The following is a 106,675-nucleotide window of genomic DNA, read 5'->3' on the forward strand; positions in this document are numbered from 1 at the left end:
AAGACACTCCTTAAAACCTACTCTTTGACCAAGCTTTTGGTTATCTGTCCTAATGTTTCCTTATGTGGTTCAGTGTCATATTTTGTTTTATAATGCTCCTGTGAAGCACTTCAGGATGTTTAGGATGCTATATAAGTTGTTGCTTTCTGTACATTTAGTTGTGCTGCTGGTCCACGTTTAGCTGGAAGTACACCGTAACTGCTGTTCTCCACCTTATGTCGTTCTTATCCACTGATGTTGTGAATTTTGTGATGTCGCTGGAGATGTTGTTCCACAAAACATCTGCTCCCAGCTGGCCAACAATTCCCCCCGCATGAGACACTGGAGCAAAACAGACATGTGAGGCACCACAAGGTTTCCTTGTCCTATTCATCCGAGCAATCACCCAACCTATGTTTACTTTTCCTTGCTCCTGCCATTCTGTCGGCATTGGCATGGCAGTATCTCGTCTAAGGAACCATTCTTCCCACCTGGCCCTAGTTGTTCAATGGCAGCAGACTATTTAACTATGGAATGTATCACAGCCAAACTCAAACCTGTATTCACCTCATTTCACTTTCCAGCAATGTGACTGTGATCAGGAGCAGGAAACCTGGCTGACTTTGTTTCTCTGTCACCCTTGTCCAGGGCACTGAGGGCAATAGTGAAGTGAAAACTTCTATCTCACCTCCGATCAGCACAGCTAAGAAATCATGCCTGGACACCTTCTAGTCTGTTTGGCTCAGGACCACAGAGAATTGGTGCCTTTGCTTAGCCATTTGGTCATTCAACCATTGGCATGTATAGGTTGTGACAATATTCGTATAAAATGAAGATCCACAATGTATTGTAATTGTGCAACAGTCATTGTCATCATCATCGTACTTCAGAGAACGTCAATACTGAGTGTCGTCTAGCTATTGAACCAGAGAGCTTCTTGCAGCTAAACCCGATTCTATCTACACTCAACAGAGTGTGGTCAGTGCATTCCCATGATATCTGTGCCTAACTTTCCTAAGGGATATATTGTTTGACGAGGGCTTTCAATTTAGCTCAGTTGATAACATTCTAGGAAGAATGGAAAAGCCAAATTATTCTTTAAAAGGCGAGGGACTATTAAATGTCGGGATTCAGGGAGATTTACATGTCCTTGTACACGAATCACAGAAAGTTAACATGCAGGCACAGCAAGCATAAAGTTGCCCTTTATTCATGAGGGGCAAGGACAGAGTAGATAGGGAGAAACTGTTCCCATTGGCGGTGGAGCCGAGAACCAATGGACACTGATTTAAAGTGAATGGCAAAAGAACCAAAGGTAACTTGAGGAAAAGCTTTTTTACGCAGCAAGTAGTTGGGATCTGGAATGCACTGCCTGAGAGTGTGGTGAAGACAGATTCAATCGAGGCTTTCAAAAGGGAATTGGATAATTATCTGAAGAGAAAACATTTGCAGGGCTACAGGGACTAGCTGCGTTGCTCTTGCAGAGAGCTGGTATATCAATTGTGTTTAATTATATGCAGGTGAAGGGCATTAATTGGCGTTTCACTTGAGCACATATGAAGAGAAGCTTACTAAATCTGTGTGTGGTGAAGTTAGGAAGTGTCTGCTTGAAATGTATCACTCTGCAAATAAATGTAAGACTGTAAAAATAGCTCCAGTATCATCCTTCACCAACTGGCTTTCCGGAATAGAACACAGATGGCTTTCTTCTGTGTTATAACCATTCTATGATTCTATTGCAAGGAGATTGGAATATAAGGGGAAGAAAGTAAGAGCTTTTGTGAGATCACACCTGGAGTATTGTGTGCAGTTTTGCTCTCCTTACCGAAGGAAGGGTGTACTTTTTATTCATTTGTTCATGGGATGTGGGCATCGCTGGCTAGGACAGCATTTATTACCAATCCCTAATTGCCCTTGAGAAGGTGGTGGTGAGTTTGATTTGGAGTGGGTGCATCAAAGATTCTAGATTGAGTGGACTGTCCAATGAGGAGAGATTGACTAGAATGGGCCTATAATCTCTGGAGTTTAGAAGAATGAGAGGTGATCTCATTGAAACATAAAATTATTTGCAAGGGTTGGCAGGCGAGATGCTGAGGGGCTGTTTCCCCGGCTGGAGAGTCTAGAACTAGGGGTGATAATCTCAGGATAAGGGGTTGGCCATTTCGGACAGTGATGAGAAATTTCTTCACTCAGAGGGTTGTGAATCTTTGTAATTCTGTACCCCAGAGAGCTGTGGATGCTCAGTCGATGAGTATGCAAGGCTGAAACTGATGGATTTTGGGGCATTAAGGGATATGGGGATAGGGGAAGAAAGTGGAGTTGATATAAAAGTTCAGCCATGATCTTATTGAATGGCAGAGCAGTCTGGAGGGGTTGTATGATCTACTCCTGCTTCTGTGTCTCGTGTTCTTATGTTCTTAGTGTTTGTGTCAAAAAGGCAGTGGATTCATGCCTCATTCGAAGACACCAGTGCAGAACTAAGCGAGTGCTGCCTTGTTCGAGGTGCTGTCTTTTCGATGAGACATTAAACTAAGGTTCAATCCACTTGTTCTGATGGGTGCAGGTGGAGATTAAAGATTCCAGGGGACTGTTTGAAGAAGAGCAGAGCAGTTTTCCTTGTGTCCTGGCCAACATTCCTCTCTCAAGCAGCACCAGAAAAAGAATAATTATTCATCTCATTTGCAGTCAGATTCCCTGACATAACAACTATAACTGCATTCTCTGTGGCCTCCTTGTCTCGAGAGACAATGGGTAAGCGCCTGGAGGTGGTCAGTGGTTTGTGAAGCAGCACCTGGAGTGGCTATAAAGGCCAATTCTAGAGTGACAGACTCTTCCACAGGTGCTGCAGATAAAATTGGTTGTTGGGGCTGTTACACAGTTGGCTCTCTCCTTGCGCTTCTGTCTTTTTACCTGCCAACTGCTAAGTCTCTTCGACTCACCATGCTTTAGCCCCGACTTTATGGCTGCCCGCCAGCTCTGGCGATCGCTGGCAACTGACTCCCACGACTTGTGATCAATGTCACAGGACTTCATGTCGCGTTTGCAGACGTCTTTAAAGCAGAGACCTGGACGGCCAGTGGGTCTGGTACCAGTGGCGAGCTCGCTGTACAATGTGTCCTTGGGGATCCTGCCATCTTCCATGCGGCTCACATGGCCAAGCCATCTCAGGCGCCGCTGACTCAGTAGTGTGTATAAGCTGGGGTGTTGGGCGCCTCGAGGAATTCTGTGTTGGAGATACGGTCCTGCCACCTGATGCCAAGGATTCTCCGGAGGCAGTAAACTGCATTCATTGTATGTTAAGTGATTGGACATGTTATGAGGCACATATTTTTAATTTCCGTGATTTTCATCAACTGTTCAAGAGTTCTCCCAGTATCTAAGGAACTGGAAATCTCTGGCCCTATCCTAAGTTTTTTTCATTCACTGAACCATGTTTAGATTAGTAATTATTTATCTCATAACAGAACGACAAAAAACATCCAATTGTACCGCAGAAACCATAGAGATTGAACTTCGGCAAGACTGAGGGAGTGCGGCACTGTTAGAGGTGGTGCCTCTCCGATGCAATGTTCAATCGAGGTTTTGTGCTCTTGTTTTGGTGGGTTCTGGTGGGGTGAAAGATCCCATGACACTTTTCAAAGGCGAGCAGGGGAGTTCTCCCCAGTGTCCTGGCCAATATTTATCCCTCAACCAACATCACTAAAACAGATTAGCGAATCAATTATTGCAGTTTGTTGGAGCTTGTTATGAGTAAATTGGCTGGCACATTTCCTAAATTACAACAGTGACTACACTTCAAAGGTATTTATCTTTATCTGTGAAGTGCTAAAGTGCTATGTGACATCCTGAGGTTGGAGAAGATGCTCTTTGTAAATACAAGTCTTTCTTTCTCATTAAAATCCAGCTGTTTAACAAAGTTGTAGGTCACCAACCTAGTATCTCCTTCATTGGCTTGGTGCCTATTTCTTTTTCTGATTATGTTTGAAGTGCCGTGGGATCTTTTTGTACATTAAAGGGGCTGTGTAAATGTACATTGTTGCGTTATGAGCCTTGCTGGGTTTCTGTAGCTGTGCTGATCCTGTTCCACCACCTGAGCTACTGCTACAAGTGTGTCTTTACAGCCAGAGTATCATTAATACTGTGAAAGAGTCAGTCTGTGCCAAAACTCAGTTAATTCAAATAATACTCACCAGTGTCACTTAACAATGCAGTCTGAGTACAGCACTGTCAATCAAAGCTGGAAATTTCTGAGTCACATCAACAAAAAACTTATCACAAATCTCCCTACCAATGTTGCAGAGAGTGCCCTGGTGTCTCTATATTCTGTCTGATTAGTCCAGATTTCAGCACTTGCTAAACTGCCCAAGAACTGTCAGACAGTACAATGCCAAGATTTGCCTAATCCTGAAATGTGACTGTTCAATCTGCTGCTCGGTGAGTCAAGCACAGAGTAAGAGGCTGCAAACAAACCAGAAGCTAGTGGTATCATGCATCACCTCCTACAGCCTGTCTGCAGATCATCCAGATCAACACTCCTAGTGCAGTACTGAGGGAGTGCTGCACTGTCAGAGGTGCCATCTTTCAGATGAGACTTTAAACTGCGGCTCCTTCTGACCTCTCAGGTGAATGTAAAAGATCCCATGGCACTGTTTCGCCGAAGAGTAGGGAAGTTCTCCCCGGTGTCCTGGCCAATATTTATCCCTCAACCAACATCATTAAAACAGATTATCTCCTTATCGTCTGGATGTTGTTTATGGGAACTTGCTGTGCGCTAATTGGTTGCCATATTTACTGCATTATACACTTCAAAAAGTGTTTCATTGGCTGTGAAGCTCTTTGGGATGTCCTGATGTTATGAAAGGCGTTATAAAAATGCAAGTCTTTCATTCTTTATGACATCCAGTCTGCTGCTCATTGAGTCAGGTACAGATTAGGAAGCTACTAACAACCCAATTGGGCAGCACAGTGGCGCAGTGGTTAGCACCGCAGCCTCACAAATCCAGCGACCTGGGTTCAATTCTGGGTACTGCCTGTGAGGAGTTTGCAAGTCCTCCCTGTGACCGCGTGGGTTTCCGTCGGGTGCTCCGGTTTCCTCCCACAGCCAGAGACTTGCAGGTTGATAGGTAAATTGGCCATTGTAAATTGCTCCTAATGTAGGTAGGTGGTAGGGGAATGGTGGGGATGTGGTAGGGAATATGGGATTAATGTAGGATTAGTATAAATGGGTGGTTGTTGGTCGGCACAGACTCGGTGGGCCGAAGGGCCTGTTTCAGTGCTGTATCACTAAAAAAAAACTGAGTGATAACGCATATCACCTTCCATGTTAAATGTGCTCGAGCTGCCTGGACATCGTCTGGAGCCTTCAAAGAGTGGAAGGTTGGTTACTGACAATCTGTGGCAATGGAAGGAGTAACCCATTACTGGCACTGAGAATATAGCAAGTAGGGCAAAACCCACTGTAGTCCTTCTGCAACACTGTACTGTCTGCGAGCCTGCAGTAGGTGGCAGAACTCGTCAGCATTCAGTAACAAAAAAGCTTGCTGTATTATTCCCACCTGTTGTTTGACACTGTTTCCCTCTGTCAACTTTTCTTTAGATTAGAGATGCAGCACTGAAACAGGCCCTTCGGCCCACCGAGTCTGTACCGAACATCAACCACCCATTTATACTAATCCTACACTAATCCCATATTCCTACCAAACATCCCCACCTGTCCCTATATTTCCCTACCACCTACCTATACTAGTGACAATTTATAATGGCCAATTTACCTATCAACCTGCAAGTCTTTTGGCTTGTGGGAGGAAACCGGAGCACCCGGAGAAAACCCACGCAGACACAGGGAGAACTTGCAAACTCCACACAGGCAGTACCCGGAATTGAACCCAGGTCCCTGGAGCTGTGAGGCTGCGGTGCTAACCACTGCGCCACTGTTCTAGATCTGTCTTGCCCATTATTTCAGCTTTATACACATTCTCCATCTCCTTCATTGAGTTTTTTCCTGTGTTAATACCACTTCAGCCATTCAATAATTTCTTGTTTTCCTAAGAGTTACCAATACGGTTGTTTGTTTATGAGCCCTGTTTCCAACCGTCCCACACAGTCAAACTCAAGTTAGTGAAGGGTGGAAGATGGAAGACCAGCGAGCAGAGCACTGGATGGGCTAGTGCTGGTGGTAATAGAAACACATATGTGTATGATTTCCTCATCCTTTCTTCTGTTCTGTTCCATTTTAATTATTTTTTTTACAGTATGGAGAAGAGTCCACACCAGAAATGTCAATGTATCCGTTCTCTCGACAAGCTGCTGAGTGTTTCGGAATTTCCTGTTCTTTGTTTTAGGTTTCCAGTATTTTCTGTGCTTTTATTTTTTTGCTTTTTGTTCAGAGATAAACTGAGGCAATGGCACCAACATCCACATACACAGATCAGAAGAGAAAGGAAAGTCTTGCATTTATCTAGCACCTTTCACAACCTCAGGATGTCCCAAATAACTTTACAGCTAACGAAGTACTTTTGAAGTGTAATCAGGTTGTAATATAGGAAACACAGCCGCCAATTTGCACACAGCAAACTCCCACTAACAGCAATGTGATAATAAGCAGACAAATTGTGTTTTAGTGATTGGGGGATAAATATTAGCCAGGACACTGGAGATAACTCCCTTCAAATAGTGTCATGGGATCTTTTACGTCACCTGTCTTATGAGGAAAGGTTGTGCAGGTTGAGCCTAAACCCATTGGAGTTTAGAAGAATGAGAGGTGATCTTATTGAAACATATGAGATTCTGAAGGGGCTCGACAGGGTAGATGCTGAGAGGATGTTTCCCCTCGTGGGGGAATCTAGAACTAGGGGGCACAGTTTCAGAATAAGAGGGCTCCCTTTTAAGATGGAGATGCAATGGAATTGCTTCTCTCAGAGGTTTAAGAGGTTCCATTCCTGTACCCCCTTACTACAGTTCTTAGACTTAGGAATTACAAGAACAAAATTGCACACGACACGCAGTTTGGCATAACCATGAATTGTTGTTTTATTGAATCCAATAACATCCCTAATACAGACACCTCTGTGGTTAGTTGAAACAGAAATAAAACAAAACTGTCCTCAGTACAAAGCCTCCTGCAGTCACTTAAAATTGACACCCCAATTCCCAGCTGAATCCTTCAGTGATTTGACCTCTATTCCCAGTTACCGAAAACAAAGTCACTACCACTTGGCTCAAACTTACAAATTTCAGGCAAAAACGCTATGCCTTGTCCCAGACCCTCAGACCAAGTTCACTATGATTTGGTTGAAAACACTTACAATCACCCACAAGGCCGGTCGGTCCTGGTGTTGATTGCAGGTCCTGAGTCAAGATGACCAACTTTGACCCTTCTTCCGATTGCAGCCCCCACAGTACAAACCAGTTCAAGATTTGACTGAGAAACTTACAATCACTCACACGGCCGGTCATTACCAATATTGACTGTAGGCCTGGTCCTTTTTTGTACCAAAATATACTTTATTCATAAAAATCTGCAAAAAATACATTACAAAACAGTTCAAACTAGCACCAAGTTGACAATACAAAAAGTGCAGAGGAGATCAGTTTCCTTCAATACAGGAGTGAGTTGCCTCACAACCCTTCCATTTTACATGCCATGTACATTTTGCAGTCAACCCATATTTGGTATATACAGCCCGAGGGGTTTTCCATGGGTCCAGCCCCTCAGTTCAGCTTGGTGGGGGGACCTTACGCAATGGTCTTTCCCCATTGAGCCTTTGCCGCGGCTGCCCCAAGCTTTAGTGCATCCCTCAGCACGTAGTCCTGGACCTTGGAATGTGCCACTCTGCAACATTCGGTCATGGACAACTCTTTGCGCTGGAAGACCAGCACGTTTCGGGCAGACCAAAGAGCGTCTTTCACCGAATTGATGGTCCTCCAGCAGCAGTTGATGTTTGTCTCGGTGTGCGTCCCTGGGAACAGCCCGCAGAGCACAGACACCTGTGTTACAGAGCTGCTTGGGATGAACCTCGACAAAAACCACTGCATCTCTTTCCACACCTGCTTTGCAAAGACACATTCCAGTAGGAGGTGGGCAACTGTCTCTTCCCCACCACGGCCACCTCGAGGGCATTGTGCAGAGGGAGTGAGACTCCGGGTGTGCAGGAAGGATCTGACGGGGAGGGCTCTTCTCACCACCAGCCAAGCTACATCTTGGTGCTTGTTTGAAAGTTCTGGTGTTGAGGCATTCTGCCAAATGACTTTGGCCGTCTGCTCAGGGAACCATCCGACAGGATCCACCATCTCCTTTTCCTGTAGGGCCTTGAGGACATTCCGTGCAGACCACTGCTTGATGGATCGGTGGTCAAAAGTTTTCCACGAACGATAGGTGGTGCGGCACGGTTCAAATGTATGGAGCGTTCCGCGGCAATGTGACCAGGCCCATCCTTCGCAACACCGGGGACAGATAGAACCTCAGCACGTAGTGACACTTGGAGTTTGCATACTGGAGGTCTACACACAGCTTGATGCAGCCGCACACAAAGGTGGTCATCAGGATGAGGGCGACGTTGGGTACATTTTTCCCGCCCTTATCCAGAGGTTTGAACATCGTGTCCCTCCGGACCCGGTCCATTTTGGATCCCCAGATGAAGCAGAAAACGGCTCGGGTGACCGCCACAGCGCAGGAGTGGGGTATGGGCCAGACCTGCGCCACGTACAGCAACAATGTGAGCGCCTCACACCTGATGACCAGGTTCTTACCCACAATGGAGAGAGATCGCTGCCCCCACATTCTCAGCTTGTTGTACTCTGGCTACTCGTTCCTCCCAGGTTTTGGAGCACGCCCCGGCCCTTCCGAACCATATCCCCAGCACCTTCAGGTAGTCTGACCTGATGGTGAAGGGGACAAAGGATCGGTCAGCCCAGTTCCCAAAGAACATGGCCTCGCTCTTGCCGTGGTTAACTTTGGCTCTCGAGGCCAGTTTGAACTGGTCGCAGATGCTCATCAGTCTGCGCACGGACAGCGGATCCGAGCAGAAGATTGTGACGTCATCCATGTACAGGGAGGTTTTCACCAGAGTGCCTCCACTGCCTGGGATTGTCACCCCTCTTATGCTCGCATCCTTCCTAATAGATTCAGCAAAGGGTTCAATACAGCAAACAAACAAGACCGGGGAGAGAGGACAGCCCTGTCTGACTCCAGATTGGATCGGGAAACTTTCCGATTCCCACCCATTGATTGAGACTGCGCTCCTGATATTTGTGCAGAGCAGTTTGATCCAATTGCAGATTCACTCCCCAAACCCCATTTTGGAAAGCACGTCCATCATGTAGGTGTGCGATATCCTGTCAAAAGCCTTCTCCTGGTCTAGGCTGATGAGCCAGGTGTCCACCCTCCTGTCCCGTACAAAGAACAAAGAACAGTACAGCACAGGAACAGGCCATTCGGCCCTCCAAGCCTGCGCCGATCTTGATGCCTGTCTAAACTAAAACCTTCTGCACTTCCGGGGACTGTATCCCTCTATTCCCATCCTATTCATGTATTTGTCAAGATGCCTCTTAAACGTCGCTATCGTATCTGCTTCCACCACCTCCCCCGGCAACAAGTTCCAGACACACTCACCACCCTCTGTATAAAGAACTTGCCTCGCACATCCCCTCTAAACTTTGCCCCTCTCACCTTAAACCTATGTCCCCTAGTAACTGACTCTTCCACCCTGGGAAAAAGCTTCTGACTATCCACTCTGTCCATGCCGCTCATAACTTTGTAAACTTCTATCATGTCGCCCCTCCACCTCCGTCGTTCTAGTGAAAACAATCCGAGTTTATCCAGCCTCTCCTCATAGATAATGCCCTCCAGACCAGGCAACATCCTGGTAAACCTCCTCTGTACCCTCTCCAAAGCCTCCACGTCCTTCTGGTAGTGTGGCGACCAGAATTGCACGCAATATTCTAAGTGTGGCCTAACTAAAGTTCTGTACAGCTGCAGCATGACTTGCCAATTTTAATACTCTATGCCCCGACCGATGAAGGCAAGCATGCCGTATGCCTTCTTGACTACCTTATCCACCTGCATTGCCACTTTCAGTGACCTGTGGACCTGTACGCCCAGATCTCTCTGCCTGTCAATACTCCTAAGGGTTCTGCCATTTACTGTATACTTCCCACCTGCATTAGACCTTCCAAAATGCATTAACTCACATTTGTCCGGAATGTACATCGGCAATCGTATCCCTGAGTAGCGTGAGACTATCAGAGATCTTCCTGCCGGGTACAGTGCAGGTCTGGTCAGGGTGAATCACCAACCCCAGAGCAGACTTGACCCGACTGACGATAACTTTGGACAGGATCTTGTAGTGAACATTAAGCAGTGAGATGGGCTTCCAATTTCTGATTTCTGCCCTCTCCCCCTTCCGCTTGTAAATGAGGGTGATGATGCCTTTCCTCATGGATTCTGACATGCTGCCGGCCAGGAGCATACTCTCGTATACGTCCAGCAGGTCCGGGCCGACCCAGTCCCACAGGGCTGAATACAACTCAACCGGTCAGCCGTCACTTCCGGGAGTTTTACTCGACTCGAAGGACCTGTAGGCCTGGTTTTTTTTTCCAAAATATACTTTATTCATAAAAATCTGTAAAAATTACAGTGCCAAACAGTTTCAAACAGCACCAAAAAATACAAACATTGCAAGGGAGATCAGTTTCCTTCATTACAATCATGAGTTGCTTCACAACCCTTCCATTTCACATTTGTCATGCCATTAACATTTTTACATTTACAGCAAATGCAAATTTTCTGGATACAGTTCGAGGTGTTTCCCATGGATCCAGCCCCTCAGTTCAGCTTGGTGGGGGGACCTTACACTGTGGTCTTTCCCCATTGAGCCTTTGCTGCGGCTGCCCCAAGCTTTAGTGCGTCCCTCAGCACGTAGTCCTGGACCTTGCAATGTGCCAGTCTGCAACATTCGGTGGTGGACAACTCTTTGCGCTGGAAGACCAGCAGGTTTCGGGCAGACCAAAGGGCGTCTTTCACTGAATTGATAGTCCTCCAGCAGCAGTTGATGTTTGTCTCGGTGTGCGTCCCTGGGAACAGCCCGTAGAGCACAGACTCCTGTGTTACAGAGCTGCTTGGGATGAACCTCGACAAAAACCACTGTATCTCTTTCCACACCTGCTTTGCAAAGACACATTCCAGAAGGAGGTGGGCGACCGTCTGTTCCCCACCACAGCCACCGCGGGGGCATTGCGCGGAGGGGGCGAGACTTTGGACGTGCAGGAAGGATCTGACGGGGAGGGCTCTTCTCACCACCAGCCAAGCTACATCTTGGTGCTTGTTTGAAAGTTCTGGTGATGAGGCATTCTGCCAAATTACTTTTGCGGTCTGCTCGGGGAACCATCCGACAGGATCCACCATCTCCTTTTCCCGTAGGGCCTTGAGGACATTCCGTGCAGACCACTGCCTGATGGATCAGTGGTCAAAGGTGTTTTCCCGCAGAAACTGCTCCACGAAGGATAGGTGGTACGGCACGGTCCAACTGCATGGAGCGTTCCGCGGCAATGTGACCAGACCCATCCTTCGCAACACCGGGGACAGATAGAACCTCAGCACGTAGTGACACTTGGAGTTTGCGTACTGGAGGTCTACACACAGCTTGATGCAGCCGCACACGAAGGTGGTCATCAGGATGAGGGCCACGTTGGATACATTTTTCCTGCCCTTATCCAGAGATTTGAACATTGTGTCCCTCCGGACCCGGTCCATTTTAGATCCCCAGATGAAGCGGAAAATGGCTCGGGTGACCGCCACAGCGCAGGAGTGGGGTATGGGCCAGACCTGCGCCACGTACAGCAACGACGTGAGCACCTCGCACCTGATGACCAGGTTCTTACCCACAATGGAGAGAGATCGCTGCCCCCACATGCTCAACTTTTGTTCTACCTTGGCTACTCGTTCCTCCCAGGTTTTGGTGCACGCCCCGGCCCTTCCGAACCATATCCCCAGCACCTTCAGGTAATCTGACCTGACGGTGAAGGGGACAAAGGATCGGTCAGCCCAGTTCCTAAAGAACATGGCCTCGCTCTTGCCATGGTTAACTTTGGCTCCCGAGGCCAGTTCGAACTGGTCGCAGATGCTCATCAGTCTGCGCACGGACAGCGGATCCGAGCAGAAGACGACGACGTCATCCATGTACAGGGAGATTTTCACCTGAGTGCCTCCGCTTCCTGGGATTGTCACCCCTCTTATGCTCGCATCCTTCCTAATAGACTCAGCAAAGGGTTCAATACAGCAAACAAACAAGACCGGGGAGAGAGGACAGCCCTGTCTGACTCCAGATTGGATCGGGAAACTTTCCGATTCCCGCCCATTGATTGAGACTGCGCTCCTGATATTTGTGTAGAGCAGTTTGATCCAATTGTAGATTCCCTCCCCAAACCCCATTTTGGAAAGCACGTCCATCATGTAGGTGTGCGATATCCTGTCAAAAGCCTTCTCCTGGTCCAGGCTGATGAGGTAGGTGTCCATTCTCCTGTCCCGTGCATAGGCGATCGTATCCCTGAGTAGCGCGAGACTATCAGAGATCTTCCTGCCAGGTACAGTACAGGTCTGATCGGGGTGGATCACCAACTCCAGAGCAGACTTGACTCGACTGGCTATGACTTTGGACAGAATCTTGTAGTCAACATTAAGCAGTGAGATGGGCCGCCAATTTCTGATTTCTGCCCTCTTCCCCCTTCCGCTTGTAAATGAGGGTGATGAGGACCTGTAGGCCTGGTCCTGAGATGACCAGCCCCGTCCTTCTTCAAATAACTGCAGTTCCAAACCCTTGGATCTTGTCCTTTTTATGATCCTTATTAAAATATCATGAACACATCACCTGAAGACAGCCTGCTGGATAGTCAGCACTTGGCACCTTTTAATCTCTTTCCTTTGTTACCTGCCTGGTCCAGACTGATCCATTTAGTGCTGATGTGATTTCCATGACTGAGAACAATGAACTCCACCAAAGTGAGGTAGCCCAGGCTCCAGAGCTGATATACATGAAAAAGGTTTCTCTCCTGTCTTGACAGGAGTGAATGCTGTGCTCTGGGGCTGGTTAGTTGTAACAATGGCCTCCACAATTACTTAACATGATGGCAGTTATCCTGTGTCACTGTTATGATAATGTGCCAAATTCCAGTCCTTTAACAGTATCAGTTCTGTTGTGATGTTTGAAATTGACCCATCAGAATGCAGCCTGCCTCTGTGCGCTTTGTGTTGCGATTTGGCTCCCATTCACAGTACTAATATCTGTGGGGGTTGGGGTTCCTTCCCCAGACTCCACAAAGTCCGGTTGGTGGGGGTCGGTGGGGGGGAATTCTGATCATACAGAGGGTTGTTAATCTTTGGAATTCTCTTCCCCAGACAGCAGTGGAAGCTGAGTCATTGAATATATTCAGGGCTGAGTTAGACAGATTTTTGATTGACAAGGGAGTCAAGGGTTATGGGGGGGCAGACAGGAAAGTGGAGTTAGAATTAGAATTAGAACATTACAGCGCAGTACAGGCCCTTCGGCCCTCGATGTTGCGCCGACCTGTGAAACCATCTGACCTACACTATTCCATTTTCATCCATATGTCTATCCAATGACCACTTAAATGCCCTTAAAGTTGGCGAGTCTACTACTGCTGCAGGCAGGGCGTTCCACGCCCCTACTACTCTCTGAGTAAAGAAACTACCTCTGACATCTGTCCTATATCTATCACCCCTCAACTTAAAGCTATGTCCCCTCGTGTTTGCCATCACCATCCGAGGAAAAAGACTCTCACTATCCACCCTATCTAACCCTCGAAGAAGGGTCACTGACCCGAAACGTGAACTCTGCTTCTCTTTCCACAGATGCTGCCAGACCTGCTGAGTGATTCCAGCATTTCTTGTTTTCTATCTAACCCTCTGATTATCTTATATGTCTCTATTAAGTCACCTCTCCTCCTCCTTCTCTCCAACGAAAACAACCTCAAGTCCCTCAGCCTTTCCTCGTAAGACCTTCCCTCCATACCAGGCAACATCCTAGTAAATCTCCTCTGCACCCTTTCCATAGCTTCCACATCCTTCCTATAATGCGGTGACCAGAACTGCACGCAATACTCCAGGTGCGGTCTCACCAGAGTTTTGTACAGCTGCAGCATGACCTCGTGGCTCCGAAACTCGATCCCCCTACTAATAAAAGCTAACACACCATATGCCTTCTTAACAGCCCTATTAACCTGGGTAGCAACCTTCAGGGATTTATGTACCTGGACACCAAGATCTCTCTGTTCATCTACACTACCAAGAATCTTCCCATTAGCCCAGTACTCTGCATTCCTGTTACTCCTTCCAAAGTGAATCACCTCGCACTTTTCCACATTAAACTCCATTTGCCATCTCTCAGCCCAGCTCTGCAGCCTATCTATGTCCCTCTGTACCCTACAACATCCTTCGGCACTATCCACAACTCCACCGACCTTCGTGTCATCCGCAAATTTACTAACCCACCCTTCTACACCCTCATCCAGGTCATTTATAAAAATAACAAACAGCAGTGGCCCCAAAACAGATCCTTGCGGTACACCACTAGTAACTAAACTCCAGGATGAACATTTGCCATCAACCACCACCCTCTGTCTTCTTTCAGCTAGCCAATTTCTGATCCAAAGCTCTAAATCACCTTCAACCCCATACTTCCGTATTTTCTGCAATAGCCTACCGTGGGGAACCTTATCAAACGCCTTACTGAAATCCATATACACCACATCCACTGCTTTACCCTCATCCACCTGTTTGGTCACCTTCTCGAAAAACTCAATAAGGTTTGTGAGGCACGACCTACCCGTCACAAAACCGTGCTGACTATCGCTAATGAACTTATTCTTTTCAAGATGATTATAAATCCTGTCTCTTTTAACCTTTTCCAACATTTTACCCACAACCGAAGTAAGGCTCACAGGTCTATAATTACCAGGGCTGTCTCTACTCCCCTTCTTGAACAAGGGGACAACATTTGCTATCCTCCAGTCTTCCGGCACTATTCCTGTCGACAATGACGACATAAAGATCAAGGACAAAGGCTCTGCAATCTCCTCCCTAGCTTCCCAGAGAATCCTAGGATAAATCCCATCTGGCCCAGGGGACTTATCTATTTTCACACTTTCCAAAATTGCTAACACCTCCTCCTTGTGAACCTCAATCCCATCTAGCCTAGTAGTCTGAATCTCAGTATTCTCCTCGACAACATTTTCTTTCTCTACTGTAAATACTGACGAAAAATATTCATTTAACGCTTCCCCTACCTCCTCTGATTCCACACACAACTTCCCACTACTATCCTTGATTCGCCCTAATCTAACTCTAGTCATTCGTTTATTCCTGATATACCTATAGAAAGCCTTAGGGTTTTCCCTGATCCTATCCGCCAATGACTTCTCGTGTCCTCTCCTTGCTCTTCTTAGCTCTCCCTTTAGATCCTTCCTGGCTAGCTTGTAACTCTCAAGCGCCCTAACTGAGCCTTCACGTCTCATCCTAACATAAGCCTTCTTCTTCCTCTTGACAAGCGCTTCAACTTCTTTAGTAAACCATGGCTCCCTCGCCCGACAACTTCCTCCCTGCCTGACAGGTACATACTTATCAAGGACACGCAGTAGCTGCTCCTTGAATAAGCCCCACATTTCGATTGAGGCCAATCAGATCAACCATGATCTTATTGGATGGCAGAGCAGGCTCAAGGGGCCGAATGGCCTCCTCCTGGTTCTTATGATCAGAAAGGACCTCGGTTTAAACGTCTCATCAGAAAGATGACACCTCCAATGGGGCAGTATTCCCTCGGTACAGCCCTTTGATTTTTGCACATATCTCTGGAGTGGGACTTGAACTCACAATCGTTTGACTCAGAGATGAAAGTGCTCCCACTGAGACACAGTTGACACTCATGAAAACGTCTTTTTTTATTTCCAAAATATACTTTATTCATAAAAATATGTAAAAGATACATTACAAAACAGTTCCAAACAGCACCAAGTCAGACAATACAAAGAATGCAAAGGAGATCAGTTTCCTTCAATACAGGAGTGAGTTTCCTCACAACCCTTCCATTTCATTTTACATGCCATGTACATTTTGCAGTCAACCCATATTTGGTGTATACAGCCCAAGGGGTTTCCCATGGATCCAGCCCCTCAGTTCAGCTTGGTGGGGGGACCTTACACTGTGGTCTTTCCCCATTGAGCCTTTGCTGCGGCTGCCCCAAGCTTTAGTGCGCCCCTCAGCACGTAGTCCTGGACCTTGGAATGTGCCAGTCTGCAACATTCGGTGGTGGACAACTCTTTGCGCTGGAAGACCAGCAGGTTTCGGGCAGACCAAAGGGCGTCTTTCACCGAATTGATAGTCCTCCAGCAGCAGTTGATGTTTGTCTCGGTGTGCGTCCCTGGGAACAGCCCGTAGAGCACAGGCTCCTGTGTTACAGAGCTGCTTGGGATGAACCTCGACAAAAACCACTGCATCTCTTTCCACACCTGCTTTGCAAAGACACATTCCAGGAGGAGGTGGGCGACCGTCTCTTCCCCACACATGAAAAAGTCACAAATTCTAATGATGATAATAGGGTTGTGTAAAGGGTAATAAACTTTTGGCCATCCTTAGCTAGCTCCCAATACTACTAACTTAGTGAAGTAATTCGCACTCTCAGTTCTGAGTCAGTAAAATTGTGGATTCTAACTCCACTAGATTTTATTTTCCTGCTGCCAGGAGCGGTGGCGGGTGAAAAAATGGCGGCCCGCACGTACCACTGTGATGTAGCATGCAGCGGCTTGTTATAATATGCAAGGCGGCTGCTCCCCCAATCACGTGGCGGGGACGGCCACGGCGACACCGTCCATGGCATCGCCTGTTTCTGCACAGGCGCTGGTGCTGTCTTTAAAGGGCAGCCAGGGCTGTGTTGACAGTTGACCCCGCTCCCCTTACAACTGCAACAAAAATTAAAGTTTGACTCACCCCCCCCCCCCCCACAAACACACCTGAAACACCCAGATTACCTCTCTTCCATCCCAAGTGCACTAAATTCATAGTTAGGAACTTAGGAGCAGGAGTAGGCCATTCAGCCCATCAAGCCTGCTCCGCCATTCAATATGATCGTGGCTGATCATCCATTTCAATGCCTTTTGCCCACACTATCCTCATATCCCTTTATGTCATTTGTATTTAGAAATCTGTCAATCTCTGCTTTAAACTGAAGCAATGACTGAGCTTCCACAGCCCTCTGGGGTAGAGTTGACCCCTTTCACTGACCCCCCCCCCACAACTTACCTAAGTGCAGAGTTCAACCCTTCCCCCTCACCCCCCCACTACACTGACAATGCAGAGTAGACCCATTTCACCCCCTCCACTTCACTACCCATCCAGCGTTTCCCCCCCTTCCTCACCTCAGTGGCACCAGCTTTCCCTGGACGGGAAAGTGAAGGCACAGGAATGCCACACATCGCTCAGAAGATCAGGAACTATCAGTAAGATTGTTCCAGCTTCCATTTAAATGTATTTAAATAGGTGATTTTAAAATTGAAATCTGGGTCCCACCGCAGAGTGACAGATGTGCCGCCACAGAGCTGCTCCGCCACTGGGAAGATTGAGCCCGGCTTTCCCAGCATCAGGCTCTGTGGCAGGCCGCTGGCCCTCCGATTTTCTGGCCACGCCTACCACGGAGCCTGACGTCGGCAGCTCAACAAAATCCAGCCCTTGGACTCCAGAGCAGTACTGAGGGAGTGCTGCATGGTCAAAGGTGCAGTCCTCTAAGTAAGGTTCAACCAAAATCATTCCTACCTATTCTCCTAATTCTGGTGGATGGAAAAGATCCCAGAGCACTATTTCAGAAGGAGACCATTTAGCCCATTGTGTCTGTGCTGGCCCTTTGAAAAAGCTATCCAATTAGTTCCAGTCCCCCTGCTCTTTCCCCATAGCTCTACACATTTTTCCTTTTCAAGTATTTATCGAATTCCCCTTTGAAAGTTACTTTTGAATCTGTTCCAACGCCCATCCAGGCAGCACATTCCAGATCACAACAACTCACTGTGTAAAAAGATTCCCCTCATCTCGCCTCGAGTTATTTTGCCAATTACCTGAAATCTGTGTCCTCTGGTTACTGACCCTCCTGCCACTGGAAACAATTTCCCCTTACTTTGAAAATCCCTGTTTATGTCGTCTCTCCTCATAACTGATGTACCTTACCTGAAGCAGACCAGGAAATTATCCAGGTGTCCTCCTGTGATTTAACCATCAATCCCATTGTTGTATCTGGGATCCGGTCAGCAAAACAGCTGCTTTCGTAACGACAATCACTGCACGTCAAAGTGTTGTTTCTGACACACGGAATAAGATGTTATCGAAATTCAAGCATTCTTTAAAACTACCGGTCACATCTTGTTGCTTTATAACTCTATTTGCTAATGCTGCAACTGCCAGGCAAGACTTTAAGAATCAAAATATGATTTTACCTAAATTTGAACCTTCATTTGCAGCACTAAAACCGTGGCTCACGAAACACACCCCAATGTTGTCATTAATGCAGCCCCTTGAAAAGAGTAAACTGGACTGTAATGAGTGCAATTGTTGTAGTTGTGGCTCTCCAGGACTGCAATGTGTGCAATTGTTGCAATTCTGGCTCCCCGGGACTGTAATGAGTGCAATTTTCACAGTTATTTGTCGCTGGGCCTGTAATGAGTGCAGTCTGTTCCAGTCCTGGTTCTGTAATGAGTGCAGTCTGTTTCAGTCCTGGCTCTGTAATGAGTTGCAGTCTGTTCCAGACCTGGCTCTGTAATGAGTTGCAGTCTGTTTCAGTCCTGGCTCTGTAATGAGTTGCAGTCTGTTCCAGACCTGGCTCTGTAATGAGTTGCAGTCTGTTCCAGACCTGGCTCTGTAATGAGTTGCAGTCTGTTCCAGACCTGGCTCTCTAAAGAGTGCAGTCTGTTCTAATCCTGGCTCTGTAATGAGTTACAGTCTGTTCCAGACCTGGCTCTGTAATGAGTTGCAGTCTGTTCCAGACCTGGCTCTGTAATGAGTTGCAGTCTGTTCCAGACATGGCTCTGTAATGAGTTGCAGTCTGTTCCAGACATGGCTCTGTAATGAGTGTGTGTTCCAGGCATGGCTCTGCAATGAGTTACAGTCTGTTCCAGGCCTGGCTCTGTAATGAGTTGCAGTCTGTTCCAGGCCTGGCTCTGTAATGAGTTACAGTCTGTTCCAGACCTGGCTCTGTAATGAGTGTGTGTTCCAGGCCTGGCTCTGTAATGAGTTGCAGTCTGTTCCAGGCCAGGCTCTGTAATGAGTTGCAGTCTGTTCCAGACATGGCTCTGTAATGAGTTGCAGTTTGTTCCAGACATGGCTCTGTAATGAGTTGCAGTCTGTTCCAGACCTGGCTCTATAATGAGTTGCAGTCTGTTCCAGACATGGCTCTGTAATGAGTTGCAGTCTGTTCCAGACATAGCTCTGTAATGAGTTGCAGTCTGTTCCAGGCCTGGCTCTGTAATGAGTTGCAGTCTGTTCCAGACATGGCTCTGTAATGAGTTGCAGTCTGTTCCAGGCCTGGCTCTGTAATGAGTTACAGTCTGTTCCAGACCTGGCTCTGTAATGAGTGTGTGTTCCAGGCCTGGCTCTGTAATGAGTTGCAGTCTGTTCCAGACATGGCTCTGTAATGAGTTGCAGTCTGTTCCAGACCTGGCTCTATAATGAGTTGCAGTCTGTTCCAGACATGGCTCTGTAATGAGTTGCAGTCTGTTCCAGACATAGCTCTGTAATGAGTTGCAGTCTGTTCCAGGCCTGGCTCTGTAATGAGTTGCAGTCTGTTCCAGACATGGCTCTGTAATGAGTTGCAGTCTGTTCCAGACATGGCTCTGTAATGAGTTGCAGTCTGTTCCAGGCCTGGCTGTGTAATGAGTTGCAGTCTGTTCCAGGCCTGGCTCTGTAATGAGTGTGTGTTCCAGGCCTGGCTCTGTAATGAGTTACAGTCTGTTCCAGGCCTGGCTCTGTAATGAGTTGCAGTCTGTTCCAGGCCTGGCTCTGTAATGAGTTGCAGTCTGTTCCAGGCCTGGCTCTGTAATGAGTTACAATCTGTTCCAGGCCTGGCTCTGTAATGAGTTGCAGTCTGTTCCAGACATGGCTCTGTAATGAGTTGCAGTCGGTTCCAGGCCTGGCTGTGTAATGAGTTACAGTCTGTTCCAGGCCTGGCTCTGTAATGAGTTACAGTCTGTTCCAGACATGGCTCTGTAATGAGTTGCAGTCTGTTCCACGCCTGGCTCTGTAATGAGTTACAGTCTGTTCCAGGCCTGGTTATGTAATGAGTTACAGTCTGTTCCAGACATGGGCTCTGTAATGAGTTGCAGTCTGTTCCAGACCTGGCTCTGTAATGAGTTGCAGCCTGTTCCAGGCCTGGTTATGTAATGAGTTACAGTCTGTTCCAGACATGGCTCTGTAATGAGTTGCAGTCTGTTCCAGACCTGGCTCTGTAATGAGTTGCAGTCTGTTCCAGGCCTGGTTATGTCATGAGTTACAGTCTGTTCCAGACATGGCTCTGTATTGAGTTGCAGTCTGTTCCAGACCTGGCTCTGTAATGAGTTGCAGTCTGTTCCAGGCCTGGCTCTGTAATGAGTTGCAGTCTGTTCCAGACCTGGCTCTGTAATGAGTTACAGTCTGTTCCAGGCCTGGCTCTGTAATGAATTGCAGTCTGTTCCAGACATGGCTCTGTAATGAGTTACAGTCTGTTCCAGGCCTGGCTCTGTAATGAGTTGCAGTCTGTTCCAGACATGGCTCTGTAATGAGTTACAGTCTGTTCCAGGCCTGGCTCTGTAATGAGTTGCAGTCTGTTCCAGACATGGCTCTGTAATGAGTTACAGTCTGTTCCAGGCCTGGCTCTGTAATGAGTTGCAGTCTGTTCCAGACCTGGCTCTGTAATGAGTTGCAGTCTGTTCCAGGCCTGGCTCAGTATTGAGTTGCAGTTTGTTCCAGGCCTGGCTCAGTATTGAGTTGCAGTCTGTTCCAGGCCTGGCTCAGTATTGAGTTGCAGTCTGTTCCAGGCCTGGCTTCTCTATTACCACCCATGAGCTTAGGCCTGGGTTGCTCTCCAATCTCTGATGGCGGATTGGCTGAATCTCCAGGTGTGTTTCTGAACGGTCTGCAGTCCTGTTGCTTTCGATGCGGACAGGATGTAAAATCTAATTCCTGACCTGTGCAGTTTTATTCGGTGCAAATGCAGTTCAACCAGGACGATATTTTGAAGGGGCTGTTTTGTGTTGAGTGTGTGTATCCAGGCTGGAGGATGCTGAAATAAAAAACAGAAAGTGCTGGAAACACTCAGCAGGTCTGGCAGCATCAATGGAGAGAGAAGCAGAGTTAATGTTTCAGGTCAGTGACCCTTCATTATAGAAGGAGGATGCTGAACTGTTTTATCAGAAAAGCGTGGAAAAGTTCTTGGGGCTTAGGTGCCTGGAAAAAGTTCACAATTTGATAAAATTGGGCAAAAGATACCCGTAGAACCTTCCCAACATATGAAGCTCCCTCTTGTCACTAAAAAATAAAATTGAGATTTCAGCCCCGCGTTCAGAAACCGGCAACTTGGTTAATTTCCTGCTAAATTCCCGGGTTTGATTTGTACACGCCCGCTTTATACTGATTTGCATTCTAGTGTAATGTCTGATTTGTATTACAATGTAGGGTTTGTACAATGTCTCCCTGACTTGCATTACACTCTGATGAATCTTGGGGCGAGTTCTTTGTTAATTTCCCAAGTACATCTGCGACTCGAGTGAGTTTCATTTTCGTTTCCTGTGTCTCTTTCAATTCGGTTTCAAGAAATCCTGAAACCAACCGGGTTGTTTCATTGCTTTTCCTTGGCCTGTTGCAAAACTGCAATTCTTCACAACGCTTGGAACCCCGCCCCCTTGTTTCATTTTATTTTCGGTTGAAGACCGGTGTTGTTTATTTCATTTGGTGCAGGAGCAATTTTTTCTAATATTTAAAAAAACCCAAATCGAAATGTCCAGGAAACTTAGGATGAGCGAGAAGCGCCAAGTGGGGCTGCAGTTTATAAATTTCCTGCAAGAGACGGGCCGGCAAGAAATAACTTGCAAGGAGACTATTAAAGATATTTACAATTCCGAATTCAGAGGCAGGTAATATCATTTATTCAACTAAATCCCCGTTCCCATGCTCGGTGTAATTGTTACTTTACAGTGGTTCCAAGATGTTCCTAAATGCTTTTGAAACATTTCTTGTATAGGATTTCTTAAAATGTGATTGTCAAAGTGCGGTATGTTCGAGGACTGAGTACTGGAGGTCGGTGCTCGCCTGGAGAGTAGTATCATTAACCCTTGAAAGAGTTAAGGGCTAGTTTCAGTGCAGTAAATGCAGCAATGTGGAAAGTTAGACCCTGTGTTTGTACTGTTTATAACTTACTTGGCCTCTACATAACATGACATTTCGCTGCAAATGGGAGAAACTGGAACTAAGTTTGTTCTTTTGAGTCGAGTGTGGACGAGACTCTAGTGGAATAAGTTAATTTTCCCCCTGAACAAGGGAGGGAAGTGTGGTGGCGGGAAAGAGCTGTTATTCTGAGAGATGTTGTGCTGTTTGTATGTTGAGGATGTAAAGCTTTGTTGCTGGGGTGTTGTGTCGAGGAAGTGTGAAATTGAGCTGTTCATGGAGTCATAAATGCAGAGATGGAAATGGCTGCCTTGTTCAAGCAAGGAGTGTGGAAAAACTCTGCAGTCCGTTAAAATTAATTCTCCCTTAATTGTTCCCATACTGCCTCAGTCCATGCCACCCGGGGCAATCCATTCCCACAGGCTCAGCACCCTCAGTGCAATGTGCTTCATTCAAACTGTCTAAGCACCTTCCCTCTTCTGAACAGTGGTCCCTGGATCTGATACCGAAGGCAAATCCTTGTTATAGCATGGATGCATTTAGGGGTAAGTTGGATAAACACAAGGGGAGAAAGGAATAGATGAGGAATACTGAGGTTTAGATGAAGAAGGGCTGGAGAGGGTTTGTGTGGAGCATAAACACTGGCATGGAGCAGATGGGCTGAATGGCCTGTTACTGTGCTGTACATTCTATGTAGGGGTGTGGAAACTTATTTGGGTTCAGTCTTCCAATAAACAAATCCACCAGCTTTAATCTGTGTTATGTACATCAGAAGGGCAAAGATTTGCTAGTTAGCATCTGAAATGCCAACTTGGTGAAACACTGTTGAATGGTGTTTGGTATGTGCTTATTACATGGTCAGGAGGATGGTAGCTATACTCTCAATTTCTACTGAGCTGCGCTACTCACTTTTCACGAGCAAGGGTTTGCTCTGCTTTCATGAGTAGCCTGCATTTGGAAGGGGAGAGGCAAATGGATGCAGAATTACATTGATATTACATCATGGAAACCGATCCAAATCAATCCATGTTGGTGGTTTAATATCCACGTCAGCAGTAGTCCAAATTCCATGTTCCCTCCCAGTTCCTATATTTCTTTATCTCCCTTTCCTTCAACCATCTGTCTAACCTATTAAATATTGACATGGTCACTGCTTCAGTCACTAACTTAACAGCGACTTGCATTTAAGTCCTGTGGTGCTATAGCAATGCAGGCCTTTCATTTCTTTTAGCGAAGTTCTGGAAATTCCCCCCCCCCCCCCTGCAAACCTCCCCACCTCTCTCTCTTTCCTTTTTAAGACCTTCTGTAAAACTTACGTCTTTGACTAAGCTTCCGGCCATCTGTCCTAACACCTCCTTGAGTGCAGTAAAGCATTTGCCAAGATGCTTCACACGAGTGTTAAAGCAAACTTTGACACTGAGCTGATAGCACATTCTGCAGCCTTTCAGCCCTCTGTGTGGGAAGGTTTCTCTGTGCTGAATCTCTTCCATTTAATCTTGTATCTATGCCTCAGTAACTCGGTACCAGAGTTGGAGTTAGCATGCAAAGCTCAGTACTGGCAGTAGGCGCTCCTTGTGGTTGAGTCAGGTCCTAGGTGATTGGGACTGTGTTCCCAGTTAGTTTATCTGACCGCTGGGTTAGGTGAGTCCAAGCAGACCATGGGGCTGTTTGATAACTGACCAGTTAACTTTGGCTTATTAAGGGCACTGGAAGGGATATAGCTCTCTTCGGGGTTGGGGGAGGGGGCGGGGTTTGTTTCTGGCATTCGAGTGATGCCATAGCCAATTCTACAGCTTCATTTTGGGGGTGCGGAGGGGGCACTACTTAATGGAAATGGCCAGACATCAGGAAAAGTTCTATAGAAATAGGAGGAGACCATTCAGCCCCTCCATCCTTTCCCACAATTCAATCATATCCTGCTGAACTGCAACTTAGCTCCATTTAACTGCCTTTGCTCCATATATACTCTTACCCAACAAAAAATGTCGTAATGAGGAGAAACTAGACATACTGGCGCTGTGAAGGTTAAGAGGAGATTTAATGGAGGTTTTAAAAACAAAATGAGGGTTTTGATAGGATATAAAGGAAAATACTGGTTGCTCTGAATGCTGAGTTCGTGATAAGGTGACATTAATCTCAAAAGGTCATTGAGTACGGATGAAGGTTAAAGATTTGTTTATGCTGGGAATGGCTAGATGGGACTCGATAGTCCTTTCGTATCCTTGTTATGCCTCATCTGGAATAGTCTGATAAGGCTGTCAATCTTGGTTTTAAATTTCAGTTAGCCTTCCTGCAGGAAAGAGAGTTCCAGATTTCCGCTACCCTTTGTGCCGGGGCAGAAAATCTCTGCTGCAGATAACCTTGAGAGATTGATCCTGGTTGGATGGGCACCTCGTGCTGTCTGCTGGTAAACTGCTGAGTTTTAACAGGTTACACCCCAGCAATATGCCTGCTTACACTGGTGTGAGCAGGTGATATGGAGAGGAGTGTCCACTCTGTATCGAGCCAAGAGAAATTCCTGGTGAGTTTCTGAGTTAGGTTTCAGAGACTCATTGGGCGATGTGTTCCCGGGGTATGTGCTTGTAGTTCTCAGTGATCGGTCTGAGGTAGAAGCGTTCAGCTTCCCAGGCAGTGCCAGTGGCTGGCCTTTGATCTCTCACTGGATTATCTCTGCCTGGTGAAAGCGCTGTCCTTTGCTTAGTGCTGTTGGGATCCAGACCTCAGTGGGATATTTGGTTCAAACCTCAATTCCTGTGCTTTCTTGTGATTCCCTGCCCCTGAGACCCAGTATTGCGTTGACTCCCAAAGGCATTCTGCCTTGTAAAGGATTGAGGGGTGGGGGAGATGAGTGGCTGTGAAGAATAACTCTGAATACGTTGGATGAGGCTTTAAAACAAGGTCACACTTTCCCTCTTGGGAGGACATAAAAGATCCTGTGGCCACTAGAGCGAAGAAGAGCGGTGTGGTGGAGGGGTGGGGGGGAGGGGGTTCTTCCCAGTGTCCTGGTCAATATTTACCCCTCACCCAACATCACTATATACACATTAACTGGTCATTATCACATTGCTGTTTGTGGGAGATTGCTGTGTGCAAATTGGCTGCTGTGTTTCCTACATTACAACAGTGACTTCACTTCAAAAAGTACCTCAGTGGCTGTAAAGCACTTTGGGACGTCTTGAGGTTGTGAATGGCGCTATATAAATGCAAGTTTTTATAAAGCAGGAATCAGCAGTAAGAATCTGTTGCTTTCACATAAACAGCTATTTCAGTGTCTCAGACAACGGGTGGGAATCGGAAAGTTTCCCGATCAAACCTGGAGTCAGACAGGGCTGTCCTCTCTCCCCAGTCTTGTTTGTTTGCTGCATTGAACCCTTTGCTGAGTCTATTAGGAAGGATGCGAGCATAAGAGGGGTGACAATCCCAGGCAGCGGAGGCACTCAGGTTAAAACCTCTCTGTACATGGATGACGTCGCCGTCTTCTGCTCGGATCCGCTGTCTGTGCGCAGACTGATGAGCATCTGCGACCAGTTTGAACTGACCTCGGGAGCCAAAGTTAACCATGGCAAGAGCGAGGCCATGTTCTTTGGGAACTGGGCTGACCGATCCTTTGTCCCCTTCACCGTCAGGTCAGATTACCTGAAGGTGCTGGGGATATGGTTCGGAAGGGCCGGAGCGTGCACCAAAACATGGGAAGAGCGAGTAGACAAGGTACGTGGCAGTCACCCGAGCCATTTTCCGCTTCATCTGGGGATCTAAAATGGACCGGGTCCGGAGGGACACGATGTTCAAATCTCTGGACAAGGGCGGGAAAAATGTACCCAACGTTGCCCTCATCCTGATGACCACTTTTGTGTGCGGCTGCATCAAGCTGTGTGTAGACCTCCAGTACGCAAACTCCAAGTGTCACTACGTGCTGAGGTTCTATCTGTCCCCGGTTTTGCGAAGGATGGGCCTGGTCACATTGCCGCGGAACGCTCCATGCAGTTGGGCCGTGCCGTACCACCTATCCTTTGTGGAGCAGTTTCTGCGGGAAAACACCTTTGACCACCGGTCCATCAGGCAGTGGTCTGCACGGAATGTCCTCAAGGCCCTACGGGAAAAGGAGATGGTGGACCCTTTCGGATGGTTGCCCGAGCGGACTGCCAAAGTCATTTGGCAGAATGCCTCAACACCAGAACTTTCAAGCAAGCACCAAGATGTAGCTTGGCTGGTGGTGAGAAGAGCCCTCCCCGTCAGATCCTTCCTGCACGCCCAAAGTCTCGCCCCCTCCGCGCAATGCCCCCGCGGTGGCTGTGGTGGGGAAGAGACGGTCACCCACCTCCTTCTGGAATGTGGTTTTTGTCGAGGTTCATCCCAAGCAGCTCTGTAACACAGGAGTCTGTGCTCTACGGGCTGTTCCCAGGGACGCACACCGAGACAAACATCAACTGCTGCTGGAGGACTATCAATTCGGTGAAAGACGCCCTTTGGTCTGCCCGAAACTTGCTGGTCTTCCAGCGCAAAGAGTTGTCCACCACCGAATGTTGCAGACTGGCACATTCCAAGGTCCAGGACTACGTGCTGAGGGACGCACTAAAGCTTGGTGCAGCCGCAGCAAAGGCTCCATGGGGAAAGACCACAGTGTAAGGTTCCCCCACCAAGCTGAACTGAGGGGCTGGATCCATGGGAAACCCCTCGAACTGTATCGTTGATGTTTTCATTTGCTGTAAATGTGAAACTGTAATTGGCATGACAATTGTGAAATGGAAGGGTTGTGAAGAAACTTTTGATAGTATAGAAGGAAACTGATCTCCCTTGCAATGTTTGTATTTTTTGGTGCTGTTTGAAACTGTTTGGCAATGTAATTTTTGCAGATTTTTATGAATAAAGTATATTTTGGAAATAAAAAAAATTAAAAAAATTAAAAATTTCAGTGTCTCGGAGCTCAGATGAGCGAAAAATGAGCTCCAGAGGCCCAACTTATCGAAAATGTTAGAACCTGTCCGATTAGCACCTAATGTGACATTGAGTGATACAGATCTGAGGGTCTCGGGATCGAACTCTGCTAAATGCCAACTTATTTCTCATCTGGGATAACTGTAGGTGCAACTGCAGAGGTCTGTATCCCTGGCTGTGGGTGAGAAATTCAGCCCGTGTTACTACTGTTGGATGCACAATCTCTACAGAGTGATTCCTGCCAGAAAGTGTGTGTGTGGGCATTGAGGACAGGATTGGGTTAGGCTGTGCTGCTGTTCCTGGCCTAATAGTCTACTGTTGCTCAGTGCCTCATCCTGTGTGAAGGAGTGGACCCTCCAGTGCCTGTGGAATTATACCCCAATTTTAACCTAACTTGCCCATCAGGGAACTGACAGTTGGATGCACTGCTGGTGTTGAAGTCAATGGAGAGTAGTATTGGGCTGTGCGTTAGTCCTGCTTTCCATTCGATCCTGAGAGTTTCCCTGCCCAATTGCCCCTTCCCTGTCTCTGTAGCCATGTTTGATTATTTTATATATTTTTATCTTTCAGCGATGATGTCTTAAGTGTCAATTTCTCGAATGTAATTTACGCTCTAATTAAAACCAAGAGGGCCCGAAAGACTGACAGTGAGATTTTCTTCAATGCTCAGGTAATGTGCAAGTTTCACGACCGCCCCTATCCAGCTGTCAAGGCAGGGTTACCAACCCTCCCTAAATTGCCCTGGAGTCTCAAAGGAATTAAAAATGAATCTCCTGGACATTACTGTGATCAAACCCAGGGAGTGAAGTCATTGTGGGGTTGTCGGTTGTGGAGGGGGTAGTCGGTGGGGAGGGGGAAGGGGGGCACCTTGTGTTTTTCTCACTTAGGAACATTTTTGTTTATTGACCTTCCACAGGCTCTGTACAAAAATAGTGCAGGGTGGGACAAACAGAAGTGCTGAAAGATGAGAAAAACACACTTCTGTTTATCCCACCTCCTGCTATTTTTGTATCTGATAAACAGCTGTTTGACATACGAGAAAACTCTTTTTGTTTGACTGCTTTTTAATTGTGGGGAGTTGCGGGGGAGGGGGCGCATGATGGGATGGACATGTCAGGCAACCAATAGCAGGACAGTGGGGGGCACGACAATTGGACGCGGGATGTATTGTTGATGACATGTAGTCTTTTAAACTCCAGTCCCCTCTCCCCATCCACACGCTCCATACTCCCAGCTGAGCTCCCTATCTCAGTAGTATTGCTGGGTTGTTTTTAAATTCATTCTCGGGATGTGGGCGTTGCTGGCAAGTCTGACATTTATTGCTCAGCACTAGTTGCCCTGAGAAGTGAACTGCCTTGAACTAGTTTGATGTGACTGAGTGATCTACTTCAGAGGGCAGTTCAGAATCAACCACGTAGGTGTAGGCCTGAAGTCACACACAGGACAGACTGGGTAAGGACGACAGGTTTCCTTCCCTGAAGGACATTTATGTAACAGTTGCGTTTTTATGGCGATCTGACGGTTTCCTGCTCGTTTTTTTACTGAAATCATATTTTTATCACCAGATTTTTCTTACTGAATTCAAAATACTCAAACTGTCATGTTGCAGGCCTCTGTGTGACTCTTACCGCTGTGGAGAGTCTGAGTGGGGAGGTGCTGACAGAGGGAGGAAATCATCAGAAATTCGTCCTCCGAGCCTGTTTTCAGTGGCACAAGGGGAGTCCTGAGAACAGAACCCTGCCAACCGAAGGGAGACTTGGGAGAAACTAGCTAAAACAGGAGTTGTTCCCCCTGCCCTGATCTGCTTTAATTAATTTTAATCTGCTGTGTGTTTGTGTGGGCTGATTCCTTTGGGGAAAAGCAAATCTGTTGTTGGAACCATTACTCCTCCCTGTTCGGTGTAACTCAGAGGTTTTATTTTTAATTGTGTCTTGGTTCACTAAATACATGAGAATGTTGAGATAAAGCCTACTCTGAATCAAGGGCACAATTGTTGTGCTCCAGGCAGCTTTTGTTTTTATTCTGGATGTCGATACTGTATGTTTCTGCAGAGCCTCTCCAAACGCTAGGGTGAAAAATACATGTTCCCTTCTTCCCTCTCTTCAAAATAACAATTGCATTTATATAGCATCCTTCAATGTAGTAAAGCATCCCAACGTGCTTCATGGAGTGTTATCAAACAAAATTTGACAGTGCCATGGAGATATTAGGACAGGTGACTAAAAGCTGGGTCAAAGAGGGAGCGCCTTGGAGGAGGAGAGAGAGGTGGAGAGATTTATTTTATTTATTTTTATTTAGAGATACAGCACTGAAACAGGCCCTTCGGCCCACCGAGTCTGTGCCGACCAAGAACCACCCATTTATACTAAGCCCATATTCCCTACCACCTACCTACACTAGGGGCAATTTACAATGGCCAATTTACCTATCACCTGCAAGTCTTTGGTGGTGGGAGGAAACCAGAGCACCCGGCGAAAACCCACGCAGTCACAGGGAGAACTTGCAAACTCCGCACAGGCAGTACCCAGAATTGAACCCGGGTCGCTGGAGCTGTGAGGCTGCGGTGCTAACCACTGCGTCACTGTGCCGCCCATTAGGCAGGGAATTCTAGAAATTAGGGCCCAGGCAGAGGAAGGCAGGGCCGTTAGCGGAGGAGCAATTGAACTCTGGATGCTCAAGAGACCCGAATTGGAGGAGTGCAGAAATCTCGGAGGATTGTGGGGCTGGAGGAGATTTCAGAGATCGGGAGAGGCGAGACCATGGAGGGATTTGAAAATAAGGATGAGACTTTTAAAAATGAGGCCTTGCTGGAGTGGGAGCCAATATAGGTCAGCGAGCACAGGGTGATGGGTGAACACCTAGTGCGAGTTAGAATACAACAGCAGAGTTCACTGCTCAGGTGCTGCTGTCTGAGTCGAAAGGTTATTGATTCCAAACCCCTTGGTCAATGAAGAGCGTGTTATTTATTTTGTGTAGTATATCTCATGTTTTGATGGAAATCTATCTGTCCCTCCTGTTAAAGGATTTAATAATCAATATTTATCAAAATTAGATTATTTATGATAGTTAAGGTTCTTGGAATATTAATATCAAACACTTATGGATTTATTTAGGATATATTTTAAAAATTCATTCTTGGGGTCTGGCATTGCTGGTAAGGTTGGCATTTATCACCGACCCCTCGTTGCCCCTTGAGAAGGTGGTGGTGGAGCTGCCCCCTTCAATTGCATTTCATGCAATGAATAAACTCCCACCATGCTATTAGGTAGGGATTTTATCCCAGTGATAATGAAGGAGCGGGTGATATATTTCCAAGTCGGGTGGAAAGGAAACTTTATGGTGGTGTTCCCAAGCATCTGCTGCCATTGTCCTGCTAGGTGGTAGAGGTCAGGGGTTTGGAAGGTGCTGTCAAAGGAACCTTGGTGAGTTGCTGCACTGCATCTTGTAGATGGTACACACGGCTGCCACTGTGCGTCGGTGGTGGAGGGAGTGAATGTTGATGGTGGTGGATGGTGTGCCAATCAAGTGGGCTGCTTTGTCCTGGATGGTGTCGAGCTTCTTGAGTGTTGTTGGAGCTGCACCCATCCAGGCAAGTGGAGAGTATTACATCACACTCCTGACTTGTGCCTTGTAGATGGTGGACAGACTTTGGGGAGTCAGGAGGTGAGCTATTCACTGCGGAATACCCAGTGTCTGGCTTTCTCAAATAGCCATGACATTTATGTGGCTGGTTTAAACAGTTTCTGATTAATAGTGACACCCGCGGAATGCTGTTGAATGTCATGGGGGTGGGGGGTGGGGTGGGTGTTGTGGTTAGAGGAGATGGTTGTTGCCTGGCACTTGCATGGCATGAATGTTACTTGCTATTTACCAGTCCAAGTCTGAAGTGCAGCGAAGGTTTACCAGACTGATTCCTGGGATGGTGGGACTGACGTATGAGGAGAGATTGGGTCGGTTAGAATTATATTCGCTGGAGTTCAGAAGGGTGAGGGGGGATCTCATAGAAACCTATAAAATTCTAACAGGACTTGACAGGGTAGATGCAGAGGGGAGGCGATGGCGTAGTGGTATTATCACTGGACTAATAATCCAGAGACCGAGGGTATTGATCTGGAGACATGGGTTCGAATCCCTCCACAGCAGAAGGTGGAATTTGAATTTAATTAATAAATCTGGAATTAAAAGATAGACATGATGGCCATGAAACCATTGTCAATTATTGTAAAAACCCATCTGGTTCACTAATGTCCTTGAGGGAAGGAAATCTGCTGTCCTTACCTGGTCTGGCCTACATGTGGCTCCAGACCCACAGCAATGTGGTTGACTCTTACATGCCCTCAAAATGGCCGAGCAAGCCACTCAGTTGAACCTAACCGCTACGAAGTCAATAAAAAGGAATTAAACCGGACGGATCACCCGGCATCGACCAAGGCACCGGAAACGACAACGGCAAACCCAGCCCTGTCGACCCTGCAAAGTCCTCCTTACTAACATCTGGGGGCTTGTGCCAAGTTGGGAGAGCTGTCCCACGGACTAGTCAAGCAACAGCCTGACATAGTCTTACTCACGGAATCATACCTTACAGACAATGTCCCAGACACTGCAATCACTATCCCTGGGTATGTCCTGTCCCACCGGCAGGACAGGCCCACCAGAGGTGGCGGGACAGTGGTCTACAGTAGGGAAGCAGTTGCCCTGGGAGTCCTCAACATCGACTCCGGACCCCATGAAGTCTCATGGCATCAGGTCAAACATGGGCAAGGTAACCTCCTACTGATTACCACTTACCGCCCTCCCTCAGCTGATGACTCAGTACTCCTCCATGTTGAACACCACTTGGAGGAAGTACTGAGGGTGGCAAGGGCACAAAATGTACTCTGGTTGGGGGACTTCAATGTCCATCACCAAGAGTGGCTCGGTCACACCACTACTAACCGAGCTGGCCGAGTACTAAAGGACATAGCTGCTAGACTGGGTCTGCGGCAGGTGGTGGGGAAACCAACACGAAGGAAAAACATACTTGACCTTGACCTCACCAATCTGCCTGCCGCAGATGCATCTGCCCATGACGGTATTGGTAGGAGTGACCACCGCACAGTTGTTGTGAAGACGAAGTCCCGCCTTCACATTGAGGATACCCTCCATCGTGTTGTGTGGTACTATCACTGTGCTAAATGGGATAGATTTCGAACAGATCTAGCAATACAAAACTGGGCATCCATGAGGCGCTGTGGGCCATCAGCAGCAGCAGAATTGTACTCAACCACAATCTGCAACCACATGGCCCGGCATATCCCCCACTCTACCATTACCATCAAGCCAGGAGACCAACCCGGGTTCAATGAAGAGTGCAGGAGGGCATGCCAGGAGCAGCACCAGGCATACCTCAAAATGAGGTGTCAACCTGGTGAAGCTACAACCCAGGACTACTTGCATGCTGCTTATGCAGTTTGGCATGGAATAGACAGAGCGAAGTGATCCCATAACCAACGGATCAGATTTAAGCTCTGCAGTTCTGCCACATCCAGTCGTGAATGGTGGTGGACAATTAAACAAATAACTGGAGGAGGTGGCTCCACAAATATCCCCATCCTCAATGGTGGGGGAGCCCGACATTTGCAATGATCTTCAGCCAGAAGTTGATGATCCATCTCGGCCTCCTCCTGAAGTCCCCAGCATTACAGATGCCAGACTTCAGCCAATTTGATTCACTCTGCGTGATATCAAGAAACGACTGAAGGCACTGGATACTGCAAAGGCAATGGATCCTGACAATATTCTGGCAATAGTACTGAAGACCTGTGCTCCAGAACTTGCCGCACCCCTAGTCAAGCTGTTCCAGTATAGCTACAACACTGGCATCTACCCGTCAATGTGGAAAATTCCCCAGGTATGTCCTGTACACAAAAAGCAGGACAAGTCCAACCTGGCCAATTACCGCCTCATCAGTCTACTCTCAATCATCAATAAAGTATTGGAAGGTGTCATCAACAGTGCCATCAAGCAGCACTTGCTTAGCAATAACCTGCTCAGTGACGCTCAGTTTGGGTTCCGTCAGGGCCACTCAGCTCCTGACCTGATTACAGCCTTGGTTCAAACATGGACAAAAGAGCTGAACTCGAGGTGAGGTGAGAGTGACTGCCCTTGACACCAAGGCAGTATTTGACCGAGTATGACATCAAGGAGCCCTAGCAAAACTGAGGTCAATGGGAATCAGGGGGAAAACTCTCTGCTGGTTGGAGTCATACCTAGCGCAAAGGAAGATGGATGTGGTCGTTGGAGGTCAATCATCTGAGCTCCAGGCCGTCACTGCAGGGGTTCCTTAGGGTAGTGTCCTAGGTCCGACCATCTTCAACTGTTTCATCAATGACCTTCCTTCAATCATAAGGTCAGAAGTGGGGATGTTCGCTGATGATTGCACAATGTTCAGCACCATTCACGACTCCTCAAATACTGAACCAGTCCGTGTAGAAATGCAGCAAGACTTGGACAGTATCCAGGCTTGGGCTGATAAGTGGCAAGTAACATTCGCGCCACACGCGTGCCAGGCAATGACCATCTCCAACAAGAGAGAATCTAACCATCTCCCCTTGACATTCAATGGCATTACCATCGCTGAATCCCCCACTATCAACCTCCTAGGGGCTATCATTGACCAGAAACTGAACTGGAGTAGCCATATAAATACTATGGCTACAAGAGCAGGTCAGAGGCTAGGAATCCTGAGGCGAGTAACTCACCTCCTGACTCCCCAAAGCCTGTCCGCCATCTACAAGACACAAGTCAGGAGTGTGATGGAATCCTCTCCACTTGCCTGGATAGGTGCAGCTCCAACAACACTTAAGAAGCTCGACACCAGCCAGAACAAAGCAGCTCGCTTGATTGGCACCCCATCCACAAACATTCAATCCCTCCACCACTGACACACAGTGGCAGCAGTGTGTACCATCTACAAGATGCACTGCAGCAATGCACCAAGGCTCCTTAGACAGCACCGACCAAACCTGAGACCTCTACCACCTCGAAGGACAAGAGTAACAGATGCATGGGAACACCACCACCTGCAAGTTCCCGTCCAAGTCACACACCATCCTGACTTGGAACTGTATCGCCGTTCCTTCACTGTCGCTGGGTCAAAAGCCTGGAACTCCCTTCCTAACAGCACTGTGGGTGTACCTATCTCCCATGGACTGCAGCGGTTCAAGAAGGCAGCTCACCACCATCTTCTCAAGGGCAATTAGGGATGGGCAATAAATGCTGGCCTGGCCAGCGACGCCCACATCCCATGAATGAATAAACGTGGTGGAGGAGTCCAGACCCAGGGGTCATAGTCTAAGGATACGGGGTAAACCTTTCACGACTCAGATGAGCAGAAATTTCTTCACCCAGAGAGTGGTGAGCCTCTGGAATTCAATACCACAGAAAGCAGTTGAGGCCAAAACATTGTATGTTTTCAAGAAGGAGTTAGATATAGCTCTTGGGTCTAAAGGGATCAAAGGGTATGGGGAGAAAGCGGGAACAGGTTACTGAGTTGGATGATCAGCCATGATCATAATGAATGGCAGAGCAGGCTCAAAGGGCCGAATGGCCTACTCCTGCTCCTATTTTCTATGTTTCTCTGAAAGTTGTCCAGGTGGAGTGCTGACAGACATTATATGATTGGTGAGTGAAAAGCATTACTAGCCTGAACTGGCTCCCAAGTTGATCAACTTCCTGAGTTGGAATCTTATACTTTACGCCCCCTTACTGAGCTATGGTGTGCACCATCAGTGTTTAATGTACAATCATCCTTTTGATGTAGCTGGAGTGACTGACTCATCCATCAGTCTTCCTGTTTTCATGTTAACTTAGCTAAAGTAAGCAATCTCCTTTTATTTTTCGGTTTCGAGGTCGGCAGCCCTTTATTTAATTCAGTTTTAAGGAGGTTAATAACAAGTTGTGCCTTGCAAGAATGTTCTCATGGTTTGGAGAATGATTAAAAAAAATACCAGGTGGGATCGGCCTTTTTTTTGCAAGGACATCAGAATGATAGTTGAGATGGAGAGATCAGTTCTCTGCCTGCCTCTCTCTGCTGTTTCTTGTTTTTTTTTGAGCATTTGTCAACTTTCGTTAACAACTGCACAATCATTGGGTGTTCAAACTTTCTGTCCTTGTGTGACTCATTACTCACCCTGCATCAGTCTTCCTGTACTCTGACCACATAATGCAACAGACCCAAAAACAAAATGTGTGCTTAGAAAGCTTTGAATTGGATGAACATTTCGATTTTACCAATCTTTCTAAACCGTTTGAATGTTGCTTTGAGTGTTTAAGCCACCTGATTCAATGATTCTTGTAACTCCGTATCATCCATTCCTCTATCGTGTGGGTGTGTTTGATTTCAGAGTCTCTTCTATCTTCCTGCCTACGTTTTCTTTCCTCTGCTAACTTGCTGAGATAATCTATGACCGACACTCAGCACCTTCCCCCAAATGGGACCATGGAGTGTGCGACAGTTCAGGGTGATATTTCCCTCAATGTGTGGACGCCCTTTCCAATGGGAATGATGGTGACGATAGGAACAGGAGCCCGAACAGCGACCCCTTTTCTCCCCCCCCCCCCCCCCCCCCCCTCACCGCTCTCTCTCTCCGGTATAGACTGAAGGCACAATTGTAACAGTAGAAAAACCATGGAAAAATTACGGCACAGAAGGAGGCCATTCAGCCAGTCGTTACTGTGCTGGCCAACAAAACTAGTCACTCAATCTAATCCCACCTTCCAGCACCTGGTCCATAGCCCTGCAGGTTACAGCACTTCAGTTGCAGGTCCAGGCACCTTTCAAAAGAATTGAGTGTTTCTCCCTCCACCACCGTTCCTGGCAGTGAATTCCAGACACCCACGACCCTCTGGGTGAATGTACTTTTCCTCATGTCCCCTCTAATCCTTCTACCAATCACCTTAAATCTGAGCCCACTGGTAATTAACCTATCCACAAGGGGAAACAGGTCCTTCCTGTCTACTCTATCTAGGCCCCTCATAATTTTGTGCACCTCAATTAAGTCACCCCTCAGCCTCCTCTGTTCTAAGGAAAACAACCCTAGCCGATCCAATCTTTCCTCATAGCTGCAACTTTCAAGCCCTGACAACATTCTTGTAAATCTCCTCTGTACTCTCTCAGAGCAATTATATCCTTCCTGTAATGTGGTGACCGGAACTGTATGCAATACTCCAGCTGTGGCCTAACCAGCATTTTATACAGTTCCAACATTACATCCCTGCTTTTGTATTGGAGTCATAGAGTCGTACAGCATAGAAACAGGCCCTTCGGCCCACCACGTCCATGCCGACCATAATGCCTATCTATACTAATCCCACCTGCCTGCATTAATTCCATATCCCTCTATGCCTTGCTCATTCAAGTACCTGTCCAAATGCCTCTTAAATGTCGCTACTGTTCCTGCCTCCACCACCTCTTCAGGCAGGTCATTCCAGATACCCACTATTCTTTGTGTGAAAAATTTACCCCTTTGATCCCCTTTAAACCTCCTCCCTCTCACCTTAAATCTATGCCTTCTAGTTTTACTCGCCCCTACCATGGGAAAACAGGCTCTGGCTATCTACCCTATCTATGGCTCTCATAATTTTATATACCTCTATCTTGTCCCCTCTCAGCCTCCTTTGCTCCAGGGAAAACAGACCCAGTCTATCCAATCTCTCTTTACAACTCAAGCCCTCCAAACCAGGCAACATCCTTGTGAATTTTTTCTGCACCCTCTCTAGCTTAATCACATCTTTCCTGTAGTGTGGCAACCAGAATTGCACACAGTACTCCAAATGCAGCCTAACCAATGTTATGTACAACTGTAACATGACGTCCCAACTCTTGTACTCAATGCCTTGGCCGATGAAGGCAAGCATGCCATATGTCTTCTTCACCACCCTGTCTACCTGTGTTGCCACTTTCAGGGAACTATGTACTTGCACCCCAAGGTGTCTCTGCTCAACAACACTCCCCAGCGCCCTGTCGTTCACTGTATATGTCCTGCCCTAGTTTAACTTCCAAAATGCTTCACTTCGCACTTGTCTGCGTTAAATTCCATTTGCCACTCCCTTGCCCACTTTCCCAGTTTATCTATATCCTGTTGTAACCTTAGACAACCTTCTTCACTGTCCACTTTACCACCAATTTTGGTGTTATCTGCAAACTTACTAATCATGCCCCTTACATTCACATCCAAGTCATTAATATATATGACAAACAACAGAGGGCCCAGCACCGATCCCTGCAGCACACCACTGGTCACCGGCCTCCAATCTGAAAAACAGCCCTCCACTACCACCCTCTGCCTCCTATCACCAAACCAATTTTGTATCCAATTGGCTAGTTCACCCTGGATCCCATGTGTTCGAACCTTCTGGACAAGCCTATCATGTGGGACCTTGTCAAAGGCCTTGCTAAAGTCCACGTAGACAACGTCCATCGCCATGCCCTCGTCAATCCTTTTGGTCACTTCCTCGAGAAACTCAATCAAATTTGTGAGATGTGATTTCCCACGCACAAAGCCATGCTGACTATCCCTAATCAGACCATGCCTTTCCAGATGCATATAAATCCTGTCTCTCAGAATCTCTTCCAATAACCTTCCCACCACTGATGTAAGGCTCACCGGCCTGTAGTTCCCAGGATTATCCCTGCTGCCCTTCTTAAATAAAGGCACAACATTAGCCATCCTCCAGTCTTCCGGTACCTCACCCGTGGCTAACGATGATACAAAAATCTCTGCCAGGGCCCCAGAAATCTCCTCCCTTGCTTCCCATAACATCCTAGGATACACCTGGTCAGGCCCTGGGGATTTATCCACCTTAATGCGCTTCAAAACCTCCAATACCACCTCCTTTGTAATGTTTGTATGCTCCAGGATATCGCTCTTCCCTCCCTTGAACTCACTAGCTTCTATGACCTTCTCCACGGTAAATACAGACGAGAAATATTCTTTTAAAACCTCTTCCATTTCCCATGGCTCCATGCATAGATTACCACACTGATCCTTAAGGGGGCCTACTCTCTCCCTAGCTACCTTTTTACTCTTAATATACTTATAGAATCTTTGAGGATTCTCCTTTATCTTATCTGCCAGGGAAATCTCATGACCCCTTTTCGCCCTCCTAATTTCCTTCTTGACTGTAGTCCTGCATCCCTTATATTCCTCGAGGGACTCGCTCGATCCCAGCTGCCTATACCTCGGCCAATAAAGGAAAGTATTCCATATGCTTCTTCACCACTCTATCTACCTGTCCTGCCTTCTTCAGGGACCTGTGGTCTGCCGAAAAGTCTTATCACACTGGCTGCAGGAATAAGGCTTTTCTCCAGTATGAGTTCGCTTGTGCATCACCATGTGACGTTCCTGTTTACATGCGTAATCACAAAGTTCACATTTGAAACGTTTCTCGTTCTTGTGAGACTTCTGGTGCTGAATGAGGGCATATCGCTCATGGAAGACTGCATCACAATAACGGCACTTCTTGCCTGACTCAAGATAGGAATGCTGTTTTCTCAGATGAACACCCAAATCACTTTTTCTAGTAATAACAGTATCACAGTGTGGACAATGGAATTTTGCCGCATTCTCTGTATGTTTCTGTAAAATGTGCATCTTCATTGTTCCACTTTGAGTGAATCGAGCATGGCATACGTAGCATTCGTATGGCTTCTCACCAGAGTGGGTCCTCATGTGCCTTTTCAGCTTGTAGGTGTCCCTGCTGGCATAGCTACACAGGCTACATTGGAAAGGGCGTTCTCCAGTGTGAGAGCGAATGTGGCGCTTTAACTTACTAACCTCCACACTAGCATAGTCACATATGGCCTGAGGTGTCAGCCGTGGCTCAGTGGGTAATGCACTCCGTCTGAGTCAAAAGGTTGTGGGTTCGTATCCCACTGAGCATACAAACTAGGCTGACCCTCCCATTGCAGTACTGAGGGAGTGCTGCACTGTCAGAGGTGCCGTATTTTGCATCAAATCAGATCACCCTAAGGATTGCCCCAATGTAACTTGCGTTCTTCCTGCCAAAGTAATGTTGCTGCTTTGCTGGTACTTTTGAAGCTGAATTTTGAAATATGTATCCTGCACCGCAGGAAGGATATATTGGCCTTGGAGGGGATTCAGTGCATTTTCTCTAGAATGATACAAGGGCTTAAAAGATTAAATTGACCAGGTTGCATAGATAAGGCTTGTATTCCCTTGAGCATCTGCATTACAAAGGCTCACTGCTGTCTGCATAAACAGAAGCAGTCTAACATCCAGTGTCCCATTTCTTTTCCAGCGGAGAAGAGTGGTGTATGCCAACCAGTATTGTAATCCGTGGCCTAACACTGCAGACAATCTGGGGACACAACCATCTCCGGCCCTTGTCCAGGAGCCTGGGAAGAGGGGTCGTGCCAGAGCTATCATCCGTCAGCTGAAACAGAACAGGTAAAGTGCAGGTCCCTCCAAGCAGAGAAATCTGACCAGTTGCTTTTTTTGCCACACATTGTTGTCCTCCTCCCTTGAAGGTGCTGACTCCTTCTGGGGTTCAACTCCATGCTGCCTCGCCTCGAGGTTGTAATCCTGAGTGATTGTCAGCGTGCTGTTTGACCTCGGTGAGCATCGTGGATGAGCTGATCCTGTGCTTAATACCTATGGACATTTGCTCTTGGATAGCGATTGGGAGAATGGGTGCTTGATTATCTTCCTCACCCTAACCCAGAGGCACCGAGGGCAGATGTAGCACCTCTGCCCTGTCTCTGGGTAAGATTAGTGAGCTCGGCAGTGACTGGGATGAACCCACTGAGTTTCTGTGTGGTTCAGGACCTCTACATCCAGCAACATTTACCTCATCACAAGTTTTAAAAAAAAGGTCCATCTAGTTGCCCTTCTACCAAACTAGTAGTCACTTGATACAACGATAATGGAGTTATTGACCAATCACAGCGATCAGTCTCTATCAATGAGTAACAACAGAGCCAGACCTGAGGTGAGAAAAGCCCCCAGTGGTGGAGAGAGCTTTGGGAATCATTGATCCAAACTCACCTGTTCCTCCTGAGCACTCTCCACTCATCGCACATCACCTCTCCGATTACTCACATACCGGATTCCAAAATCTTACTTTCTAAAAGAACTATCTGATTTGCATTTGAATGAATCAGTGTGACCTTCTCCCACTGTCTCCCAAGGGAACTTGTTTCATAGATTGACCACTCGCTCATCGAAATATTGTTTCCACAAGTTAGTTTTGAATTTGTGCCACCCTCCCAACCTGGGCCAATTTCTGTTGGGATGTATTTTCAATCGCATTATGAATCTGTGCCCCTATTCTGGTCTCTAACCAAGTGGAGGTGCCTTCCTCCCAGCTTGCTGACTGGGTCCATTGTCCCGATCATTGGAGTGCATCCCTTGCTGCAATCTCAACTCCTGATTAAAACCCTGAGCCCAGATCGCAGCAACGCGGAACCCAAGCCCGACTGCTCTGCACCCCAGGGAAGTTAACCACTGGAGGTCTCGGTTGCTGTGGTAACTCGTTGTGGTTGTGTCTTTCAGGAATCAGATGATCCAGAATAAAGGCGGTGTAAAGGTGTGGTCAACGTTTGATACTGATGAAGGGAGGATCAGAGTGTCTCTCTCCCCCAGCAGTCAGGTACAAGTCCCCATCTTTGTCAAAAATGAAGGGAGTGAGGCGGTGACCTTCGTGAGGTGTGAGATGCTTCGCAAGTTCCACGTGTTCACCCTGAGGAATGCAGAGAATGTGTCCAGTTCCCAACCACTGGTGCTGAATACAGGTGAGGCGCATGTTTCCTTTCCATGACCTGCTAATGGCGGCTTCCTCACATTCACTCTTGCGGGGGTCACTGATCAGGCTGGTATTGATGGCCCATTCCCTAGTTACCCCCTCGAGAAGGTGATGTTGAGCTGCCTGTGTTGGGGGAGAGTCCATAAATATTAGTCCCTGATAGATCCAATAAGAAATTCAGGAGAAGCCTCTTTACCCAGAGAGTGATGAGAATGTGGAATCTGCTGCTACATGGAGTAGTTGAGGTGAACACCATAGATAATTTTAAGAGGAGGGTGGATGAGCACATGAGAGAGAAAGGAATGGAAGGATATGTTGATAGAGTGGGAGAAGGCTTGTGTTGAGCATGAATACTGGTACAGAGCAGTTGGGTTGAATGGCCTGTTTCTGTGCTGTAGGTTCTTATGTACTTGAAGCACAGGTAACAGTTTTTTTAATACAACTGTGAGTGGCTTGCCTGGCCACTTCAGAATGTAGTTTAAGAGTCAACCAGTTGTTTTAAGTGAGGGAGAGTATTGAGTTGTAGCCAGGATAGTGACTTGTCCTTTCTTTGTGCAGGTGATACCTGCCAGATTGAAGTCATTTGCTCGATGGCTCACTCTGGCTATTACCCGGTTACACTCGCCTTTCAATTCCAAGATGGCAGCTCCCAGACTTTCCACATTATTCGCTTCTTTTCTGCCCGGGTGACCAACACGTTGACTGAAGAGCTGAAGCCGACTGCTCCCTACAAGCCATACCAGCTTTGCATTAAACGTCCAACGGAAGAGATAGTGGAAGATGGAGCGAGGCCGGACGGGTGAGCCCAAACTTTTATTGTGTGATCCTCCAGACCTTGTAGCTCTGTGTTCCTCCACCTCTGGCTTCTGTAGTGTTATCTGTGGCTCCGTGGGTACGCTCTTGCCTCTGAGTCAGAAGGTCTTGGGTTCAAATCCCACTCCAGAGACTTGAGTACAAAAATCAAAGCTGACACTGCTTTGCAGTACTGATGAGATGCTGCACTGTCGGAGGTGCCGTCTTTCGGGTGAGACATTAAACCAAGGCCCTTTCTGCTCCCTCAAGTGGATGTAAAACATCCCACGGCACAATTTTGAAGAGTAGGGGAGTTATCCTTGGTTGTCCTTGGCCAATATTTATCCCTCAATCAACATCACAAAAGACAGATTAGCTGGTCATTATCACTTTGTTGTTTGTGGGAGCTTGCTGTGTGAAAATTGACTGCCACATTTCCTACATTACAACAGTGACTGCACTTCAAAAGTATTTCAATGACTGTAAAGTGCTTTGGGACGTCCTGTGCTCGTGAAAGGTGCTATATGAGTGCAAGTCTTTCTTGGGCACCCCTCTGCTACCTTCACTCTAGCGTTGATGGCTGTGTCTTCAAACTTTCTGAATACACAGTGACTTCTGACAGCGCAGAGCATGTGCAGAGCAATTGCAGACTTTATCAGTGCGTGCGAACATTTGCCAGCTTGCCAGTATGAATGCGCGCAATGACGTCCTCACCCCTCAATAGCCGCGATTGTCGGCTCCATTCCACCTAACAGTACCCTGCTTCCTTCCGCTATCCCTGCTTCAATCACCGCTTTCAATTTCCTGCTGCATCCCGTCTCACTGCTCCCTTCTGCCTTCACTGCTTCTCCTCTCAGCTGCTCGCTTCCCCCCCCTTGGCTGATTGCTCTCTGTGGCGCCGCCTGAAGAAGCAGTGTGGGGCGAGGAATGAGCCGCTGATGTGGCAAGGTGGGAAGCGAACGATTGAGGCTGATGGTGTGACGTGGGAGCGAGTGGCCGAGAGGAGGGAAGCGGCCGGGGTGTGGTGAAATGGGGAGTGAGTGGCCGAGAGGAGGGAAGCAGCGAGGCCTGGAGTGAGCGGCCGGGGTGTGGTGAAATGGGGAGCGAGTGGCCAGGGGGTGGGGGGGGGGGTGGGATGTGGTGAGGGCGGGAGAGAGGCTGAGGGAAGGCAGTGGCAAAGCGGGCAGCGAGTGATGAGCAGACGGGCCTGGGAGAGAGCGGCAAAGAGAAGCGCGATGGCGGGAGGAGGCGGGATACTGTTGGGGGTGGGATGGAGGTAGCAATTGCAGTTATTGAGGATTGGGTTTAATATGTTTTTTGTGACAAATTGAGCAGCTCCATCTTTATTACTGGCAGCTGCCTGAGATGTCTCAAACTGTGACGTTTCAGTGCATGAGGCTGCATTTGCCCATGTGCCAGTACTGTGCCACCTAGTGGTTGCATTGTCAGAAAATGCAACCTTCTGAATATCCCTCCCTAATCGTCTCCACCTCTCCTCCTCTAACATTAAAATCTACCTCTTTGACCAAGGTTTTTGTCACCTGTCCTAATATCTCCTTGTGTGTCAAATTTTGTTAATTCTCCTGTGTAGTGCCTTTTCAGATGCTTACTGTATTAAATGCAAATTGTCATTGATTTGATCAGTAGTAGGTTTTATCCTGTTGTGTTGTTTTCTTTTAAATGCATGCAGTAGGGATAGAGCATTCAATAAAAGATAGAACTTGTTTTTCATTTATGCAATTGATTGGTTAAGTGGAAAATTAAATTTAATACTGACGAATGAAAAGTGTTGTAATTGAGGAAGACAGAATAAGCTATGGAGATGTATAATGAAGGGTCCGTGAAAGAGACCTGGAGGATTATTAGACTTGGCCCTTTCAATGTCGAGACAATGGGAGAAAGTTTTTTTTTAAAGGAATTGAATGTTAGAATACATGGGCAGAACAGTGGAGTGAATTCTATTGAAATTTTATAAAGTGCTGGTCAGACCTCATCTGGGGTAATTCCTGGTCGTCACACGTTGAAGGGCCATCCATGCTTTGGGGTTGCGAACCCTCCTGGAATGAAGTACACTGCTATGAGCAACCCAGGAGACGTCTGACACGAGCATGGTCAATCTGGCAACAAATGGCAGGGCTGCAGTGCTCTAAGGATGCAGTGTGGTCTTGGCTGAATGACCACATGATGGATAGTGTTACGACCGAGGCGGGAGGAGTGCACTATTAAATCAGTCCCACTTCTCCCCAGGTCACAGCATATATTTAAACTTTCCCACTTAACAAGGCCATCAGTCAGATACTCTATTTGTCCCCAGAATAAAGCACGCCAACCAGGTTTCTTTAATAAACAACAAAATTGTAGTTTATTATAAACCAAGTCTTAACCAATAATGAAGTAAACATATACATGAATTGAAATAGTAAAGCCCCTTATTTTTTATCCTAGCTCTCTCTCACACACACTCACAGACACAACCTGTTAACTGGGGGAAAAAAAGGGATTTTTGTTTACAGCTGTTAGAAAGAAATAGAAGGATTCAAGAAAACTTGGTCCCAAAGGCGAATAGCTGGCTGCCACTAGGAGTCTTTCTAGAACAGTTCTTTGCAGGCAATGTTGATGAACAGTCTGGGTAGGCTTTCAAGAAATGCAGCTACAGAAGGCTTCACATAGGTCTTACATCAGTTGTGCTGCAACAAAAGTTTCAAATCTCTCATATTTGATGAAAAGTTCCTTTAAAGATGCAAGGTTTCTACAAACATTTAGGATTTCTTCAAATACAGGAGGTAATAGGACAATTTGATACAGTATTTGCTTTTCAAGAGTAAGGTAAGCAGGTCAGTAAGAAAACTCCAACTGCCTGTTTTTAGCCAAATCAACTGGCTTTTTTTTATAAACAGTTTTCCAAAGGCAACTCCTATGACAGCCATAAATCCTGTCTTGTCAATAAGCAAATAGCTCGTCAGGTCAAACCCCCTGCTGTGTTTACTTGAAATCATGTGCCTTCCGGTAAAAACTTGTTTACTGGTCACCCTTCTGTTGACCTTCCTTTTAAGAAAAACACCCACAAAGTTCAGCACTGTCAAGATAATTCAATGTCCAAAATTCAGCTATAACTTCTTAAAACATATTTTGCAAAGAAAAACAGAAGCACTCACGCAACAATAGATTGGTTTTTGGGGCACAGAGGATTGTGAGTATTACCATTTTTAACCAACTGCTGTGAGGACTGATGTGTTGGGGGACCAATGCTGGGAACGTGTGGATTGCAGGAGTTGGAGGCTGGAGGTGATGAAAAATTGTCTGACTGAACTTGGCCTCCTTATTTGGGGAGGATGCAGAGAAGTGTTGAGACTGATTGCAAGGTGATGTGCTGTGAGGAAATATAAGAGAACCTCCAGCTCTACAGTCTCGAGAAGACCATGAGAAGGGGGAGAGCCTTGTTGAGGGATATCAAATGTAGATAAGGTTGGGGAGTAATTTTTTTCGCTTAGGGGTAGTGGGATCTGGAACTCATTGCCTGAAAGGGTGGTAGAGGCAGAAATACTTTTTATATTAAAAAAAAAACTTGGAAATGCATTTGAAATGCTGTAACCGACAAGGCTTCGGATCAAGAGCTGGAATGTGAGGTTAGATTGGATAGCTCTTTATTGTCTGGCATGGGCCGAATGGCCTCCTTCTGTGCCATTCGTCTTCCTATGTTTCTATAATGGAGTGGAGAATATTATTTTGTTAAGGTGAGTAGAACAATATGGTGAGGAATTGAACTGGGCAGAAATTAATTTGGGACACACCTTCATTGGAGGGAGGTGAAGGTTTGGAATGATTTGAGTTGAGATTCTGGAAGCGATGGTTGGGAGGTCAGGATCCATTGGGAGTAGGAGCAGGGTGAGTGCTTCCTCCCTTCTCCTACAATGTGAGGTGTTGCTGTTCAAGCTGTTTTAAGTTCTGGCCCTAAGCTTTGTGCATTTGCTGACCTTGTATCTGCTTTGAATCTTTACAGGTTTCTCAACTACGAACTGGAGAAAGAGATCCCTCTGGAGTCTAATAAATACTCTCGGGTGCTGTTTGCTGCTGTAAAGAGTGCACTGAAGGAAGCCCGCAATCTTAATCCCAGTGTGAGGCAGGAGGTGCAAAGGGTTAAGTAAGTCCCATTGTGTCAGCTCTTCAATGGGGTACGGAGTGTGAGTTGAAGCAAAGGGCGAACTGGGTGATTTCGTTCTTTGAAGCGGGGGTGCGTGGAGTTGTGGCTAAGGCAGTCACCCTCCTCAAACCTAACCATAGGACTGGTTCTACGAAAGCAAAGTACAGGAGATGCTGGAAATACTCAGCAGGTCTGGCAGCCTCTGTGGAGAGAGGAACAGAATTAACATTTCAGCTCTGATGCTGAGGACGTCGTGGATAGCACGTTTAGTGAGGTGGTCACACCGCAGGTAATGGCTGCACAGGCAGAAAAGGGATGGGTGATCACCAGGCGGAGTAGTAGGCCCAGGCATGTAGTGCAGGAGTCCACTGTGGCCATCCCCCCCCACCTCAAACAGAAACAGATATACTGCTTTGGATACTGTTTGGGGGTGAGTTTTCCTCCCAAGGGAAAGCAGCAACAGCCAAGCTTGTGGCACCACGGATGTCTCTGCTGCACAGCAGGGAAGGAAAAGGGGTAGAAGAGCTATAGTGATAGGGGATTCTATCGTAAGGGTGAAGATAGGTGTTTCTGTGGTTGCAAACGAGACTCCAGGATGGTATGTTGCCTCCCTGGTGCTAGGGTCAAGAATGTCACTGAGCAGCTGCAGGACATTCTGAAGGGGGAGGGGGAGCAGTCAGAGGTTGTGATACACATTGGTACCAATGATATAGGTAGAAAGAGAGATGAGGTCCTGCAGCAAGAATTTAGGGAAGCTAGGTAGCAGGTTAAAAAGCAGGATCTCCAGGGTTGTAATCTCTTGATTAATCCTGGTGCCATGTGCTAGTGAGTATAGGAATAGGAGGATAAAGCAGATGAATGCGTGGCTGAAGAGATGGTGCAGGAGGGAGGGCTTTAGTTTCCTGGATCACTGGGTCTGTTTCTGGCAAAGGTGGGACCTGTACAAGTTGGACGGGTTGCACGTGAACTGGAACAGGACCAACATCCTTGCTGGGAGGTTTGCTAGTGCTGTTGAGGGGGTGGGGGGGTTAAACTAATTTGGCAGGGGGTTGGGATACAGAGTGGGAGTACAGTAAGGGGTGATGCTCAGTCAAATATAGAAGAGAAATTGAATCATTCTGGAAAGCAGAGCAAATGTTAAGGCACAAGTGAAAAATTCAAGGCTGGATTGCATTTATTTTAATGCAAGGAGTCTTACTAGTAAGGCAGATGAATTGAGGGCATTGATTAGCACATGGGATTATGATATTATTGCTATCACAGAGACATAGCTGAGGGAGGGGCAGGACTGGCACCTCAATATTCCAGGATATAGAATCTTCAGGCGTGACAAGGGAGGGGATAAAAGAGGAGGTGGCATTGCACTGTTGATCAATGAGTCAATTACTGCAGTAAGGAGGGATGATATCCTAAAGGTTACTCAAATGAGGCCATATGGGTAGAACTTAAAAACAAAAGGGGGGCAATCACTTGGCTGGGTGTGTACTACAGGCCTCCAAACAGTCAGGGAAAGATAGAGGAGCAGATATGTAGGCAAATCTCAGAGAGGAGTAAAAATAATAGGGTAATAATAGTAGGGAATTTCAACTTACCTAATATCAACTGGGATAGTCTTAGTGCAAAAGGCTTAAAGGGGGCGGAATTCTTAAAATACATACAGGAGAGCTTTTTGAGCCAGTACGTAGAAAGTCCTACAAGAGAAGGGGCAGTACTGGACCTAATCCTAGGGAATGAAGCTGGACAAGTGGTAGAAGTATCAGTGGGGGAGCATTTCGGGGATAGTGACCATAAATCTTAAGGTTTAAGGTAGTTATGGAAAAGGACAAAGATGGGCCAGAAATAAAGGTACTGAATTGGGGGAAGGCTGGTTTCAATCTGATAAAAATCTGGCCAAAGTGCACTGGGAGCAACTACTTGTAGGAAAGTCTACATCAGACCAGTGGGAGTCATTCAAAGAGGAAATAGTGAGAGTTCAGAGCCAACATGTACCCGTTATGGTGAAGGGTGAGACCATCAAGTCCAGGGAACCCCGGATGTCAAGGGATATAGAGGATTGGATCAGGAAAAAAAAAAGGAGGCTTTTGGCAGATTCAGAGCACTGAAAACAGTGGAGGCACTAGAGGAGTATAGAAAGTGTAGGGGGGTACTAAAAAAAAAGTAATTAGGAGAGCGAAGCAGGGACATGAAAAAACTTTGGCGGGCAAGATAAAGGAAAATCCTAAGGCATTTTATAAATATATTAAGGGCAAGAGGATAACCAGGGAAAGAGTGGGGCCCATTAGGGATCAAAGTGGCAATCTGTGTGTGGAACTAGAGGACATAAGTGAGGTTTTAAATGATTGCTTTTCACCTGTGTTCGCTATGGAGAAGGATGATGTAGGTGAAGAGATCAGGGAGGGGGATTGTGATATACTTGAACATATTAGCATTGAAAGGGAGGATGTATTAGATGTTTTAGAGGACTTAAAAGTGGTTAAATCCCCAGGCCCAGATGAGATGTATCCCAGGCTGTTATTTGAGGCAAGGGAGGTGATAGGGGCTCTGACACAAATTTTCAGATTCTCTGTGGCCACGGGAGAGGTGCCAGAGGACTGGAGGACAGCGAATGTGGTACCATTATTCAAAAGGGTAGCAGGGATAAACCAGGTAATTACAGGCCGGTGCGTCTAACATAAGTGGTTGGGAAACTATTGGAAAAAATTCTGAGGGACAGAATTGATCTCCACTTGGAGAGGCAGGGATTAATCGGGGATAGTCAGCACGGCTTTGTTGAGGAGATCGTGTCTAACTAACTTGATTGAATTTTTTGAGGCGGTGATTAGATGTACAGATGAGGATGACGCAGTTGATGTAGTTTACATGGACTTCAGTAAGGCTTTTGATAAGGTTCCGCATGGGAGATTGGCTAAGAAGGTAAGAGCCCATGGGATCCAGGGCAATTTGGCAAATTGGATCCAAAATTGGTTTAGTGGATTGAGGCAGAGGGTAATGGTCGAGGGTTGTTTTTGCGAGTGGAAGCCTGTGACCAGTGGTGTACCGCAGGGATCGGTGCTGGGACCCTCGCTGTTTGTAATGTACATTAATGATTTAGATGTGAATATAGGAGGTATGATAAGTAAGTTTGCAGATGACATGAAAATTGGTGGTGTCGTAAATAGTGAGGAGGAAAGCCTTCGATTACAGGACGATATAGGTGGGCTGGTAAGATGGGCGGAGCTGTGGCAAATGGAATTTAATCCTGAGAAGTGTGAGGTGATGCATTTTGGGAGGACTAACAAGGCAAGGGAATATACAATGGATGGAGGACCCGAGGAGTACAGAAAGTCAGAGGGACCTTGGTGTACTTGTCCATAGATCACTGAAGGCAGCAGCACAAGAGGATAAGGTGGTTAGAAAGGCATATGGGATACTTGCCTTTATTAGTCGAGGCATAAAATATAAGAGCAGGGAGGTTATGAAGGAGCTGTATAAAACGCTAGTTAGGCCACAGCTGGAGTACTGTGTACAGTTCTGGGCACCACACTATAGGAAGGATGTGATTGCACTGGAGAGGATGCCGAGGAGATTCACCAGGATGTTGCCTGGGCTGGAGCATTTCAGCTATGAAGAAAGACTGAAATGGCTAGGGTTGTTTTCCTTGGAGGAGAGAAGGCTGAGGGGCGACATGATTGAGGTAAACAAAATTATGACGGGCATTGACAGGTTAGATAGGAAGAGGCTTTTTCTCTTGGCGGAGGGGTCAGTAACCAGGGGGCATAGATTTAAGCTAAGGGGCAGGAGGTTTAGAGGGGATTTGAGAGGAAAAAAAAAAATTTCACCCAGAAGGTGGTTGGAATCTGGGACGCACTGCCTGAAGGGGTGGTAGAGGCAGGAATCCTCACAACATTTAAGCAGTATTTAGATGAGCACTTGAAACGCCATAGCATACAAGGCTACGGGCCAAGTGCTGGAAAATGGGATTTGTATTGATAGGTGCTTGATGGCCGGCACAGGCACAATAGGCCGAAGGGCCTGTTTCTGTGCTGTATAACTCTGACTATGACTTTCATCAGAACTGAAAATATTTGGATATTTAACAGGGTTAGTGGGAGGGGAGGAAGAACAGAGGGGAAGGTCTATGATAGGGTGGAAGGCAAGAGCAATTGAGTGACAAAAGGGATGTTTGTACAAGGCAAAAGCAGGTGATAATGGGACAAGTGAGGAGCAAAAGGTGCATCGAGAGGAATGTAAATGACAATAGTAACAAAGGAAAAATATGGGAGTGATGATCTGAAATTGTAGAACTCAATGTTGAGTCTGGAAGGCTGTAAAGAACAAAGAACAATACAGCACAGGAACAGGCCATTCGGCCCTCCGAGCCTGCGCCGATCTTGATGCCTGTCTAAACTAAAACCTTCTGCACTTCTGGGGTCCGTATCCCTCTATTCCCATCCTATTCATGTATTTGTCAAGATGCCTCTTAAACGTCTCTATGGTACCTGCTTCCACCACCTCCCCCGGCAACAAGTTCCAGGCACTCACCACCCTCTGTGTAAAGAACTTGCCTCGCACATCCCCTCTAAACTTTGCCCCTCTCACCTTAAACCTATGTCCCCTAGTAACTGACTCTTCCACCCTGGGAAAAAGCTTCTGACTATCCACTCTGTCCATGCCGCTCATAACTTTGTAAACCTCTATCATGTCACCCCTCCACCTCTATCGTTCCAATGAAAACAATCCGAGTTTATCCAACCTCAGTGCCCACTCGAAAGATGAGGTTTTGTTCCTCGAGCTTCTGTTAAACCTCATTGGAACAGTGTAGGTGACCAAGGACAGAGAGGTCAGAGTGGGAGTGGAGAGGAGAAATAAAATGGCAAGCAACCGGAAGCTCAGAGTCACACTAATTAGCAGACTAATTTACTATTCAGGGATTGGAAAGGGAGACAACAGGTTATTTCTGTGTGGGGTGGAGTAAGGATCACAGCTGAGTCAGATTCTGGTCCAGTGTACATGCACAAATATACATTTCAGCAAAGGTTGCTGACTGGCCCTGAAAGCAAGTACCCTGGCTGTCAGTTTCCCCCCCCACCCCCTTCCTCCCTCTCTCTGGGTAAACTAAGTTTCTCCTGAATTCCTTATTGGATTTATTAGTCACTATCTTATATTTCTGAACTCTGGTTCTGGACTCTGCAAAAAGTGGGAACATTTTCTGTATGTCGACCATATCAAACCCCTTCATAATTTATCAGGTCAGTCCTCAGCCATCTCATTTCTAAAGAAAAGAGCCCCAGCCTGTTCACTCTTTCCTGATTTTGTAAATCTCTTTTTTTTTGCACCTTGTTCAGTGCCTGTATATTCTTTTTGTGATATGGCGAGCAAAACTGTTCAGAGAGCTCCTAAGTGTGATGGGAACATGGATACTTGCCTGTTCCTGTAAGACTCAACTCTTTTGAGATTGACTGGGAACGCTGGTTATGAGTGAGGTCAATTTTAACGTCTCTTACTGTGGTACCAGATGATAACCATTTCGCTCAGTATCGATCAGAGAGGTCCTGAAGCATGGTCCTTAGTGACACTGTACCTTGCTGGTCCCACTCATCCCACTAAAGGCATGTTTGTGCTTTTTTTTTTATGCAGTTCATTACTGGCCTCGAGGTTGGCGTTTGAAAACTACGGCGAGAGATTCGGTTTGCTGCTCCATGTTGAGGAGATTCAGATGGAAGCTGACATCACCAGGTACAACATGGAGGGAGTTACCATGATGATGGATCAACAGAGGAGGAACCTTCTCGTTCTCAAGGTTAGTGCCCGATTTTTCAAAGGCTTTGTGAGATGTCAGCTCATGTTAAAGGGAGATCTTGGGAGATAGGAACAGAGGTAGGCCATTCAGCCCCTTGAGCCTCTTCTGCCATTCAGTGATAAGGTATTTACAACACAGAAACAGGTGAATGACTGGTCCATGCTAGTGTCTATGCTCCCTACGAGCCTCCAACCACCCTTCCTTGTCTCACTTTATCAACACATCCTGCTGATCCTTTCTCCCTTTTGCTTATCTAGCTTCCCATTAAATGCATCTATCATGGTCGGCCTGTATTTCAACACCATCTTCCCATCTTAGTTCCATATTACTGATTACGCTTAGGGTAGATAATTCACCTGGCCCAGATGGCTTGCATCCCAGGTTGCTAAAGGAAGTGGGAATGGAGATAGCAAAGGGGTTTCCATAATTTTCCAATCTTCCCTGGATACAGGGGAGGTGCCAGAGGATTGCAGAATGGCAAATGTGACTCCCTTATTCAAGAAAGGGTATAAAGGCAGTCCGAGCAACTACAGGCCAGTTAGTTTAACATCAGTGGCAGGTACGGTTTTAGAAACAATAATCGGGGGAAAAATCAACAGGTTTGAGTTAATCTAGGAGTTGCAGCATGGATTTGTAAAAATCAGATCATGCTTGACTAATCTAATTGAATTTTTGATGAAGTAATAGTGAAGGTTGATGAAGGGAGTGAGATGGATGTTGTTTATATGGATTTTAAGAAAGCAGTTGATAAAATTTGAGGCTCATGGAGTAGGGAGGTTAGTGTCCAATTGGATAAAAAATTTGGCTTAAAGACAGAAAACGAGTTGTAGTAAATGGTTGTTTTTCAGACTGGAGGATGGTAGACAGTGGTGTTCCCCAAGGGTCAATGCTGGGACCACTGCTTTTTTTTGTTGTTGCTATATATAAATGACTTGGATCTTGGAATACAGAGTAGAATCTCAAAATTTGCCGATGACACCAAACTTGGAGGAGTGGCAAACAGTGAGGATGATATGAACCTCCTGCAACAGGACATAGATAGGCTAGCAGAATGGGCAGACAGGTGGCAGATGGAATTTAATACTGACGCATTTTGGCAGAAGGAATAGGGAGAGGCAATATATACTTGATGGCACAGTTCTAAAGAGTGTGCAGGAACAGAGGGACCTGGGGGTGCATGTGCATCGATCTTTGAAGAGGGCAGGACATACTGAGAGAGTGGTTAGTAAAGCGTATGGTCTCTTGGGCTTCATAGAGGCATTGAGTACAAAAGCAGGGAAGGTATCCTGAACCTTTCTCAAGCTCTAGTTAGGCCCCAACTGGAGTATTGCATCCAGCTGTGGTCACCACACTTCAGGAAGATGTGAGGGTCCTTGAGAGGGTGCAGAGGAGATTTACCAGAATGGTTCCAGGGATGGGGGATTTTAAGTACAAAGTTAGGTTGGAAAAGCTGGGGCTGTTCTTAGAGCAAAGGAGATTGAGGGGAGATTTGATAGAGGTGTACAAGATTATGACAGGTTTAGATAAGTTAGACAAGGAAAATCTGTTTCCATTAACTGATGGTACAAGGACTAGGGGACACAGATTCAGTGTTTTGGGCAAGAGGTGCAGGGGGAATATGAGGACAGATATTTTCATGCAATGAGTGGTAATGACCTATAGCTCGCTACCCACAAGGGTGGTGGAAGCGGAGACCATCAATGACTTCAAAAGGAAGTTGGATGGGCACTTGAAAGAGATAAATTTGCAGGGCTACGGGGATTGAGCGGGGGAGTGGGACTGACTGGATTGCTCTGTGGAGAGCTGCCATGGACTCGATGGGTTGAATGGCCTCCTTCTGTGTCGTAAATGACTCTTTGACCCTTATGCAACAAAAATCTCAGTTTTTTTTCAAGTTTTCAATTGACCCTCTCTCTCCCCCAACCTCCCCCTGTCCAGCATCCAGAGCTTTATGGGGAGAGAGTTCCTGATTTTCACGACACTTTCTGTGAAGAAGTGCTTCCTGACATCACCCCTGAACAGCCTAGCTCTACTTTTTAAGGTTATGTCCCCTTGTTCTGGACACCCCACTGGAGGAGAGAATTTCCTTTTTCTCTACCCTGTCAAATTGTTAAATTATTTTAAACACCTCAATTTGATCACACCCTGATCTTCTATATTCCAGGGAATACAAGCCTCGTCTGAGACCTCGCCTCATAATTTAACCTTTCTACCTCCGTGATCTACATAAAAACAGATGTCAGGTGACTTGTGGCACTGAGGCAGGAGACTGACCGGTCACTCTGGCGCTGAGCCACACCGGCCAGGAGACTGACCGGTCACTCTGGCGCTGAGCCACACCGGCCAGGAGACTGACCGGTCACTCTGGCGCTGAGCCACACCGGCCAGGAGACTGACCGGTCACTCTGGCGCTGAGCCACACCGGCCAGGAGACTGACCGGTCACTCTGGCGCTGAGCCACACCGGCCAGGAGATTGACCGGTACTGAGCCGCACTGACTGGCCAGGAAGGTTCCAGGTTTTGATTTATTCTGAGTAGGTAGGAAGGTCTCTACAATTGGCTGGACTCTGGATGAATTTGTAACTAATTGCTGTTTTCTATTCCTCCCTCCCGAACTTGGCAGGTTCCTGGTGTTGCTGAGAACAGGCCCTCTGTACTCCGTGGTGACCACCTGTTTGCATCCAAGAGCGATGATCAGATGGAACCAATCATACGTTACAAGGGCTATGTCCACGCAGTCGAACTTGAACAGGTGAAGCTGGGGTTTTCCCAAAAGTAAGTATTAGAGAATTTCCACTCTGTAATGTGTAGGGTCGGGCATCTTGTCACCCGTACCTTTGGAGTGGAAGGGTCACTGACCCGAAACGTTAACTCTGCTTCTCGTTGTAAGCCTGTTGATTAATGCTTTCATATAACTTTAGGGAGCACTTGCTGCGACTGCTGGATAGGTTTGTCCCGATGAGGCAGGGAAGGGATGGTAGGGTGAAGGAACCTTGGATGACAAGAGATGTGGAACAGCTAGTCAAGAGGAAGAAGGAAGCTTACTTAAGGTTGAGGAAGCAAGGATCAGACAGGGCTCTAGAGGGTTACAAGGTAGCCAGGAAGGAACTGAAGAATGGACTTAGAAGAGCTAGAAGGGGACATGAAAAAGTCTTGGCGGGTAGGATTAAGGAAAATCCCAAGGCGTTCTACACTTATGTGAGGAACAAGAGGATGGCCAGAGTGAGGGTAGGGCCGATCAGGGATAGTGGAGGGAACTTGTGCCTGGAGTCGGAGGAGGTAGGGGAGGTCCTAAATGAATACTTTGCTTCAGTATTCACTAGTGAGAGGGACCTGGTCGTTTGAGAGGACAGTGTGGAACAGGCTGATATGCTCGAACAGGTTGAGGTTACGAGGGAGGATGTGCTGGAAATTTTGAATGATATGAGGACAGATAAGTCCCTGGGGCCAGACGGGATATACCCAAAGATATTACGGGAAGCGAGGGAAGAGATTGCTGCGCCTTTGGCGATGATCTTTGTGTCTTCACTGTCCACTGGAGTAGTACCGGATGATTGGTGGGTGGCAAATGTTGTTCCCTTGTTCAAGAAAGGGAATAGGGATAACCCTGGGAATTATACACCAGTCAGTCTTACGTCGGTAGTGGGCAAATTATTGGAGAGGATTCTGAGGGACAGGATTTATGATTATTTGGCAAAGCATGGTTTGATTAGAGACAGTCAGCGTGGCTTTGTGAGGGGCAGGTCATGCCTCACAAGCCTTATTGAATTCTTTGAAGATGTGACAAAACACATTGATGAAGGAAGAGCAGTGGATGTGGTGTATATGGATTTTAGCAAGGCGTTTGATAAGGTTCCCCATGGTAGGCTCATTCAGAAAGTAAGGAGGCATGGGATTCAGGGAAAGTTGGCTGTCTGGATACAAAATTGGCTGGCCCATAGAAGTCAGAGGGTGGTAGTAGATGGAAAGTATTCAGCATGGAGCTCGGTGACCAGTGGTGTTCCGCAGGGATCTGTTCTGGGACCTCTGCTCTTTGTGATTTTTATAAATGACTTGGATGAGGAAGTGGAAGGCTGGGTTAGCAAGTTTGCCGATGACACGAAGGTTGCTGGAGTTGTGGATAGTGTGGAAGGCTGTTGTAGGTTGCAACGGGACATTGACAGGATGCAGAGCTGGGCTGAGAAGTGGCAGATGGAGTTCAACCTGGAAAGGTGTGAAGTGATTCATTTAGGAAGGGCGAATTTGAATGCGGAATACAGGCTTAAAGACAGGATTCTTGGTAGTGTGGAGGAACAGAGGGATCTTGGGGTCCATGTCCATAGATCGCTCAAAATTGCCACCCATTTTGATAGGGTTGTTAAGAAGGCGTATGGTGTGTTGGCTTTCATTAACAGGGGGATTGAGTTTAAGAGCCGCGAGGTTATGCTGCAGCTCTATAGGGCCCTGGTTCGACCACACTTGGAATATTGTGTTCAGTTCTGGTCGCCTCATTATAGGAAGGATGTGGAAGCTTTAGAGAGGGTGCAGAGGAGATTTACCAGGATGCTGCCTGGACTGGAGGGCATGTCCTACGAAGAAAGATTGAGGGAGCTAGGGCTTTTCTCATTGGAGCGAAGAAGGATGAGAGGTGACTTGATAGAGGGGTACAAGATGATGAGAGGCATAGATAGAGTGGATAGTCAGAGACTTTTTCCCAGGGCGGAAAGGGCGATCACCAGGGGGCATAATTTTAAGGTGATTGGAGGAAGGTTTCGGGGAGATGTCAGAGGTAGGTTCTTTGCACAGAGAGTGGTGGGTGTGTGGAATGCGGTGCCAGCAGTGGTCGTAGAAGCAGATACATTAGGGGCATTTAAGCGACTCTTGGATAGGTACATGGATGATAGTAGAATGAAGGGTAGGTAGTTAGTTTGATCTTAGAGTAGGTTAAAGGTTCGGTACAACATCGTGGGCCGAAGGGCCTGTACTGTGCTGTACTGTTCTATGTTCTATGTTCTATAACTCTATGACTATGACTCTAATCCCTCCAGGCTTCTGAATGCTTTTATAAACAACATGAAGTTTAACGTCTCGTTCACATTTAACCGATTACCGTTACAACTGCAACACCGAGCTGCGCAATTAGCGAAGGACACCAACCTGAAAGATGTGCTCTTTCCCACTTTTTCTGATGGAAAATGCATTCACCCTTTGGATCGAAGCTTGACGTGAGTAAAACCAGCGGGAGTCACCGGCTGTTACTTGGGAGGCTGGCGGAGGAGCTGGAAGCTTTGTCTCAGTTCAGTGAGGCCTTCTTGGTGCTTCGTCAAGTCGAAGCATCAAGTGAGGGTTCTAACCATCAGGCTACGGAACTTTTCTCTAGAAAAGAGAAGACTGAAGGCTGACCTGATAGAGGTCTTTAAACTTGTAGAAAAGATTTGGTAGGTTAGACAGAGAAGATATTGCACTTGTGGGGCATACAAAACTAGAAACATAAACATAAGATTGTTGCTAATTAATATAATGAGAAATTCAGGAGAAACCTCTTTACCCAGAAAGTGGTAACAATGTGGAACTCGCTCTCCCAAGGAGTAGTTGAGGTGAATAGTGTCGATGCAATTAAGCGCAGGTTAGATTAACACATGAGGGAGAAAGGAATAGAAGGCGATGCTGATAGGGTGATATGAAGTAGGGTGGGAGGAGGCTCATGTGGAGCATAAACACCAGTATAAATTTGTTGGGCTGAATGGCCTGCTTCTGTGTTGTAAATTGTTTGTGTGAGAGAATTTGCCTCCCAGAATGGAACGTTTGTGTGAAGCATTTTGCTGAAGGATTGAATGTTTGGGGGTGGGGAGATTTCAGCAATACTTAGCCCTTTTCAAATCAGAATGTCGAATCTGATGGTCATTTATTTCTGTGTTAATGTTTTGGTTTAAATTTTTTTTTTAAGTCTTTACGATCGGTCCCTTGAGAACAATCCTGAGCAGGCTGATGCCGTCCGTTGCATTGTGGCTGGGATCTCCAGACCTGCTCCGTACCTTGTGTTCGGTCCTCCAGGAACTGGAAAAACAGTCACCATCGTGGAAGCTATAAAACAGGTACCGAACATCACTTCCTCTTGTGTGCAAGACTCAACTTGGTTTGGCTTCTTGGAGTTTCCTTTCTGGAAATTGAGGAAGGTGGGATGTGAATGGTGGTAATTCTGACCCCTAGCACTAGGACTCCAGGACAACGGAAGCAGTCTAGATCGAGGGACGTGAGTTGCACCTTGTTCTATGTGTGCATCACGATTTTGTTTTTTCTCCAAATCTCAGATGGACTGTGATTAGTGTGATTTGGGAAGACATTTTCTGGCTTTGGGTAGTTATTGGGGAATGTCGGAATCTTAAGAAAAGCACCAACCATGTTTTCCTTGGGCCTGTTCTTTCTACCTCTGTCTGTGATGTTATCTGCACATCAGTTGTTCAGATTTCATGCAAAAATCAGTGTCCTTATATCTGGACATATTTATATTTGTGAAAATATCTTGCTGTCAGCTCCGTTACTCATTAGCTTTTGAATTGTGGATGACGTGGCAGTTTGTCGTCTGAAGAGTCCAGTATTGAAAAGAGATGTGACAATGTTCGTGTGTTTTCACATCTGATGAAGTAGAAATTTCAGCATCTTTTCCATCCTTGAGTGATTTTTACTGAATCACAGTATTGTTACAGCACAGAAGGAGGCCATTCAGCCCATCTTGTCTGCCTGCGCTGGCTATCTGAAGGAGAGATTCACCTAGTGTCACTCCCCTGCTGCCTACTTGTAGCCCTGAACAATCCAATTCCCTGTTGATGCCTCGATTGAATCTGCCTTCACCACACACAGGCAGAGAGTTCCAGGTCCTAACCACTCGTGGGGTGAAAAGGTTTTTCTTCATGTCCCCATTGTTTCTTTTGCCAATTGCCTTAAATCTCAATCCTCTGACCAATGGGAACAGTTTTTCCCTATTCACGCTGTCCAGACCCCACATAATTTTGATTATTTCTATCAAATCCCCTCTCAACCTTCTCTTCTCCAAAGAATACAGATCCAACTTCTCCAATCTATCTAAATAACTGAACTTCCTCATCCCTAAAACCATTTTATAAATCTTTTCTGTACTCTTTCCAAAGCATTCATATTTTTCCTAAAGTGCAGTGCCCAAAACTGGATGCAATACTCCAGCTGAGGCCGAGCCAGTTTTTTATACAAATTTAACATAACTTCCCTGCTTTTGTACTTTATGTCCCCATTAATAAAGCCTAGGATACTGTATGTTTTATTAATCGTGCTAGCAACCTGTCCTTCCACCTTCAATGTTTTATGCAGATAAACACCTCGATCCCTCTGCTCCTGCATCCCCTTTAGAATTGTACCCTTTATTTTATATTGTCTCTCCATGTTCTTCCTACCAAAATCAATGATTTCTCACTTCTCTGCATTGAACTTCATCTGCCACCTGTCTGCCCATTCCACCAACTTGTCTATGTCCTTTTGAAGTTTAACACTATCCTCCTCACAGTTTCACAATGCTTCCAAGTTTCGTATCATCTGCAGATTTTGAGATTGTGCCCTGGACATCGAGGTCTATGTCATTAATATGTATCAGGAAGAGCAAGGGTCCTAACGCTGATAGGCATTCTGGTTTTTTTTCTTAAGTGGGGTGGAAAGTGAGGACAAAGGGAAACCTGTCGCGGTTCTGGAAGGGAGGGGAAGGGGCGAGGGTAGAGGAGTGGAGAACTCCACTGCAAACCTTTCTCTAGTCCGAAAAACATCCATTAACCACTACTGTTTCCTGTCACTCAGCCAATTTCATATCCATGTTGCTACCGTTCCGTTTATTCCATCAGCTATAACTTTGCTCACAGGTCTGTTGTGTGGCACTTTATCAAATGCCTTTTGGAAGTCCATGTACACCACATCAACAGCATTACCCTCATCAACCCCCTCTGTTATCTCATTAAAAAACACTAGCAAGTTGGTTCAACATGATTTACCTTTAACAAATACACAAGAACACAAGAAATAGGAGCAGGAGTAGACCATATGCCCCATCGAGCCTGCTCCGCCATTCAGTACAATCATGGCTGATCTTGGGCTTCAATTCCACCTTTCTGCCCACTCCCCGTATCCCTTGATTTCCTGCAGGACCAAAAATCTACCTATCCCAGCCTTAAATGTATTCAATGATGGAGCATCCACAACCCTCTGGGGTAGAGAATTCCAAAGATTCACAATCCTTTGAGTGAAGTAATTTCTTCTCATCTCAGTCCTGAACGATTGACCCTTTATCCTGAGACTATGTCCCTGTGTTCTAGATTCCCCGACCAATGGGGACAATCTCTCAGCTTCTACCCTATCAAGCCCTTTCAGAATCTTGTATGTCTCAATTAGATCGCCTCTCATTCTTCTAAACTCCAGAGAATATAGGCCAAATTTACTCAGCCTCTTATCATAGGACAACCCCCTCATCCCAGGAACCAATTTAGTAAATCTTCACTGCACTGCCTCCAGTGCAAGTATATCCTTTCTTAAATGTGAAGACCAAAACTGCACACAGTATTCCAGGTGCGGTCTCACCAAAGCCCTGTACAATTTTATTAAGACTTCTTTATTCCTGTACTCCAATCCCCTTGCAATAAAGGCCAACATGCCATTTGCCTTCCTAATAGCCTGCTGCACCTGCATGTTAACTTTGTGCGTTCTTTGTACGAGTACCCCCAAGTCTCTCTGAATATCAACACTTACCAGTTTCATACCTTTTGAAAATATTCTGCTTTTCTATTTTTAAGACCAAAGTGAACAACTTCACACTTCCCTACATTATACTCCATTTGCCATCTTGTTGCCCACTCACTTAACCTGTCTATATCTCTTTGCAGCCTCTCTACATCCTCCCTGCAGCTTACCTTTCCATCGAGCTTTGTATCATCAGCAAACTTAGATACCTTACTGTCTGTCTCTTCATCCAAGTCATTAATATAGAGTGTAAATAGCTGAGGCCCCAGCACTGATCCTTGCGGCATCCCACTATTCACTGCATGCCAACTTGAAAATGCCTCATTTATGCCCACTTTCTGCTTGTCTGTTAACCTATCCTCTATCCATGCTAATATATTACCCCAACTCCAGGAGCCCTTATCTTGCCTATTAAATTTTTATGTGGCACCTTATCAAATGCCTTTTGAAAATCCAGGTATACTACATTTACTGGTTCCCCTTTATCTACCCTACTAGTTACATCCTCAAAAAACTCTAATAAATTTGTCAAACAGGATCTCCTTTTAGTAAAACCATGCTGACTTGTTCTAATCATACTATGCTTTTCCAAGTGCAATGTTAAGACTTCTTTAATAGTTTCCAGCATCTCCCCAACGACTGATAGGCTAACTGGCCTGTAGTTCCCTGTTTTCTCTCTACCTCCTTTCTTGAAAAGCAGCATAACATTTGCTAACTTCCAATCTGACGGGATCATTCCTGAATCCGAGGAAGTCTGGAAAATCATAGCCAGCGCATTCACTATCTCTGCAGCTATTTCTTTTAGAACCATTGGATGTAGGCCATCTGGTCCTGGGACTTGTCAGATTGTAGTCCCTCAAGTTTCTCCAATACTGGCAAATCAGATTAAGGGATAGGTCAATTGAGATGCAGTGGCAGACATTTAAGGGGATATTTCAGAATACACAGAATAGATAGATTTCAACAAGAAAGAAAAATTCCAAGGGTGGGACCTGCCATCCGTGGTTAACTAAAACAGTTAAAGATACTATCAAACATAAAGAAAAAGCCTATAATTGCACAAAGATGGGAGGCAGGTCAGAAGATTGGACAGAATATGAAAAAAGAGCAAAGATTGATAAGGAAGGTAAAATTAGAGTACGAGAGAAAGCTAGATGGAAATATAAAGACAGATGAAAAGAGTTTCTATAAACAATTAAACAGGAAAAGATTTAACACAGTGAGCATTGGTCCTATAGAAAGTGAGTCTGGGGAATTAATAATGGATAATAAGACGATGGCACATGAACAGATATTTTGCATCACTCTTCACTATTGAGGATACAAGTAACATCTCAGTATTAGCTGTAAGTCGGTAAATGGAAGGGAGGGAGGAACTCAAGAAAATTACAATCACCAGGGAAGTGGTACTGAACAAATTGTTGGAGCTGCGGGCAGACAGGTCCCCGTGTCCTGATGGACTTCATCCTAGGGTGTTAAAAGAAGTGGCTAGTGAGATAGTTGATGCGTTAGTTTTAATTTTTCAAAATTCCCTAGATTCGGGGGAAGGTTCCATTAGATTGGAAAATAGTGAATGTAACTCCTTTATTCAAAAAGGAAGGGAGACGGAAAGCAGGAAACTACAGGCCAGTTAGCTTAACATCTGTCATAGGGAAAATGTTAGAAGCTATTATTAAAGACGTTATAGCAGGGCATTTAGAAAAATTCAAGGTCATCGGACAGAGTCAACATGGTTTTGTGAAAGGGAAATCATGTTTAACCAATTTACTGGAGTTCTTTGAGGGAGTTACATGTGCTGTGGATAAAGGGGAACCAGTGGATGTATTGTACTTAGATTTCTGGAAGGCATTTGATGAGGTACCACATCAAAGTTTATTGCAGAAAATAAAAGCTCATGGTGTAGGGGGTAACATATTGGCATGGATAGAAGATTGGCTAGCTAGCAGGAAACAGTAGGCATATATGGGTCATTTTCTGGTTGGCAAGATGTAATGAGTGGTGTGCCACAGGGATCAGTGCTGGGGCCTCAACGTTTTACAATTTATATAAATGACTTGGATGAAGGGACTGAAGGTATGGTTGCTAAATTTGCTGATGACACAAAGATAGGTAGGGAAGTGACTTGTGAAGAGGACATAACGGGGCTACAAAGGGATATAGATAGGTTAAGTGAGTGGGCAAAGATCTGGCATGTGGAGTATAATGTGGGAAAGTGTGAAATTGTCCATTTTGGCAGGAAGCATAACAAAGAAGCATATTATCTAAATGGTGAGAGATTGCAGAGCTCTGAGATGCAGAGGGATCTGGGTGTCCTAGTGCATGAATTGCAAAAGGTTAGAATGCAGATACAGTATGTAATTAGGAAAGCTAATAGAATGTTATCATTTATCGCGAGGGGAATTGAATCCAAAAGTAGGAAGGTTATGCTTCAGTTTTACAGGGCATTGGTGAGACCACATCTGGAGTACTGTGTACAGTACTGGTCACTTTATTTAAGGAAGGATGTAAATATGTTGGAAGCTGTACAGAGAAGGTTTACTAGACTAATACCTGGAATGGGTGGGCTGTCTTACGAGGAAAGATTAGATAGGCTAGGCTTGTATCTGCTAGAATTTAGAAGAGTAAGAGGTGACTTGATTGAAACATATAAGATCCTGAGGGGTCTTGACAGTGTGGATGTGGAAAGGATGTTTCACCTTGTGGGAGAATCTAGAAGTAGGGGTCATTGCTTAAAAATAAGGGGTCGCCCGTTTAAGACAGAGATGAGAAATTTTTTCTCTGAGGGTCGTGAGTCTTTGGAATTCTCTTCCTCAAAAGGCAGTGGAAGCAAAGTCTCTGAATATAGTTAAGGCAGAGGTAGATAGATTCTTGATAAGCAAGGGGGTGGAAGGTTATCGGGTGTTGGTGGAAATGTAAACTTATTGAATGGCAGAGCAGACTCGAAGTGCCGAATGGCCTATTCCAGTTCCTAATTTGTATGTTCATATGCACTTTTTTTCAACTAATATCAATATCCTTTTAGCCCCTAGGTTACTGCCTATTTCTGGTATGGAGCTTGTGTCTTGTACTGTGAAGGCAGACACAAAATATTTGTTCAACACCTCTGCCATTTCTTCATTCCCCATGATGATTTCTCTAGTCTCTGCCTCTAAGGGTCTAACGTCTACTTTAGCTACTCTCTCTTTTTATGTACTTGTAAAAGCTCTTACTATCTGTGTTTATATTGTGGAATGTAACTTATTGAACCCTTTGAATTGTTTCTTTAAATGTTTGCCACTGTTCATTTACCGCCATACCTTCCAGTCTATTTACCCAATTAACCTTAGCCAGTTCTCCCCTCATACCTTTGTAATTGGCTTTGTTTAAGTTTAAGTTTCTTGTTTGTGATTAAAATGTGTCACTTTCAAACTTACGTGAAATACAATGGTATTATGATCACTATTTCCCAGTGGATCTTTTACTATGACATTGCTTATTAGCCCTGCTTCATTACACAATACGAGATCTAAGATAGCTTTATCCCTAGTTGGTTCTACAACGTATTGCTCCAAGAAACTGTCTCAAAAGCTTTCTACAAATTCATCATGTAGACCACTGTTGCCATTTGATTGTCCCAATCTATGTGCAGATTAAATTCCCCCACAATTAATACATTATCTTTTTTGCATGTTCCAATAATTTCCTGTTTAATGTTCTGTCCAAAAATATAACAAATGTTAGGGGGCCTGTAAATGACTCCCACCAGTGTTTTCTAACTCCTGCTATTCCTAATTTCCACCCAAACTGATTCTCCTTCATGGTCTTCTGAGACCAGATCCCTTCTTAGTAAAGGATGGCATAAGGACATTACTATCAGGGCTACCCCTCCTTCTTTACCATTCTGTCTGTCTGTCTGAAATATTGTGTACCCTGGAATATTTATTTCCCAATGTTGATCTCCTTCTGGCAGATTTTTAAAAGCGTTGGTGTTAATTTTTCAAAATTCGCTTGATTCTGGAAAGGTTCCGTCAGACTGGAAAGTAGCAAATATTATCCCTCTATTCAAGGGGGGGGGGTTACTATGCAGGAGCAACACGTGTGGTGTTTGCCACTAACAGGATGCTGCCGTCAAGCCAAAAAGACGTCCAGCCTATCACACGCATGAGTAATGTGATATATGAATTTCAGTGCCAATATGATGCTAGGTATACAGGCCGTACGTCCGAAAGACTGGCGGATTGTATCAAACAACATGTCCCTTCCGCTGTTCGCAACGGGCAAAGTATGGGCCGTATCCAACCAGCCTGTGCTTGCAAAACTCAAAACACAGTGTCCAACGTTAGATGTGATTTCGCAATTGAACAACATCTGTTAAATAACCCACAGTGTTCTAAGAAATACACTGGCAACCAGACAGAAAGAATATGTACAAACATTGCACCTGTTTCAGCTGAACAAAATAAGTGAAAGCCACTCGCTGGCTCATTCCTCAGGGCAATGCCTTGACCAATCAGAGTCAAGCTGCCTGGTTTAAATTTCAAACAAAGTTTGGCAGTTAACGGTCTGTCACCGTAAACTGGTGCATTCGCCATGGCAACGCCTCTACCAGTCAGAGGTCACTTGCCAACCAGCCAGCACTCTTCTCGTGCATTATAAGTTGTTTTCCCTTACATTGGTTACTCTTGCAGATTGTCCTTATGAGTGCAAGACAAAAAGCTTCGACAACATGTCTCTATTTTCAGCAATACGCTATGATTTTTGTATCTCTCTGTAATTTCCTTGCAAATTTGTTCCTCTACATCCTTCCAGCTAGTTGGTGGCCGAGAGACTACACTGAGCAATGTAATTGCACCTTTTTTGTTCCTTAGCTCCAGCCGTATAGATTCTATCCTTGACCCCTCTGGGACATCCTGTCTCTCCAGCTCTGCAATACCCTTCTTAATCAATACTGCCACCCCTTCCACTTTCCTTCCTTTCCTATCTTTCCTGGACACCTTTATATCCAGGAATATTTTATACCCAGTCCTGCCCTTCTTTGAGCCGGGTCTCTGTTATAGCCGAAACGTCATACTTCCAGGTGACTACCTATGCCTGTAACTCACCAATCTTATTTACCACACTCCACGCATTCATGTACATGCACAGTAACTCTAATTTAGACTTTATTATTTTTTCCCTTACTCTGAATCTACCTACTATTTCCTACTCTAGTGCTAGCTGTCTCTCCCAGTATTCTGTGCACATTGGTATTCCTCTCTGATACTTGCTCCTGGTTCCCACACCTCTTGCAAGTTAGTTGAAACGTAAATGGGGCATTTTCAAGTTTGGCAGGCAGTGAATAGTGGGATGCTGCAAGGATCAGTGCTGGGGCCTTTACACTGTATATTAATGACTTGGATGAAGAGACAGAGAGTAATGTATCTGAATTTGTTTATGATACAAAGCTTGATGCCAAGGTAAGCTGCAGGGAGGCTGCAAAGAGATATAGACAGGCTAAGTGAGTGGGCAACAAGATGGCAAATGGAGTATAATGTAGGGAAGTGTGAAGTTGTTCACTCTGGTCGTTAAAAATAGAAAGGCAGAATATTTTTTAAAAGGTGTGAAACTGGTAAGTGTTGATGTTCAGAGAGACTTGGGGGTACTCGTACAAGAACGCACAAAGTTAACATGCAGGTACAGCAGGCTATTAGGAAGGCAAATGGCATGTTGGCCTTTATTGCAAGGGGATTGGTGTACAGGAATAAAGACGTCTTACTAAAATTGTACAGGGCTTTGGTGAGACCGCACCTGGAATACTGTGTGCAGTTTTGGTCTCCACATTTAAGAAAGGATATACTTGCACTGGAGGCAGTGCAGTGAAGATTTACTAAATTGGTCCCTGGGGGTTGTCCTTTTATGAGAAGCTGAGTGAAATGGGCCTATATTCTCAGGATTTTAAAGGAATGAGACATACAGAATTCTGAAAGGGCTTGCTAAGGTAGAAGCTGAGAGATTGTTTCCACTGGTCAGGGAATCTAGAACGCAGGGACACAGTCTCAGGATAAGGGGGCCAATCATTCAGGACTGAGATGAGGAGAAATTACATTCAAGGGGTTGTGAATCTATGGAATTCTCTACCCCTGAGGGTTGTGGATGCTCCATCGTTGAATATATTAAGACTGGGATAGATAGATTTTTGGTCTTGCAGGGAATTTGAGGGATTGGGGAGCAGGCAGGAAAGTGGAATTGAAGCCCAAGATCAGCCATGATCATATTGAATGGCTGAGCAGGCTCGATGGGCCATATGGTCTACTCCTACTCCTGCTCCTAGTTCTTGTGTTCTTGTTTGAAAAGCTCCCTGGTAGCACTAGCTAATCGCCATGTAACAAAATCGGTCCTGGCTCTGTTTAGGTGCAACCTGTCTGGCCTGTACAGGTCCCATCTTCCCCAGAGTTGGTTTCACTGTCCCAGGAATCTAAAGCCCTCCCTCCTGCTGCATCTTTCCAGCCACGCATTCATCTGCTTTATCCTGCTATTCCTGTGCTCACTTATGCGTGGTACTGGGAGTAATCGGGACATTACTACTTTTCAGATCCTGCTTGCTAATTTCTTACTTAGCTTCCTAAATTCTGACTAGGACCACAGTCCAGAACAAGGGATAATCACCTTAAAATTAAAGCCAGGCCATTCAGAGTGATGTTAGGACGCACTTTTTCACACAAAATGTAGTGGAAATCTGGAACTCTCCTCCCCGCTCCGAGATTACCCTTTGAGCATTCATGTACCCATCAGAAAATTCAGCACTAAACCCTTCGGCGCAAGCACTGAGACAGCTCTAGGAGAAAGCTTTTGTGGAGAAGTATTTAGAACTTTGCCTCGCCTGACTGTTCGGTGACCGTAAATGATTGTAGATATCTCCTTAATGTTTAAAAACAAAATAAGATCCAGCTTTTCCTTTTTTTTTCTCCAGCTTATTCTCGATTTTCAAAATGGAAATGGGGTCAATTTGAATTTTGGAACTTAAACACAATTTCAGACGGGCTGATGTATTTTTTAAACGTAAAAGATGTTGCTGTAAGTAATTTGGTTATCCAGGGTTGGTGGGCGGGTACATGCCGGTTAATCCTCTCACCGCCCACTTTCTCGACCACAGCTGTCGATCAGTTCAAACATCCCATTCAGCCTTCAGCAAAGTTGGCACTCGTCAGTGTTGCACTGACTCAGCCATGACCTCAGTGACATCAGTCCCAAGATCGAAGGAGAGAACTAGGTTTGAACACTTGCTGTGCTTGTGCACTAAACCATGAGCATCTCCACGCTTCCGTCTGTGAATTTCAGCTCAAGCTTTTGTTCGCATTGAGTGACCCAGAGGGCACAAGATATTTTTAGGACGGTGAATATTTCTGTCATGGCCTCATCCATTTTACTTGCTCAGGGCACTGGAGAATATGCAAAAACATTTCAAGGATGATCCCATTTAGAGAGGTTATAGTTATCAAGAAAGACTGAATAGGCCGGGACTCTTTTTTTTCTCTAGGAAATGGAATGCTGAGGGATGACCTGATCGAGCACTTGACTATTCCAGTCCACTCATGGCCAGCCTGCCACATTCTACTCTCTGTAAATTTGAGGTCATCCAAAACTCTGCTGCCCCTATCTGAACTTGCACCAAATCCCATTCACCCATCATCCCTTTCCTCTCTGATCTACATTGGCTCCTGCTTAAACAAGGGCTCGATTTTAAAATTCTCATCCTTGTTTTCAAATCTCTCCAGCCTCACCCCTCCCTATCTCTGTGATCTCCTGTAGTGCTGCAACTCTCTGAGATATCTGCGCTCTTCTAATTCCGGCCTCTGGGGGCATCTCCGATTTTAATTGCTCCACAATTGGCGGCCGTACCTTCAGCTGCCAAGGCCCTAAGCGCTGGAATCCCCTCCCTAAACCTCTCTGCCTCTCTCTACCTTTAAGAAGCTTCTTTAAAACCTACCTCTACAACCAAGCTTTGGGTCACCTGCCCTAATATTTCCGTATGTGGCTGTGTATTGTATATTTTATGATGTTGTGAAACACCTTGGGACATTTTGTTACATTAATGACTCTGTATAAACACAAGTTGTTGTTGTCTTTAAAATAATGAAGGGGTTCGATAGGGTAGACGTAAAGATGTTGTTTCAACTTGTGGGCGAGACCAAAACTAAGGACCAAACATTTAATAAAAATAGAAAGTTCTGGAAATACTCAGCAGGTCTGGCAGCATCTGTGGAGAGAGAAGCAGAGTTAACGTTTCAGGTTTGACCTTTCATCAGAACTGGCAAAGGTTAGAAATGTACTAGGTTTTAAGGAAGTGAAGCGGGGGCGGGGGAGGAAGGAGAACAAAAAGGAAGGTTTTGATTGGGCAGAGGGCTGGAGAGATTAACTGACAAGAAGGTGCAAAGGTGAAGGGAGAGTGCTCATGGTGTGGTGAAAGACAAAGCATTAGTCCAGAGAGAGTGTTAATGACAGAATAATGAACAGCCCTGTCCAAAAGTACAAACACGAAAAACCAAGTTTAAGGCAGGCACATGGTTTAAAAAAAAAAGATAAAGCAGAATAGAATAAAAATAACAAAAAAGGGCCTGTCATGCTCCGAAATTATTGAACTCCATTTTCAGTCCAGAAGGTTGTAGAGTGCCTAACTGGTAAATGAGATGCTGTTCCTCGAGCTTGCGTTGATTTTCACTGGAACACTGCAGCAGGCCAAAGACAGAAATGTGGGCATGAGGGGTGAGGCGGGTTGGGTGGTGGGTGTTGAAATGGCAAGCAACCGGAAGCTCGGGGTCATGCTTGCGGATTGAGCGGAGGAACACTTGGAAACTTGGTTTTTCATGTTTGTGCTTTTGGACAGAGCTGTTCATTATTCTGTCATTAACACTCTCTCTACACTAATCTGTTGTTACGATCAAGGCGGGTGGAGTGCACGGTTACTTCAGTTCCACAGGTCACCGCATATCAATAAATGTTCCCACTTACCAAAACAGCCAATTAGATACTGTATTTGTCCCTAAATAAAGCGCACCAACCAGGTTTCTTTAACAGCAAAATTAACTGTTTATTATAAAACCAAGTCTTAACCAATAATGGCAAAAATCTATATACGAATTGAGATATTAAAGCTCCTTATTTTCCCTAGCTCTCACGCACACGCACATACATCCAAAAGCCAGTTAACCGGGAAAGTAAAAAAAGGATTTTGGTTTACAGATGTTTCATAGGAATGAAAGGAATTAAAAAAGAAAAAAAAGTCTGTCATGATCTGGAAGGAAGTTCTTCGGTTTGGTAAGGTGTCCCAAAGTTGAATAGTTGGATGCCCACGAAGTCTTTCCAGGCGAGGTTGATGAACAGTTGTGATAGGTAGGCATTCAAAGAACTTCAGCAGTAGAAGGCTTCGCATAAAATCTTCCATCAGATGTGGAGCAACAAGGATCTTCGGTCTTACGGCAGCAGTATAGCGGTAAAAGGTTTCTTCCAGTATTGTGGATTTCTTAAACCCAGGAGGAAACAGTACAGGCAGGGATTCCTCAGAGACAGGAGGCAATAGGAATCTGCCACATTTGAAATACAGGGTTTCTTCTTAGGAGATGCAGGATTCCTTTACAGAGAGGTGATACTTTTTCTAGAACAAAAACAAAAAGTGCTGGAAGTACTCAGCAGGTCTGGCAGCATCTGTGGAGAGAGAAGCAGAGTTAACGTTTCTGATGAAAGGTCACAGACCTGAAACATCAACTTTGCTTCTCTCTCCACAGATGATGCCTGACCTGCTGAGTATTTCTAGCACTTTTTGTTTTTATTTCAGGTTTCCAGCATCTGCAGTATTTTGCTTTTATAATACTTTTTTTTGGGTTTTCTTCTGATCTCCAGGCAGGCAGTGTCAAATTTCAAAGGCCTGATTTTTGTCCAAACTTGTTGGCTTTTTAAAGTTTCAAACTGAAACCAAAACCATCCTGAAACAGGTCACATTCCCAGTCATAAATTCTCTTTTGTTATAGCAAAGGGTAGCTCTGAGGTCAACCCTCTTCTGGTTTCCTTGAAATTACCTGCATTCGAGTCCTTGTTTACCAGTTCAGCTTTTGTTGAACTTCCTTTCAAAACATCCATGAAGTTCAACTATTTGCAGGTGTCTCAACGTCCACTGAAATCCTTTTGTCAGTTTTTAAAAACACAGAGCCCTAAGTTTTTAATTTTAAGAAAAATCCTCGTAACAGTGTGCTGCATGATTTTGTGATTCCCGATTGTACTGGGGATCTTTCAGCTGCTTTGGAATTTGTGACGCTGCACGCTTCTGAACTGTCTTGTTTACTGGATTTCACTCTCAGGTGCTGCACTGCATCCCAACAGCCCACATCCTCGCCTGTGCTCCATCTAACAGTGCCACTGACCTGCTGTGCCAGAGAATCAGGAATCATGTGGACAAAAAGGACATTTACCGTCTCAATGCCGTAAGTCGGATCTGGGACACCATCCCCCAAGATGTACAGGTCAGTCTTCCCTTCTGGTTAATGCTGCTTCTCACTCGCGGAGAGAATCCAAACGAGGGGCCATTAATATCAGATATTTACTAATAAATCCATTAGGGAATTCAGGAGAAACTTCTTTACCCAGAGAGTCATGGGAATATGGAACTTTGTTTTTAAGTTTGTTTGTGGGATGTGGGCGTTGCTGGCCAGGCCAGCATTTATTGCCCATCCCTAATTGCCCTTGAACTGAGTGGCTTGCTGGGCCATTTCAGAGGGCATGTAAGAGTTAAGCACATTGCTGTGGATCTGGAGTCACATGTAGGCCAGACCAGGTAAGGACAGCAGATTTCCTTCCCTAAAGGACATTAGCGAACCAGATCGGTTTTTACAACAATCAACAATGGTTTCATGGCCACTATTAGAATAGCTTTTTAATTTCATATTTATCAATTGGGCGGCACAGTGGTGCAGTGGTTAGCACCGCAGCCTCACAGCTCCAGGGACCCGGGTTCAATTCTTGGTACTGCCTGTGCGGAGTTTGCAAGTTCTCCCTGTGACCGCGTGGGTTTTCGCCGGGTGCTCCGGTTTCCTCCCACTGCCAAAGACTTGCAGGTGATAGGTAAATTGGCCATTGTAAATTGCCCCTAGTGTAGGTAGGTGGTAGGGAATATGGGATTAATGTAGGATTAATATAAATGGGTGGTTGTTGGTCGGCACAGACTCGGTGGGCCGAAGGGCCTGTTTCAGTGCTGTATCAATAAATAAATAAATAAAATAAAATTGAATTCAAATTTCACCATCTGTTGTGGCTGCCACAGAGAGTGGTTGAGGTGAATAATATAGATGTATGTAATTCGAAGCTGGGTAAGTACATGAGGGAGAAAGGAATAGAGGATATGGTGATGTACTTAGATGAAGTGGGGTGGAGGAGGCTCGTGTGGAGCAAAAACACCAGCATAGAGCAGATGGGCCAAATGGCCTTTTGTAAATCCTATCATATACGTAGGGTAGTCCTGGCTCTATCTCAACCTAGTCCGAAGTGTTAGATTAATTCTGAAGACAGACACGCGAACAAGACAGTTTTGTTCCTGGTTTTAGCATTAAATTAGCATTATCCAGATGAGGACACTGGAACGCTGGTGTGGGAATGAGAAAATGTCACACTGGGACTGTAGGGAAGTCTACAGAGGTGATTGAAGCACATTGTCAATACAGAAGAGGGAGCTTTACTCTGTATCTAACCCAGTGCTGTACCTGCCCTGGGAGTGTTTGATGGGGACAGTGTAGAGGGAGCTTTACTCTGTATCTAACCCCGTGCTGTACCTGCTCTGGGAGTGTTTGATGGGGACAGTGTAGAGGGAGCTTTACTCTGTATCTAACCCAGTGCTGTACCTGCTCTGGGAGTGTTTGATGGGGACAGTGTAGAGGGAGCTTTACTCTGTATCTAACCCAGTGCTGTACCTGCTCTGGGAGTGTTTGATGGGGACAGTGTAGAGGGAGCTTTACTCTGTATCTAACCCAGTGCTGTACCTGCTCTGGGAGTGTTTGATGGGGACAGTGTAGAGGGAGCTTTACTCTGTATCTAACCAAGTGCTGTACCTGCTCTGGGAGTGTTTGATGGGGACAGTGTAGAGGGAGCTTTAATCTGTATCTAATCTGCACCATTCGTAGTTTGGCACTGATTTGTTATTCTCTCCCCTCCTCTTGTGCCTCCCATTTCTTGCCATCATCTTCCAGTCAAGAGAGGGTCTTGTGACCGCAAATCATCATGTGTTGTATTATCAGCCCCTCTCTCTTCCCCATTATAAAGAAATAAGAAAGACTTGCATTTCTGTAGCACCTTTCACAACCTCGAGACACCCCAAAGTGCTTTAAAGCCAGTGAAGTATTTTTGAAGTGTGGCCACTGTTGTAACAAAGGGAAATGTCACCCAGCTCAGAAGGGAGGGAGCTACCAACTGAGCTGCAGCTGGGACATGGCACTCCCAACTAATATTGGACTCTTCTCTCTATTAGGAGTGCTCGAACCGGAATGAGTCCGAGGGGATTTACGAGTTCCCATCGAAAGAGACACTGAAGCGATATCGTGTCATTGCTACCACACTGGTAACAGCTGGAAGGTAGGTAGTGAAAACAGTGTAACCTGCGCTGACCTTTTATAGAACCTTCCAGCACAGAAAGAAAGCCATTCGGCCCATTGAGCCTGTGCCGTCACTTTTGAAAGAGCTTTCCAATTATCCCCCTCCCCTATTCTTTCCCCATACCCCTGCAAATTTAACCCTTTCATGTCTTCCTCCAATTCCCTTTTGAAGATTATTATTGTATCTGTTTCCACTGCCCTTTCAGGGAGTGCATTTCAGATCATAACTTGAGTTCCAAAAAAAAAATCCTTATCTACCTCTGTGGATGTTTTGCCAATTACTTTAAATCTGTGTCCTCTGGTCACTGACCCTCCTGCCACTGGAAACAGTTTCTCCTTATTTACTCTTTCAAAACCCTCAACATTTTGAACATCTCCATTAAATCTCCCTTTAACCTTCTCTGCTTCAAGAAGAATTTTATTTTTAAAACCTTATGTAATCGTAGTTTCTCAAACTGAACCCCCTCCTGCAGCGAGTGCCAGGAAACATAGAGCAACAAAGTACCGGCAGTGACTGTCTCACAATCATTGCAGAGAGTTTGTCTGCCGCACTGCCCGGTGTGGACTGAAGTAAGAGCCGACCGTGAGTCCTCTCCCCCTCTCTCTGCCCAAACTCTGCTGGATATTACCGAGTGCTGGAAAACTGGGAGTGTTTGCAGCTTGAGTTGGTGTTTCTCTCCACACAACGGACCCAGTCTAATCCCACTCTCCAGGTGTTGTTATTTCATCAAAAACAACCATTTGTATTTATGCAGCGGCTTTAACGTAAAACATTCCGACATGCTTCGCAGGAGCGTTATCGAAAAGCAATTTGACACCAAGACACACGGGGAGATAGGTAACCAAAAACATGGTCAAAGTGGTAGGTTTTCAGGAGAGTTTTAAAGGAGGAGAGAGGCAGAGGGGTTTAGGGAGGGAATTCCAGGGTTTTGGGGCCCCAGGCAGCTGAAGGCACAGTCGCCAATGATGGAGCGATTAAAATCAGAGATGTGCAAGGGTCCAGAATTGGAGGAGCGCCGAGATCTCGGAGGGTTTTTTTTTGTTATTCATTCATGGGATGTTGGCGTCACTGGCCATGCCAGCATTTATTGCCCATCCCTAATTGCCCTTGAGAAGGTGGTGGTGAGCTGCCTTCTTGAACCGCTGCAGTCCATGTGGGGTAGGTACATCCACAGTGCTAGCGGTTAGATACTTGCTAGGCCATTTCAAGGGCATGTAAGAGTCAACCACATTGCTGTGGGTCTGGAGTCACATGTAGGCCAGACCAGGTAAGGACAGCAGATTTCCTTCCCTAAAGGACATTAGTGAATCAGATGGGTTTTTACAACAATTGACAATGGTTTCATGGTCATCATTAGACTAGCTTTTTAATTCCCCCAGATTTATTAATTGAATTCAAATTCCACCTTCTGCTGTGGTGGGGTTTGAACCCATGCCCCCAGAGCAATACCCTGGGTCTCTGGGTTACTAGTCCAGTGACAATACCACTACGCCACCACCTCCCCGTTGTAGGCCTGGAGGAGGTTCCAGCGATACGGAGGGGCGAGGCCATGGGAGGGATTTGAAAACGAGGATGCGAATTTTAAAATTGAGGTGTTGCTGGACCTAGGAGCCGACGTAGATGGGAGACGGGGGTTTAGACTGAATTAGGATTTCGACAGCAGAGTTTCACATGAGCTCAAGTTTACGGAAGATGGGAGGTCAGGCAGGAAAGTTGGGATTGTAAAGTCTAGAGGTAACAAAGACGTGGATGAGGGTTTCATCAGATGATCTGAGGCTGGGGAGCAGACGGGCGATGTTACTGGTGATCTGAATATGTGCTCGGAAGCTGAACTCTGGGTCAGATACGACGCTAAGGTTGTGAACAGACAGTTGCTATGGAGAGTGATGGAGTTGGTAACTAGGTAATGGAGCTTTTTATAAAAACAAAAAGTGCTGGAAAATACTCAGTAGGCCTGGCAGCATCTGTGGAAAGTTCACTGACCTGGAATGTTAACTTTGTCATCTCCTCTGGAGTGAGAAGCAAATAATCCCCAGTTCACTCGCTCTCGTTGAGCGATTCTTGTCCAGTGATGCACCGACCGTTGGGGGAGGCTTTGTGTTTGACACGTGGAGCTTTGACAGGAACTGATCTGGTGATGAGCTACAGTTGTAAAGATGCAGCATGTGGAAGTTTGAACACGTGGGAGTGGAACGGGTGAAGGATTGCATTACATTTCACCGCTCTTTATTTTATATTTTAAAACAGGTTGGCCTCTGCAAATTTCCCCTCCGGGCATTTTTCCCATGTGTTCATTGATGAGGCTGGGCATGCTGTTGAGCCCGAGAGTGTCATTGCTATTGCAGGTGAGACTATGTTGCTAATGTGTCAATCTGCTGCTTTTCCCTGTTGCGTTCCAAATTATTTGGGATTTTGGTAGCGTAGATAGGGAGAAAACTGGTTCCACTGACTGGAGGGTCAGTAACCAGGGGACACGGATTTAAAATAATCGGCAAAAAAGGCTGGGGGATGATGAAAATTGTTTTTACGCAAAGTTGTGATCTGGAATGTGCAACCTGAATGGATGGTGGAAGCAGATTCATTCGTAACTTTGAGATATTTATCTAACTCCCTTTTGAAACAGAAATTTGCAGGGCTACAAGGAGTGAGCAGGTGATTAACTGCTCTTTCCAAGAGCTAGCACAGGCATGATGGACCGAATGGTGACCTCCTCCTATGTTGTAAGATTGTATTAAATTGCACCAGTTTTGTTTTGCCAATTTGTTTTAAGCAGCCGCTGCTATCTAAATGAACTTGGTTCTTGGTGACTCGACCAGTTTGCAACGCCTTGTCTGGTTAAATCTGGGCACCACGATTTAGAGAGGGACATAAAGACTTTAGACTCAATAAAATAGAGATTTACTGGACCCGGTCTAAGGTTGAGGTGTTACAGTTCCGTGGATAGGTTGGCAAAACTGGGATTTTTCAAGTATTTATCCAATTCTCTTCTGAAAGTTCCGATTGAATCTGCTTCCACTGCCCTTTCAGGCAGCGCATTCCAGGTCACAACAATTCACTGTATAAGAAAAAAAAAATTTTCTTCAACTCCCTCTGGTTCTTTTGCCAATTATCTTAAATCTGTGTCCTCTGGTTACCAACCCTCCTGCCACTGTAAACCGAGTAAATCAGGAGAAACTATCAAAACCCCTCATGATTTTGAATCCCTTTATTAACTCACCACTTAACCTTCTCTGCTCCGAGAACAATCACAGCTTCAGTCACAACTCGCTTCTGTATCATGTGGTGTGACCATCTGTACCAGTGACCTTTATCTTACTCAGAACATATAAAATTCATGGCAAGGATGATTTTGAAATGACTGTGCTGAGGGATAGTTACAAAGTAGAACAGAGAACCAGGGCGAGGCGAGGGGAAGTAAGGCGCTAACCCTTCACCTCTGTGACCTGGGTTCAATTTTGGCCCAATGACCAGCATGACTCTCTCCTCCTCCTGCATTGAAGGAGCCAATGAAACGTGAGTTTTGATGGGCTTGTTGTATTTTTGTGTCAGCACAATAGATAATTACCCCTCATTCAATATTAATCGGCATTGAATTGGCAATCTTGCTCAGGATAGCTAACATTGTGAATGTTATTATACCATGCAAAGAATGTGTTAGCCTTTATTGCAAGAGGATTGGCATACAAGAATAAGGAAGTCTTGCTGCAATTGCACAACGCTTTGTTAAGACCATACCTGGAGTACTTGTACAGTTTTGGTCGCCTTACCTAAAGAAGGATATACTTGCCTTAAAGGGGACACGATGAAGGTTCAATTAAAATGATTCTGCTGATAGGGTTGTCCTATGAGAAGAGATTGAATGGAGTGGGCCAATTTTACTAAACTGAGGAGTGATTTAGCAAAAGTGGACTGGAAACAGCTACTTGAATGTAAATCAGTGTCAGAGCAGTGGGAGGCATTCAAAGGGAGATTCAAGGGGTTCAGAGTAAACATGTTCCCACAAAGAAAAAGGGTGAGACGGCCAAATCTAGAGCCCCATGGATGTCAAGAAGCTTACAGGGTAAGATAAGGCAGAAAAGGAAAGCTTATGCCCGACACAGACCACTCAATACTACAGAAAACTGACAGGAGTATAGAAAGTGGAGGGATGAAATCAAAAAAGACATTAGGAAAGCAAAGAGAGGGCATGAAAGAATATTGGCAAGCAAAATCAAGGTGAACCCAAAGATGTTTTATCAATACATTAAGAGTAAGAGGATAACTAAGGAGAGAGTAGGGCCCATAAAAGACCAAAAAGTAACCTATGTGTAGGGGCGGAAGATATTGGTATTGTTCTTAATGAATACTTTGCGTCTGTCTTCACAAAAGAGGTGGAACAATGCAGATATTGTAGTTAAGGAAGAGGGATGTGAAGTATTGGATGTGATCAACATAGGGAGAGAGGACATATTAATGGGATCAGTATTCTTGAAAGTTGATACATCACCAGGGCCTGATGAAATGTATCCTAGGCTGTTAAAAGAAGCAAGAGAGGAAATAGCAGAAGGTCTGACCATCATTTTCCAGTCCTCACTGGATACAGGTGTGGTGCCGGAGGATTGGGGAACTGCTATCGTTGTACCTCTGTTTAAAAAGGGAGCGAGGGATAGACCGAATAATTACAGGCCAGTCAGTCTAACCTCAGTAAATTATTGGAATCTATTCTGAGAGAGCGAGGATAAACTGTCACTTAGAAAGGCACAGGTTAATCAAGGATAGTCAGCATGGATTTGTTAAGGGAAGATCTTGTTTGACCAACTTGATCAAATATTTTAGTTTAGTTTAGAGATACAGCACTGAAACAGGCCCTTCGGCCCACCGAGTCTGTGCCGACCATCAACCACCCATTTATACTAATCCTACACTAATTCCATATCCCTACCACATCCCCACCTGTCCCTATATTTCCCTACCACCTACCTATACTAGGGGCAATTTATAATGGCCAATTTACCTATCAACCTGCAAGTCTTTGGCATGTGGGAGGAAACCGGAGCACCCGGAGGAAACCCACGCAGACACAGGGAGAACTTGCAGATTCCACACAGGCAGTACCCAGAATTGAACCCAGGTCGCTGGAGCTGTGAGGCTGCGGTGCTAACCACTGCGCCACCGTGCCGCCCCCTTGAAGAAGTAACGAAGATAGATGCGGGTAGTGCAGTTGATGTGGTCTACATAGATTTTAGTGAGGCTTTTGAAAAGGTCCCACATGGCAGACTGGTTTTTAAAAAAATAAAATCTCATGGGATCCAGGGAAATGCAGCAAGGTGGATACAAAATTGGCTCAGTGGCAGAAAACAAAGGGTAATTGTTGACGGGTGTTTTTGCGACTGGAGGGCTGTTCCCAGTGGTGTTCCGCAGGGCTCAGTACTGGGTCCCCTGCTTTTTGTGGTGTTTATTAACAATTTGGACATAAATGTGGATTGCATGATCACGAAGTTTGCAGACAACACAAAGATTGGCCGTGTGGTAGATAGCGAGGAGGATATTGATGGTCTGGTCAGATGGGCAGTATGGGAGAAGTTTTGCTGAGCTTTGCTAATTGTTACGTAACTTTGTAGAAGCAGCAAAACAGGACACAGCTTGTGGCTAATCTAACCAACTGTCATAAGATGTAGACAGAGCAGCTAACCACAATCAGACGTTACGGCCAGATATGGTGTCTGGAGTGGGTGTTGAATTAAGGAACTATAGTTTGTTATTGTTGAAAATAACGCTTTACTCATAATGGACTCTGCATGGTGCACCGTCACGTAGGCGGTCTTGTGATTGTCTTGTGGGTGTTTATCTAATTGTGAAACTTTTAGCTCTGCCTCTGTTATACTATATAAGTCCACGGCGATCTGTAGCTCTTTGGAGTAGCGCTGGACCGCCTTTAGGAAAGGTGTGCTACCCATGATATCATGCAATAAAGTGTTTGTTCTCAAGGTCTGAGTCCGGAGAATTTGTTCAATAATTGGGCATAATCTGGATTTCTCCAACAGGCAGAAAAGTGGCAAATGCAATTCTGCTTGGAGAAGTGTGAGGTGATGCATTTGGGGAGGTCAAACAAGGCAAAGGAATAAACAATTAACGGGAAAATACTGAGAAGTGTAGAGGAAGTGAGGGACCTTGGCGTGAATGTCCACAGATCCCTGAAGGTAGCAGGACAGGTCGATAAGGTGGTTAAGAAGGCATATGGAATCCTTTCCTTTATTAGCCGAGGTATAGAATATAAGAGCAGGGAGGTTATGCTGGAACTGTATAACTCATTGGTTAGGCCACAACTTGAGTACTGTGTGCAGTTCTGGTCACCTCATTACAGAAAGGATATAATTGAACCAGAGAGGGTACAGAGGAGATTTACGAGGATGTTGCCAGGACTGGAAAAATGCCGCTATGAGGAAAGATTGGATAGACTGGGGTTGTTCTCCTTGGAACAGAGAAGGCTGAGGGGAGATCTGATTGAAATGTACAAAATTTTGAGGCTCCTGGATAGAGTGGAGGTGAAGGGTCTATTCACATTAGCAGAGAGGTCAGTGACGAAGGGGCATAGGTTTAAAGTGATTGGTAGAAAGATTAGAGGGGAGATGCGGAAAGAACTTTTCACCCCGAGGGTGGCGGGGGTTTGGAACTCACTGCCTGAAAGGGTAGTTGAGGCAGAAACCCTCAACTCATTCAAAAGGAGTCAGGATATACACCTCAGGTGCTGTAATCTGCAGCACTACCGACCAAATGCTGGAAGGTGGGATTAGAATGGGTGGATCGTTTTTCAGCCAGCACAGACGTGATGGGCCAAGTGGCCTCTTCCTGTGCCATAAACTTTCTATGATTCTATACTCTGGAGTTTAGGTGAGAGGTGATCTTGTTCAAACACACAAGATTTTGAGAGGGCTTGACAGGGTAGATATAGAGGGGCTGTTTTCCCTGGTTGGGGAGTCCAGAACTAAGGGTTACAGTCTCAGGATAAGGGGTTATCCATTTAGGACTGAGATGAGAAATTTCTTCACTCAGAGGGTTGGGAAGCTTTGGAATTCTTTGCCCCAGGGGTGTGTGGATGCTCAATTTAGTAAATTCAAGATCAGTGCAATAGATTTTTGGACACCAGGGGAATCGAGGGATACGGGGATAATGGAGGTAGGTGGAGTTGAAGTTGGGTGTCAGCCATGATCTTATTGAATTGTGGAGCAGGCTAGAGGGGCTGAATGGCCTACTCCTGCTCCAGTTTCTTATGTCTCACTGGTGCAGTAGAGAAATCTCTTCTGAGATTGTGGCTGATAAATTGATGGGGACAGTGTAGAAGGAGATTTATCTGTATCCAATCCATGCTGTACCTGTCCTGGGAGTGTTTGATGGGCACAGAGGGAGCTTTACTCTGGATCTAACCCCCCCCCCGTACTGTACCTTCTGGTGTATTGAAGCCCATGTTTCCCATTCAAGGATTGCTGGATGCGATGGATCTCGTATGCAACAGGGATGGTGGACAGTTGGTCCTGGCCGGAGATCCAAAACAGCTGGGACCGGTTCTGCGGTCGCCAATCGCTATCAAGCACGGATTGGGTAAGTATCGATTGGTGCTGTTTTTTTTTCTCTCTTCCCTTTTTGCTGCCCTATTGGTGTGGACGCTTAGCTGTGCTGTGTCCCCTGTTTCCTGTCAATTATCCAGGTGCCTATTCTTCATGCTTAAGTATAGACAATGAACATTGTGCTATTGTACCATGTGGGGCATCGTGTCCATATCTCATTGCTTCCTAAATAGAATGACCACATTTGTACTTTGGAGCAGGTGTCACTGCCTGCAGTCTTAGACTGGGATCTGACTTGGTATTTCTCCCTCCCCAGCTCAGGTGTACTGTCACCATTAGAACACCATACTGTAGGCTAGCACAGCAAAAACCAAGAAAGAGACCTGGGAACTACCTTAGGCTGCATGAGATCATGCACTTCCCCATTGAACCAACGTGAGGCACTGGCTGTAGCCTTTTCATAAGAAAATCTTGTTTAAATTTTGACTCTGGTAAGTGGTGCAGTGGTTAGCACCACAGCCTCGCAGCTCCAGCGACCCGGGTTCGATTCTGGGTACTGCCTGTGCAGACTTTGCAAATTCTTCCTATGACCGCGTGGGTTTTCGCCGGGTGCTCCGGTTTCCTCCCACAGCCAAAGACTTGCAGGTTGATAGGTAAATTGGCCATTATAAATTGCCCCTAGTATAGGTAGGTGGTAGGGGAATTGAGGGAAGGTGGGGATGTGGTAGGAATATGGGATTAATGTAGGATTAGTATAAATGGGTGGTTGATGGTCGGCACAGACTCGGTGGGCCGAAGGGCCTGTTTCAGTGCTGTATCTCCAAATAAATAAATAAATAAACTGTACGATAAAATGAATTGTCACACAATGTTCATTGGAGAGCAGGTGGAAGAGTCTCTAAGGACTCCTGTGTACTGTGAATTAAAATATAAAGGCCTGGTACAGCATAAGTGTCCTCTCTCTAACGTTCCCCTCCTCCAAACATCAAAAAACAGAGGCTGTGGGTTCAGGTCCCCAGCCCAGATGCTCGACCACAGACTGATACTCCTAGTGCGCTACTGACGGAGTGTTGCACTGTCGGAGGTGCCGTCTTTCAGATGAGCTAAGGATTGATAAGTCTCCTGGCCCTGATGGAATGCATCCCAGGGTACTAACAGAGATGGAGGGAGAAATAGCAGGTGCACTGGCGGTAATTTTCCAAAATTCGCTGGACTCTGGGGTAGTCCCAGCAGATTGGAAAACAGCAGATGTGACGCCACTGTTTAAAAAGGGAGGTAGACAAAAGATGGGGAATTATAGACCGGTTAGCTTAACCTCTGTAGTGGGGAAGATGCTTGAGTCTATTATCAAGGAAGAAATAGCAGGGCATCTCGATAGAAATTGTCCCGTTGGGCAGACGCAGCATGGGTTCATGAAGGGCAGGTCATGCTTGACAAATCTTTTGGAATTCTATGATGACATTACGAGCAAGGTGGACAATGGGGACCCAGTGGATGTGGTGTACCTAGATTTCCAAAAGGCCTTCGACAAGGTGCCGCACAAGAGGCTGCTGCATAAGATAAGGATGCATGGCGTTAGGGGTAAAGTATTAGCATGGATAGAGGATTGGTTGACTAACAGGAAGCAGAGAGTGGGGATAAATGAGTGTTATTCTGGTTGGCAATCAGTCACTAGTGGTGTGCCTCAGGGATCGGTGTTGGGACCGCAATTATTTACAATTTATATAGATGATTTGGAGTTGGGTACCACGTGTAGGGTATCAAAGTTTGCAGATGACACTAAGATGAGTGGCAGAGCAAAGTGTGCAGATGACTGTGAAACTTTGCAGAGGAACATAGATACATTGAGTGAGTGGGCAAAGGTCTGGCAAATGGAATACAATGTTGATAAATGTGAAGTCATTCATTTCGGTAGGAGTAACAGTAAAAAGGATTATTACTTGAATGGTAAAAAGTTACAGCATGCTGCTATGCAGAGGGACCTGGGTGTCCTTGTGCATGAATCGCAGAAGGTTGGTCTGCAGGTACAGCAAGTAATTAGGAAGGCAAATGGAATTTTGTCCTCATTGCTAAAGGGATTGAGTTTAAAAGCAGAGAGGTTATGTTGCAGCTGTATAAGGTACTGGTGAGGCCGCACCTGGAGTACTGTGTGCAGTTTTGGTCTCCTTACTTGAGAAAGGATGTACTGGCACTGGAGAGAGTGCAGAGGAGGTTCACCAGGTTGATTCCGGAGTTGAGGGGGTTGGCTTATGAGGAGAGACTGAGCAGATTGGGATTATATTCATTGGAATTCAGAAGAATGAGGGGAGATCTTATAGAAACATATAAAATTATGAAGGGAATAGATAAGATACAAGTAGAGAGGATGTTTCCACTGGCAGGTGAAGCTAGGACAAGAGGGCATAGCCTCAAGATTAGAGGGAGTAGATTTAGGACTGAATTAAGAAGGAACTTCTTCACCCAGAGGGTTGTTAATCTATGGAATTCCTTGCCCAGTGAAGTAGTTGACGCTTCTTTAGTAAACGTTTTTAAAGCTAAGGTAGATATCTTTTTGAACAATAAAGGAATTAAGGGATACGGTGAGAGCGCGGGTAAGTGGATCTGAGTCCACAAAAAGATCAGCCATGATCTTATTGAATGGCGGAGCAGACTCGAGGGGCCGGACGGCCTACTCCTGCTCCTAGTTCTTATGATGAGATATTAAACCGAAGGCAAATGGAATATTGTCCTTTATTGCAAGGGGGGGTGGAGTATAAAAGTCAGGAAGTCTTGCTACAACTGTACAGGGCATTGGTGTGACTGCACCTAGAGTACTGTGTACAGTTTTGGTCTCCTTGCTTAAAGAGGGATATACTTGCATTGGAGGAAGTTCAGAGAAGGTTCACTGGGCTGATTTCTGGGATGAAGGGGTTGTCTTTTGAGGAAAGGTTGAGCCTATACTCATTGGAGTTTAGAAGAATGAGAGGTGATCTTATTGAAACATAAGATTCTGAGGGGACTTGACCGGGTAGATGCTGAGAGGATGTTTCCCCTCATGGGGGAATCTACAAAAAGGGGCACAGATTCAGAATAAGGGGTCTCGCATGAAGACGATGAGGAGGAATTTCTTCTCTGAGGGTCGTTAACCTTTGGAATTTCCTAATCCAGAGAGCAGTGGAGGCTGGGTCATTGAATATATTCAAGGCTGAGGTGGACAAATTCTTGACCTACAAGGGAGTTGAGGGTTATGGGGAGCAGGCAGGAAAGTGGAGTTGAGACATGATCGGGTCAATCGTGATCTAGTTGAATGGCGGAGCAGGCTTGAGGGGCCGAATGGCCTACTCCTGCTCCTATTTCTTATGCCCTTTCTGCCCTCTTGGGTGGACACACTATTTTGAAGAAGAGCAGGGGGGTTTTCCCCAGTGTCCTAGCCAGTGTTTGTCCCTTAACCAGCATCACTTTTCAAAAAAAAAATTATCTGATCATACTCACGTTGCCGTTTGTGGGAGCTTGCTGTGCACACATTAGCTGTTCCGTTTTCCTACATTACAATAGTGACTATTCTTCAAACATACTTCATTGGCTGCACATGCCTTTGGGATGCCCTGAGGTTGTGAAAGGGGCTATATAAATGCAAGTATTGCTTTTCCTTCTAGTTATTTGCTTTTGTACATTGTGCAGTACTCCCACAATTCTTTCAGCGTCATCACTGACTGATTTGATATTCTTCATCAAATGGGAATGACGCCTGTTGCTTTCTTGTTCTCCAGTCTAATACCTTGCGTTCATTCGTATTGAATTTCACCTGCCACACTTCTGTCCAACTGAAAAAATTAGCTGGATCCCTTTCTGATTCCTGACTTGTTTTGCCAAACTCCACTCCCTCAGAGATGATTCTGCCTCATTGAAGACTTTGACCAACTTGCATTGAGGATCTTCCAGTCGTCCCAAGCTGAGCAGGGGAGATATCAGCAGGACTCCTGGCTCATGATTGCTGCTATCTGAGAGGTTCAAAGAAATATTTACTAGGATTACACCAGAATGGAGAAGTTATACCTATTGGGAAAGATTGAACAGGCTGGTCCTCTTTTTTTCTTTAGAAAAGAGAAGACTGAGAGGTGACCTGATGGAGGTCTTTAAGGTTAGGAAAAGGTTTGAAAGGGTAGACATAGAGAAGATGTTTCCGCTTTTGGCTGAGACAGAACTAGAAGCCATAAATATAAGATGGTCGCTAATAAATCCAGTAGGGAATTCAGGAGAAACTTCTTTACCCAGAGAATGGTGAGAATGTGGAACACACTACAACAAGGAGTAGTTGAGGTCAATACTATAGATACATTTAAGGGGAAGCTGGTTGAGGGAGGAAGGAATAGAAGGACTTGCTGATAAGGTGAGATGAGGAGGGTGGCACCTGTGGAGCTTAAACACTGGCACGGAGTAGTTGGACTGCATCACCTGTTCCTGTGCTGTATGTACTTTGTACCTTTGAAATATTGGACATATTGCACACATAGTGAGTTTAGCTGCACACCCTGCCAGTTCTATACTCACCGGTGCAAATGCTTTGCCTTTTAAGCGCTGACTGTTTTGAGGCGCTTAGCAAGGAGGGTCCATTGAGTAGCACAGTGCTGGTGTGTGCCTATGGTTGAAAGAGAGCTGTGATGACTCTCTGGGCTGGGAGAGCTTTATTTAACCCATGTATTTCACTCTCTGCCGCTGTGTGAGGACCATCCAGCTCTCTGCATTGGGTTGACTGTCTCTTCTGTGATCAAGGACAAGGAACATTGCCCCAGCTCACTGGCACCTCCTAGTGGCCAGTCACAAGCAGAAGTTCTCTGGCATTTATTCAGCATTTTTATTAATGTATTAGGTGCTTCAGAGGAATGATAACAGGTAGAAATTGACACTCAGCCAAAGGAGACAGCAAACACGTGACCACAATCTTGGCCAAAGAGAGATTTTAAGCAGCATCTTAAAGGAGGAGAGAGATTAAACTAGCAAGAAGCATAAAAACGGACTGTAAAATCTTCTCTCGGTATGTAAAAAGGAAAAGATTAGCAAAGATAAATGTGGGCCCATTATAAACAAGAGCCAGGGGAATTTATAATGGGGAATAAGGAAATGGAAGAGAACATAAACAAATGCTTCGTGTCCATCTTCACGGAGGAAGATACAAAAAAAACTCCCAGAAATATTAGAGAACCAAGGCACTAGCGAGAACAAGGAACTGAAAGAAATTAGTGTTAGTAAAAAGTAGCACTGGAGAAACTAATGGGACTGAAAGCTGATAAATCCCCTGGACCTGATGATCTACATCCCAGAGTGCTGAACGAGGTGGTTGTAGAGGTAGTGGGCGCATTGGTGATCATGTTTCAGAATTCTATAGATTCTGGAACAGTTCCAGAATTGCCCCTAGTATAGGTAGGTGGTAGGGAAATATAGGGACAGGTGGGGATGTGGTAGGAATATGGAATTAGTGTAGAATTAGTATAAAATGGGTGGTTGATGGTCGGCACAGACTCTGTGGGCTGAAGGGCCTGTTTCAGTGCTGTATCTCTAAACAAGTTCCTGAAAATTGGAAGGTGGCAAATGTAACCCCACTATTTAAGAAAGGAGGGAGAGAGAAAACTGGGAACTACAGACCTGTTAGCCTGACATCAGTAGTAGGCAAAATACGAGAATCTATTATAAAGGGTGTGATAACTGGACATTTAGAAAATAATGGCAGAATTGGGCAGAGTCAACATGGATTTATGAAAGGGAAATCATGTTTAACAAACCTGGAGTTTTTTGAGGATATAACTAGTAGAATATATAAGGGGGAACCAGTGGGTGTGGTGTATTTGGATTTTCAGAAGGTTGTCATTAAGGTCCCACACAAGAGGTTAGCAAACAAAATGAGAGCACAGGGGATTGGAGGTAATATACTGTAATGGATTGAGAAGGGGTTAATGGACAGAAAACAGAGAGTAGGAATAAATGGGTCATTCTCAGGTTGACAGGCTGTGATTAGTGGGGTACCGCAAGGTTCAGTGCTTGGGTCCCAGCTATTCACAATCTATATCAATGATTTGGATGTGGGAACCAACTGTAATATTTCCAAGTTTGCTGATGGCACAAAACTAAGTGGGGATGTGAGTTGTGAGGAGGAAGCAAAGAGGCTTCAAGGGGATTTAGACAGGCTCGGTGAGTGGGCAAGAACATAGCAGATGGAATACAATTTGGAAAAATGTGAAGTTTTCCACCTTGGTAGGAAAAACAAAAATGCAGAGTATTTCTTAAATGGTGAGAGATTGGGAAGTATTGATGTCCAAAGGGACCTGGGTGTCCTTGTTTATAAGCGAGCAATTGGGAAAGCAGATGGTATGTTGGCCTTTATTGCAAGAGGATTTGAGTACAGGACTAAAGAAATCTTGCTGCAATTATATAGAGTCTTGGTGAGACTGCACCTGGAGTCTTGTGTACAGTTTTGGTCCCCTAACTTGAGGAAGGATATACTTGCTAAAGAGGGAGTGCAACGAAGATTCACCAGGCTGATTCCTGGGATGGCGGGATTGTCCTATGAGGAGAGATTGAGGAGACTGGTCCTGTATTCTCCAAAGTTTAGAAGAATGAGAGGTGATCTCATTGAAACTTACAATATTCTTACAGGGCGTGACAGGGTAGATGCAGGAAGGATGTTACCCCTGGTTGGGGGCGGGGAGCGGTTCTAGAACCAGGGGCGGCACAGTGGCTAGCACCGCAGCCTCACAGCTCCAGCGACCCGGGTTCGGTTCTAGGTACTGCCTGTGAAGAGTTTGCAAGTTCTCTCGGTGACCGTGTGGGTTTTTGTCGGGTGCTCTGGTTTCCTCCCACAGCCAAAGACCTGCAGGTTGATAGGTAAATTGGCCATTGTAAATTGCCTCTAGTGTAGGTAGGTGGTAGGAGAATGGTGGGGATGTGGTAGGGAATATGGGATTAATGTAGGATTAGTATAAATGGGTGGCTGTTGGTCGGCACAGACTTGGTGGGCTGAAGGGCCTGTTTCAGTGCTGTATCTCTCTATGGACACAGTCACAGAATAAGGGGTAGGCCATTTAGGACTGAGATGAGGAATTTTTTCACTGAAAGTGGTGAATCTTTGGAGTTCTCCACCCCAGCGGAATGTGGATGCTCAGTCATTGAGTATGTTCAAGACGGAGACTGATAGATTTCTAAATATTAAAGTTATCAAGGGATATGGGGATAGTGTGGGAAAATGGCATTGAGATAGAAGATCAGCCATGATCTAGTTGAATGGTGGAACAGCCTCGAGGGACCGAATGGCCTACTCCTAACCCTATTTCATATGTTTCTATGTTCCTATGGGATGTTGAGAGGCGGAAAGGTTTCAGGAGAAAAAGATTGGTGAAGACAAATGTAGGTCCCTTAAAGTCAGAAACAGGGGGATTTATTTGGGGAACAAAGAAATGGCTGACCAACTAAATGCATACTTTGGTTCTGTCTTCACAAAGGAGGACACAAATAACATACCAGAAATGTTGGGTAACACAGGACTTAGTGAGAGGGAGGAACTGAAGGAAATCAGTATTAGTAGAGAAATAATGTTGGGGAAATTGATGGGATTGAAGGCCGATAAATCCCCAGGGCCTGATAATCTACATCCCAGAGTACTTCAGGAAGTGGCCCAAGAAATAGTGGATGCATTGGAACAGTTCCGACAGATTGGAGGGTAGCTAATGTAACCCCACTATTTAAAAAAGGAGGTAGAGAGAAAACAGGGAATTATAGACCAGTCAGCCTGACTTCGGTAGTGGGGAAAATTCTAGAGTCCTTTATCAAAGATTTTATAGCAGAGCACTTAGAGAACAGTGGTAGAATCGGACAGAGTCAGCATGGATTTACAAAAAGGAAATCATGCTTGACAAATCTACTAGAATTCTTCGAGGATGTAACTAGTAGAGTTGATGAGGGGGAGCCAGTGGATGGGGTTTATTTGGACTTTCAGAAGACTTTCGACAAAGTCCCACATAAGAGATTAGCATGTAAAATTAAAGCGCATGGGATTGGGGGTAGTGTATTGCGATGGATAGAAAATTGGTTGGCAGACAGGAAACGAAGAGTAGGAATAAACGGGTCTTTTTCCAAATGGCAGGCAGTGACTAGTGGGGTACCGCAGGGATCGGTGCTAGGACCCCAGCTATTCACAATATATATTCATGATTTAGATGAGGGAACTAAATGTAATATCTCCAAATTTGCAGATGACACAAAACTGGGTGGGAGGGTGAGTTGTGAGGAGGATGCAGAGAGGCTTCAGGGTGATTTGGACAAGTTGAGTGAGTGGGCTAATGCATGGCAGATGCAGTATAATGTGGATAAGTGTGAGGTTATCCACTTAGGTAGCAAAAACAGGAAGGCAGATTATTATCTGAACAGCTATAAACTGAGAGGTGAATATGCAACGAGACCTGGGTGTTCTCGTACACCAGTCGCTGAAGGTAAGCATGCAGGTGCAACAGGCGGTTAAAAAAAGGCAAATGGTATATTGGCCTTCATAGCGAGAGGATTCGAGTACAGGAGCAGGGATGTCTTGCTGCAATTATACAGGGCCTTGGTGAGGCCACACCTGGAATATTGTGTGCAGTTTTGGTCTCCTTATCTGAGGAAGGATGTTCTTGCTATAGAGGGAGTGCAGCAAAGGTTTACCAGACTTCCTGCAATGGCGGGACTGACATATGAGAAGAGATTGATTCGGTTAGGATTATATTCGCTGGAGTTCAGAAGAGTGAGGGGGGATCTCATAGAAACCTTTAAAATTCTAACAGGACTTGACAGGGTAGATGCAGGAAGGATGTTCCCGATGGTGGGGGAGTCCAGAACCAGGGGTCATAGTCTAAGGATACGGGGTAAACCTTTCAGGACTGAGATGAGGAGAAATTTCTTCACCCAGAGAGTGGTGAGCCTGTGGAATTCACTACCACAGAAAGCAGTTGAGGCCAAAACATTGTATGTTTTCAAGAAGGAGTTAGATATAGCTCTTGGGTTTAAAGGGAACAAAGGATATGGAGGGAAAGCAGGAACAGGTTACTGAGTTGGATGATCAGCCATGATCATAATGAATGGCGGAGCAGGCTCGAAGGGCCGAATGGCCAATTCCTGCTCCTATTTTCTATGTTTCTAGGAGGGAATTCCAAAGCTTTGGGACCCAGGCAGCCAATGGTTAAGCGATCAAAATCGGATATCCTCAAAAAGCCAGAATTGGAGGAGTGCAGAGCTCTCAGAGGGTTGAGCAGTAGGGAGAGGTGAGGCCATAGAGGGATTTGAATGAGGATGAGAATTTTAAAATAGGGCAGAAGTCCTCGGTGAAAAATGAAGCCATTTTTAAACTCTGAATGTAATTCTGCTTTTTCAACCCATGCTCTTCAGTTTGGAGGGAAGCCTGCTGGTCATGCATAGGTGAAGATTCATTAATTCATGATCTGTTTCAGACTTGTCTTTGCTGGAAAGATTAATGAATGGGAACACGCTTTACCAGAAGAACTCAGAAACTGGCACCTACAACCAACATTTTGTAACAAAGCTTCTCCGCAATTACAGGTGAGTTCCATGAGAGCCCAAGCTGGGAATATGTATCTGGTGAGGTCAATGGGCCTGATAGAATGATGGTCCAACTTCATTGCTACCTGTGTTGGGGACTTTTAACCATCACTTTCCCGCCTCTGCTTGGGTTTGATTCCAACAAGGCGTCAGTTGTCCTCTGTTGCTTCACCCAAGTGATCAATATTTTAGTTATGAACCTTGCTTTTGGGTTTTCTCATATACTATTTGACTATAGTGTGCATCACAGTCGAGACTGATCCTGTTTCTTTCCCTCCCTGCATCTCCCCCTCCCCCAACAGTCTCCCAGCACCTTTTTTGCCCTTTCTGTCGACCCTATTCCATCCTAACTTGTCCCTTCCTGGTCAGGAGGTGCTGCGTGCTGCTGGGTATATTAACATAGATACTGAGAGCTCTCCATTTTCTCACCAGAGTGAGGTGTTCTTTATATGTTTCAGTAGGGCATTGGGCCATGGTGGGCATCACTCTCTCTCTCTCCGTCACTCACACAGACACACACCTACCTCTGTCCTAATGCATACAAGAGGTTTGGGGCCGTTAACTCAGCGCCTGAGCCTATCTTGCTTTGTATGGCTGTGACTCACTGGATAATCTTTCTCTGCCATTGGATAAGCGGTTTTGTCAATTGTCAAGATCCTCAGGAAGTGATTGGTCATGTGATGGACTATCAGAACCTTTTAGAGAAAGTAAGGTTTGCAGCTGAAATTAAATAATTTACTTCCACTGTTTTGACTGAATACTTAAAGAAAAGTTATTGAATACTTTACTAATATTACAATTTAACAAAAAGAAACCGCAAGCTAAAGTAATACAAGGTCAAACTTGATGTTTCTTCTGAACAGGACAGCAGTGCTCTTTTCCCCAACCCAATTAACTTTGACCAACCAAGCTGCATTTTTCAAGATTGTATGTACAAAAGCCACACTAACAAATCTGCCTGTTGGCTTTTGAGAGATGATGCTACCTGCTGTAAGAAGAATGAGAGTTGAGCGGAAGGTGGGGTGAGGTTTAGATTGTCTCGGGGACAGGAGGTGAGGTGCCATTGGCCAGAAAGAATAGTAGATGTATAACTGGGCTATGGTCTGGTTGTGCCTGTGCTGCCTTGGGAGAAATGGACCATTGGGAGATGGTGTCTTTGTTGGGGCACATGTCCAACATAAGTTCCAGCCACAGCCTAGTCGCAAAGTTGGAGGAGTCTGAGATATGAACATTGAGCAACATAATGGAGCTTTTGGTCCAATGACTACCTACCTCCTTTGGTTATCCAAGCTTGGAATTAGGAGATTTCTTTATGTGGGGAAAGTTAATCCTCTTGAGTTTAAGAAGAGGGGTAGGATGAGATGAAGCAACTCCCCAAGTCCTTGAATATCTGAGCTGGCACTCGTGGGTTGATAGTTTGTTCTACCTGATCTCCTGGGAAGAAAGTGGAATCTCCTTGAATAACTTTTACCTCCCTGAACAATGGGACTTGCCCAACCACAGCGTTGCATACGAACATACAAATGAACATACGAGTTCAGAGCAGGAGTAGGCCACTCGGCCCCTCGAACCTGCTCTGTCATTCACTAAGATCATGGCTGATCTGATTGTAACCTAGAATTGTTCATAGCACATGTTCAGGATGTATATCAGTCAGTGACAACTGTCATTGGATAGCATAGCTGTGTTGATGGCGAGAGATGAAGAGGTCTGGGAGAAGGCCTGTGCGGAGCCTTGACGCTACCATGGACCTGTTGGGCTGAATAGCCTGTACGAAATACTTCGTATTTAAATAGGAAACTCTTATTGACCATAAGTTTGGCTATTTGAAGTTGTCTGAAGTTGCTGTGTTTGTTAGGTCGCATCCCACTATCCTGGAGATTCCCAATGAATTGTTCTACGATAATGAGCTTCAGGCGTATGCAGATCCACTACTCAGCCAGTCTTACTGCCAGTGGCAACATTTACCAAAGAAGGTAAGTTTGGCAGGTGGAAACATTTTCCTGAATTTTGGTTACCAGTAACATTTGTCACCCACTGGGAAAGTCTGGAGCTTCTCTCAATACACCAGTTCTGCAGGATGTTCCCCCAGGTTGTCGATGTTCAAATTCTCTGCTGTATGCTGAGTGGCTCCTCTAGTGCCCTTTGCTCTCCCCAACAGGACGTGAGAGAGAGACTCTCCTGGATGAATATCATCTCACCTCTAGTCCTATGGGTGTGCTCTTCCTGTTGCCTCTGCAAGTCTCACTCTTGCGCTCTCTCGTCCTCTTGCATGCTCTTTATGGTCCTTGCTCATCTGAACTGCCCACTCTCCCCTTTCTGCATTGTCTTTGTTAAAACCTGGACTCGTGCTTTCCCAGGACAAGAAAATGATGGAGTTCTTTGCTATCGTCTTCCCTTCCCCTGCAATCTGCAAGCTTTTGAAAGGTGAGCTGTGGTGTCTCAGTGATACCTGGTTAAGTATTATTTCCTGCTTATTTTTTCTAAACTTGGCATTCTGTGCAATGGGTCTTGTTCCCACTCATCAGTCTCTAATTATTTTTACATAGAATGTACAACAGAGAAACAAACCATTCTGCTGGTGTTTATGCTACACATGAGCCTCCTCCCATCCCTCTTAATCTCAATCAGCATAACCACCTCCTCCTTTCTTGCTTGTGTTTGTCTAGCTTCCCCTAAAATGCATCTATACTATTCATCTCAACTACTCCCTGTGGTAGTAAGTTCCACATTTGTACCACTCTCTGGGTAAAGATGTTTTTCCTGAATTCCCTATCGGATTTCTGAGTGACTATCTTCTATTTATGGGTCAAAGTTCTGGTCCGGTGCTCAAATGGAAACATCTCTATGTCTAACCTATCAAACCTTGTATAATTTTAAAAGTCTTCATTAGATCATTCCCCAGCCTTGTCTTTCGAGAAAAGAGCCCCAGCCTGTTCAATCTGTCCCAATAATTATAATCTATCCATTCTGGTGTCAACCTTTTAAACAGAAAGCCGGCCTCTGGTCAACTTTCTTCAGTCAGTAGCCGCCTAACTCTGAGCAGGATGATCCCAGACTGTGAGCTCCTCACCCCTGGATTAGGGAGGGGATATTGACCAAAAACTGTTGCTCCTAATCACCATTCAGTGACTAGTGTCCAAGTGAATGTTGGGTGGTGAGGATTTGCTGTGGTTTGTGTGTTTCTCTTACCCTGTTGTTCTTCTCGCCATTTCCCAAACTGTCAAATTTCTTGTTGACGGTGAGTGGAGTGTCGCAGGGCATCTAATATTCTGTAAAACTCGCTCCCCTCCAAGCCACACACCATCCTGACTTGGAACTATATCGTCATTCACAGTCACTGGGTCCAAATCCTGGAACTCCCTTCCTAACAGCACTGTGGGTGTACCTACCCTACATCAACTGCAGCGGTTCAAGAAGGTGGCTCACTACCACTTTCGCAAGGGGCAACTCAGGAAGGGTAATAAATTCTGGCCTTGCCAGAGATACCACATCCCGAGAATGAATGATTAAAAAAAAAAAATGTTCTCCAAGATGTGAGTCAGTGCCCTCAGGAGGAGAGGAGAAAGCTGGTCATATTGGGGGAAGAGGTGGGAACTGGTCACTAGCTGTGGGGAGTACTAACTGACCTCGATCTGTATGCATCAAGCTGGTTTTCAGTGGATCCTGATGTAGAATGTTTTGGAATTCCAGGATTTTCCACTCATCTTTCATGGAGTTCTGGGAGAAGATCAGAGGGAGGAGAAGAGTCCATCCTTCTTTAATGTTGAAGAGATTGATGTAGTGTTGTCCTACCTCAAGCAGCTGCTGACCAACCAGGGGAAGAAAGGCATTGCCAAGATTTCACCTAAGGAAATTGGGGTGATTGCTCCTTACAGGAAGCAGGTTTGGAATTTTCACCCTTGATAGAATGTTTATTAATAAATTCTGGAGAATATCCATGAAAAGGCTCGAATGATCCCTTCTCGCCCTCTGGTCTTCAATCGATCTCTGCCACAGCCCACCCGGTGTCTGCCTTGTCCTTGTACCATCCGCCACATGTTTGTTTCATTGAAATTGAGAATCATCGTGCACTCTCCAATTCTAACTCGTCTCTAACCTCAGGGTTGTCATCTTTCTCCACCTTTTCCCTTTTCTCCTGTCACCCCCACAGACTTTTACAACCCAAGTTTGGCGTGGCTGTATATTAGTCTCATTCCCCCCTGCTCTTTCCCCATAGCCCTGTAACTTATTTCCTTTTCAGATATTTATCCAATTCCCTTTTGAAAGTTACTATTGAATCTGCTTCCACTGCCCTTTCAGGCAGCGCATTCCAGATCATAAGTCACTGTGTTTTTTTTTTAAAGTGTCCTTGCCTTCTCTCTAGCTGTTTTGCCAATTACCCTAAAGCAACCTTAATGTCAAAAAAAGCATTGCATAGAAGGTCAGAGATGTAATCACAAAAATGAAGGCCAAAGCAAGCGAAGAGAAGGGGTATCTAAACGTTGGGTAAAAGAGGTGGGCTTCAAGGAGGAGGTGGAGAGGTGAAGGGATTTAGGGAGGGGACATCTGTAGTGCGGACCCTAGGCAGCTGAAGACACGGTTGCTGAGATATGGTGAAGTGAGGGAGCGCGGGGTCAAGATGCAGGAGACGAGAGTTTGGAGCAATGGTGAGGGGGAAATAGAGGATTAAAGGAGATGGGCGCAGAGATAATCACATGACTGCACGGCAATCAGGAGAGAGGTTTCTAGCTAATTTTTCCCTCTCTGCCGACGGAATGCTGTGTAGCCCCCATACCCTGGACAGGATCTGCTAATTCATCACCAAGAGCTCGTCTGATGGATACTTGTTGGGCAAAAAGGGTATTAAGTGCTACTGAATTAAGGCGGGTAAATGCAGTTAAGATACAGATTGGCCACCATCTAATTGAATGATGGGACAGGCCTGAGGGGCTGAATGGCCTCTTCCTCTGACCTTCAGCTGTTTGTTGCAAGCACACTAGATGGCGCTCTGTTTTAAACCAGATTTCTGTCCCTCCATACAGGTGGAAAAGATCAGGAAAGCAATAAACAGAGTGGATAAGGAGTTGATGGCCATGAAAGAGATCAAAGAGTTGAAGGTATGCAGTGCTGGGGTGTGTTCCTGAAATGGCTGGGAATGCTGTGTTCCTTCCCTGGTCGGCTGCCTCTTTATTTATTATCTGAAACGGGCAAACTGGGTCTTCTCCAAATGTCAGTCACTTTATCCAAGCAGTTACAGACTAAACCCTTTTCATCTTTTTCCTGCATCACTACCAGCTGAGGTATTTCAGGGCCAGTTTGTCTATGTATAACCTCAGGACATCCCACACGCTTTACAACCAATGAAGAACTTTTGAAGTGCAGTCACTGTTGTAATGTAGGAGCCAATTCGGGCACAGCAGGATCCCACAAGCAGCAGTGCCATAATGACCAGACAGTCTGTTTTAATGATGTGATGTTGGTTGAGGGATAAATATTGACCAGGCCACCAGGGAGAACTCCCTGCTGTTCCTTGATGTAGTGCCTTGGGATCTTTTATGTCCTCCTGAGAAGGCAGGCGGGGCCTCGGTTTAGCATCTCATCCAAAAGACAGCACCTCTGACAGTGCAGCACTGTGGGAGTACTGCACAGGGAGTGTCAGCCTGGATAAAGTACTCAGTCTCTGGAGTGGGGTTTGAAGTCATCTCCTTCTGATTCAGAGGATAGCATGCTGCCTAATAAGCCACAATTATGAATATGTTGACGAGAATGAAGCATAACACACAAGGCTTAATGCTCATTAATATCATAGCTTCCAAAGATTATGATATACTCACCTGAGTGGAGTACCTGAGGGCCCCAGTTCAGATTTACCAGAGAGTTTAAAATGTGGTCAACCCAGGAAAAGTCAGTCTCCACCACTTGTAGCGAGTGTGTTGGTGCTAACGCAATTTGCTGTCATACATGGTGGACTCAAAAGCCAAAAAACAAAGTAACCAACATTTTTTTAAAAAAAGGAAACTCTCATTCCGTAATGGCCTCTCCTAATTGTTGGCAGTTGCACCGAGAATCTGATCACTCGGGTAATCACAAATGAGCTGAATGATACCTATCGAAGACCCAACTTTGGTCTGAAATCAGCAGAGGCTTTTTACATTTTATTGAACTGCCAAAAGTGACCAGTGAGATTAATATGTTTTTAGTGATGCTTTTGTAATTGGTGCCTGAGGTGATGGCAAATGGTGAATGCGACTCACCTGATGTAGGCAACTGGCAGCAATGAGCAGGGACAGTGTGAGTAGTGGGCACTGAGTTTGTGCAGGGACAGTGTGAATGGTGGGCACTGAGTTTGTGCAGGGACAGTGTGAGTGGTGGACACTGAGTTTGTGCAGGGACAGTGTGAGTGGTGGACACTGTGTTTGTGCAGGGACAGTGTGAATGGTGGGCACTGAGTTTGTGCAGGGACAGTGTGAGTGGTGGGCACTGAGTTTGTGCAGGGACAGTGTGAGTGGTGAACACTGAGTTTGTGCAGGGACAGTGTGAGTGGTGAACACTGAGTTTGTGCAGGGACAGTGTGAATGGTGGGCACTGAGTTTGTGCAGAGACAGTGAGTGGTGGGCACTGAGTTTGTGCAGGGACAGTGTGAATGGTGGGCACTGAGTTTGTGCAGGGACAGTGTGAGTGGTGGGCACTGAGTTTGTGCAGGGACAGTGTGAATGGTGGGCACTGAGTTTGTGCAGGGACAGTGTGAGTGGTGGACACTGAGTTTGTGCAAGGACAGTGTGAGTAGTGGGCACTGAGTTTGTGCAGGGACAGTGTGAATGGTGGGCACTGAGTTTGTGCAGGGACAGTGTGAATGGTAGGCACTGAGTTTGTGCAGGGACAGTGTGAATGGTGGGCACTGAGTTTGTGCAGGGACAGTGTGAATGGTGGGCACTGAGTTTGTGCAGGGACAGTGTGAATGGTGGGCACTGAGTTTGTGCAGGGACAGTGTGAATGGTGGGCACTGAGTTTGTGCAGGGACAGTGTGAATGGTGGGCAGTTTGTGCAGGGACAGTGTGAGTGGTGGGCACTGAGTTTGTGCAGGGACAGTGTGAATGGTGGGCAGTTTGTGCAGGGACAGTGTGAGTGGTGGGCACTGAGTTTGTGCAGGGACAGTGTGAATGGTGGGCACTGAGTTTGTGCAGGGTCAGTGTGAATGGTGGGCAGTTTGTGCAGGGACAGTGTGAGTGGTGGGCACTGAGTTTGTGCAGGGACAGTGTGAATGGTGGGCAGTTTGTGCAGGGACAGTGTGAATGGTGGGCAGTTTGTGCAGGGACAGTGTGAGTGGTGGGCACTGAGTTTGTGCAGGGACAGTGTGAATGGTGGACACTGAGTTTGTGCAGGGACAGTGTGAATGGTGGGCAGTTTGTGCAGGGACAGTGTGAGTGGTGGGCACTGAGTTTGTGCAGGGACAGTGTGAGTGGTGGAGTGTTTGATTTTGTGTTTGTATTTCTTTAGGTTGGGTCAGTCGAGGAGTTCCAGGGTCAGGAGCGGAAGGTAATCATCATCTCCACTGTACGCAGCAGTTCCAATTACCTACAGATGGATGATGATTTCAACCTGGGCTTTCTTAAAAATCCAAAGGTACATTGTCACATCTCACTGCATACCCCCTGACCCGTTCTGGAACTCTGCTTTCCCTCCACTCGTTTTGATGTGTAGTCACTATTGTAGGAAATATGGCAACTGATTTGCGTACAGCAAACTCCTGCAGACAGCAAAGTAATAATGACCACATAATCTGTTATTGTGATGTACATTGAGGGGTAAATATTGGCCCAGGACATCGGGGAGAACTCCGCCACTCTTGTTTGAAATTGTGGCCATTGGATATTTTATGGCCACCTGAGAGAGCAAATAGGCTCTCTATTTAACATCTCATCCAAAAGGCAGTAGCTCTGGTGCAATCCCTCTGCGTTGCACTGAGTGTATGTCTAGATCATAGGGTCAAGTCTTGAGTGGGATTTGAACCCATGAGCTTTTGACTCAGCAACGAGAGTGTTACCCACCAATTCATGGCTGGAGATAATGTGTGTTTCTATTGGCTATCGATTGCATGTTCTCTCCCTTCCACACTCTACCAATCTGGATTACCAAGAATTCTGTGTGGAATATGAAAACATTTGTGAATGAATCTTGAGTAATCTTCATCTCTCTCCTCAATAGCGGTTTAACGTTGCACTAACCAGAGCCAAGGCCCTGCTGATAGTGGTGGGAAACCCCATAATCCTCAGCAAGGATCCAAACTGGAACAGGTAGGTGAAATCTCTCTCTCTCTCGCAATGTAGCTGGGACCAGTGGTATTGCTCAGCTGGCAGCACCAGTGCGAGTTGCTGGCTGTCGGCCTGACCTGTTCAAGCACTCTTTTTAAAGTCCGAGCACTCCGGGTGGGTTCATGGTGCTGTTGCTTGGGTTATCAAATCTCCAGGATTACCCTGGAGTTTCCAGGAATTCAAGAATAGTTTCCAGGAGATTGCTGCCAGCATACACCGAGGAAAAAAAAATTACAGGAGGCATTAAAATAAATTGTTTACATATTCTTTGAACGCTTATTAGTTGTAAAAAGGGAAAATTGGCTGATGTCAAAAATCATCCAATCGAGTAAGAGTCTTGTCGCCTTTACACTTGGCATGGGAAGGCGGGGCCTCGTGACGATGGATGTGTTGAGTGACCTATGGCGGGAGTGTAGGGGTGGGGCAGTTGGAAGCTAGAGATTATGTGAAATCTCTGGGATTCTGTCCAGCCAGAGTTGGCCAAGGGGTCTCTCTGAATATAGGTTGAAGACACCCATAGGTTCCAGTGCCATTCTGCTCAGTTCCCAAATCTAACCTCCTGATGGGGGACTTGCTACTGGGGTCTTTACTGGAGAGTCTCCTGCGTCTAATGGCACATGAGGCAACCAATGTTGTCCCTCCAGATAAAGGCATTTGACTCCACTGCAGTATCATCTTGACTTTCATCCGGATTGCGGTTAACAGTTGATGTTTATATTTGCCAGTCTGTAATAGATTTGTAGAAAGGGGCCATTCAACCCCTCAAGCTTGTTCTGTCATTTAGTGTGATCGTGGCTAATCTGACTCGTCTTGTCTCTTGTGTTGTTTCAATAATGAACAGATCATTGGCTTGACTGTCAGGCTGTATCAGGTGGATAGTGCACTGCCTTTAGTTTGGTGTCTACTTTCTGACCTGTTGGACTTGGGAGGTCCTAACAGGAGTTATGCTCCTCTGGCATAGCTTGCCGGGTCAGCCCTGCCACACGTCAAGGGGCAGTCCCTGGATGGAGGCAGGGATTTCTCTGGGTCCCCCTCGCTGACCACACAGGACATCGGTTTCCGGTCCAAGATGTCATTGTTTGATTTTGGCTATAGCCAAGCAAAAAAGTTTAGAAGTACTAAATTAAAGCTGAGGTTAGACTCGAGTGAGCTGTGCATGTCCAAGCACGTGTAATGTAAAGGATAGTCCAGGACATTCAAAATGGACTTGCAATAAAAGCAGAAAATGCTGGAAATGCTCAGCAGGTCTGGCAGCATCTGTGGAGAGAGAAACAGAGTTAACATTTCAGGTCAGTGACCCTTCATCAGAATTGAGAAAAGTTAGAAATGTAATCGATTTTGAGCAAGTGAAAGGGGTAAGGTTGGTGGTGGGAAGAACATTCCACCTGCAACACCTTGTCCACTCCTCAGTCACCTCAACACTCCCCCCCTCTTTCCTCTGGCACCTTTCCATTCCAAGGCAGGAGGTGCAAAACCTGCCCTTTTAACTCCTCCTTTCTCACCGTCCAAGGCCTATACACTCCTGAAACAGCAGTTTACTTGTAGTTCTTTTGATTTAGTACACTATTCGCTGCTCGCAATGTGGTCTCCTATACATTGGAGAGACTAAATGTAGACTTGGGTGGCTGCTTTGCAGAACACCTCCGTTCAGTCTGCAAGCATGAGCCCAAGCTTCCTGTTCTCTGCCATTTTAATTCTCCACCTTGCTCCCACTCTGACTTTTCTGTCCTTGGCCTGCTAGGGTTCCAGTGAAGCTCAACACAAGCTGAAGGAACAGCACTTCATCTGCTGTCTGGGCACTTTACAGCCTTCCGGACTCAACATTGAGTTCAGTAATTTTAGATCATAACCTCTGACCCCATTTTGTTTCGTGTTTTTTCTCATTTCTTTCTTGATCCCTTGACTTTGTGTTCGGACGTCTGCTATCCTGCTGTTCACACCTCATCCAGACAGATATTTTGTTTCTTTACTTGTCCCATTACCACTCCTCTTGGCTTTGTACCATGAAACCTTTGGTCATTTCATCTCTCCTGCCCTCCGCCCTATCACAGACCTTCACCTTTGTTCTTCTTCACCCTTCCCCCTGGCTCAAAAGCTGTTACATTTCTAACTTTTCCCAGTTCTGATGAAAGGTCACTGACCTGAAACACTAACTGTTTCTCTCCCCACAGATCTTCTGAATCTTTCCAGAATTTTCTGTTTTTATTTCAGATTTCCAGCATCTGCATTATTTTGCTTTTGTTTCAAAATTAACTTCTCTAAAATGGGATCAGACATCTGAACTGAGAGGTTTTAACTATTGGGAAAGACTGAAGAGGCTGGGGCTTTTCTGTATAAAAGGTGTGAGGGGTGACCTCATTTTCTTTAAAATTATGAAAAGGTTCACTGGAGTAAATTGTTGTTTAAAGGGGCGACACAGTGGTTAGCACCGCAGCCTCACAGCTCCAGCGACCCGGGTTCAGTTCTGGGTACTGCCTGTGCGGAGTTTGTAAGTTCTCCCTGTGACTGTGTGGGTTTTTGCCGGGTGCTCCGGTTTCCACCCAGTCAAAGACTTGCAGGTTGATAGGTAAATTGGCCATTGTAAATTGCCCCTCGTGTAGGTAGGTGGTAGGAGAATGGTGGGGATGTGGTAGGGAATATGAGATTAATGTAGGATTAGTATAAATGGGTGGTTGTTGGTCGGCACAGACTCAGTGGGCCGAAGAGCCTGTTTCAGTGCTGTATCTCTCTATGACTCTAAATGCAGAGATGTTTTTCCACTTGTGGGGGAGACCAGAACTTAGGGGCAATAAATCTGAGATAGTCACGAATAAATCCAATGGGGAATTCTGAAGAAACTTCTTTACTCAAAGAGTGGTGAGAATGTGGAACTCATTACCACATGGAGTAGTCAAGGCAAGTAGCAGAGAGGCATTTAAGCGGAAGCTGGATAAACACGAGGGAGAAAGAAATAGAAGGTTATGCTGACAGGGTGAAATGAAGTAGTGGGAGGAGGCTCATGTGGAGCATGAACATCAGCATGGTCCAGTTCGCTGAACTGTCTGTCTGTGCTGCAAATTCTAAATAATTTTAAGTCACTTGTTGAATTGGAGAACTTTGAGAAGTCCATGCTCGATCTTGTTCTGAGCCAGACAGATTGGGTGGTCATGGGTTCAGTGCTGGATCTCGGCTGGTGCAGTGGGAATGATGCTACAGTTAGCCTTTGGGTCATGGAGAAAAGCATCAGTGTGGGTTTCTGTTCACTAGCTTCCGCTGGGAAATGCGTGAGTGGAGGACAGGATTGGACATGGCTGATTCTCCCCTCCTCTCCCTACTGGTTTTTGGTTGAATGCTTGATGTACAGACCCGTGAGCAGTGGCCACTAGGGAGAGCTACCCGGAGGGTGAATGATATCCCCAGCAGCAATAACTTTCATTAATATACCACCCATAACATAGTAAAATGTCCCAAGGTGCTTCACAGGAGTGTAAATAAGAACAAAATTTGACACCGAGCCAAAGGAAGGAGGTATTAGGAGAGGTGACAAAAGCTCGATCAAAGATAGAGGTTTTAAGGAGCATCTTGAAGGAATAGAGAGAGGTGGAGAGGTTTAAGGAGGGAATTCCAGAGCTTAGGACCCAGACAGCTGAAGGCATGGCCGCCAACGATGGCATGAAGGAAATTAGGGATGAGCAAGAGGTCAGAATTGGAAGATATGAGGAGTGTGGAGCAACAGGTTAGAAATAGGGAGGGAAAAGGCCATGGAGGGATTGTCCACTTAGATGAGAATTTTAATTGAGACAAGAGCCCCATCTATGAGGATCTCTTTGTACCTGGTTTTGCTCTTTGGATGTCCAGCTCTGATTCTGTGTGTTTCATCCACAGATTCCTGAGTTACTGCGTCAGTCATCAGGGTTATGCTGGTTACGAGTATGAAAGTGATGACCTCGAAATGGATCTTGTAGATCGCCTTGATCAGCTCAGCCTGGACACTGAACTAACAGGTGACAATCAGAGATGCCATGTAGTGGCAGTAATGAAAAATGTGTGTGTGTAAGTTCTCCCCTCCCTAGTAAATGTTAATTTGAATCACATGTGATGTGGTCCTTGGGACCAGCTTGTTTATAAAGGTTTTGAATTGATTTGTTTTGGGCTTTTGATGGTTGAACTTCTCTGTCACTGGGCTCAATTTATACTCTGATCTCAGATGGAACAGCTGCTGCAATCTGCCTCACTGCTCCTGGTCCAGGGAGGGGGAACAAATCAGCTGTGGTTCTTGGTCCCTGATTCCTGTTGGGTCTCTGTGTGCCCCAGGGGAAGTTGGACTAGAGCTTGGCTGGCATGTCCTCTCCTCTCCCCATAGAGACCCTTCTGCCCCAACTGTTGGGCTCCCTTATGGCCACTTGGATGAAATATCAGTGCCTGTGGCAAGAGTCAGTGCTTGTGGAAGGATGCAGGAAGAGAGGCACCAAAAACACGTGTCAGTATTTTTGATTGCCAGAAGGTTGTATCTGTGAATTTTGTCCCAAGTTCTCTTCAGATTAGATCTTGAGGATGTAATTAATTTAGATTCATTGACTTTTCAAACAACCTAATTGGGAAATGAGCAGATCACACAAGTACAAAATTCATAAGCCTCAAGTGAGACTGGGAGGGGAGAGGTTAAAAACATTTGCCATTGAGTCATGATCGAGGAGCAAGCTCTTCTGACATTGGTCTGTTTTTTTGGGTTGGGGGACATGGAGAAACAATTACGGAATCAAAAAATGGTGTGGGCTGTAGGTGGAGCAGGATTAATGCGGCAAGTGGCATTTTCTTGTTTCCGTATCAAACATTGTTTTTTCTTTACACTTAGAATATCATTGTGGGAAGGGGTAACTCAGAATTGGCGAGGCATTGTCCAACAAACTGATTATTTATTTTGATTTTTAGTGGACCCTGATGCTGTCAGCATTGTCCAGCAGCAGCTGGAGCCGGAATGGAGAAGTGAAGTTTGAGCGAAGCTGAATCAGAGAAAAAAAAAACCCACAGGAAGACAAATAATGTTGAAACTTTGAATGTTGTGGGGGAGAAAAAAACAGCTGCTTTAGTGAAATGTTTCTATATATAAAGACTTATATATATATATATATATATTATATATATATATAAAATTGAACATTAAATCCTCTTAAATGAATCAAGTGCTTTGTATAAATTGTTTAATTTCAGAATTGTGATTTTTTAAATTGTTTTCTACAAAGATGAAGCCTTTGCTGTTTTATGGTATCGCTGCATTTCTGAACTCTGGTTTCTCCAAAGTATTGATGTTTTTCTCTACGGCACTATGAAGCAGGGTTCAGGTGTGAAACGTGTGTCTTCAAAACACTTGTGTTTCAGGATTAAGTATTCTGTTAATCCACACGCGATGGCTCAGGCAGTTTGACCATGTGTAGCTGAGCTGCACTGGCTAGAAATATCCCATGTTCCATCCCTGATCTGAGCTGAATTGGCTGATTCTCAGCACACGGGGCAGCAGGGTTTGCCATAACTGATCGGGGTTAGTGAGGTGAAGTGGGGCGGAAGAGATTGCATATCGGCCAGTGTTCCTGACCATCATCCAACCCAGCCAGCCTCACCTTGGCAGGTTATGGACTTCTGAAGTGGACAGAATGTGAGCCCCCCATGATTAAATAGCTGCCCTGGACTTGAGAAACATGACTGCTCTGATTAGTTATTGGAAGGGGTGTGGTTCCCATGGAGTTGTACTCCAGCCAGCAGTCATGATCAAGAGGGGATGGAAATTTTATTTTGAAACTATGTTGCTTTCTGAGCCTCGCTGACAACGAAGCGTTTTGCAGATTAATCAATGCAGTGATTCTTAAACCATGATGTTTACCTGCACCTACTGTCTGTTCAACCACTTGTTACTCTGCTGAAGCTGTAGCAACGAGTGACTTACCTTGTACTCCTTTAACTGGATTCACTGTCGATCTTCATGGTTAGCGACGATGTACAAGTTCCTTTATTGATTGTGTATTTTATAAAAAATTTCTTGTAATCTGCATGCATTTGTTAGAATGCGCAGATTTCTGTAATGTAGCTGCCATGTCTGTGTCTCTGCTCTGCTCTTGTGTCCCACTTCAAACTTGAGGGGTTAATGGTGATTTTGGTAGGTTCTGTAAAATGGGGGATATTGATTTGGCTGCCTGTTATGTGTGTCTCACCCGGTTTTCCATTCCAGAGATGTATAACAGGATCTGAACCCATCCAAAGTGACCGTGTGTGTCTGGTTTATTTTAATCAGCAACTGTTTTGCTCTGTACAGCCAGCTTCACAAATAGGGAAATAAGTTAATACGCAGAGAGGACAAAATAATGAGGGGCTTAATTCCAGATGTGAATACGTTTCTTGTTTGGTCTCAAATATCCAACTCCACATTCCCTCATTGTGGCTTTGATGTAACTGTGAACTCGGATATATCGGATAGCTGTGTACTTCACTGGTATGTTCTCTAGATGAATAGATTAGTTTATCTTGTCTGCAGTATACCATTGGAAGAAACGTGGCAATATTTGGAGCTCTCAAATAAATTATAAAGATTTAAACACCTTTAAATCTCCCCTTAACTTTCTTTGCTCTATGAAGCATAATGCTAGCTTCTCCAGTTTTTCCATGTAACTCAATCCTGCGATCACAGTGGCGCAGTGGTTAGCACCGCAGCCTCACAGCTCCAGCGATCCGGGTTCAATTCTGGGTACTGCCTGTGTGGAGTTTGCAAGTTCTCCCTGTGTCTGCATGGGTTTCCTCCGGGTGCTCTGGTTTCCATCCACATGCCAAAAAGACTTGCAGGTAAATTGGCCATTATAACTTGTCCCTAGTATAGGTAGGTGGTAGGGAAATATAGGGACAGGTGGGGATGTGGTAGGAATATGGAATTAGTGTAGGATTAGTATAAATGGGTGGTTGATGGTCAGCACAGACTTGGTGGGCCGAAGGGCCTGTTTCAGTGCTGTATCTCTAACTAACTAACTAAATGAACACTTGTGTTTATCAAGCACTGATTTGAGTCTTGGCAAATATGGCAGATGTGTTATGCACAGTGCAGTTCCCCCACTGCCTGGTTAATCTATTTTCAGTGGTGTTGCTTTGCTGGAGGAATGTTGGTTGGGACACCAAACAAACTTCCTGTTCCTCTTCTAATTCACCACACGGTCTCTGATGTCTGCCTGGGTGTTTAGTTTAGAGATGCAGCACTGAAACAGGCCCTTCGGCCCACCGAGTCTGTGCCGACCATCAACCACCCATTTACACTAATCCCATATTCCTACCACATCCCCATCTGTCCCTATATTTCCCTACCACCTACCTATAGAAGTGGCAATTTATAATGGCCAATCAACCTGCAAGTCTTTGGCATGTGGGAGGGAGAACTTGCAAACTCCACACAGGCAGCACCCAGAATTGAACCCGGGTCGCTGGAGCTGTGAGGCTGCGATGCTAACCACTGTGCCGCCCTTAGTTGGTTATCCTGCTTTTCTCTGCTTGGATTGTACTCCCAACAGAGTCTGAGCTCACATGTTGCTTACGAGGGTGGGACCAACTGTGTCAAGTTTAAGTTATGAAAACGATGTGATGTGGAATAATTTCATTTCCTATGCTGACCATTCCAGCACTTGGCATCATGTTGAGCTCATCCAGCTAGCTGGTAGTGAAAGCTGGCACTTTCAGATCCACAGTGTTTAATTTCATGTTGCAATTCCCTTCCTAAATCTCTCTGCCCCTCAAATCCTGTTGGTCACCTGTCCTAATTCAGGATATGGTACATGATATAGTATGGAAAGGTGTAACTGAGTGGATGATCAGCCATTACCTTATTGAATGGCAGACCAGGCTCAATGGGCCAAATGGCTTACTCCTATTTCTTAGTTTTTCTCCCTCATTATGTGGCTTTGTGTTGAATTTTGTCTGATCTTCCTTTTGAAGAGCCTTGGGCCATTTTATTACATTAAAAATGCTTTATAAAGCAAGTTGCTATTCAAAAACCTGCCTTACATAAGGTGAGTTTTGGTTTGTTACCGAGCTGTGAGGACCTGTGGGTGCTAAATTTCTGCTGCTGCTCTACTTCAATGTAATGGGACAGATGAAAAATCTGCTGGGAGAAAG

At 45.7% G+C, this 106,675-nt stretch overlaps 2 protein-coding genes across 3 annotated transcripts; one reads left to right on the forward strand and one right to left on the reverse strand.

Annotated features, from left to right (window-relative positions):
• Positions 1-21,773: 21,773 nt before the first annotated feature.
• On the forward strand, positions 21,774-105,121 carry LOC137383988 (putative helicase MOV-10). 2 transcript variants are annotated; one of them, XM_068057500.1, is made up of 22 exons: positions 21,774-22,131; positions 27,887-27,986; positions 39,617-39,765; positions 40,870-41,108; positions 41,678-41,918; positions 45,912-46,052; positions 51,669-51,831; positions 54,455-54,606; positions 56,859-57,035; positions 57,758-57,905; positions 70,875-71,036; positions 73,031-73,134; positions 75,403-75,500; positions 80,614-80,733; positions 90,149-90,257; positions 92,116-92,233; positions 93,951-94,142; positions 95,282-95,356; positions 97,737-97,862; positions 98,445-98,533; positions 102,416-102,534; positions 103,463-105,121. In XM_068057500.1, the coding sequence occupies exons 1-22, from the start codon at positions 21,995-21,997 to the stop codon at positions 103,525-103,527; spliced, it is 3,024 nt and encodes a 1,007-aa protein (XP_067913601.1). In that variant the 5' UTR covers positions 21,774-21,994; the 3' UTR covers positions 103,528-105,121. The 2 variants fall into 2 exon arrangements, with proteins under 2 accessions (XP_067913601.1, XP_067913603.1); XM_068057502.1 differs by lacking the exons at positions 21,774-22,131; positions 27,887-27,986 and adding an exon at positions 28,671-28,768.
• Positions 38,602-39,605, reverse strand: LOC137384048 (transcriptional repressor CTCF-like). The gene is made up of 2 exons (XM_068057611.1): positions 39,592-39,605; positions 38,602-39,199 (listed from the first exon to the last, which is right to left on the reverse strand). Exons 1-2 carry the CDS (start codon positions 39,603-39,605, stop codon positions 38,602-38,604), a joined length of 612 nt encoding a protein of 203 aa, XP_067913712.1.
• Positions 105,122-106,675: the final 1,554 nt, after the last annotated feature.

Source organism: Heterodontus francisci, chromosome 25 (assembly GCF_036365525.1).
Source record: "Heterodontus francisci isolate sHetFra1 chromosome 25, sHetFra1.hap1, whole genome shotgun sequence".
NCBI classification, from domain to species: Eukaryota; Metazoa; Chordata; class Chondrichthyes; order Heterodontiformes; family Heterodontidae; genus Heterodontus; species Heterodontus francisci.

What these genes read in the sequence shown, in the direction of transcription:
- LOC137383988 (XM_068057500.1), top strand. Translation starts at nt 21,995, where the DNA reads ATGTCCAGGAAACTTAGGATGAGCGAGAAGCGCCAAGTGGGGCTGCAG. An exon ending in TTGCTCCTTACAGGAAGCAG is followed by an intron (nt 94,143 to 95,281) that starts GTTTGGAATTTT and finishes CCCTCCATACAG; the next exon opens with GTGGAAAAGATCAGGAAAGC. An exon ending in AAGAGATCAAAGAGTTGAAG is followed by an intron (nt 95,357 to 97,736) that starts GTATGCAGTGCT and finishes GTATTTCTTTAG; the next exon opens with GTTGGGTCAGTCGAGGAGTT.